The following is a 108,438-nucleotide window of genomic DNA, read 5'->3' as shown; positions in this document are numbered from 1 at the left end:
CTCAACACTCCCTTCATTAGCATTACTATGAGTGAATTTATATCCAGTTCTTTCCACTTTCCTATTCCCTTTTTGCAGGGGAAGCTCCAGATCCAGTATCTTGTTTATTCCCCAAAGGGAAGCAGTTTCTCAGTCTTCTCTGGCAAGTTAGGAAGCTCTACATTCCTTGAGTCAGAAGCTCATTGCTGAAAATCCCCTTTCCTTGAACCAGCAGAAATTAATGTAACACCTGCATATTCTGAAATTTTCTTCATGAGTGTTTCAACTAGTTTTTATAATGACCAAAGCTTGCAGAGTGGGCAGTTTCCAGGAGTAGTAATAACTCATTGGCTTGTTCTTTCAGTTTGCCCATTCACATTGATCTGCTTATCATTTGAATGTCTCACTTTATATACCCAGAGAAGTAACAACCACACCATCTTCTTTCAGGGACCTCCCTGCTGGCACTCTGTTTTGGGGTGTAATATAGAATGCAATTCAGTGGATATTTCTCAGCCTGGTTTCAGAATAAATAGAACTTTTGATTCCAGAAAGTATAGACAGAAGTATAGGATAAAGATTATGATTGGGGGAGGGATGGAGACAAAAGCTGTAAATTACTATGGCTGATTTATTTCTACTATATACATATATATATTTTTTTGCTTTTGTATATCCTATATAGGAAACTAAGCATTGTATTTTTTTAACAAATCTGAGAAAGCACTATGAACTGCAGGTGTTTGACTTTCGGAGTATATTTTGTATTGTTAATATCTTCACATTGTGTGAATACTGGAAGCTGCAGATCTTTGCTAGGACGCAATAAATTTATATGCTTTTTGAGGGGTTCTTCTGGGGTACTAATCAGGCCCCTGTTGTGCTTTGGGGGAGCCCTGGTGCTACATGCTTAAATGTGTTGAGTTGTAAGTACCCTGATGCTTTTTGGACCTTGGGATCAGATCAAAAGAGTTTTAAAAGATCATGTACCAAGGAAATGAGGACAGTCTGGCTGCCTCAAGGAGCCCTTTTCATAGCTCTCCTTCCCCCTAGCCAAAGCTGGGTAGCCTCCTGGGTTGGGAGGAAAAATTGAAATCTCAGAGTTCATCTTCCCTTAGAAGAGAGCCAGTAACTTATGTGCAAAGATGAAAGGTGGCAGCAGTAGCTTTGGGGAAAGGAGGAGGATATGGCACTTCTCCAACCCCGGAAAACATTGCTTTTGAAAACTGCTGATAAAATGTGGGCTAGTTATTACTTTTGCTTGGAAGACTGTTGTTTCTGGTACCTCTTGGCTCTGCTCTGGGAGTGCAGATCTCTTCTAGGAAAATGAGCAGACCAGCTTTGAGGTTGACCTGTTTCTTTTCTTTGTCTGCCTTCCCTAAACTCCAGTCCCCCAGGAAGACATTAAGCAGCCTTAAGCTTAAATTCCTACTCCCTCTTCCACACTTGAAGACTGGGAAGGAAGAGAAGGGGGTCCCTGGATTCATTTCTCCCCCAGACCTTCTCCACTCTTGACTTTTCCAGACCCAAACAGGTTTTCTCCGCAGCATTCATTTGAAAATCTTTTTTCTTATTTGCTCCTCTTTATCAAACATACCAGCTTCCTTGTCTAAACTAAGGGAGCAGAAGTACAAAGATGTCCCTCAACCACCCTAAGTCAGAAGTATCTGAAAAAAGTGTGGCAAGGGGATTAGGCTGGGCTGCAGGTAGTAAGGGTTTTGTTGACACCTGGGTGGGGGGGTTCCTATTTCTTGCCTTCAGGAATCACACTGTGCCTTCTCCACAGGGTATTGGGCTTTGGCTACCCAGCTCTCCTAGTAACTTACTGCTCTTGAAGAAGAGCAGCTCTTCATATTTCTGATCATCCCTTTCTCCCAGTGACATCCCATACACGACCCTTACCTAGCACCTAGGGCACAACCACCTTGGGGAGAATATGCTGAGATTGACTGAGGAGATCCATTCTACACACCCATGGCACCTGCCCCAGGGCCTGCTCCCTCTTTCCAAGTCTCTCATCCTCCCTGGGCAAGGGGTGGTGCTTCAATTTCTGGTGCCTAAAACAAGTTTATTTCTCTCTTAAAACTGGCAATAGCCAGTCTTCATACCACTGTTGCCTTTTAAAACTTGTAAGAATCTCATGCTGTGTTGTTGGTTCCAATCTAATTATCACCAGGGCTATGTCGGTAAATACTTTTAAAAGCTCACTCATCTTGCTATTTTACCCTCACTCTTATATGTATGATGCTAATTTCTCCTCTTTCAGTTTCTTCCTGCGCCTTTTGTATCTTCCTTTCTTGTCTCTCCCTACCTTTTGTCTCTGGGTGTTTTGGGGCTTTCCTTTCTTTCTCTCCCCCCCCCCCCTTTTGTACAAAGATTAGTTTCAATGTAGTCTGTAGCTCCTTTGTAAACCAATTAAAGTTTTTTAATAAAAAGCCATGTCTCTGGTTCATTGAAAGGGTTGAGAGTGGGGGAGTATATGGTTATAACTTTTTTTTTTTTTTTTTGGTGTCACTGGGGTTCCTGGAAGCCCTTCTACCTCCGAGCTACACTCCCAGACCCATATATATATATATATATATATATATATATATATATATATATATATATATATTTTTTTTTTTTTTTTTTTTTTTTTAAACAGGGTCCCTTAAGCCAGCGCGGCTGACTTTGAACCTGTGCGATCCTCCTGTCTCTGCCTCCCAAGCATGGATTACAAGCATATGCCACCCATTTTACCTCCAAGCTATACTCCCTGCCTTATTTTTTAGGGTTTTTTTTTTTTTTGGTGGTACTGGGGTTCCTGGAAACCCTTCTACGTCTGGGCTACACTCCCAGATCTATTTTATATTTTTTTATTTGGAAACAGGGTCTCAAGCCAGCAAGGCTGGCTTCAAACCAGCTGATCCTCCTGTCTCTACCTCCCAAACTTGGGGATTACAAACAGATTACAAGTATGCGCCCCACTCACAGCTAGTTATTTTTTTGAAATAGGGTCTTAACTGAGTTGCAAAATGCCTCGCTAAGTAACTGAGGCTGTCCGGGCTGTCTGCAAGCCACATTCCTCTGTTCTCAGCCTCCTGAATGCTGGGATTACAATTGTGCACCACCATGCCCAGCCAGCTATTTATTTTTTGTTTTGTTTTGTTTTGTTTTGCAGGTCTGGGGATGGAACCTAGGGGTATTCGACCTCTGAGCTATACCCCCTGCCCTATTTATTTATTTTGAAACATTAAGTTGCGGAGGGCCTCACTAAGTAGCTGAGGCTGTCCAAGAACCATGATCCTCCTATCTCAGCCTCCCAAATGCTTGGATTACAAGCGTGCGCCACCACGCCCAGCTTTATTCTTTATTTTGAAACAGGTTCTCACTAAGTTGCAGAGGGCCTCACTAAGTAGGTGAGGCTGGCTGCAAACCTATAATCTTATCTCCACTTCCCAAGTGCTGGGATTACAAGTGTGTGCCACCATGCCCAGTTTATAACTTCATATTATGAACCCAAGAGAAATTTTTAGCAACACTATGTTGTGCTCCCATACATGTTAATTAGTGTAGTTTACCCTATTCTATAATCCCAGGTAAAATTTCGTGATCAAATCTATATACCAAGACTAGAATGATGGAGAACCAGTTGGGCACAGTGGCATACATTTTATTTCTATACTTGGGACATATTTTTTATACATTTTATTTCTATATGTCAGGACAGGAGGATCACAGGTTCTAGGCTAGCTCTCTGTAGCTTAGAAAGACTGTTTCAAAATAAAAAGGGCTGGGAATGTAACTCCAAGGTAGAAAGCTCCTGTATCCAATCCCCAGTGCCACATACAGAAATGTGGAGAAACGAGCTATGTATCTCAGTGGTAGAGCACTTGCCGAACACTTGTGCCAGGCCCTAGGTTCTGGCCCCAGAACCCCAAGAGTGAAAAGGAAAAAAGGGACGCCCCAGGGGCATTGGACCTCTGAGCTATACCACCTGCCTTATTTTTTATTCTTTTCTTTCTTTTTTTTATATTTTATTTGGAAACGGTTCTCTTAAGCCAGCAAGGCTGGCTTCAAACCTGCACGATCCTCCTGTCTCCACCTCCCTAGGGTGGGGATTACAAGTGTGCGCCACCATGCCCTGTCCCAATGCTTTGTTTTTGTTTTTGTTTTTTTTTGTGGTAGTGGGGATGGAACCCAGGGGCTTTCTACCTCTGGGCTATACTCCCAGACCTATTTAATATTTTATTTGGAGACATGGTTTCACTAAGTTGCTGAGGCTGGCTTTGATCCTGTGCGATCCTCCTGTCTCAGCCTCCCAAGAGCTGGGATTTCAAACATTCATCACCACGCTGGGCTGGCCCCAATGTTTTTTTTTTTTTTTTTTTTTTCTGCAGGTCTGGGGATGGAACCCAGAAGCATTTGACCTCTGATCTATACCCCCTGCCCAATTTTTTATTCTCTATTTAATTTTTGGTGGTACTGGGGATGGAACCCAGGGGCCCTCTACCTCTGGGCTACACTCCCAGACCTATTTTATATTTTATTTGGAGACAGGGTCTCTTAAGCCAGCTGATGCTGGCTTTGAACCTGCACAATCCTCCTGTCTCAACCTCCCAAGCGCAGGGATTACAAGCATGCGCCACCACGCCCAGCTTATTCTCTTTTTTGAAACAGGGTCTCACTGAGTTGTGGAGGGCCTCACTAAGTAGCCGAGTCTGTCCGTGAACCAAGATCTTCCAGTCTCAGCCTCTCGAATGCTGGGATTACAGGCATGCACCACCATGCCCGGCAGGAGGCCCCAATGTTTTTAAAGTAAGCTTTTCATTTTGGAATAATTTATTCTAGGCGACAAAGGATGCCTTTAGATTTATATAAAAGTTGCTATAGGAACCAGGCATGATGGTGCACGCTTGTAATCCCAGTACTGGGGGGAAGAGACAGGATCACAGGTTCAAGGACAGTCTCAGCAAGTAGAATTTCATCAACCTAGGAAGACCCTGTTTCAAAATAAAATAGGGCTGGGTATATAGTTCAGAGGTAGAATGCCTCTGGGTTCAATCCCCAGTGGCCACACACACACACACACACACACACACACACACACAAATACAAACACACACAGATAACAAACAAAAAGTAAATAGGGCTGGGCATGGTGGTGCAGGTTTGTAATCCCAGCATTTGGGAGGCTGAGACCTGAGGATCGTGGTTCACGGACAGCCTCAACTACTTAGTGAGGCCCTCCGCAACTTAGTGAGATCCTGTTTCAAAATAAAGAATAAAGGCCGGGCGTGGTGGCCCACGCATTCGGGAGGCTGAGACCGGAGGATCGTGGTTCGTGGACAGCCTCAGCTGCTTAGTGAGGCTCCCTGCAACTCAGTGCAACACGGTTTCAAAATAAAGATTAAAAAGCCGGGCGTGGTGGCACACGCCTGTAATCCCTGCGCTTGGGAGGCTGAGACAGGAGGATCACGCAGGTTCGAAGCCAGCCGCGCTGGCTTAAGAAACCCTGTTTCCAAATATATATTTTTAAAAAGTATAAAATAGGTCTGGGAATGTAGCCCGGTGGTAGAAGGGCTTCCAGGAACCCCAGTACCACCAAAAAATAAAGAATTAAAAAAAAAATAGGTCAGGGGGTATAGCTTGGAGTCAAATGCCCCTGGGTTCCACCCCCAGACCCGCAAAAAAATAAAAAAAGAAAGAATAAAAAATAGGGTAGGGGATGTAGGTTGGAGGTCGAATGCCCCTGGGTTCCATCCCCAGACCCACAGTTAATAAAAAATAAATAAATAAATAAAAGTTGCAAAGGTAGTATAGAGTTTTCATAGAACTTAACCCAGTTCCCTTGTTCTTAGTATATTACCATGTTACAATGTACCAGTGTCAACTAACAAGCTGATATTGGTACATGAGCAGAGCTCCAGATGCTGAGTTTCACCAGTTTTTCCACTGATGTCTTTGTTCCAGGGTTCACATCAGGGTGCAACATTTCATTTACTTGTCATGTCTCTCCGATCTTTTCTGTGAAAGTTACTCTTTCCTTGTTTTTGTGACTTGGACAGTCTTTGTTTTTTTATTTTTTTGTTTTTTGGTGGTACTGGGGGTGGAACCCAGAGGCTTTCTACCTCCGGGCTATACTCTCAGACCTTTTTTTTTAATATATATATTTGGAAACAGGGTCTCACTAAGTTGCTGAAAGCCTCACTAAGTAGCTGAGGCTGGTTTCGAACCCATGCGATCCTCCTGTCTCAGCCTCATTACAAGCGTGCGCCACCATGCCTGGCGTTTCCTTTTCTTTTCTTTTCTTTCTTTCTTTTTTTTGGTGGTACTGGGGTTCTTGGAAGCCCTTCTACCTCCGGCTACACTCCCAGACCTATTTTTACATTTTTATTTGGAAACAGGGTCTCCTAAGCCAGTGCGCGCAGCTGGCTTCAAACCTGCATGATCCTCTTGTCTGCCTCCCAAGCGCGGGGATTACAAGCGTGTGCCACCACGCCCGGCCTATGACTTGGACAGTCTTTGTAAATACTGGTCATATATCCTGTTTCACTCTTAGTAGCAAAAAAAAAAAAAAAAAAAAAAAGAAAAAAAGAAAGGAAGGAAGGAAGAAAGAAAGAAAAAAGAAAGCTGGGCATGGTAGGACAGGAGGATCCAGGTTCGTGGCCAGCTTCAGCTACTTAGGCCCTCTGCAACTTAGTGAGACCCTGTTTCAAAATAAAGAATAAAGGGGGGTGTAGTAGCGCGCTGAGACAGCAGGATCACACAGGTTCGAAGCCAGCCTCAGGTACTTAGTGAGGCTCTCAGCAATTTAGTGAGATCTGTTTCCAAATAAAATATAAAATAGGTCTGAGAGTATATCCCAGAGGTAGAAAGCCTCTGGGTTCCACCCTCAGTACCACAAAAAAAAAAAAAAAAAAGAATAAAAAATAGAGCCAGTGTGGTGGCACACGCTTGTAATCTTTGTGCTTGGGAGCCGGAGACAGGAAGATCACTCAGGTTTAAAGCCAGCCGTGCTGGCTTAAGAGACCCTGTTTCAAAATAAAAATATAAAAATAGGTCTGGGAGTGTAGCCCGGAGATAGAGGGTTTCCAGGAACCCCAGTACCACCAAAAAAAAAAAAAAAAAAGAATAAAAAATAGGGCTGGGAGGGATCGGAGCCTGCCAAGGGGTTAGGCCCGTGCCAGGGATAGCGGGACTGGGATTGGATGGAGCCTACCATCTGGCAAGGCCAGTTCTGGAGCCTCTAAGGCAAGGATTGGAGTCTGCCAAGGGGTGAGGCTGGTGCTAGGGCCAGCGAGACTGGTATCGGAGCCTGCTGTGAGGCAAGGCCGGTGCGGGGACCTCTGAGGCCGGGATCATATCCTGCCGAGCGGTTAGGCCGGTGCCGGAACCGGCGAGGTTGGGATCGAAGCCTGCCATGAGGCAAGGTCGGTGCTGGGGCCTCCAAGGCCGGGACTGGAGCCTGGTGAGGGGTTAAGCTGGTGACAGGACCAGCAGGGCTGGGATCAGAGCCTGCAGTGAGGCAAGGCCAATGCTGGGGCCTCTGAGGCCAGGATTGGAGCCTGCTGAGGGGTGAGGCTGGAGCCAGGGTCAGCGAGGCCAGGATCGGGGACTGCCATGAGGCAAGGCCGGTGCTTGAAGCAGCAAGGCTTGGATCAGAGTCTGCGGGGGTGCCAGGCCAGTGCAGGGACCTTCAGGAGCGGGATCAAACTTGCAATGTGGCATACATAGATAAACATACAGAAAATAGAAATTCAGATGCTTTCCCTAATATGTAAAAACTAGGAAGAAATGGGTAATGGGAGGAGAGCTAGTTGAAAAAAGGGCCCCATGGAAGAGTAATTAAGGTGACCAATCAGAGGGAATGGGATGGGGGAAGATGGACTCTCTTCAAAACGCAGGATATACATAAACAAATGAATCAATGTTAATCACTAAATCAAGCATGGGATCGAGGGAGGGGGGAGGGACTGGGACAGGGAGAGGATAGGGGCTAATCGGATGATGTGTGATTATATACCCTCATAAGTCATGTATTCTATTGTGATATATGACTACAATGCACTAATAAAAATATATTAAAAAATAGGGCTGGGAGTGTAGCTTGGAGGTAGAATGCCCCTGGGTTCAGTCCTCAGCAACACACACACACACACACACACACACACACACACACACACACACAGGAAGTTTTTGCTGAGGAGACTCTGCCTTCTTGCTTCTTCCTTCCCTTGCTCCCACTCTGGAGGAGTCAGTCTCTTGAGACATTCCAGACAACAGAAGTTATTTGATCTTCAAACCCTCACCCCCCACCACAAACCTAGACTTATCTGATCTTGGAGCTGGTGCAGGAAGACAGCTAGAAAGAAGCACCACATTCCTTTCACCTCACTGGCACCACCCTGCAGACTCCTCGAGAGGCACAAAGAAGCTGCCTCTGGCCCGGTCATTCTTCTTGCTGCTGTTTCACATCTGTTGGAGCTTTCTACTTTTTCTTCCTTTCATTAGGCTCCACAGCAGGAAGGCCTCATCTCTGACCTAAGCCTGATCACTCTGAGAATAGTTCCAAGCAGCACCACTAGGGGGACAGAAAGTTAGGAAAACAGGTTCCCAATCCCCTCTGACTCTTTCTCATGGAAGCCAGATGCTCCCAGATGTGGAAATAATTACCTATGGATGTAGTTTGTTGTTGTTGTTGTTGTTGTTGTTGTTGTTGTTTTGTTTTTTAAAAGAGTCTGGTGGAGTTGGTCCCCTGTTTCTATTACAACACAAACTATTGATCTTTCATCTCCAAGCTGACTTGTCCTAAGGACATGACCCAGGGGCCTTCTACCTCTGAGCTACACACCCAGCCCTATTTTTTATTCTTTATTTTGAAACAGCATCTCACTGAGTTGCAACGGGGCTCACCAAGTAGCTGAGGCTGTCTGGAAACTGGGAACCTCCTGTCTCAGCCTCCCAAATGCTGGGATTATTCCCGAGCCCTATTTTATGTTTTATTTGAAACAAGGTCTAAGTTGCTGAGGCTGGCTGCAAACCTGTGATCTTCCTGTCTTGGCCTCCTAAATACTGGGATTACAAGCTTGCACTACCACTCCCAGCTTCTCTATTTTTTTTTTCTTTTTCCTTTTTTTTTTCAGTACTAGGGACTGAACCCAGTAGCATTCTACCTCTGAGCTACACCCCAAGCCCTATGTTTTATTTATTTATTATTTATTTATTTATTTATTTATTTTTGCAGTATTGGGAATGGAATCTAGGTGCATTCTACCTCTGAGATACACTATCAGCCCTATTTTTTATTCTTTATTTTGAAACAGGGTCTCACTAAGTTGCAGAGGGCCTTACTAGAGTTGAGGCTGACCTCAAACCTGTGATCCTCCTGTTTCAGCCTCCCAAGTACTGGGATTACAAGCGTGCTCCACCAAGCCCAGCTTTCATTTTGTATTTTATATTCCTGCAGTTTAATACATAGAGGGGTACTGTGTATATTAATCATCAGAGGAGGCACTTTCTGCTCACTAGCCACCACAGCCTGGAGTTTGACCTATATCTGCTGACCTCTGGTGGTGATAATTAGAATTGTATTCTCCCTTTCTACTTAATGCTTTTTATTTTCTCAGCAATTCAATTCAAATTTAAGCCTGGCCGAGTGGTATGTTCTTTTTTTTTTTTTCCCCAGTACTGGGGTTGGAACCCAGGGGCATTCTACCTTTGAGCGACATCCCCAGCCCTAATTTTTTATTCTTTATTTAGAAACAGGGTCTCACTAAGTTGCAAAGGGCCTCACTAAGTAGCTGAGGCAGGCTTCGGACCTATGCAATCCTCCTGTCTCAGCCTCCCAAATGCTGACACTATAAGCGTGTGCCACCATGCCCGGCTGGGTGGTGCATTCTTGTCATCCCAGTATTAGGAACATGAGACAGGAGGGTTGCAGGTTCAAGGCTAGCATCAGCAATAATTTAGCAGGGCCTTGTTTTAACATAAAAAATAAAAAGGAAAGCTGGGCGTGGTGGCGCATGCTTGTAATTCCAGCATTCAGGAAGCTGAATCAGGAGGACTACAGTTTGCTGCCGGCCTTAGCTACTTAGTGAGACTCGCAGCAACTTAGTGAGACCCTGTTTCCAAATAAAATATAAAATTATTCTGGGAATGTAGCCCAGAGGTAGAAAGCCCCTGGGTTCCATCTATAGTACCACAAAAATAAATAAATAAAAAATAAACTGGGAATGCTGGTGCCCACTTGTAATCCCAGTACTTGGGAGGCTGAGACAGGAGGACCCTGCAGATTCAAATCCAGGCTCAGCAACTTAGTGAGACCCTGTTTCCAAATAAAATAGAAAATAGGTCTGGGAGTATAGTCCAGAGGTAGAAGACCCCTGGGTTCCATCCTCAGTAATACACACACACACACACACACACACACACACACACACACACAGAGAGAGAGAGAGAGAATAAAAAATTAAGCTGGGGTGTAGCTTCGGGGTTAGAATGCCCTGGGTTTAATCCCCAACCCCCCAATAAATAAAATAAAAGCTGGGCACCGTGGTGCATGCTTGTAATTCCAGTACTTGGGAAGCTAGAGGATTGCAGGGTCCTTAGTGGAGCCCTCTGCAATTTAGTGAGACCCTGTTTCAAAATAAAGAATAAAAATAGGGCAGGGGGTGTAGCTCAGAGGTCAAATGTCCCTGTGTTCCATCCCACACCTGAGAAAGAAGGAAAGAAAGAAAGAAAGAAAGAAAGAAAGACCCAGTACTTCAAAAATAAATAAATAAAGTAAGTAAATAAAAATAAGGCTGAGAGTGTGGCTCAAATACTGGGATTACAAACCTGTGCCAAAATGTCCAGCCTGTTTTTGTTTTTGAAACCAGGTTTCGCATGCCGGGCGTGGTGGCGAACACTTATAATCCCACACTTGGGAGGCTGAGACAGGAGGATCGCGCAGGTTCGAAGCCAGCCTCAGCTGGCTTAAGAAACCCTGTTTCCAAATAAAATATAAAGTAGGTCTGGGAGTGTAGCCCAGAGGTAGAAGGCCCCTGGGTTCCATCCCCAGGACCACCAAAAAAAAAAAAAAAAAAAAATTGCTGAAGCTGTCTGCAAACCTGCAATCCTCCTGCCTCAGCCTCCCAAGTAATGGAATTTCAGGCTTGCACCACCATGCCCGGCTTACTTTCTCTCTTTTTTCCTTCTTTCCTTCCTTCCTTCCCTCCTTCCCTCCCTCCCTCCCTCTCCTTCCTTCCTTCCTTCCTTCTTTCCTTTCTTTCTTTTTTTCTTTCTTCTTTGCAGAACATGGGATGGAACCCAGGGGCATTCGACCTCCAAGCTACACCCCCTGCCCTAATTTTTATTCTTTATTTTGAAACAGGGTCTCACTAAGTTGCAGAGGGCCTCACTAAGTAGCTGAGGCTGTTCATGAACCACCATCCTCTGGTCTCAGCCTCCCTCTGGTCTCAGCCTCCCGAATGCTGTAATTACAAGCATGCACCACCATGCCCAGCCTTTTATTCTTTATTTTGAAAAAGGGTCTCACTGAGTTGCTGAGGGCCTCACTAAGTAGCTGAGGCTGTCCGCAAACCGCAATCCTTCAGTCTCAGCCTCCAATTTTATTTTATTTTATTTTTGGTGGTACTGTGGTTCCTGGAAACCCTTCTACCTCTGGGCTACACTCCCAGACCTATTTTTTATATACTTTTTTATTTAGAAACGGGGTCTCTTAAGCCAGTGAGGCTGGCTTCAAACCTGCGCGATCCTCCTGTCTCTGCCTCCCAAGCGCGGGGATTACAAGCGTGCGCCACAACGCCCGGCTTCCAATATTTTTATTTTGAAACAAGGTCTCACTAAATTGCAGAGGCCTTGCTAATTTATCAGTACTGGCTGAGAATCTGTCATCCTCCTGTCTCAGCCTTCTAAGTATTGGGTTTATGGGACTGGGCCACCACATTCAGCTTGATCTGGCATCTTCTAAGGTCAGCAAAGGACAGAGATTTGAAGTTAAGTATTGTAGGTGTCTCAGCAGGGCCTTCAAGACCCCCCTCTTCCCTCTCTGCAGAGAAAAGAGGAGGTGGCTGAAGAGAGGAGGATATGAGATTGGTTCTCTGTTCCTCCCTTTTTTCCTGGTTTTCTTCATACCCACCCTCTCCTCCACAGCAGCCTTCTCCCCCACAGAAACCAGGATAGGACAGAGGGGCGGAGTTGGGGACTGAGAAAGCCCCATAGTGCCCGGTGTCGGCAGCTAGCTTTGGCCAGGGGCAGCTGTGCTGGTTTCTGCTGTCCTCCTGCTGTCGCCATCCCCCAGCAGGATGCTGGGGCCACTGGGGCTTTGGGCACTGCTTCCTGCAGCTGTGCAAGGTAAGTGTCTCCAGGGAGGGCCAAGGTCTTCACACCCATCTAGTGTGGGAAAGGGGCTCTTGAAGCAGCACCCCCCTTGGAAGAGTGGTAGGTGGGCTGGATGCATGAGGGTGAAGGGTAGAGCTCTGTGTCCTCATGGTGGGGTTGGATTCCAGCCTCTGCTGACCGGATTTCTCCTGTGGCTTTACTGATCCTGGGATTTGAAAATCATGTTTTGTCTGTCCTCTTGGCTACTGTTTTTGCCCTTGCATTTACTCCTTCTTGAATTCTCCCTTTCCCTACCCTGGGCCTCAGCACCCCCAAACAGGCGGACCTGTGTGTTCTTTGAGGCCCCTGGAGTGCGGGGGAGCACAAAGTCACTGGGGGAGCTGCTAGACGCAGGGCCAGGGCCTCCCAGAGTTATCCGCTGCCTCTACAGCCGCTGCTGCTTTGGGATCTGGAACCTGACCCAAGGCCGGGCACAGGTGGAGATGCAAGGTGAATGGCAAAGTATATGGCAGGTGATAGCTAGGGTGGGAGCCAGGCATTTCCTGGGTGTGGGTGGCAGCCAAGAGGGAAGAAGGGGAGAAGTGGAATGTGCAGAGGGAAAGAAAAGCCCATGCGAGATGGAACAGTTGCTCTGCTAGAGAGGGGATTTATCCTCTCTGTCCCCAGACCCCATTGTGCTCGCTCCCCTGCTCCCTTTTTCTCCTCTTCCTCATCCCACCCCATCAGGATGCCGAGACAGTGATGAGCCAGGCTGTGAGTCCCTCCATTGTGACCCAAGGCCCCGAGCCCACCCCAGCCCCAGCTCCACTCTCTTCACCTGCTCCTGTGGCACTGACTTCTGCAATGCCAATTACAGCCATCTGCCTTCTCCAGGGAGCCCGGGGGCGCCTGGCCCCCAGGACCCCCTGGCTGCCCCAGGTAGCTACCAGCCCAGGGTGGGAGGCTGGAGCCCTTGTGGGGGCGGGGCCCAGGTTAGGGTGAGAGGTAGAACCAGGGCCAGTTCTCACCCTACCCCCGCTCCAAGCTTCCCTCCTCTTGGCCTTGGGAAGCTGGTTGCCCTGGTGACTGGAGATAAGGGGGCTTGTGACCAAGATGGGGGTGGGTTGAGAAGCAAGCTCTGAGGAGGGGAGAGGTGCAGAGAGCATTTGGAGCGGTGCCCACCCACCTGTGTTGTTGCTTGTTGTCCAGGTGAGTCCATCTGGATGGCGCTGGTGCTCCTGGGGCTGCTTCTCCTCCTCCTGCTTCTGCTGGGCAGCATCATCTTCGGTACTAACCTGCCCCATCTCTCCCTTGCAACCAAAACACAACCCTCAAAGTCCTGAGATCTCTACAACCTGCCTCCCATTGCCTTGCATAAAGCTCTCTTCCCAAAAAGACTCCTTCCCACAGAGCCCCCTTTTCTGTCCCCGTGCTTGTGCACTCTGACCCTAAGGCTCTTTTCACCCCAGCCCTGCTACAGAGAAAAGCCCACAGGGAGCACAGTGGGCCAGAGCCAGAGCCAGAGCCCGACAGGGACTGGAGCGAGGAGCTGCCTGAGCTGCCTGAGCTCTGTTTCTCCCAGGTGCCCCGGGGAGGGAGGAAGGGCTCCTCTGGGTATTCCTGAAGGTTGGGCTGGGGAGGAAGCCCAGCCCTGGCGCTGGCTCAGAGGCCTGCACCCAGCACTATGTCCTCACTAGGTAATCCGGGAAGGAGGACACGCGGTGGTGTGGGCCGGGAGGCTGCAAGGCGAGCTGGTAGCCATCAAAGCCTTCCCCCCAAGAGCTGTGGCCCAGTTCCGAGCAGAGAGAGCAGTGTACGAGCTGCCAGGCCTACAGCATGACCACATTGTCCGCTTTATCACTGCTGGCCGGGGGGGCCCCAGCCCCCTGCCCTCTGGGCCCCTGCTGGTACTGGAACTACACCCCAAGGTGAGGACCAAGGAATGCATGTACATGTGTATCTATGCTTATGTGTGCAGAGGTGGGGCCGCATGGTAGCAGAGTCCCAGACAAACTTCTTTATACTTTCCGTTCTCTAAAGAAATTTTTATTGTTTTATTTCTTTTTTTTATTACACAAACAATACACATTATTATTTTTTTCTTTTTCTTTCTTGTTTTGAGATCAGGTCTCCCTATGTTACTCAGCTGGCTATAAATGCTTGGGCACAAGCAATCTTTCTGTCTTATTCTCCCAGGTACACGTGCCACCTATTTAGTTCATGTTAGTTGTGTGTGTGTGTGTGTGTGTGTGTGTGTGTGTGTGTGTGTGACTGAGGATGGAACTCAGGGGCATTCTACCTCTGAACTACACTCCCAGCCCTATTTTTTTTTTTTTTTTAATTGGTACTGGGGATGGAACCCAAGGCATTCTATCCCCGAGCTACACCCCCAGCCCTATTTTTTTATTCTTTATTATTTTTTGTTCGTTTGTTTGGTTTTTGGTAGTACTGGGGTGGAACCCAGAGGCTTTCTACCCCCGAGCTACACTCCCAGACTTATTTTATATTTTATTTGGAAACAGGGTTTCACTAAATTGCTGAGAGCCTCACTCGGTAGCTGAGGCTGGCTTCGAACCTGTGCGATCCTCCTGTCTCAGCCTCCCAAGCACGGGGATTACAAGTGTGTGCCACCACACCCAGATTATTCTTTATTATTTTGAAACAGGGTCTCACTGAGTTACAAAGGGCCTCACTACATAACTGAGGCTGTCTGTGAACCGCGATCCTCCTGTCTCAGCCTCCCAAATGCTGGGACTACAGGTGTGCGCCACCATGCCCAGCTTCATGTCAATATTTTTAACTCATAAACTATAGATATGGGAAGCCGGGCATGGTGGCGCACGCTTGTTATCCCAGCATTTGAGAGGCTGAGACCTGAGGATCGCGGTTCACGGACACCCTCAGCTACTTAGTGAGGCCCTCTGCAACTCAGTGAGACCCTGTTTCAAAATAAAGAATTAAAAATTGGGCAGGGTGTGTAGTTCAGAGGTCAAATGCCTCTGGGTTCCATCTCCCAGACCCGCAATAAATAAATAAATAAATAAATAATAAGATAAAATAAAACATAGATATGGGAACAGAAAAATCAAAACAGTTAATATTCCCAACCTTGATGAAAATGATAGCTAGTTGTGGTGGTGCATGCATGTAATCTCAGTACTTGGGAGGCTTAGACAGGAGGATCTTAGGTTTGAGGCCAGCCTCAACAACTTACCGAGGCCCGATTCAAAACAAAAAATAAAGACAGGCATGGTGACACAACACACCTGTAATCCCAGTATTTGGGAGGCTAAAATAGGAGAATTGCAGGTTCCAGGACAGCCTCAGCAAGTAGTGAGACTCTTATCAACATAGTGAGACCCTGTTTCAAAATAAAAATAAAAGCCAGGTGTGGTGGCATACCACTGTAATCCCAGTACCTGGGAGGCTGAGATAGGAGGATCAAAAGTTTGCAGCCAGGCTTAGCTACTTAGTGAGGCCCTCCACAATTTAATGAGAACCTGTTTCAAATAAAAAATAAAGCCAGGCATGGTGGCACACGCTTGTAAGCCCAGCATTTGGGAAGCTGAGACAGAAGGATCATGGTTTGCAGACAGCCTCAGCTACCTCGTGATTTGCAACTCAGTGAGACCCTGTTTAAAAATAAAGGAAAAATAGGGTGTAGCTTGGAGGTAGAAGGACCCTGGGTTCCATCCCCGGTACTGCATCAATCAATCAATCAATCAATCAATCAATCAATTATAGGGTTGGGCATGGTGGCACAGGCTTGTAATCCCAGTACTTGGGAGGCTGAAACAGGAGGATTGCAGGTTTGAGGACAGCTTCAGTAAATAGTGAGACTCTTATTAACCTAGTGAGAGGCTGTTTCAAAATAAAAATAAAATAGGGCTGGAGGTGTAGCTCAGAGGTAGAATTCCTCTGAATTCAATCCCCAGGTCAAAAAAAAAAAAAAATAAAAGCCAGGTGTGGTGGCTCATGACTGTAATTCTAGTAAACGGGAGGCTGAGACAGGAGGATCCCATGTTCTCATCTAGCCTCAGCAATTTAGTGAGGCCTTCTTCAAAATAGTGAGACCCTGTTTTCAAATGAAAAAATAGGTATGCGAGTGTAGCCTGGAAGTAGAAGGGCCCTGGGTTCCATCTTCAGTGTTATAAAAATATTTTAAAAACATGTAAAAAGCCGGGCGTGGTGGCGCACGCTTGTAATCCCTGCGCTTGGGAGGCGGAGACAGGAGGATCGCGCAGGTTCGAAGCCAGCCGCGCGCGCTGGCTTAGGAGACCCTGTTTCCAAATAAAAATGTAAAAATAGGTCTGGGAGTGTAGCCCGGAGTGTAGCTCAGTGTAGAAGGGCTTCCAGGAACCCCAGTACCACCAAAAAAAAAAAAAAAAAAAAAAAAAAAAAAAAAAAAAACATGTCAAAAGGGCCAAGGGTGTAGCTCAGTGGTAGATTGCCCTTGAGTGCCCTGGGTTCAACCCCCAGTGCCAAAAAAAAAAAAAAAAAGAGAGAGAGAGAGAGAGAAAGATAAGGAAGGTCTTACCAGATCCAGGCATGGTGGCCCATACCTGTAATCCCAATTCTTGGGAGGCTGAGACAGGAGGATCACAGGTTTGAAAGCCAGCCTGGGAAATTTAGTGAGACTTTGTCTTAAAATAAAAAGTTAGGCCTGGCGTGGTGGTGCACGCTTGTGATCCCAGTGCTTGGAAGGCTGAGACAGGAGGATCGCACAGGTTCAAAGCCAGCCTCAGCTACTTAGTGAGGCTCTCAGCAACTTAGTGAGACCCTGTTTCCAAATAAAGTATAAAAAATCGATCTGGGAGTATAGCCGGGAGGTAGAAAAGTCCCTGGGTTCCACCCCCAGTACCACATAAATAAATAAATAAATAAATAAATAAAGCCAGGCGTGGTGGCACACGCTTGTAATCCCAGCATTTGGGAGGCTGAGACTGGAAGATTTTGGTTCTCGAACAGCCTCAGCTACTTAGTGAGGCCCTCTGCAACTCAGTGAGACCCGGTTTCAAAATAAAGAATTAAAAATAGGGCAGGGGCCGGGCGTGGTGGCGCATGCTTGTAATCCCCGAGTTTGGGAGGTGGAGACAGGAGGATCACGCAGGTTCGAAGCCAGCCGCTCTGGTTTAAGAGACCCTGTTTCCAAAAATAAAAAAGTATGAAATAAGTCTGGGAGTGTAACCCGGAGGTAGAAGGGCTTCCAGGAACCCCAGTACCACAAAATAAATAAATATTAAAAAAAAATTTTAAAGCCGGGCGTGGTGGCGCACGCTTGTAATCCCAGCATTCGGGAGGCTGAGACCTGGAGGATCGCGGTTCGCAAACAGCCTCAGCTACTTAGTGAGGCCCTCTGCAACTCAATGAGACCCGGTTTCAAAATAAAGAATAAAAAATAGGGCAGGGGGTGTAGCTCGGAGGTCAAATCCCCCTGGGTTCCATCCCCAGACCTGCAAAAAAAAAAAAAAAAAAAAAAAAAATTAAAGTAGCAGGCAGGTCATGGTTGTATATGTCTGTAATTCCAGTATTTGGGAGGTTGAGACAGGAGAATCACAGGTTCAAGAGCCGGGCGTGGTGGCGCACGCTTGTAATCCCAGCATTCGGGAGGCTGAGACTGGAGGATCGTGGTTCGCGTACAGCCTCAGCTACTTAGTGAGGCCCTCTGCAACTCAGTGAGACCCGGTTTCAAAATAAAGAATAAAAAATAGGGCAGGGGGTGTAGCTCGGAGGTCAAATGTCCCTGGGTTCCATCCCCAGACCTGCAAAAAAAAAAAAAAAAAAAAAGAATCACAGGTTCAAGGACAGCCTCAGCAATTTTGGGAGACTCTCAAGCAACCTAGTCAGGCCATTTCTTTCACTTTTATTTGTGTGTGTATGTGTGTGTGTGTGTGTGTATGTGTGTGTGTGTGTTACTGGGAATTGAACCCAGGGGCATTTTACCTCTGAGCTACATTCTCAGACTGGTTTTCTTTCTTTTCTTTTCTCTTTCTTTCTTTCTTTCTTTTCTTTTTTTTGCAGTACTAGGGATGGAACCAGGGGCATTCTATCTCCAAGCTACCATCCCAGCCCTATTATCTTAATTTTTTTTAATTTTTATTTTATTAGCCGGGCATGATGGCGCACACTTGTAATCCCAGCATTTGGGAGGCTGAGACCAGAGGATCACAGTTTGTGGACAGCCTCAGCTGTTTCCAAAAAAAAAAAAAAAAATAGGGCAGGGGGTGTAGCTCAGAGGTTGAATGCCCCTGGGTTCCATCCCCAGACCCGCAAAAAAAATAAAATAAAATAAATATATATATATCTTTTTTTTAATTTTATATTTGCAATACTGGGGATAGAATCCAGGGGCATTCTACCTCTGAGCTACACCCCCAGCCTAATTTTTTATTCTTTATTTATTTTATTTTTATGTAGTACTGGGGATGGAACCCAGGGGTATTCTACCTCTGAGTTATACCCCCAGCCCTGTTTTTTATTTATTTTGAAACAGGGTGTCACTGAATTGCAAAGGGCCTCACTAAGTAGCTGAGGCTGGCTGAGAACCAGAATTCTCCCATTTCAGCCTCTGGAATGCTGGGATTACAAGCATGCGCCACCATGCTCAGTTTATTTATTTATTTATTTATTTATATTTTGCGGGGGAGGCTTTTTTTTTTTTGCGGGTCTGGAGCTGGAACCCAGGGGCATTTGACCGACCTCTGAGCTACACCCCCTGACCCCCTGTCCTATTATTTATTTATTTATTTTTTTATTTTATTTTTTGGTGGTACTGGGGTTCCTGGAAGCCCTCCTTCCTCCGGGCTACACTCCCAGACCTATTTTATATTTTTGAAACAGGGTCTCTTACGCCAGCACGGCTGGCTTCGAACCTGGGCGATCCTCCTGTCTCCACCTCCCAAGCGCGGGGATTACAAGCGTGCGCCACCACGCCCGGCCCTATTATTTATTTTTAAACAAGTTCTCACTAAATTGTGGAGGGCCTCACTAAGTAGCTGAGGCCAAGTACAGGGATTACAAGCATGTGCCACAATGCCCGGCTATTTTTTATTTTGAAACAGGATCTAAGTTGCTGAGGCTGGCTTCCAACTTGAGGGATCCTCCTGTCTCAGTCTCCCAAGTACTGGAAATACAAGCATGTGTCACCACACCCAGCTCTATTTTTATTTTTATTCTTTTTTTTTTTTTTTTTTTTTTGGTGGTACTGGGGATGGAACCCAGGGGCCTTCTAAATCCGGGCTACACTCCAAGACCTATTTTTTTAATATTTTATTTGGAAACAGGGGCTCTTAAGCCAGCTGAGGCTGGCTTCGAACCTGAGCGATCCTCCTGTCTCAGCCTCCCAAACACGAGGATTACAAACATGCGGATTACAAGCATGCGCCACCATGCCCGGCTTATTTTTATTTTTTATTTATTTATGCTTATTTATTTATTTATTTATTTTTGCAGGTCTAGGGATGGAACCCAGGGGCATTTGACCTCCGAGCTATACCCCCTGCCCTATTTTTCATTCTTTATTTTGAAACCAGGTCTTACTGAGTTACAAAGGGCCTCACTAAGTAGCTGAGGCTGTCCGCGAACCGCGATTCTCCAGTCTATACCTCCCGAATGCTGGGATTACAAGCGTGAGCCACCACGCCCGCTCTTTATTTTTATTCTAAAACAGCTCTATTTTTATTTTTGTTCTAAAACAGGGTCTCACTAGGTTAATGAGATTCCTGCTATTTGCTGAGGCTTTCCTCCCACCTGCGATCCTCCAGCCTTAGCCTCCCAAGAACTGGAATCATAGGGGTGTGCCAACAAGTCCAGCTACTTTGAGATCCTATTTAAGAACAAAAAATAGCAAACACTGTGGCACATGCCTATAATCCCAGTACTGGGAAGCTGAGACAGGAAGATCGCAGGTTCGAGGACAGCCTCAGCAAGCAGTGAGATCCTGTTTTAAAATAAAGAATAAGGCTGGGCCTGGTGGCGCACGCTTGTAATACCAGCACTTGGGAGGCTGAGACAGGAGGATTGGACAGGTTCAAAGCCAGCCTTGACTACTTAGTGAGGCTCTCAGCAACTTAATGAGACCCTGTTTCCAAATAAAGTATAAAATAGATCTGGGTGTATAGCCCGCAGGTAGAAAAGCCCCTGGGTTCCACCTCCAGTACCACACACAAAAAAATAAAGAAGGAAAGAATAAACTGCCGGGCGTGGTGGCGCATGCTTGTAATCCCAGCATTTGGGAGGCTGAGACAGGAGGATCACGGTTCGCGAGCAGCCTCTCTATTTAGTGAGGCCCTCTGCAACTCAGTGAGACCCTGTTTCAAAATAAAGAATAAAAAATAGGGCTGGGGGTGTCGTTCAGAGAGATAGAATGCCCCTGGGTTCCATCCGCAGTACCTTAAAAAAAAAAATGAATAAAAACTCGGGCTTGAGGTGTAGCTTGGAGGTAGAATGCCACTGGGTTCAATCCCCAGCACCATTAATCAATTAATAGGCTAATTAATTAATTTTAAAAATGCTGGAGCTGGGCGTGATGGCACATGCTTGTAATTCCAGCATTTGGGAGGATGAGACTGGAGGATCGCGGTTTTCACACAGCTTCAGATACTTGGTGAGGTCCTTTGCAGCTCAGTGAGACCTGTTTCAAAATAAAGAATAAAAAATAGAAGCCGGCCGTGGTGGCTCACGCTTGTAATCCCGGCACTTGGGAGGCAGAGACAGGAGGATGGCACAGGTTTGAAGCCAGCCTCTCTGGCTTAAGAGACCCTGTTTCCAAATAAAAATATACAATAGGTCTGGGAGTGTAGCCCGGAGGTAGAAGTGTTTCCAGGAACCCCAGTACCACCAAAAAAAATAAAAAATAAATAAATAAAAATAGGACTGAGGGTGTAGCTCGGAGGTCAGAGGTAAAATACCCCTGGGTTCCATCCCCAGTACCGCGCGCACACACACACACACACACAGTGCTGGGAATGTAGCTTGGATTTAGAATACCCTGCTTTCAATCCCTAGTACTGTACTCTCCAAAAACAGAAAAGGAAAGTTATTTTCTCAACATCTGTGTGGTTTGGAGTGTGGCTCCTTAATCCTGACTGCTTAGTCCTGCTTACATCAGAAGCACTGTTTGTTCTCATCTACTTGTGGAAGAGCTCCTGGAACCCACTCCTTTGCCTCACCGTGGTTTAACTTTGTCAATCTGTTTCAGTGTCCAAAGGCAGTGGCCTTTCCCTGGACTTTATTAGCCCCAAAGCTCCTCCATCTCTTATCTTGACTTCTGGCTTCTGGAAATTTCCTTTTCTGATCATTTTCCTCCTGGCCCTTCTTGAAAATCACTTTTTTGTTCATTTAACTTATTTCTCTGACTCTCCAGACAAGCTTAGTCACTTTATTTATTTATTTATTTATTTATTTATTTATTTATTTATTTATTTACGGTACTAGGGATTGAACCCAGAAGCATTCTCTTCTGAGCAACACTCCCAGCCCTATTTTTTATTCTTTATTTTGAAACAGGATCTCACTGAGCTGCAAAGGGCCTCACTAAGTAGCTGAGGCTGTCTGTGAACCACGCAATCCTTCTGTCTCAGCCTCCCGAATGCTGGGATTACAAGCGTGCGCCACCACGTCTGGCTAGGGTTAGTCATTTTTGCTTTATATTCATAGCACTGGGAGCCGGGCGTGGTGGCGCACGCTTGTAATCCCTGCGCTTGGGAGGCTGAGACAGGAGGATCGTACGGGTTCAAAGCCAGCCTCAGCTACTTAGTGAGGCTCTCAGCAACTTAGTGAGGCCCTGTTTCCAAATAAAATATAAACTAGGTCTGGGAGTATAGCCCGGAGGTAGAAAGCCTCTGGGTTCCACCCCCAGTACCACAAAAAAAATATTTATAGCACCTGGCTTCTTTTCCTTATTGTGCCACTTACTGCACTTTATCTGCACCTATTATCATTATCTCTTATCTGTCCTTGAGCCACCTTGGTGTCTGAACACAGTTGGCACACTGAAGGTACTCAGTAATGTGCTTCCTTCTTTCCTATCTCTCTCTCCCTTTTTCTTTCTTTCTTTCTTCCTTTCTTTCTTTCTTCCTTCCTTCCTTTCTTTCTTTCTTTCTTTCTTTCTTTCTTTCTTTCTTTCTTTCTTTCTTTCTTTCTTTCCTTTCTTTCTCCTGGGGTTTGAACCCAGGGACATTCTACCCCCAAGCTACAGCTCCAGCTCCAGCCCTATTTATTTTTATTTTGAAACCGGTCTCGCTAAGTTGTTGAGGCTGTCCTCAAACCTGCAATCCTTCTGTCTCAGCTTCCCAAGAACTGGTATTACAGGTGTGTGCCACCACGCCCGGCTGATAATGCTTCTCGAATGGAGGGTTCTATTGCTCCTTTGCGCCTGTTCCCATTTGCTACTACTACCTGCCGCTCTCTAACCCTCCAGTGCTATCTGTGTGTTGTTGCTGTTTTTTCTTTTTACAGTACTAGGGATGGAACCCAGGGGCATTCTACCTCCAAGCTACAACCCCAGTCCTATTTTTATTATTTTTATTTTTTTGAAACAGGGTCTCACTGAGTTGCAAAGGACCTTACTAAGTAGCTGAGGCTGGCAGCAAACCACAGTCTCCTGTCTCAGCCTTCCAAATGTTGGGATTAGAAGCTTGCGCCACCACGCCCAGTTTACCCATGTGTTTTAACCCCTGACCTGATATCCAACCAGGGAAAGCCCTCACTAATTTGCCCTGCCTCCTCCTTTTCTGTCATTGTACCAAGTCCTCTGCATCGGTCTAAGGTGGTTATTAATATGAGTAACTTGCTGGATATGGTTCCAGTACTTGGGAAGCTGAGACAGGAAAATTGCAGGTTTGAGGCCAGCCTCAGCAATTTATCCAGACACTCAGCAACTTAGAGAGACCCTGTTTCAAAATAAAAAATAAGCTGGGCAAATGTGGCACAGACCTGTAATCTCAGTACTTGGGAGGCTGAAACAGGAGGATCACAGGTTCAAGGCCAGCCTGGACAAATTAGTGAGGCTCTCAGCAACTTAAAAAGACCTTGTTTCCAAGTAAAAAAATAAAAGTACAGCTATGGGTATAGTCTGGAGGTAGAGAGTCCCTGGGTTCTTTACTCCCAGTACCACCGCAAAACAAACAAACAGACAAATAAATAAATAGAGAGCAGGATGTGGTTATACAAGCTTGTAATCCCACTGCTTGGGGAGCTGAGACAGGAGGATTGCAGGTTGGAAGACAGCCTCAGCAAATAGTGAGACTCTCAACAACCTAGTGAGACCCTGTTTCCTTCTTTTTCCTTTTTTCTTTTTTAATGGGGATTGAACCCAGTGGCGTTCTACCTCTAAGCTACATCCCCACCTTATTTATTTATTTATTTATTTATTTATTTATTTATTTATTGTGGGTCTGGGGATTGAACCCAGTGGCATTCTACCTCTAAGCTACATCCCCACCTTATTTATTTATTTATTTATTTATTGTGGGTCTGGGGATGGAACCCAGAGGCATTTGACCTCTGAGCTACTCCCCCTGCCCAATTTTTTATTCTTTATTTTGAAACAGGGTCTCACTGAGTTGCAGAGGGCCTCACTAAGTAGCTGAGGCTGTCCTCGGACCGTAGTCCTCCAGTCTCAGCCTCCCAAATGCTGGGATTACAAGTGTGCGCCACCATGCCCAGCTCCCCAGCCCTATTTTATTTTTTATTTTGAAACAGGAAGGGTCTCACTAAGTTGCAGAGGACCTCACTAAATTCCTGAAACTGGCTGGAAACCTGCAATCCTCCTATCTCAGCCTCCCAAGTATGGGGTTTACAAGCATGCACCACCATGCCCACCTTGACCCTGTTTCAAAAAATAAAGATAGCCATCCATGGTGACACACACTTATAATCCCAGTACCTGAGAGGCTAAGACCAGAGGATTGAAGGTTCATGGCCAGCCTCAGCTACTTAGTGAGGCCCTCTGAAGCTTAGTGAGACCCTAGTTCATTATAAAGAATAAAATAGGGCTTGGGATATAGGTCAGGGATAGAATGCCTCTGGGTTCCATCCCCAGTTCTGCAATAAATTAATAAATAAATAAAGACAATAAATTAGGGATGAAGGTGTAGCTCAGAGGTAGCATGCCCCAGGTTTTATCCCCAGGACCACAAATAAATAAATGATAAAAAAATAAAATAGGGCCGGGCATGGTGGCGCACGCTTGTAATCCCTTTGCTTGGGAGGCGGAGACAGGTGGATCGCGCAGGTTCAAAGCCAGCCACGCTGGCTTAAGAGACCCTGTTTCCAAATAAAAATATAAAAATAGGTCTGGGAGTGTAACCCGGATGTAGAAGGGTTTCCAGGAGCCCCAGTACCACCAAAATAAATAAATAAATAAATAAATAAATAAATAAATAAATAAATAAAATTGGAGCTGGGCGTAGTGGCGCACACATGTAATCCGGCACTTGGGAGACTGAGACAGGAGGATCGTGCAGGTTCAAAGCCAGCCTCAGCTGGTTTAAGAGACCCTGTTTCCAAATAAAATATAAAATAGGTATGGGAGTGTAGTCCAGAGGTAGGAGGCTCCAGGGTTCCATCCCTAATACGACCAAAAAAATAAAAAATAAATAAATAAAATAGGGCTGGGGTTTAGCTCAGAGGTAGAGTACCCCCAGGTCACACACACACACACACACACACACACACACACACACACTAGTGAGTGGCTCTTAGATGGGTGCAGTAGTATACTCCTGTAATCCCAGTACTTGGGAAGCTGAGACAGGAAGATCGCAGGTTCGAGAACCTCCTTAGCAAGTAGTGAGACTCTTGTCAATCTAGCAAGACTCAGTTTCAAAATAAAAATAAAATAGGGCTGGGGGTGTATCTGGAAGGTAGATTACCCCTGGGTTCAATCCCTTCTAACAGACAGACAGACACACACACACACACACACACACACACACACGTGACTCTTTAGTCAGGCTGCTTGGATTTTATTCGTTTATTGCAGTATGGAGGACTGAACTCACAGGCATTCTTCCTCGGACCTACACCCAGTCCTGTTCATTTATTTTATTTATTTTTATTGTTGGTACTGAGGATTGAACCCAGAGAAGTTCTACCTCTGAGCCACACACCTTCAGCTCTATTTTTTAGTTTGAAAGAGGGTTTCGCTAGGTTGCTGGGTCTCTCCACATTGTTGAGGCTGTTCTTGAACCTCCCATCCTCCTGTCTCAGCCTCCCAAGTACTGGGATTACAAACTTACATCACCATGCCCGGATTTTTTTTTTTTTTTTTTTTTTTGGTACTGGGGATGGAAACCAGGGACATTCTATCTCTGAGCTACACCCCCAGCCCTATTTTTTTATTCTTTATTTTGAAACAGGGTCTCACTGACTTCAAAAGACTTCACCAAGTAGCTGAGGCTATCTGCCAACTGCGATCCTCCTGTCTCAACCTCCCAAATGTTGGGTTGATAAGCATCTGCACCATGCAGTGCTCTGTCTACTTTTTTTTTTTTTTTTTTTTTTTTTGAAAAAGGGTCTCATTAGGCCGGGCGTGGTGGCACACGCTTGTAATCCCCGCGCTTAGGAGGCTGAGACAGGAGGATCGCACAGGTTCGAAGCCAGCCTCAGCTACTGAGTGAGGCTCTCAGCAACTTAGTGAGACCCTGTTTCCAAATAAAGTATAAAATAGGTCTGGGAGTATAGCCCAGAGGTAGAAAGCCTCTGGGTTCCTTTCCCAGTACCACCAAAAAAAAAAAAAAAAAAAGAAAGAAAAGAAAAGAAAAAGGGTCTCATTAAGTTGTTGAGGCTGTCCTCAAATCTGTGATCCTCCCATTTTACCCTCCCCAGTACTGGGATTACAGGTGTGGGCCACCGTGGCCAGTAGACTGGTTTGATTTGAGATCTACTTCTCTCACCAGCTGGCCTTGAGCAAAATTACTTAGCGCTGTTTAAAGCTCCTCTTCTATAACGTGGAGGATTGGAATACTTTGCTCCTAAGGTCATCATGAGGATTACAGAGGCCATGTGCACAGGACCTAGGCCACAGTAAGCACTCAGGAAGGTTCACCTAGAGTTACTATTTTTCATATACGTTTGATACTGCTGGGTAATCGCCTGCTCAGTACTAGGGGGCTGAGATAGGAAGATCACAGGTTCAAGGTTAATCTCAGCAATTTAGCAAGAGCCTGCTTCCAAATATAAAAGATTAAAAAATGGCTAGGGGAAAGCCCACAGTTAGAATGCCCCTGGGTTCCACTCCCAGAACCAAACAAAAACAATAAATCTCTCTGAGCATGGTGGGCACACTTGTATTCCCAGTATTTGGGAGGCTGAATCAGGAGGATCACAGGTTTGTGGCCAGTCTTAACTATTTAGAGAGGCCTTTCATAACTTAGTGAGACCCTGTTTCAAATAAAGAACAAAAAATAGGGCTAGGGGTGGGAGGCTGAGACAGGAGGATCGCATGGGTTCGAAGCCAGCCTCAGCTACTTAGTGAGGCTTTCAGCAACTTAGTGAGACCCTGTTTCCAGATGAAATATAAAATAGGTCTGGGAGTATAGCCCGGAGGTAGAAAGCCTCTGGGTTCCACCCCCAATACCACACACACACACACACACACACACACACACACATACACACACACACAAATAGGGCTAGGGAGCATAATTTGGAGGTAGAATGCCCCTGGGTTTAATCTCCAGTACTGCAAAAACAAAAAACAAAAAATCCTGACTGATGCCCATTCTCATTCCTCCAATGCCTGTTGTCCTGGTCTGGATCTGTCTGGGTGTCTGTCTGCAGAGGACATAACGGGGGAGGCTGTCGATTGATCCCTGCTCCCTGGGATGGCTCAGCCACCTCTAACTTTGTGTGCCCCTGCTTCTCTCTGCTTTTCCTCAGGGCTCCCTGTGTCACTACTTGACCCAGCATACCAGTGACTGGGAAAGTTCCCTGCGGATGGCACTGTCCCTGGCCCAAGGCCTAGCATTTCTCCATGAGGAGCGTTGGCAGGATGGTGGGTGAACTGGTTGCAGAAAGCTAATGGAGTCAGGAGCCACACTGCTGTGTCCAATTCCCCCTTAGATTAGAAGGACTGGGCCAAAAGGGGTAGGGAAGCCAGCGTGGGAGTGCAAACGTGCAATCCCAGTACTTGGCAGGCTGAGACAGGAGGATCACAGGTTTGAGGGCAGCCTCAGCAATTTAGTGAGGTCTTCCACAACTTAGCAAGACTCTTTTTTAATGTAAAAATAAAATAGGGCTGTAAGTGTAGCTTAGAGGTAGAATGCCTCTGGGTTCAATCCCCAGTACCAAACAAACAAATAATAAAAATAAAAAATAAAATAGGGCTGAGGGCATAGTGTTTTTTCTTTTTTAATATTGAGGATGGAACCCAGGAGCATTCGACTTCCGAGCTACACCCCCTGCCCTATTTTTTATTCTTTTCTTTTTTTGTGTGTGTGGTACTGGGATTATACGCGTGCGCCACCACACCTGGCATCTATTTTTTATTCTTTATTTTGAAACCGGGTCTCACTGAGTTGCAGAGGGCCTCACTAAGTAACTGAGGCTGTCCCAGAACTGCGATCCTCCGGGTCTCAGCCTCCCAAATGCTGGGATTACAAGCATGCACCACCATACCCGGCTTCCATTTTTTAAATTATTTATTTATTTATTTATTTATTTTTGTGGTATTGGGTATGGAACCCAGGGGCTTTTCTACCTCCAGGCTATACTCTCAGAGCTATTTTTTATATTTTTATTTGGAAACAGGGTCTCACTAAGTTGCTAAGGCTGGCTTCGAACCTGTGTGATCCTCCTGTCTCAGCCTCCCAAGTGCTGGGATTACAGCCCTATATTTTATTCTTTATTTTGAAACAGGGTCTCACTGAATTGCAAAGGGCCTCACTAAGTAGCTGAAACTTTCCTTAAACCTTGATCCTCCTGACTCAGCTTCCTGAATGCTGGGATTACAACTGTACACCACTTTGTCTGGCTCCCCCCAGCTCTATTTTTATCTTTTAGGTTTTTAATCTTTCCAGAAGTGGGGATTGAACCCAGGGGTACTCTACCTCTTAGCTACATCCCAGCCCTATTTTTTGTTCTGTATTATTATATATATATATTTTTGAAACAGGGTCTCATTAAGTTTCAGAGAGCCTTATGAAGTAGCTGAGGCTGGCCACGACCCTGTGATCCAACTGTGTCTGCCTCTCAAGTAGTGAGATTACAAGTGTGTGTCACTATACTGGGCTGGGGGTGTAGTTTGGAGGTTGAACGCCCCTGGGTTTAGTTCCCAGTACTACACAAAAAGAGAGAAAGAAAGAAAAAAGAGAGAGAGAGGAAAAAACCCTCATACACATGCATATCCTTTCAAATTTGGATTTTCCCACAGGTCAATATAAACCAGGTATTGCCCATCGAGATCTGAGCAGCCAGAATGTGCTCATTCGGGAAGACAGGTCTTGTGCGATCGGAGATCTGGGCCTGGCCTTGGTGCTCCCCGGTCTCACTCAGCCCCCTGTCTGGGCTCCTACTCAACCCCGGGGTCCAGCTGCCATCATGGAGGTGAGTACTCTGGGTCAGGGTGAGGCCCAGGGTGATGGTGGTGCTGCTGTAGTGCCGCAGTGCAGCAGTGCTTATTGTGGTTGGGGCATTGCTGAGTCTGTAGTAGAGGGGATGCTGCATGGACCACAGCTGCCATGAACATTGTCACAAAGATGCTTCTTGGCCCTACACATCTTGCTCTCTAGGCTGGCACCCAGAGGTACATGGCGCCGGAGCTCTTGGACAAGACTCTAGACCTGCAAGACTGGGGCGCAGCCCTCCAACGGGCAGATGTTTATTCTCTGGCTCTGCTCCTGTGGGAGATTCTGAGCCGCTGCCCAGATTTGAGCCTTGGTAAATTCCCTATCCCTTGTGCCCCACCTGTTCATTCTAGGCTCACCCTTCTCTTGGCCTGGTTCCAGAAAGCGGTGACTTCTTCCCTGGTTTCTCTACATGGGAGGCACCCTCGGGGCAAGCTAACAATTGGTTCCTGTCCTTCCCACCAGACAACAAACCACCACCTTTCCAACTGGCCTATGAGGCAGAGCTGGGCAGCAGCCCTACCACCTGTGAGCTGTGGGCCTTGGTAGTAGAGGAGAGAAGGCGCCCCCACATCCCATCCACCTGGAGCTCCTTTGCTACAGTAAGAGGACATAGGCTGGCCAGCTGGGGACCTGGAGATTGGGGGCTGGGTCTGGGCATCAAGGACTTATCTGCCAGAGCCAGCCTATCTACTCCTCTCTTCTCTCATCTCCCACCACCATCCCCTGTTCACAGTCAGCTGGACGGGGGACGGGAACTACACTGTCCCTCTGTTCACCCTCTTCTACCCTAAGTCTCGTATACCATGTTCCACTTACCTGAGATACAAGCCTTGCCCACTGTCTCTCTCCTCTCCACCATCGGGTAGCCCTGTTCTTCTGTCCTATCCTATGGGAAGCCCTCTCTGACTTTTTTCTTAAGAGCTTAAAGGCTCTGACTCCAAGATGGTGCCTCTCCTGGCACAATGAAATCCAGAATTCAACCAGGATTCCTCGTGCTGTTCTGCACACCTGTGTTTCTGATGTGATCCAATAAAAGCCAGTTCTAGGTCCAGAGTGTAACAGCAGGGCTGAGGGTGTAGCTTGGTGGCAGATCACTGAGTGCCCAGCATGCATGAGACTCTGGGCTGGATTCCCAGAACCACACAAACACAAACACAGAAAAAAGGTTAGAACAGATGCCTCATGGTGCAAGTTCAGGGGCCAGCACAAATAATATCCTAACAAGATGCCCTTCTGGCATCCAGTTTGAAATGTCTACTGCACAAGTGTATGTTGGGTTAGATAATAGAAATTGGGTATTGTCTGTAGAACATCCTTGTTGGAAGGAGAGCAACTTTCCATTCACGTTTTAAGTTTTCAGCCTGAATTAGCTTCTCAGAGGAAAAGGTAGACCCTTTGGAGGACTCCTAAGGAGCCTATCTCATTGGGAACAAGCCTCAGAGGCCTGGATTTCAGTGACAGAAAGGGGGAGAGAGGTTCCAGGAAGGATCAGGCTGTGTAGCTTAGTGGTAGATCCTGTGCCCCAGTACCACCTGAGAAAACAAAAAGAAAGGACAAGGGAAAATGGGAGTGGTTAATATTGACTATGCCTTTTAACCCTTGGGTCCACTCAAGATCCTGGGTTCAAGCCTTCTCCTGGTTGCTCCTCCCAGGACCCCTGCGGGCTGAGGGAGCTCCTGGAGGACTGCTGGGATCCAGACCCAGAAGCACGGCTGACGGCTGAGTGTGTGCAGCAGCGCCTGGCTGCCCTGGCCCATCCTTAGGAGGACTGTCCCACCCCAGAGAGCTGTCCACGCTGCCACCCACCTCTAGGCCCAAAAGACTGTTTCTCAACTCCTGTCCCTGCCATTCTCCCCTGTAAGCCTGAGCTGAGGGACTGCCACTTCAGTATTCATTAAGGACCTGCCTGGCTTGGGAATCCACAGCCAGCTCTTGTGTGTACACGAACAGTTAATATGGAATGTGTAAGTGGTGATCATATACCTGTCTGCTCTGCCTCACCATCACCTTTCCCACCCCCTGCAAGTCCTTGGATTCTTTCCTGGCATCTGGTCCAGTGAAGAACATACCAGGTGTACTCAGGAAAGAGAATAAAGTCATCCTTTATGACCCTTCCTGCGACCCTGAGACCTCCCTTCTCTCTTCTTTCCTTTTCCCCCACCAGCATTTATTTTATTTTATTTTATTGGAACTGGAGATTGAACCCAGGGGCATTCTACCTCTGAGCTATACCCTCAACCCTATATTTTTATTCATTATTTTGAAACAAGGTCTCACTAAGTTATAAGGGCCTCACTAAGTAGCCGGGATTGGCCGCAAACCTGTAATCCTCCTGTCTCAGTCTCCCAAGTACTGGGATTACAAGTGTGCACCACCATGCTTGGCTTGGCTTTTATTTTTATTTTGAAACAGGATCTTATTAGGTTGATGAGTCTCACTACTTGTTGAGGCTGGCCGCAAACCTCCAATCCTCTTGTCTCAGCCGTCCAAGTACTGGGATAACAGGGATAACAAGCCTGCACCACCACTCCTGACTTATTATTTTATTTTATTTGGTACAAGAGATTGAAACCAGGGGCATTTTACCTCCAAAAAGCTACCACTTGGCCCTTTTTTTCTTTCTTTCTTTCTTCCTTTTTTTTTTTTTTTTATGGTACTAGGAGTAGAACCCAGGGGCTTTTCTACCTCTGGACTATATTCCCAGACTTTTTTTTTTTTTTTGCGGGTCTGGGGTTGGAACGCAGGGGCGTTTGACCTCCAAGCTACACCCCTGCCCTATCTTTTATTCTTTATTTTGAAACCAGGTCTCACTGAGTTGCAGAGGGCCTCACTAAGTAGCTGAGGCTGTCCGCAAACTGCGATCCTCTGGTCTCAGCCTCCTGAATGCTGGGATTACAAGCGTGCACCACCACGCCCGGCTCACCCAGGCCTATTTTATACTGTATTTGGAAACAGGGTCTCACTAAGTTGCTGAGCGCCTCACTCAGCAGCTGAGGCTGGCTTCTCAGTGATCCTCCTGTCTCAGTCTCCCAAGCGTTGGGATTACAAGTGTGCGTCACTACACCCGGCTCTCTTACTTATTCTGAAACTGAGTTTCACTAAGTTATTGAAGGTCTTGCCAAGTTGCTGAGGCTGGTCTCAAACATGTGATCCTCCTGTCTCAGCCTCTCAAGTAACCAGGATAACAAGCATGCACCACCTGGCCTGGCCAGCATTACATTTTTATAAGGTGGGATCTCCTGCTGGACACCGGAGAAAGAATAATCAACTCAATAAGTCACTACCCTGCAGGTTCTTAGAGACCTGCAGCTGGCATTGTGAGCGGGAAACAGGGAAGCTTGAGCAGAGAGGCCTCACAGAGCACAGGGTACTCCAGCTGGGTCTTGCACAGTACCCAGTGCACGAAGATTACACACACACGTAATCTAGATAGTGTAAGTATAGGGTGTGTGGTAGGGAGATGGGAAAAGCCTTGTGAGTGCTGCTGGGAAATTTGTGGCACTGGGGATGGAAACCAGGGGCATTCTACCTCCAAGCTACACCCCCAGCCCTATTTTTTTTTGGGGGGGGTCTGGGGATGAAACCCAGGGGCATTCAACCTCCAAGCTACACCCCCTGCCCTATTTTAAATGCTTTTTATATATTTTTTTATTTTTGGTGGTCCTGGGGTTCCTGGAAGCCCTTCTACCTCCGGGCTATACTCTCAGACCTATTTTATATATTTTTTAAAAATTTGGAAACAGGGTCTCTTCAGTCAGCACGGCTGGCTTCAAACCTGGGCGATCCTCCTGTCTCCACGCCTGGCTAATTCTTTTTATTTTGAAACCGGGTCTCACTGAGTTGCAGAGGGCCTCACTAAGTAGCTGAGTCTGTCCGCGAACTGTGATCCTCCAGTCTCAGCCTCCCAAATGCTTTATTCTTTATTTTGAAACAGGGTCTCACTAAGTTGTAGAGGGCCTCATAAGTAGCTGAGGCTGGCCGTGAACCACAATCCTCAGGTCTCAGCCTCCCAAAAGCTGGGATTATAATCGTGCACTATCACATCTGGCCTAGCCCTATTTTTTATTCTTTATTTTGAAACAGAGTCTCACTGAGTTGCAAAGGACCTCACTAAGTAGCTGAGGGTGAGCTGGGCCCTGTGGCACGCACTTGTAATCCCAGCATTTGAGAGGTAGAGACAGGAGGATCACAGGTTCATGACCAACCTGTTACTTGGTGAGGCTCTCCGTAACTTAGTGAGACCCTATTTCAAAGTAAAGAATAAAAAATAGGGCTGGGGGTGTAGCTCAGAGGTAGAATGCCCCTGGATTTCATCCTTGGTACAAAAAAAAATTTTTTTTGAGGCTGTCCTTGAACTTGGGATTCTCCATTTCAGCCTCCCAAGTACTGGGATTACAGGCATGTACCTCCATGACTGCCCAGCTTCATTGATTGAGGTACTCGGGGATTCTACCTCCAAACTACACCCCTCGCCCGATTTTATTTATTTTTTGTGGCACTAGAGATAGAACCCAGGGGCATTCTACCTCTGAGCTGCACCCCACCCATATTTTATTTTATTTTCCCCCAGTATTTATTTATTTATTTATTTATTTATTTATTTATTTATTTATTTATTTATTGGTGGTACTGGGGGTGGAACCCAGGGGCTTTTTTTTTTTTTTTAACCCCCAGGCTATACTCCCAGACCTATTTTATTCGGAAACAAGGTCTCACTAAGTTGCTGAGAGCCTCACTAAGTAGCTGAGGCTGGCTTCAACCTGTGTTGTGTGATCCTCCTGTCTCAGCCTCCCAAGCTCAGGAATTATAAGCGTGCGCCACCATGCCCGGCCATATTTTATTTTTATTTTGAAACATGATCTCCCTAGGTTAATGAGAATCTCACCTCACTATTTGCTGAGGCTGTTCTCGAACCTGTAATTCTCGTCTCAGTCTCCCGAGTACTGGGATTGAAAGCATGCACCACCACAACACTCGGCTGTGTTTGTGTGAGTGTGTGTGTGCGTGTGTGTGTGTGTGTACGCGTGTGTCTGGTACTTGGAATTGAACCATTGAACCTAGGGACATTCTACTGAGCTACACCCCAGCCCCATTTTATTTTTATTTTGAAGCAGGGTCCCCCTCGGTTAAAATGAGAGTCCTACTTGCTGAGGCTTTCCTCTAACCAGGGATCCTCCTGAATCGGCCTCCCAAGTACTGAGATTACAAATGTGCACCACCCCGCCCGGTTGTTCTTGGTGTTTTATCTTGGTCAGCTAGATAGAAGGTGGAGCAATTCATCGGAGATTAGGAATCCTCCGAGAGATTAGTCTTTCCCAAGACTCTTATTCACATAGGGGATAAAAGGGAGCTGGCAAAATGAGGCTGGGGATGGGACTCAGCCTCTCCCTGCCCTTTCCTAGAGCTCCTATGAATCGGTCTTACAACACTCAGCATGACGTGTTCCCACTACGAGGTACCGCACCCACTGAACTGTGAGCTCAGGGAACAGGGGTAGTTTTTCCTCCGTCTCGGGGACTTTGCCCGGCGTAGGCCCTCCGCCCGCTCAGGACCCGATTCATCCCAAAGGGCTCCGCCCCGCGGCGAGAGCTACCGTTTCCTCCTAGTCTAATAGAACCGCAGTGATTGACGGGTCTGTTCTCCAATCACCACGCCGAGGAGCTAATTAGGCGACAACAGAGGCGGGCGCCGAACCTTGAGATACTGGTGACCAGGAAGTGAGAGCGAGACTGGAGAGGAGGACGCATCCAGTGCCGGCGGTGGTGGAAAGGTGACCTGGCGTCTGGATCCCCACTTTCCTCCATTCCCGGCACAGAGGTCCCTTTGCCGCTGAGAGCTAGGGCCTCCATTTGCTCCCTCTTTGGAGGAAGGGGGTGTGTCGACTCTTTAAGCCTTTAAGGCTCTTGAGGTCCCTTCCTTTCGCTTCGCCTCGTAGCTGGTCTTAGCCTGAGGTGGGGATCCTTCCCGGGGGGCAGTAAGGTTGTTCGAAATCCTTTCTTACCAGTGGGTGGTTAAAGTTCCCCGGACTTGGGCTCCGAAAGGGAGAGGAGTAACGGTGATTTGAGATTCGAGGGCTCTGCCCCCTTCCAAGGAGTTAGACATCTCCAGGTGGGGCGGGAGGTAGTGAAGGTGGAGGGGCCTGGGAGTTAGATTCCTGCGCTTAGTGCACTGGGAATAGTGTAGGTATTGGGGGCGAAGGAAAGAATGAAAAGAAACATTTCGTTGTAGTTCTCTAAATGGGAGAAGCTATGTAGGGCAGGAGACGTGGGGGTTAGGCTAGGCTTTATTTTTTATTTTTTTATTTTTATTTTTTGTGGTACTGGGGATGAAACACAGGGGCCTTCTACCTCCGGGCTACACTCCCAGACCTATTTTATATTTTATTTGGAAACAGGGTCTCTTAAGCCAGCTGAGGCTGCCTTTGAACCTGCGTGATCCTCCTGTCTCAGCCTTCCAAGCGCGGGGATTAGGAGTGTGCGCCACCACGCCCGGCTAGGTTCGGCTTTAAACCCCTTCTCACCATAGGCCCCTCAACTGTTTGCCTCTTATTTCTCCTCAGGCTGGGGGAAACACCTGAATATGTGGAATCCCAATGCAGGTAGGTGTTTGGGGATTATCTCTCCCAGCCAAACTGTTTCAGATGGGCCTCACTATGGAAAGTCTGTCTTGTCCTCACCCCCAACCCAGGCCCTCTTCTGTCTCTTCACTCCAAGGAAGGCAAAGCTGCCAGGGTTTTGGGTTTCTACGGAGCTCACAGTCTCTCTCCCAGCCTCTGCCAGGGGAAGTTTCTTTTTTCTGCCCAACTCAGATTTCTGTTCCTTTAACCTCCATTCTCCTGCGCTTTCAATTTCCTTTAACTATTGTTTAAGGAAGTCTTTCTTTTTTTTTTTTTTTTTTGGTGGTACTGGGGTTCCTGGAAGCCCTTCTACCTCCGGGCTACACTCCCAGACCTATTTTTACATTTTTATTTTGGAAACAGGGTCTCCTAAGCCAGCACGCGTGGCTGGCTTCGAACCTGCGCGATCCTCCTGTCTCTGCCTCCCAAGCGCGGGGATTACAAGTGTGCGCCACCATGCCCGGCTAAGGAAGTCTTTCTTACTGTTGTTTGTTGTCAGAGGATTCCAGGACAGTTCTGATCTTTATTTCTCTGGTTCTTCTGCCAGGGCATCCAGGGCCAAATCCATATCCCCCCAACGTCACGTGCCCTGGAGGTTCCAATCCTGCACATCCACCACCTGTGTATCCTCCTGGCCACTGTCCCCCAGGAGTTCCGCATGGGGGGCCAGGTTTTCCTCCAGGTGGGCCCCATTATCCTGCGCCGAATCCAGGGTATCCAGGATGCCAGCCCTCAGGTCCTTACCCTCCTCCATGCCCGCCGCCTGCCCCTGGCATGCCCCCTGTGAACCCCCTGGCTCCTGGCATGGTATGCCCAGGAATGGTGATGGACAAGAAGATGCGGAAGAAAATGAAGAAAGCTCATAAAAAGATGCACAAGCACCACAAGCATGGCAAGGTTAGTGTCCTCTGGAGTCTGGCTAGGGAAGGGGTGGATGCCCCTCACAGGGACTAGGTGGGGGGGGTGTTGAGAGGGGTTCAGTTTGTGGATATCAGGGATGGCAACTGTGGAGCTTTGGAAGATGGTTCAACCTTTTTTTTTTTTTAAAGAAATCCTCCTGAAAAGTATTGGGTTATCTTGAAATATCAGGTCTTTCCTATCTGGAAGGGGCTAAACTGAAGCCTAGAATGGCTATCTGGTTTCCCTTACGCTCTCTGGTGTATGCTCAAGCAACCTGGACACACCCACTGAGGTTGTCCAAATGTCAATGAACTTAGTCAGTCCTTTGACAAAGTCTTACATAATGATTAACAGAATATAATAATCTGGCCTTAGTTACAGAAGTTATTTTCTCTGTGTCAGTAGTCTTAGGGTGTTGTATTAATTACATAGGCAATTTCCATCAGTGACTCAGCCTCAAACAAAGCCTAGGGCCAAGGGGGTTTCATACTCAGCCCCAAGTGAAAGTATCTTCATTCCACAGGAGTGCTAATTAGCAAGGGTAGGAGCAGCTCTTAGGACTTGGAAAGGAGTAAAACAACCTGGATCCTAAAGGGGCCTTAATTACATTTTATTGCCGGGTATTTATTTACTTTATGGATTTGGGCTCTAGTTCCTGATTTTAGATTTCTGGTAGAAGGCCAAGAAGGAAAGGTGAGATTCAAGCTGGGTGTGATGGCACAAGTTTGTAATCCTAGTACTTGGGAGGCTGAGACAGAAGGATCTAAGATTCAAAGACAGTCTTAGCAAGTAATGAGACTCTCATCAATCTAGTGAGACCCTGTTTCAAAATAAACTTCCTGAGTTCAATCTCTAGTAACACACACACACACACACACACACACACACACACACACACACACAAAGCCAGGCATGGTGGCTCATGCTTATAATCCCAGCATTTGGGAGGCTGAGACAGGAGGATCGTGGTTCGCAGACAGCCTCAGCTACTTCATGAGGCCCTTTGCAACTCAGTGAGACCCTGTTTCAAAATAAAGAATAAAAAATAGAGCCGCCGGGCGTGGTGGCACACGCTTGTAATCCCCGCGCTTGGGAGGCAGAGACAGGATGATCGCGCAGATTCGAAGCCAGCCGCACACGCTGGCTTAGGAGACCCCGTTTCCAAATAAAAAAAAAAAGTAAAAATAGGCCTGGGAGTGTAGCCCGGAGGTAGAGGGGCTTCCAGGAACATAAATAAATAAAATAGAGCAGGGGGTGTAGCTTGGAGGTCAAATGCCCCTGAGGGTGTAGCTCAGAGGTAGAATGGCCCTGGGTTCCATCCTCAGTACTGCAAAAAAAAAAAAAAAAAAAGATTGAATGAAGCAGAAATTTCCCTAGAAAAATGATGTTAATAGGAATATGCCTTTAAGAAATGTAGGACACCCTTAGTCTGCCCTCCCTTCCTTTCTCCCTCCTTCCCTTCTTTCTTTCCTTTCTTCTCTCTCTTTCTCTTTTTCTGGACTGAATCCAGGGGCAGTCTACATCTGAACTATACCCCTAGCTCTATTTTTTTATTTTTTATTTAGAAACAGGGCCTTAGCCGAGCGTGGTGGCCCATACTTGTAATCCCAGTATTCAGGAGGCTGAGACCGGAGAATCGGGGTTTGAGGACAGCCTCAGCTACTTAGCAAGACCCTTTGCTACTCAGTGAGACCCTGTTTCAAAAAATAAAAAGACTAAAAATAGGACTGGGGGTATAGCTCAGAGGTAGAATGTCCCTGTGTTCCGTCCCAGTACTGCAAGAAAAAAAAAAAGAAAGAAAAAAAGAAATGGCCTGGTTAAGCTAAGAGACCTTGCTAAGTTGCTGAGGCTGGCTTGAACTTGGCAAGCCTCCTATCTTAGTCTCCCAAGTACTAGAATTACAGGCATGCATATCCCTTTTTAATTTTATTTATTTAATTTATTTATTTTGTGGTATTAGGGGTGGAACCCAGGGGTTTTCTACCTCTGGGCTATAGTACCAGACCTATTTTATATTATATTTGGAAACAGAGTCTAAGTTGCTGAGAGCCATATTGATACCATTTCTTTTTTTCTTTTTTTTTTTTTTTTTGTTTCTTTTGGTGCTAGGGATGGAACCCAGGGGCATTTTACCTCCAAGCTACACCCAGCCCTAATTTTTTAGTCTTTTTTTTTTTTTTTTTTGAAACAGGGTCTCACTGAGTTGTGAAGGACCTTGCTAAGTAGCTGAACCATGATCCTCCGATCTTGCCTTCCGAATGCTGAGATTTCAAGTGTGGGCCACCATGCCCAGCCCCCAGCCTTGTTTTTTATTCTTTATTTTGAAACAGGGTCTCACTGAGTTGCAAACGGCCTCACTAAGTAGCTGAGGCTGTCTGTGAACCACAATCCTCCTGATCCTCATGGCTCAGCCTCCCAAATGCTGGGATTACAAGCGTGCGCCACCACGCCCGGCTATCAATACCATTTCTACATTCTTAGAGTCATAGAATCTACTATGTTAGATTTGTAGAGATTTTTGAATGCAGCTCATCAACAGGCAGTTACAAGGTAGTAGCTGTTTCCTGGCTCTATACTACCCTATGCGTATAATGTATACCTCGCCCAGCCTGGCTAAAGTAGGGAAAGTTGCAAATATGCTCCAAAGACAACATGTTCAGTTCTGTGCAGTGATTTAGGATGATTTAGGATGATTTAATCAATTTCTGTATGTATTCAGTGCTGAAGGAAACCCTTGCTTTTGTTTTAGGGACAGTGTGGTTCAGGACTCCTGCACTAAGCTGGGTGCGGTGGCACATGCTTGTAATCTCTGTACTTGGGAGGCTGACATGGGAGGATCACAGGTTCCTGGCTAGCCTCAGCTACTTAGTGAGGCCCTCTGCAACTTAGTGAGACCCTGTTTCAAAATAAAGAATAAAAAATAGGGCTGGGGATGTAGCTTGGAGGTAGAATGTCCCCAGGTTCAATCCCCAGTACAGGAAAAAAAAAAAAAAAAAAAGAAAAAGAAAAGAAAAAGAAAAACTGCCCTTTGACTACGTGGGTGGAAGGGTGGGGCACCAAAGAATGGTCCACGGGTGTTCAAAGGTCATTTGGATCTGACGCTATGTCCTTTCCCCTTTCCCCTTGCAGCATTCCTCCTCTTCTTCCTCTTCCAGCAGTGACTCTGACTGAATGCAGGGCCTGGACCCTCCCCTCAAGTCTCACCAGTTCTGCTCTCCCATGAAGCTTCAGCTGCCGTGTTATACTGGGGGGATTAGCCCTTGTGCACCCCTAACCCCACCTGAACCTTACCCCGCCGTTCAGCCCTGCCTGGCTAGGGAAAATGGGAAGAGGGTTGCCATGGGCTAGTAAAGGCCACCTTCTTGCTGCTGATAGATCTTGTAGCTGAACGGAGCTAAATGCTGAAGATAAGTTTAAGTTCTGTTAAATGTAATCTTCTTAAATTTCCTTTTGTAATATGTGCGGTTGGGGGTTTGGTGGAAATTTCATTGTGATGAAAAAGCTGTACTTTTTTAGTAATGGTGGCACACTGGGGTAATTTAGTGGCAAATATATTTCCCAGCAGGCCTTTTATTGATTACACTAACTGCAAGGCTGCCGGGAAGGACAGTCCATTTGGTTGATGAGCTCTGACTGCTCCTTGGAAGCTAATCTCTACTCCTTAGCTCAACATGCTATCTCAGGTCCTACTCTCATTCTCTAAGTCTCAGTCCAAATAAAGCAATTTCTCCTGGTCTCTGTTCAGTGGTGCCATTACCTTGGCTGGGCCCAGCATATTGGACTATTTTGTTTTTTTGGTACTGGGGATTGTACTCTGGGGCATTCTACCTCCTGGTACACCCTCTTTTTTGTGTGTGTGTTACTGGAGATGGAACCCAGGGGCTTTTCTACCTCCGGGCTATACTTCCAGACCTGTTTTATACTTTGTTTGGAAACAGGGTCTCACTAAGTTGCTGAGAGCCTAAGTAGCTGAGGCTGGCTTCGAGTCTGTGCAGTCCTGTCTCAGCCTCCAAAGTGCTGGGATTACAAGTGTGTGCCACTACACCCAGGTACCTCCTATTTTTTATTCTTTATTTTGAAATAGAGTCTCACTGAGTTGCAAAGGGCCTCACTAAGTAGCTGAAGCTGCCTGCAAACCGCAATTCTCCTGTCTCAGTCTCCATGCCTGGCCACATTGGACTATTTTTGGTACCCATCCACAGATCCTATAAAGTGTATTAGTTATTTTTGGTGGTATTGGGAGTGGGACCCAGGGACATTCTACCTCCTTGTTGTACCCTAGCCCTATTTTATTCTTTTTTTTTTCTTTGTGGTACTGAGAGTGGAACCTAGGGGCTTTCCTACCTCTGGGCTATACTCTCAGACCTATTTTATACTTTATTTGGAAACAGAGTCTCACTAAGTTGCTGAGAGCTTCACTAAGTAGCTGAGGCTGGCTTTGAACTTGTGCAATCCTCCTGTTTTGGCCTCCCAAGCACTGGGATTACAAGCGCACGCCACCACGCCCAGATATATTCTTTATTTTGAAACAAGGTCTCACTAAGTTGTGGAGGGCCTCACTCTGTAGTTTAGACTGGCCACGAACCTGTGATCTGCCTGTCTCAGTCTCCCAAGTATTGGGATTACAAGCATGTACCTCCATGCCTGGCAATATATCCGTTTTATAGTAAAGAAGAAAATGTCAGTGACGAAGCAACCTTATTATTCCTGTTTCATAAGTGAGAGTGTAATCCAAGATATGGACCCCATCATAAGAGGAACCTTCAGAATTGGTTCATACTTGCTGGACATGGTGGTGTCTGCCAGTAACCCCAATACTTGGGCACCGGAGATGGATGGCAGTTTTGAGGACAGCCTCAGCAGGTAGGGAGACTCATCAACCTAGAGAGACCTTGTTTTTATTTATTTATTTATTTATTTATTTATTTATTTATTTAGTGGTACAAGGGATAGAACTCAGGGGCTTTCTACCTCTGTGCTACACCCCCAGACCTATTTTATATTTTATTTGGAAATAGGATCTCACTAAGTTGCTGAGCCTCACTAAACAGATGAGGCTGGCTTTGAACCTGTGCGATTCTCCTGTCTTAGAGACCTTGTTTTATTTTTTCATTTTGTTTTTTTATTTTTGGTGGTACTGGGGTTCCTGGAAGCCCTTCTACCTCTGGGCTACACTCCCAGGACCTATTTTTATATTTTTATTTGAAAACAGGGTCTCCTAAGCCAGTGCACATGCAGCTGACTTCGAACCTGTGCGATCCTACTGTCTCTGCCTCCCAAGCGTGGGGATTACAAGCGTGCATCACCACGTCTGGCTTGAGACCTTGTTTTAAAATAAACAAAAAAGGCTGGGAATATAGCTCAGAGGTAGGATGTCCCTGGGTTCAATCCCAGTACTAAAAGTAAAATAAAAGGGATGAGGAAGCCAGGCATGATGGTACTTGGGTGGCTGAGACAGAAGGATCACAGGTTTTAGTTCAGTATTGGCAACTCAATGAGTCCCTTAGCAACTTAGTAAGACCCTGTTTCAAAATAAAGAATAAGCTGGGAGCTGGGCGTGGTGGTGCATGCTTGTAATCCCAGCATTCGGGAGGCTGAGACTGGAGGATCGCGGTTCACAGACAGCCTCAGCTACTTAGTGAGGCCCTCTGCAACTCAGTGTGACCTGGTTTCAAAATAAAGAATAAAAAATAGGGCAGGGGGTGTAGCTAGCTCAGAGGTCAAATGCCCCTGGGCTCCATCCCCAGACCTGTAAAAAAAAAAAAAAAAAAAAAAGAAAATAAGCTGAGTATGCTCGTGTTCCTTGTATCCCAGTACTTGGAAAGCTAAGACAAGAGGATCACAGGTTTGAGGCCAGCCTCAGCTATGTAGTGAGGCCCTCTACAACTTAGTGAGATCCTGTTTCAAAATAAAAAATAGAGCCGGGCGTGGTGGTGTACGCTTTTAATCCAAGCATTCGGGAGGCTGAGATAGGAGGATCGCGGTTCATGGACAGCCTGCAACTCAGTGAGTCCGGGTTTCAAAATAAAGATAAAAAATAGGGCAGAGGGGTATAGCTCAGAGGTAGAATGCCCCCTGAGTTCCATTCCCAATCTGCAAAATAAATAAATAAATAAATAAATAAATAAATAAATAAATAAAATCAGTAAATAAAAACTACGCCCAGATCTAGAATGCCCCTGGATTTCATCCCCAATACTGAAAAAAATTTATATATATATAATAGGTTTGGGTTCAAGCCCCAGTTCTGGAAAAAAAAAAAAAAAAAAAGCAAGCCAGCTTTGGCAGCATAGTAAGGCTCTCAGAAACCTTGTGAGAGCCGGGCGTTGTGGCACCCGCTTGTAATCCCCATGCTTGGGAGGCTGAGACAGGAGGATGCACAGGTTCGAAGCCAACCTCAGCTACTTGGGCTCTCAGCAACTTAGTGAGACCCTGTTTCCAAATAAAATATAAAATAGGTCTGGGAGTATAGCCCGGAGGTAGAAAGCCTCAGGGTTCCACCACCAGTACCACCAAAAAAATAAAAAATAAAAAAAGAATAAAAAATAGGGCAGGGGGTGTAGCTCAGAGGTTGAATGTCCCTGGGTTCCATTCCCAGACCCGCAAAAAAAAGAAAGAAAGAAAGAAACCGTGTGAGACCCTGTTTCCAAATAAAATCAGGCAGGGAACATAGCTTGGAGGAAAGATGCCTCTAGGTTCAATCTCCAGTACAAAAAAAAAAAAAAAAAAAAAAAAACAACAAAAACAAAAAATGTGAAATACAAGAAATAAAAACCAGGTGTAAAGCCAGGTGTGGCTCACACTTGTAATCCCAGCATTCGGGAGGCTGAGACAGGAGGACTGCAGTTCCAGGACAGCCTCAGCCACTTAACGGGCCCTTTGCAACTCAGTGGAATCCTGTTTCTAAAAAGGAATAGAAAATAGGGCTGGGGGTGTAGCTCGGAGGTACAATGCCCCTAGCTTCCATCCCCAGTACCATACACACACACACACACTCATGGGTTAGGGGTGTAGAGTTACAATGATTTTGGTACAATTTCAGTGACAAAACCAAAAACAGGGTTGGAAGTGTAGAAGGCATTAGGGTTCAATCCCTAGTACTAAAAGACAAAAAAAAAGGGGGGGGGGTGTCCTGGTGTTGTGGCACATGTACTTCCTAGTACTTGAGAGGCTGAGAGAGGAGGATTGTAGGTTCAAAGCTGGCCTCAGAAATTTAGTAAAGCTTTCAGCAAATTCCCAAGACACTATTTGCAAATGAAAAATAAAGCTGGGCATGGTGGCACAAACTTGTAATCCCAGCATTTGGGAGGCTGAGACAGAAGGATCATGGTTTGCAGATAGCTTCAGCTACGTAGTGAGGCCCTTTGCAACTCAGGGAGACTCTGTTTCAAAAATAAAAAGAGCCGTGTGTGGTGGCGTGTAATTTCGCACGCGTGTAATCCCTTTGCCTGGGAGGCTGAGACAGGAGTATTGCACAGGTTTGAAGCCAGCCTCAGCTACTTAGTCTCTCAACAATTTAGTGAGACCCTTTTTCCAAATAAAATATAAAATAGGTCTGGGAGTATAGCCTGGAGATAGAAAAGCCCCTGGGGTGAGGGGAAGACTGGCTTCTCAGTATACAAAGCGGATTAGGATACTAGTTGAGGCCAGCTAGGACATCTTGCAGAAATCCAAGCATAATGAAAATTGCTGGGAAAATGAGAATGCTATGACATATGACATACCATGTCTTTTTTTTTTTTTTTTTTTTCTGGTACTGGGGATAGGACCCAGGGGCATTCTACCTCCAAGCTACACTCCAAGCCCAACCCCCCCTTTTTTTTCTTTTTGGTGGTACTGGGGGTGGAACCCAGAGGCTTTCTACTTCCGGACTATCCTCCCAGACCTATTTTATATTTTATTTGGAAACAAGGTCTCACTAAGTTGCTGAGAGGCTCACTAAGTAGCTGAGGCTGGCTTTGAACCTGTGCGATCCTCCTGTCTCAGCCTCCCAAGCATGGGGATTACAAGCGTGCACCACCATGACTGGCTATCCAAGCCCCATTTTTAAATTATTTATATTTATTTATTTATTTATTTATTTATTTATTTATTTATTTTTTTGGTGGTACTGGGGGTAGAACCCAGAGGCTTTCTACCTCTAGGCTATACTCAAACACCTATTTTTTTATATTTTATTTGGAAACAGGGTCTCACTAAGTTGTTGAGAGCCTTACTAAGTAGCTGAGGCTGGCTTCGAAACTGCGCGATCCTCCTGTCTCAGCCTCCCAAGCACAGGGATTACAAGCGTGCGCCACCACGCCTGGCTAAGCCCCATTTTTAAAAAATTGTTTATTTATTTTGAAACAGGGTCTCACTGAGTTGCAAAGAGCCTCACTAAGTAGCTGAGGCTATCTGTGAACCGCGATCCTCCTGTCTCAGCCTCCCGAATGCTGGGATTACAAATGTGCGCCAACACGCCTGGCTCGACATACCATGTCTTAATCAGAAATATAAACTATGAAAATTACTAGACCAAATAGAAAGTCATGTGCAATGGGATGAGCACTCCAGAGTCAAATGAAAAGAGTAAAAACACACACAGCCTGCACCCCCCCTTACTTTTCTGGGGATTGAAACCAGGGCCTCCTCCATGCTAAGCAAGCAGTTTATGTCCCCAACCTCAAACAATTATTTTTGGAACTGTCCTGTAGTACCTTCTATCATCATTCCTGCAGACTTGAACTTGCCCTTCCACCCGTTTAGGATGACCCCTCCTACTTGATAACATTGTCCTAAATTTACCTCTTCCACAAACTTTCTCTAATTCCATTAATATTCTTAGCATTCATATTACTAGTATAGGAACACTGCATTTGTCTGCAATACTAAGTGTGTGTGTGTGTGTGTGTGTGTGTGTGTGTGTGTGTGTGTGTGTGTGTGTTGTAGTGCTGGGACTGAACCCAGGGGCACTGTACTTCTGAGCTATACCCCTGGCCCTATTTTATTTATTTTATTTGGAAAGAGGGTCTCACTAAGTTGTTGAGAGTCTTGTTAAATTACCTCACCTGGCCTTGAACTTGCAATTCTCCTGTCTTAGCATGCTAGTACTGGGATTACAGATATGCACCACCACAACCAGCACAAATACTAAAGTTTTTCATGTATATATGTCCTGACTTAATTATGGTTTGCCTACATACATTCTTTTTTTTTTTTTTTTTTTTTGTGGGTCTTGGGATGGAACCCAGGGGCATTCGACCTCCGAGCTACACTCCCTGCCCTATTTTTTATTCTTTATTTTAAAACCAGGTCTCACTGAGTTGCAGAGGGCCTCACTAAGTAGCTGGTGCTGTCTGCGAACCACGATCCCCTGTTCTCAGCCTCTCGAATGCTGGGATTAGCGCCACCATGCACGGCTCGCCTGCATACATTCTTATACCCTGCTCACTCTTCCCTAAAATTTGCCCCAGATTTTCTTAAAAATTATTAATGCTGGGCGTGGTGGCGCACGCTTGTAATTCCCACACTTGGGAGGTGGAGACAGGAGGATCGCTCTGGTAGGAAACCAGCCTTACTGGCTTAAGAGATCTTGTTTCCAAATAAAAATATAAAAATAGGACTGGGAGTGTAGCCTGGAGGTAGAAGGGTTTCTAGGAACCCCAGTACCACCAAAAAAAAAAAAAAAAATTATTGATGACACTGAAACTGAAGCTGGGCATGGTGGCCTATGATTGCCAGCACTTGGGAGGCTGAGATGGGAGGATCATGGTTTGAGGACAGCCTCAGCTACTACTTAGTGAGGCCCTTTGCAAATCAGTGAGACCCTGTTTCAAAATAAAGAATAAAAAGTAGGTCTGGGGGAGGAAAAGTTCGGAGGTAGAATGCACTTGGGTCCACCCCTAGTACCACACACACACACACACACACACACACACACACACACACAAATAGGACTGGGGGTGTAGCTTGGATATAGAAATGCCCCGGGATTTGATTTCCAATATCACACAAAAAAAGAAAGTTCTTTATGGACATAACTCTGCTGCAAATCAATAATTTTAAGAAACCGTGGGTAAACTAGGTGTGGTGTTGTAGGCCTGTAATCCCAGTACTCGGGAGGTTGAGACAGGAGGATTGAGCAGGTTCAAAGCCAGCCTCAGCTATTTAATGAGGCTCTCAGCAATTCAGCGAGACCCTGTTTCTAATAAAATGTAAAAATAGGTCTTGGAGTGTAGCCCAGAGGTAGAAAGCCCCTGGGTTCTGTCCCTAGTACCACCAAAAAGAGAAAAAAAAGTATTGCCGAGTGTGGTAGCACACACTGTAATTCCCGCATTTGAGAGGCTGAGACAGGATTGTGGTTGGCTGAAAGCCCCAGCTACTTAGTTAGGCCCCTTTCTCTCTCTCTCTCTCTCTCTTTCAAGTGGTACTGGGGGTGGAATCCAGAGGCTTTCTGCCTCCGGTCTATACTCCCAGACCTATTTTATATTTTATTTGGAAACAGGGTCTCACTAAGTTGCTGAGAGCCTCACTAAGTAGCTGAGGCTGGCTTCCAACCTGTGTGATCCTCCTGTCTCAGCCTCCCAAGTGCTGGGATTACAAGCGTGCGCCACCACGCCAGGCTTAGTGAGGCTCTTTTCAGCTCAGTGAGACTGTATTTTAAAATAAAGAATAAGGCCGGGTGTGGTGGTGCACGCTTGTAATCCCCACGCTTGGGAGGCAGAGACAGGAGGACTGTGCAGGTTTGAAGCCAGCCGCATGCGCTGGTTTAGGAGACCCTGTTTAAAAAAAAAAAAAAAAAAAAATATATATATATATATATATATATATATATATATATATATATATATATATAATAGGTCTGGGTGTGTAGCCCAGAGGTAGAAGGGCTTCCAGGAACTCCAGTACCACCCAAAAGAAAGAAAGAGGTTCCATTCCCAGTACTGAAAAAAAGAAAAAAGAAACTAAATAAGCCATGCATGATAGCCCATGCTTGTAATTCCAGTACATGGGAGCCTGAAACTGGAAAATAGCATATTTATGGCCAGCCTCAGAAACTTTCTTGAGGCCCTCTGGAGCTTGGGGAGACCCGTTTTCCAAATAAAGATAATTTAAAAAAGCTGGCATGGTGGTGCATGCTTGCAATCCCAGTATTTGGGAGACTGAGACAAGAGGATCCCTGTAGGATCAGCTGAGACAGGTGTAGCTTGGAGGTAAAATGCCCCTGGCTTTCATCCCCAGTACCAAAAAGAAAGAAAAAGAAAGAAAAAGAAAAAAAATAGGGCTGGGGGGCAGATCTGAGTACAATGCCCTGGCTTCCACTCCCAGTACTGGAAAAAGAAAGAAAGAAAGAAAGAAAGAAAGAAAGAAAGAAAGAAAGAAAGAAAGAAAGAAAGCAAGCAAAAGAAAATAGGGCTGGGGGTATACCTCTGAGGTAGAATGCCCCTGAGTGCAATCCCCACTACCACACACACACAAAGAAGCTAAATAAGCCAGGCACAGTGGTTCATTCCTGTAATCCCAGTACTTGGGAAGCTGAGACAGGAGGATTATAAGTGTATAACCAGCTTCAGCCATTTGGCAAGGCTCTCTGCAACTTAGAGAAGACTGTTTCCAAATAAAAAAAAGTAGAGCTGGGTGTAGTGGCACATGCTTGTAATCCCAGTACTTGGGAGACTGAGACAGGAGGATCCTAGGCTTGAGGGCAGCCTCAGCAAGTAAAACTCTCATCAACCTAGCGAGACCATGTTTCAAAATAAAACCCCTAGCCAAGTAAAATAAGGCTAGGGGTTTAACTCTTCTTTTTTTTTATTGGCAAATAAAAGCATTATTCACTTCTCTGATTAAAAATATAATAAAAAGCCGGGCGTGGTGGTGCACGCTTGTAATCCCAGCATTCAGGAGGTTGAGACCAGAGGATCGAGGTTCACTGAAAGCCTCAGCTACTTAGTGAGGACCTCTGCAACTCAGTGAGACTCTGTTTCAAAAGTAAAGAATAAAAAAATAGGGCAGGGGGTGTAGCTCAGAGGTCAAATGCCTCTGGGTTCCATCCCCAAACCCCCCCCCCAAAAAAAAAGTATAATAAAATTGTGTGTATTTGCTGGCTTAAATATTACCAATCATCAGGCGTGGTGGCGCACACTTGTAATCCCTGAATCCCTGGGTTTGGGAGGGTGAGACAGGTGGATCGCAGAGGTTCGAAGCCAGCCTCAGCTACTTAGTGAGGCTCTCAGCAACTTAGTGAGAACTTGTTACCAAATAAAATATAAAATAGGTCTGGGAATATAGCCTGGAGGTAGAAAGCCCCTGGGTTCCACACCCCCAGCACCCCCCCCAAAAAAATATATATCCAATCAAATATTACCAAACATTACCATTTATTTTTTCAGTACTGGAGATAGAACACAGGGGCATTTATTCTACCTCTGAGCTATGAGCTACACCCCCAGCCTATTTTTTTTTTATTATACTTTATTTTGAATTAGAGTCTCAGTGGACTGCAAAGGACTTCACTAAGTAAGCTGAAGCTGTCTGCTTTTTTTTTTTTTTTTGGTACTAGGGAGTAAACCCGGGGACATTCTCCCTCTAAGCTATATCTCAGCTACTTAGGCCCTTTGCAACTCAGTGAGACTCTGTTTCAAAATAAAGAATAAAAAATAGGGCAAGGGGTGTTGCTCGGAGGTAGAATGCCCCTGGGCATCATCCTCAGTACCGCAAAATTAATTAATTAATTAATTGCTTAAAAAGAAAATTGCTAAGCTCAGCGTGGTGGCTCATATTTGGATCTAGGTTCAAGGATAGCCTCAGCTACTTATGCCCTTTGCAACTCCGTGAGACTCTTTTTCAAAACACGAGCAAATGCTGCCCCAAACAAGACTGGAGCCGCTCCTATCATTGATGTAGTGTGATTGGTTATTACAAAGTTTTGGGGAAAGGAAAGCTCCCAAAGCATCCTGCCATCATCAAGGCCAAGTTCTTCAACAGAAGAGCTGAGAAGAAGATTAAGGGCATTTGGGGTGCCCGTGTCCTGGTGGTTTGAAAGCCACACAGTTCCAGAGGTTCAATAAATACTAACAAATTCTCGCCGGGCGTGGTGGCGCACTCATGTAATCCCTACGGCTTGGGAGGCGGAGACAGGAGAATCGCGCAGGTTCGAAGCCAGCCGTGCTGGCAGAGACTCTGTTTCCAAAAATAAAAAAGTATAAAATAGGTCTGGGAGTGTAGCCCAGAGGTAGAAGGGCTTCCAGGAACCCCTGTACCACCACCAAAAATAAAAAAAACACCCCTCCCAAAAAAAACCCCTAACAAATTCTCAAAAAAAAAAAAAAATGGGACTGGGAGTGTAGCTCAGAGGTATAATGCCCCTGGGTTCCATCCCCAGTAACATACACACACACACACACACACACACGCGCGCGCGCGCACGCGCGCGCGCACAGCGTGTGCTACCACACTGGACCTCCCTAGCTTGTTTTTATTTAATTAAAATTTACCCCCCGCGAATTGGGAATTGAACCAAGGGGCATTTTACCTCCGAGCTCCACCCCGAGCCCTATTTTTTATCCTTTTTTTTGGGGGGGGAGTACAGGTGCTTTTTGTACTTCCTGGCTATACTCCCAGACCTTTTTTTAAACTCTTTTGGAAACAGGGTCTCATTAAGTTGCTGAAAGCCTAAATAGCTGAGGCTGGCTTTGAACCTGTGCGATCCTCCTGTCTCAGCCTCCCAAGTGCAAGGATTACAAGCATGTGTCACCACACTTGACTCTATTTTTTATTTTTATATTTTTTATTTTTTTATTTTGTTGGTGGTACTGAAAATTGAACCCAGATGCTGGGCGTGGCGGTGCACGCTTGTAATCCCCACGCTTGGGAGGCTGAGACAGGAGGATTGCACAAGTTTGAAGCCAGCCTCAGCTACTTAGTGAGGCTCTCAGCAACTTAGTGAGACCCTATTTCCAAATAAAGTATAAAATAGGTCTGGGAGTATAGCCCGGAGGTAGAAAGCCCCTGGGTTCCACCCCAGTACCACCAAAAAAAAAAGAAAAAAAAGAAAAAAAAAAAAAGAAAAAGAAAATTGAACCCAGAGGCATTCTATCTCTGTGCTACACTCCCAGACTGATTTTGTTTCTTATTTGGAAACTGGGTCTTGCTAGGTTAATGAGAGTCTTACTACTTTCTGAGGCTGTCCTCAAACCTGTGATCCTCCTGTCTCAGTCTCCCAAGTATCAGGATTACAAGCTTGTGCCACCATGCCCAGTTATCCCTGCCCTATTTTTATTTATTTATTTATTTATTTATTTATTTATTTATTTATTTAGGTGGTACTGGGGTTCCTGAAAACCCTTCTACCTCTGGGCTACAGTCCCAGACCTATTTTTTTTTTAATATTTTTATTTGGAAACAGGTCTCTTAAGCCAGCGAGGCTGGCTTTGAACCTGTGGGATCCTCCTGTCTCCGCCTCCCAAGCGCGAGGATTACAAGCGTGCGCCACCACGCCCGGCTTCCCTGCCTTATTAAATTATTATTATTATTGTTTTTTTTTTTTGCCGGGCGTGGTGGCGCACGCTTGTAATCCCCGCGCTTGGGAGGCGGAGACAGGAGGATCGCGCAGGTTCGATGCCAGCCGCGCTGGCGTGAGACCCTGTTTCAAAAATATAAAATAGGTCTGGGAGTGTAGCCCGGAGGTAGAAGGGCTTCCAGGAACCCCAGTACCACTAATTAAAAAAAAAAAAAATATATATATATATATATATATATATAAATTTTTTTTTTTTTCTGGTCGCATTGGCACATTTCTATAATGCCAGTACTTAGGAGGCTGAGACTGGAGGATCGCAGGTTTGGGGACAGCCTCAGCAAGTAGTTAGACTCATCAGCCTAGAGAGACCCTATTTCCAAATAAGAAATAAAAGAGCTGGGTGTATAGCTGGAAGTAGAACGTCTTTGGGTTCAATTCCCAGTAATTCATACAAACAAACACATTCATAAATACGTAAAATACCCCCAATACAATTTGTGTGTGTGTGTGTGTGTGTGTGTGTGTGTGTGTGTGTGTGTGTGGTACTGGAGGGTAGGACCCAGGGGCTTTCTACCTCCGGCTACACCCCCAGCCCTATTTTATAATTTATTTGGAAACAGGGTCTCACTAAGTTGCTGAGAGCCTCACTAAGTAGCTGAGGCTGGCTTTGAACCTGTGCGTTCTTCCTGTCTCAGCCTCTCAAGTGCCGGGATTACAAGTGTGCGCCACCATGCCTGGTCAACTTTATTAATTTGGAAACAGGGTCTTACTAAGTTGCAGAGGGACTTGCTAAGTTGCAGAGGCTGGTTTTGAATCTGTGATACTCCTGCTCAACCTCCGAAGTACTACGACTACAAGTGTGCGCCACTACACTTGGCTAAAAGTTCTTTTGTGTGTGAGTGTGTGTGTGGTACTGGGAATGGAACCCAGGGGCGTTCTACCTCTGAGCTCTACCCCAGACAGGGTGGTTGTGCACCTGTGATTCCAGTCTCTTAAGTACTTGAATCACAAGCATGTGCCACCATGTCCAGCTGGCTATTTTTTTTTTTTATTGTGCTGGGTATCAAACCCAGGGTTTTATATATGGTAAGCAGGCACTCTATCACTGAGCTACCAGCCCTTTATTTGTTCTTAGTACTTGGGAGGCCATGACAAGAGAATCACAGGTTCATACCTCGGCAACTTAAAAAGGCTCTCAGTAACCTAGTGAGACCCTGTTTCCAAATAAGAAATAAAATGTGAATAAGAGTGTATCATGGAATCCACAGTACAAAAAAAAAAAAAAAAGAAAAAAAAAGAAAAAAGAAAAAGAAAAGAAACAGTCTTCCTAGGTTGCCTACACTCTTGCTACATTGCTGTCTTTGAATCCCTGATCCTCCTGTCTCAACCTCCCAAGTACTAGGATTATAGGCATGTGCTTCACAGTTAACTTCACATTGCCTTTTTGAAGTGATCAGGCTAGTTGTCTTGTGGAATGTCCCATATTCTGGGTTTACAGAATCTTTCTTTATATTGTATTGGCATTTAACTGTTCCTTTAACCCCTGGAAATTTTCTGTGAATTGAAAATTAGGGCTGGGCTTGGTGGCTCATGCTTATAATCCCAGTACTTGGGAGGCTGGGAGAAGAGGATTGCACAGGTTTGAAGCCATCCTCCGCTACTTATTTAATGAGGGTCTCAGCAACATAGTGAGACCCTGTTTTTGTAATAAAATATAAAATAGGTCTGGGAGTGTAGCACAGAGGTAGAAAGCTCCTGGGTTCTATCCCTAGTACTGCAAAAAAAAAAATTAAATATAATGGTTTGATTCATTCGAGATTAAACACTTTTGGCAAGAATACCTGATGATGCTGTGTGTGTGTGTGTGTGTGTGTGTGTGTGTGTGTGTGTGTGTGTGTTGCTGGTGATTGAACTCAGTAGCATTTTATCTCTGAGCTACATCCCCATCCCTGTTTTTTTTCCTAATTTTTTGGTACTGGGGATTGATCCTAGGGGCATTCTACCTCTGAGGTACACCCCACCCCTATTTTAATTTTTTTATTTGGAAACAGGGTCTCACTAAGTTGTGGAGGGCTGCAGTAAGTAGCTGAGGCTGGCTGCAAACCTGTGATCCTCCTGTCTCAGCCTCCGAAGTACTGGGATTACAATCATGGGCTCCCGTGCCCAGCTCATTTTTCTTCTCTCTTTATTTGTATATGTGTGTTACTTGGGATTGTTGAGCTATACTCTCAGCCCTATTTAATTCTTTATTTATTCTATCTTTTTGTGTGGTACTGGGGATTCAACCCAGAGACATTTTATTTTCAATTTATGCCCCATCATGACTTTTTTTTAAATTTGAAAACAGGGTCTCCCTAGGTTGATGAGAGTCTTACTACTTGCTGAGGCTGTCCTTGAACCTCTGATCCTTCTGTCTCAGCCTCCCAAATACTCAGATTACAGGCATGTGCCACCATTACAGGCATGTGCCACTCATCATCCTAGTGAGACCCTGTTCCCAAATAAGAAGTAAGAAATCAGAAGTCGAGCGTGGTGGCGCACGCTTGTAATCCCTGCGCTCGGGAGGCAGAGACAGGAGGATCGCGCAGGTTCGAAGCCAGCCGCGCTGGTTTAAGAGACCCTGTTTACAAAAATAAAAAGTATAAAATAGGTCTGGGAGTGTAGCCCAGAGGCAGAAGGGCTTCCAGGAACCCCAGTACCACCAAAAATTCTTTTTATTCTTTTATTCTTTATTTTGAAACAGGGTTTCACTGAGTTGCAGAGGGCTTCAGAAGTTTCTAAATCCGGCCACAAACCCGCGATCCTCCTGTCTTTGCCTCCAAGTACTGGGACCATGTGCAGCTTTTTTTTTTCTTCTTCTTGTTGAGGGTCTTGAGGCTGGTCTTGGACCTGCAATCCTCCTGTAATCCTCCCAAGTACTGGGATTACAGGTATAAGCTACTACACCTGGCTCCTCTGTGTGTGTGTGTGGGGGGGGGGGCGTACTGGGGATTGAACTCAAAGGCCATCTACTACACCTGGCTCCTCTGTGTGTGTGTGTGTGTGTGTGTGTGTGTGTGTGTGTGTGTGTGTGTGTGTGGTACTGGGGATTGAACTCAAAGGCCATCTACCTTCAAGCTATATCCCCATTTCAATTTCTTCTTTCTTTCTTTTTTCTTTTCTTTTCTTTTTGTATGTGTGTGTGTTACTGGGGGGTGGAACCCAAGGGCTTTCTACCTCCAGGCGACACCCCCAGCCCTATTTTTTAATAATTTATTTATTTTTTTTTTTTTGGTGGTACTGGGGTTCCTGGAAGGCCTTCTGCTTCTGGGCTACACTCCCAGACCTATTTTATACTTTTTATTTTTGTAAACAGGGTCTCTTAAACCAGCGCGGCTGGCTTCGAACCTGCGCGATCCTCCTGTCTCTGCCTCCCGAGTGCGGGGATTACAAGCGTGCGCCACCACGCTCGACTTCTGATTTCTTACTTCTTATTTGGGAACAGGGTCTCACTAGGATGATGAGTCTCACTACTTACTGAGGCTGTCCTTGAACCTGCAATTCTCCTGTCTCAGCCTCCCAAATACTGGGATTACAGGATTACAAGCATGCACACCCATGCCTGGCTATTTTTATTTTGAAACAAGGTTTCACTAATTTATGGCAGGCTAATCAGAAATCTATCTTCCTGTCCCAGCTTTCTAAATACAGGGATTATAGACGAGTGCCACCAACCTTGGCTCAGATCTTTTAATTTGAAATCCCTTTTTTGGGCCAGGTGTGGTGGCCCACACCTGTAATCTCTGTATTTGGGAGGCTGAAACAGGAGGATTGTAAGTTTGAGGACAGCCTCAGCAAAAAGTGAGACTCTGTCCCATCTCCGTCCCGCGCGTCGCATCCGCCTCCATCCCTCCCTACGGTAGCTCCGCAGACCCCCAACAGCCGAGATGGTGAAACTGATCGAAAGCAAGGAAGCTTTTCAGGAAGCCTTGGAGGCTGCTGGGGATAAGCTGGTAGTCGTTGACTTCTCCGCCACGTGGTGTGGGCCTTGCAAAAGGATCAAGCCTTTCTTTCATTCCCTCTGTGAAAAGTATACCAATGTGCTATTCCTTGAAGTAGACGTGGACGACTGTCAGGACGTTGCTGCGGAGTGTGAGGTCAAGTGCATGCCCACTTTCCAGTTTTTCAAGAAGGGCCAAAAGGTGGGTGAATTTTCCGGAGCCAATAAGGAAAAGCTTGAAGCTACCATTAATGAATACATCTAATCGTGTTTTCTGAAAAGCATAACCAGCTATCAACTGTTTGAAACTTGTAATTTTTTTAATTTACAAAAAGTATGAAGTATGAAACTATATACCCAACTGCCATCTGATTATAAATGACAATAAAATATTAATTCTACCCTTTTTAACAACAACAACAAAAAAGTGACTCTCATCAACTTAGGGATACTGTGTTTCCAAGTAAGAAATAAACTCTGGTTGGGGTGTAGCTCTAATCTAGAATGTTTCTGGGTTAGTCTCCAGTACTGAAACAATAACGATAAACAACAACAAATCTTTTTTTTTTTTTTTTTTTTTTTTTGTGGTACTGGGGTTCCTGGAAGCCCTTTTACCTCCAGGCTACACTCTCAGACCTATTTTATACTTTTTATTTGGAAACAGGGTCTCTTAAACCAGCGCGGCTGGCTTTGAACCTGCGCGATTCTCCTGTCTCCGCCTCCCAAGCGCGGGGATTACAAGTGTGCGCCATCACACCCGGCAACAACAACAAATATTGTTTTGAACTAATTTGCAAATAATCTGTGTGGTGATATTTGGAACCATGATAATATACTATTCCCTAACAATATGTCATTTAAATTTTTAATGGTTGACGACGCTTCCCTGAATCAATATTTCATTTTGGGTGGTAGAATGGTGATTTCTTAGTTCTCTTATTTCTCCTACATTTATTATATAGAACTCTTTAGCTTTCCCATATCAATTACTGGTGAACTACAGTTCTTTCTACAAAGATCCAGTAAATGCTTTTTTCCTTTTAATTACCAATTTTCAGAGTAAGCAGTTGGTGTCATAGTCACTAATAGTCAGTGTAGCAAATTAGTTCTTTTTAACTTTTTTTTTTTTACTGCTGGGGTTTTCTCACTTCTCATTCTGTGTTCATCCATCTCTTTTCCCTTCTTTCCTCTTCCAGATCCATGGCGACTGCCGCCTCTCTGCTCACTTAAGGAACCTGAGCTTTCCAGCCGGGCCGCTAGGGGACACTGGTCGTCTCCCCACACTGGGCCGCTCTATCATACGTCTCGCCGTTCGCCAGCGGCGGTTGTCTCGCTGGTGCCGCCTCTATCCGAGGAGCCGCTCTAGGCTGTCGGGAGGCCGTCTGCAGAGCGTGCGGAAGGTCTGGCCGACGAAGTCGACTCGCCGGCCCCCGAGGCGGTTAGCGCTTCCGGGGTCGAAGGGTGCGCGGGGTTGAAAGCGGGCCGCTCCGCCCCGTCCCCCTCCCAGACCAGCAGAGGCAGCAGCCGGAGCAGCCGCAGCCTGCGCCCTCTCCCGCCCGCCCGCCCTCCGCCCGCCCGCCCGCCCTCCGCCGCCCTCCACCCGCCCCGGGGTCTCTTTCCCCCTTCCTCCTCCTCCACCCCCCCTCCTCCTCCGCCCGCCCGCGGGGCCCCCCTTGCCTTCCCGCCCGCCCCTATTGTTCCGCCCCCGGCCTCCCGCCCTTCCCCTTCCCGCCCGCTCCCCTTTTCCCCTCAGTCGTCTCGCGCCTGCAGGTAAGCTTAAAAATTTCCCCTCCGCCCCCAGCAGTAGCTCCTCTTTCCGCTCATGCTATCTTTCTTAGCGGGCTCCGGTCCTAGTCACGAGCCCCGGCCTCTCGTAGCCCCGCGTGAGCGCCTACCACCGCACTCTGCCTGGCTGGCCATTCACGCGACGCCCTGGCTCCGGCGCGGCCTAGTAGGCCTCGCGCAAGGCCTCCCCCCTCCCCCCGCCTGTTCCCGGTGGCGGCTGCGCAGGAGTCAAGGAGGGCGCGCGCGCGGTAGGGGGGGCGGCGGTGGATTTGTTGGTTGAGGGGGGTGGGGGTGGCGATGGCCGGCTTGCTGGCCGAGCGGGTGAGCGCGGCTCCCCGCGGGGGTCAGGCGCTGGCGCAGCCACACGAGGAGGCGCTGCTAGCCGGGCCCCTCCCCCTGGGTCGGAGCGCCCCCCCCCGACCGAACCGTTTATTTCCCCCCCTCTTTTCTGGTTGCGGGAAGGGGGGCTTTTTTTTTTAAGTGTAAAATGATTGGATGACCGAGGGGAGGGGGGCTGCAGAGTTAAAAGAAAGGATAGGCGGGCCCCCAGTTAACCGAGTTATTCAGGACGTTCTCTCGGGGTAACGAATTTTGAAATTACAAAATGCCTGCCGATATAAACCCAGACCGAGCTATTTATAGAGGGGTAATTGACGGCATAATTAACAGCTGGATTCCTGGGATGGGGTACACTTGTACTGACCTAGTCGGGAGGGAAATATGACAGATATTTCGGACTTAAAAATGCATACCTGTGCTTCACCTCAATAAATGACTTCAAATAGGTTTTCGCTTTTCTTGCCCTTTCGAACTTGGATTATTGTATTGGTAAAGTGCTTCCTATTACGTCTAAGTGGGGATAAGGAAACTGTCAGTTTTTACTACATCATTCAAAAAAAATTCTGATAGAGTTAACTCAATCCCTAACAAATATCCTGACACTTTTTCCTGAGTGAAAAATGTTTAATGGGATTTGGGGAGCAATTGACGATATTCTGAAAAGAGGGCAATGATGTGCTTTGGGGGGCACTTATATAATAATTTGCATGCTGAAGTCTGAGGACAGTTTACCATAAACATAAGAGTGGTGTGGTAGCTACTTAAACACTTCTAAATTATTTAAGGTATGGGCTTTATGTTACAGCAAAGTTAAAACGGTGGCTGGTTTAGTGAAAGGGGAAAAACTAGCTGTAGAAAGAAAGATCATTGATGTTGAGTTTTGAAGGGGTAGGCTTAATTATGTCATTGGAGAAATTTGACAATTTGGGAGAGTCCCTTTTTCAAGCTGTCAGAATTAGATGCTAAGAAGTCAATTGAAGACAAAAACATCCCAAACCAAAATTGTTTTCTACATTCCCCACGTATTTATTTTATTGGCACTGGGGATTGAAACCAGGGGCATTCTATCTCTGCTACATCCCCACTTCTATTTTATTTTTATTTTGAAACAGGTTCTCACTAGGTTGATAGTATTTCTTTCTGAGACTGTCCTCGTATCTGAGATTCTCTGTCTCAGCCTCCCAATTATTGGGATTACAGGCATGTGTCACTACACCAGGCTCCTAGTTCTTTTTTTTTTTTTTTTTTTTGTGGTGCTGGGGATGGAACCAAGAAGTTTTCTATCTTTGGGCTACACTCCCAGACCTATTTTCTATTTGATATGGAAACAGGGTCTCACTAAGTTGCTGAGAGCCTAAGTAGCTGAGGCTGGCTTCAAATCTGCTCAATCCTCCTGTCTCAGCCTCCCAAGCGCTGGGATTACAAGCGTGTGCCACCTGGCATGGCTTCCACTAGTTATTTTTAATGGACTCGGGCATTCTACCTCCAAGCTACATCCCCAGTCCTATTTTATTTTTATTTTGAAACAGGTTCTGGCTCAGATAAGAGCCTCACTACTTGCTGAGGCTATCCTCCAACCTGTGATCCTCCTGTCAGCCTCCTAAACACAGGGATTTACAAGCCGGCGCCACGACACCTGACTTTAAAGTTACTTTAAAGCAGAAATGTTAGGACGATTGTTTGAAAAGATGGATGGGGAAAGGACCATTCTGAGTAGATATGTTACTGTCTAAAATTAAAATTTTAGTCATACCAATTTTATTTTTTTTTTTTGGAAGGAAATTTAAGATTTTTTGTGGTACTAGGGGGGTGGAACCCAGGGGCTTTCTACCTCCGGGCTACATCCCCAGCCCTATTGTATAATTTATTTGGAAATCAGTGTCTCACTAAGTTGCTGAGAGCCTCACTAAGTAACTGAGGCTCACTTTGAACCTGTGCAATCCTCCTGTCTCAGCCTCCCAAGCATGTGTGCGACACCATGCCCAGCGAAATTTAAGATTTAGTAGACAAAAACTGTGTGAAGCCAGGGAGGCTGAGACAGGAGGATCACAGGATTGTTGCCAGTCTTAGCTGCTTAGGTCTTTTGCAACTTAGACCCTGTTTCAAAAAATAAAGAATATAAAATAGTGTTGGGGGCTTAGCTTGGAGGTAGAATTCCCCTGGTTCAATCTCCATTATCACACACAAAAAAAGAACTGAGTAGTACTAAAGGTTTATACACACGTTGGATGAGAAAAAGGGATAAAAGTATTTAATGTATAGATGCATATTCCAAAGGAATTCTCCAATGGAACCTCAGCCTTCCTGGAGACAAATCAGATAATGCATTTTTCATTGAGGTTGTTCACAAATCCTATTAAAAATTCTTACGTGTCTTAATCATGTCATTGGAGAAATTTAATCACCATTTAAAATTTGTAATGTGGACTACATCTTGATTTATCCAGAAATGGCTACTGCTAAGAAAATTGATCTGTTTCTAGTTCCTACCCAATAGAAGAAAGAAAAAGGTCATTTGCCCTCCCTATATAGTTGATTAGTTTGAGGTTTGCTCAGGTGTTTTTGAACCCTTTTGAAGCTTACTCTGCTGAAGGACAACTGGATGCAAGTTCAGCAGTTTCCTTAGGACCACTGCCAGTGGAAGGGACCTTTTCTCATCCTGAGAGTCAGCGGAAATCCTATCATTTATGAGAGCAAACTGGAAAGTCGCCTTTAATACTTTGTAACAGAACCAGAGTTGTAAATGTTACTGTGCAATTGTGCTGGGCTTGTATACAGGTCTGATAGGCTGCCTTCCCCGAGCTTGGGAGGCTGAGACAGGAGGATCCTGCAGGTTCAAAGCCAGCCTCAGCTACTTAATGAGGCTCTTAGCAACTTAGTGAGACCCTGTTTCCAAATATAAAATAGGTCTGGGAGTAGAGCCTGGAGGTAGAAAGCCCCTGGGTTCCACTCTAGCACCACACACACACACACAAAGAAAACATTGATAATGGTGAAAGGAACTTTGGGATATAATTCTGTTTTCTTCCTCTGATGATGTTGTGTTTGTATTTCAGTTTTTGGCTTTCACCCCCACCAGTGACCAAAGACTTGACCACTCAAAGTCCAGCTCCCCATATTACTGCTCGACATGGACACCGGTGTGATTGAAGGTGGATTAAATGTCACTCTCACTATTCGGCTACTTATGCATGGAAAGGTATGCACCAGCTTGGGAAATTGGGTCATAGTAACTGCTAGGGGAGGGGCCAGGAAGAGCAGACATGTATCTTGGAGCTCATCAGATTAGCACTGTGGGGCTTCTGGCTTTAGTACTGTGAACATGGTGGGAAAGTGGGCAGATTTGACTAGGAAGCGCCACTAAGCAGGAAAGGCTTACTTAGCTAGAGGTTAGAGCAAAGACAGCTCATACTTGGAAGGTAAGATTTTCCTAACGGATGTTGATCTAGGTTGTAAAAGGTAGTTTTTCCAAACAATTTTGGGGAAGCTTAAGAGGAAGTAAAGGTTTTTCTTTTTGTATTAAGAAATAATTTACATTAAATACAGAGGTAGTATTTAATTATGCCCTGTGATTGTTGGTGGGTTTTTTTTTTCTTGGTACTGGGAATGGAACCCAGGGGCCATCTACTTCCAAGCTACACCCCCAGCCCTATTTTTTAAAATCCTTTAATTATGTTATTTTTGTGGTACTGGGGAAGGAACCCAGGGGCATTGTACTTTTGTGCTATACCCCTAGCCCTAATTTTCAACCTTTTTATTTTTTGTTTTTTATTTTTTTTTGCGGGTTTGGGGATGGAACCAAGGGGCATTTGACCTCCGAGCTACACTCCCTGCCCTAGGTTTTATTCTTTATTTTGAAACAGGGTCTAAGTTGCAGAGCACCTCACTAAGTAGCTGAAGCTGTCCGTGAACCAGGATTCTCTGGTCTCAACTTTAGCCTCCCAGGGAATGCCCGCCACCACGCTCATCTTTGTTTTTTTTTTGTTTGTTTTTTGTTTTTTTTTTTTTTTTTTGGTGGTACTGGGGTTCCTGGAAGCCCTTCTAAACCTCCGGGATACACTCCCATGGGCTATACTCCCAGACCTATTTTTTAACTTTTTTATGTGGAAACAGGGTCTCTTAAGCCAGCGAGGCTGGCTCCAAACCAGCGTGATCCTCCTGTCTCTGCCTTCCAAGCACGGGGATTACAAGGGTGCAGGGATTACAAGCATGCACCACCACTCCAGGCCTGTTCTTTATTTTGAAACAGGGCCTCACTAAGTAGCTGAGTCTGGCCTTGAACCTGTGATCTTCCTGTTTTTGCCTTCCAAGTACTGGGATTACAAACCTGCTTCACCACGCCCAGCTTTTTATTTTAACAGGGTCTTGCTGGGCTGAGACAATTCCAGCATTTGGGAGGCTGAGACAGGAGGATTGCGGTTAGAGGACAGCCTCAGCTACTTAGTGAGGCCCTTTGCAACTCATTGAGAGCCTGTTTCAAAATTAAAGAATAAATTAAAAAAATTAGGGCTGGCCAGGCATGGTGGTGCACACTTGTAATTCCAGCATTCAGGAGGCTGAGACCGGAGGATCGCGGTTTGGGGGCAACCTCAGCTACTTAGTGAGGCCCTCTGCAATTGAGTGAGACCCTGTTTCAAAATAAAGAATAAAATATAGGGCAGGGGGTGTGTAGGTAAGGAGGTCGAATGGCCCTGGGTTCCATCCCCATACCAAAAAAAATAATGAATACTACCTTCAAGAATTTGTATTCTTTATTTTGAAACAGTCTCATTGAGTTGCAAAGGGCATCACTAATTAGCTGAGGCTGTCCTTGAACCAAGATCTCGTCTCAGCCTCCCTCCTGAATGCTGGGATTGCAAGCATGCGCCACCATGCCCAGTTTACATTTTCTTTTATTGACAGTAATTTTCTTTATTGTAGGAAGTTGGCAGTATCATCGGAAAGGTAAGGCAGTTTCACTTCAACTCTAAATATTTGGTCAGTCTGGGTTAAATAGCAATTGGAGCTCATGACAGACTTTTCCTCTTACAGAAAGGAGAATCAGTTAAGAAGATGCGGGAGGAGGTAAGTTGTGAGGGACTTTTGGATTAACTTTGGGAATTTTAAAACAAGTGAAAGTTTTGTTTATGTGATTATAGGGGAAAGCCTATATTTTTTTGACTTGCCTATTTGTTGTGATGGTGGTCTGGTGCTCAAATCAAGGACCTCATTGGTGGGAGGTTAATAATACTATTGAGCCATATCCCTGGCCCTGGCTTGGCAATATTTTCTTTTTGTACCGGGGATTGAAATTGAGGGCATTCTTCCTCCTAGCTATACCCCTAGCCCTATGTTGTTTTTTTTTTATTTTCAGACATAAAGGCAGAGGTTTATTAAGGAAAATACTCTTTTTTTTTTTTTTGGTAGTACTGGGGTTCCTGGAAGCCCTTCTACCTCCGGGCTACACTCCAAGACCTATTTTATACTTTTTTTTATGTGGAAACAGGGTCTCTTAAGCCAGTGCGATCCTCCTGTCTCCGCCTCCCAAGTGCGGGGATTACAAGCGTGCGCCACCACGCCTGGCGAGGAAAATACTCTTTATTTTAAAATAAGTTGCAGAGGACCTCACTAAGTAGCTTGAGGTTGGCCATGAACCTGTGATCCTACTGTTTCAGCCTCCCAAGTACTGGGATTAAAAACATGCACCACTATGCTGGGTTTTGGCTCAAGAATTTGTCCTGACAAAAAGTATGCTGGAAGCCAGATGTGGTGGCAGTACGCTCCTAATCCCAGTATGTGGGAGGCTGAGACACAGGATCGCAGATTCTAAAATAGCTTAGAAAATGAGGCCCTGTTCCCAAATAAATTTTTGGCTGGAGGTATAACTTGGTAAATCCCTACTGCCCCCCAAAATATTCTTAAGTAGTATCCTGGGAAATCTATAGTCTTCTGACTAGTCTGTTATTATTTATTTTTATTTTTTGTGGTACTGGGGATGGAACCCAGGGGCATTCTACCTCCGAGCTACAACCCCAGCCCTAATTTTTATTCTTTATTTTGAAACAGGGTCTCACTAAGGGCCTCACTAAGTAGCTGAGGCTGGCCTTGAACCTTTTCTCAGCCTCCCAAGTACTGAGATTACAAGCTTGCCCGTCACTATCCCCGGCCTATTTTTTATATATTTTGAAACAGGGTCTCACTAAGTTGCAGAGGGCATCACTAAGTAGCTGAGGCTGGCTGTGAACCCGTATCCTCCTGTCTCAGCCTCCCAAGTACTGGGATTACAAGCATGAGCCACCACGCCCGACTTCCCTAGCCCTATTTTATTCTTTTATTTTGAAACTTAGAGTCACTGAGTTTTTTTGAAGCTAGCTGTGAACCTGTGATACTCCTGTTTCAGCCTGCTGAATTGGGATTAGAAGCATATGTCATCACGCCCAGCTTCAGATTTAACATACTTTATTTTGTGGTTCTGGGGATTGAACTCGGGCATTCTACCTCCAAGCTATATTCCCCAGTCAGTCCTTTTATTTTTTACCCCCACCTGCCCTACTCTAGGGTCCAGGCAGAAGAGTCTGGGACACCACATTTCCTAGGGTGCCTGGTGCGGCCTTGAGCTGTACTTCTCCCTCAGCAGAGGGGAGGCTGCAGGAAAGCTGGGTCTAAACAGTTAAAGGGAGTGGATGTTGGAACTGGAGGTTCTGAACTAATAGAAGAGGAGGGGAGTAAAAAGGCACTCAATGAAAAAGGGTTGCTGAGAGTCTTTCATTACTTTCTCAGGTTCTTGAACCTGTGATTTTTCTATCAGCCTCCCAAGAACTGGGAATACAGGCGTGCGCCATCACGGTTGGCTCTCAGAATTCACTTAAGACTTGAGGTGTAGCTGTTGTAATATTTGAACACAAACATGGTGTAGTGTTTGAAAGGGTTTTCTTTTTGTGTGGTACTAATGCTTGAACCCAAGGGCCTTCTACATCTGGGCTATACCCCTACCTCTATTTTTCATTTGGAAACAGAGTCTCACTAAGTTACTGAGGCTGGCTAAGAACCTTGAGATTTTTGTATCTCAGCCTCCCAAGTACTGGGATTACAGTCATGTGTCACTACACCTGGCTATGAGCTGACATTTTCAAAGTAGTCTGTGCTTCTTCCCCGTGTTATTTAAGAGGGGCCATGCATCCTATACATGTTCAGATCTTTTTTGTCAAACTACTTTTGTTTCTTTTTCTTATCTAGAGTGGTGCACGTATTAACATCTCAGAAGGGAATTGTCCTGAAAGAATTATCACATTGGCGGGACCCACTAATGCCATCTTCAAAGCCTTTGCTATGATCATTGACAAACTGGAAGAGGTTTGTTACTTTTCCCACTCCCTTGTGATTCTTGTTTTTTGAAACAGAATCTCTGTATGTTACCCAGACTGGTCTTGAAATCCTAGGTTCAAGCTATCTACCTGTATAAGCTCCCCCAGTTGGTGGGATTATATGTGTGTACTGTACACCCAGCTAAATAAATGTATGTGTGTGCACGTGCACACATGCATTCATATTTGTGTGTGGTACTGGGATCCAAATCCAGGACCTCAAGCCTGACACCCAGTGCTGTACCACTGTGCTACAACCTAGCCTTTTTCATTTCTTGGCCAAAAATTTTAAGGGTATGCCATTTTGTTTCTTTGAATTGTATATCCTAGTTTACAATTGAGTGAAGTAAACGTGTTTTTGTTAGGAGCTGAACACATATGTATTTCATATTTTCTAACACTGGATGCTGTTACATGAAAATGTCTGTATACTAGTAATGTCAAAATTATACTAAAGGATAGCCCTAAGATATTAGAAGCAAAATAATCTTAATAGCTTTTGTTAAATGGAAGGTTCCCCACCACCACCACCAATCTTCAAAGGCTAAAAAACCATAGTCCTGTCATGTGTTCAGCTCCCTCCTCCTTCCCCTTCTAATGCAGTTAATTGTGCAATTGATACCACAGGCAGAGTAGTGCTTCTTGGTTGGTGGTACTTAATGGTGCCTGAAATCTTATCCTTGCCCAGATCAGCCCGCCCCCCCCAAACTGTGGCTCAAACCCTGGGGTCTTCTACATGCTAGTCAAATGCTATAACACTGAGCTACATCGCTCATCTTTTTACCAAGAGGACCCTGTTCAGAAATTTTGTCTTAAAAACATGTAGAAGCTGAGTGTGATGGTACATACCAGTACTTGGGAGGCTGAGATAGGATTGCAAGTTCAAGGCCAGTCTCAGCAACACATTACCCTGTTGTTTCAAATGAAAAGGACTGAGGATACAGCTTGGAGGTAAAATGATCTGGGTTCAGTCCCAGCACCAAAAGAAATAGCCTTTTTGGATATGTACTGTTCTGTAGCGCAATAAAACATCCTCAGCTTTAGTTGCTAAGTTTTCTTTTTTGTGGTACTGGGGATTGAATCCCTGGGGCTTTCTACCTCACAGCTATACCCCTAGCCCTATTTTTACTTGTTTTGAAACAGGGTCTCACTAAGTTGCTGAGGTTGGCTTTGAACCTGCAATCTTCCTGTCTCAGCCTCACAAGTAGTGGGTTGTAAGATACCTGGCCAGCTTCTAATGTTTAGGCATTTTCCAGGTTTCACTATTATAGGGAGATAAGGCTGGTGAGTTCTTGTGTGTGTGGTACTGGGGATTGAATCCAAGTGCATTCAGCCTCTGAGCTAACTTTCAGCCCTATTTTATTTATTTTTGCAATACTGGGTTTTTGAAGGGGGTTTCTGGGGGTAGAACCCATAGGCATTCAACTTGCAAGCTACACCCGCTGCCGTATTTTTTATTCTTTTTTTTTTTTTTTTTGGTACTGGGGATGGAACCCAGGGGCTTTTCTACTTCGGGCTATATTCCCAGACCTATTTTATACCTTTATTTGCAAACAGGGTCTCACTAAGTGGCTGAGAGCCTCACTAAGTAGTCAAGGCTGGCTTCGAACCTGTGAGATCCTCCTGTCTCAGCCTCCCAAGCATTGGGATTATAAGCATGTGTCACCACACTTGGATTTATTCTTTATTTTGAAACAGGGTCTCACTAAGTTGCGGAGGGCCTCACTGAGTAGCTGAGGCTGTTTGTGAACCGTGATCCTCTGGATTCAGCCTCCCGAATGCTGGAATTACAAGCATGTGCCACCATGGCCGGCTTTGTTTTATGTTTTGTGTGTGTGTATGTGTGTTGTGATATATAGCCCCACCCTATTTTATTTTTTTTTATCTTTTTTTGTCATATTGAAGATTGAACCCAGGAGCATTCTACCTCTGAGCTATACCTCCAGCCCTATTTTTTATTTTGAAATAGTCTTACTACATGCGTTGGGCCTAAATAGCTGAAGCTGGTATCGAACCTGTGATACTCCTGTGTCAGCTTCCCAAGTACAGGGATTACAAGGATGTGCCGCCGCCACGCCCAGCTATTTTTAAATTTTGAAACAAAGGTCCTCACTAGTAGCTGAGGCTGTGCACAAACCTCAATCCTTCTGTTTCAGCCTCCCAAATGCTGGGATTACAAGTGTGCGCCACCATTCCTGGCCGATTTTTTTATATTCTTAATTTGAAACGGGGTCTTTTAAGTTGTAGAAGGCTGTACTAAGTAGCTGGGGCTGTTAGCAAACCCATGAGATTCTCCTGTCTCAGCTTCCCAAGTACTGAGATTATAAGGGTGCACTAACTTTCATTTTTGTTTTAGAACAGAATTAAGTTACCTTTTTGGTTTCTAAACTGCTATCCCTTTGTCTCTGCCTCCCAAGTACTGAAATTATGGGTGTGGACCACCATGCCAGCCTTGAGAATCTTCAGAAGACTAATCTTAACCAGGTTGAAACTTTCTGTAGTACTGGGAATGGAACCCAGGGGCATTCTATCTTTGAGCTATATCACTCAGCTCAATTTTAAAATTTATTTTGGAACAGGGTCTCACTGAGATGCAGGAGCCTCACTAAGTAGCTGAGGCTATCTGAACCGCAATCTTCCCGTCTCGGCCTTTCAAATGCTGGGATTACAAGCAAGTACCACCATGCCCATCTGATTTTTATTTTTTATTTTTGGTATTGGGGCTCAAGCCCAGGATTATTATGCCCATTTTAAGCATGCACTGTACCACTGACCAACACTCCTAACACTCAGCATAGCTTTTGTATTTCATAGTTTTTTGTTGTTACGGCAGAGTTGAATCCAGAGATATTTTACCTCCAAGCTAAAACCCCACTCTACCCCCCCCTTTTTTTTGTGGTCCTGGGGATGGAACCCAGCCTCGTTATACCGCCAAATGACACCTCCAGCTCTATTTTTAAATCTTTTTATATTTGAAACAGGATCTCACTGAGTTACGAAGGTGCCTTGCTAAGTAGCTGAGGCTCTCTGAGAACTGCAATCCTCTGGTCTCAGTGTCCCGAATACTGGGATTAGAAACTTGCCCCGCCATGCTCAGCTCCCCACCCCTTTTTAATTTTGACAGGGATCTATGCTAAGTTGCAGAGGTTGGCCTCAAACCAGGCATTCTCCTGTTTCTGCTACCCAAGTTCTTGATTTATAGGCATGCATACTGTGCTCTCCTGCTGCTTGTGTGTGTGTGTGGGGGGGGAGGGATGGGGATTGAAACCAGGGTAATTCTACCACCAAGGTACACCCCCAACTCTCCTTTATTATCACTATTTTTACTTTTGCAGTACTGGGGATTGAACCCAGAGGCATTCTGCCTCTGAGATACACATCTAGCATTCTTTGTTTTGTTTTGTTTTTGTTTTTGCAGTACTAGGGGTAGAACATGAGCATTCTAACCCTGAGCTACTCTCAGTTCATGTGTGTGTGGGTGGGGGTACTGGGATGGAACCCAGGGTCATTGTATCTCTGAGCTACACCCCCAGCCCTAATTTTTTAGTCTTTTTATATTTTGAAAGAGGGTCTCACCAAGTTGCGAAGAGCCTCGCAAAGTAATTGAGATTGTCTGTGAACCATGATACTCTAGTCTCTGCCTCTCGAATGCTGGGATTATAAGCATGTACCACTACTCCCAGCTCCCTAGTCCCATTTTTATTCTTTATTTAAATTTTTTTTATGTATTTGCAGTATTGGGAATGGAACCTAGGGGCATTCTACCACTGAGCTACACTCCTACTCCTGTTTTTATTGTTTATTTATTTTTTGCGATACCGGGGATTAGACCCAGGGGCATTCTACCTCGGAGCTACGCCCCTAGGCTGGGTGTACCCTTTTTTTTGAAATAGGGTACACTAAGTTGCAAAGGATCTAAGTAGCTGAGGCTGTCTAAGAACCTTGATTCTCCTGTCTTAGCCTCCCAAATGCTGGGATTACAAGTGTGGGCTACCATACCCAGCAGGTTTTTTTTTTTTTTTTTTTTTGGCGTTATTTGGAGTAAAACCCAGGAACTTTCTACCTCTGTGTTATACTCCCAGGCCTATTTTATACTTTATTTAGAAACAGGGTTTCACTAAGTTGCTGAGAGCCTCACTAAGAAGCTGAGGTTGGCTTTGAACACAATCCTCCTGTCTCGGCCTCCCAAATACTGAGATTATAAGCATGCGACACCACACCCGGGCTGACTCTTATTTTTATTTTTGGCAGTACTGGGGATGGATCCAAGGGTCATCCTACCTCTGAACAACATCCTTAGCCCTATTTTTTTAGTCTTTTTTTTTGTGTGTGTGTGGTGGTACTGGGGTTCCTGGAAACCCTTCTACCTCCAGGCTACACTCCCAGACCTATTTTTTATACTTTTTTTATTGGAAACAGGGTCTCCTAAACCAGCGCGGCTGGCTTTGAACCTGCGCGATCCTCCTATCTCCCTTCCCAAGCGTGGGGATTACAAGCCTGCGCCACCACGCCCGGCTTAGTCTTTTTGTTTTTGAAACAGGATCTTACTGCATTGCAAGGGGCCTCACTAAGTAGCTGAGGCTGTCTGTGAACCGCCATCCTCCTGTATCAGCTTCCCAAATGCTGGGATTACAAGCTTGTGCCACCATGCCCGGGTCTTATTTCTATTTTTAAAATATTCTCTCGCTGACTCACTACTTGCTGAGGCTATTCTCTTTTTTTGCAGGTCTGGGGATGAAACCCAGAGGCATTTGACATCTGTGCTACACCCCCTGCCCAATTTTTTTATTCTTTATTTTGAAACAGGGTCTCACTGAGTTGCAAAGGGCCTCACTAAGTAGCTGAGGCTATCTGCAAATGATGATCCTCTGGTCTCAACCTCCCAAATGCTGGGATTACAAGCATGCGGCACCACGCCCAGCTGCTGACGCTATTCTTGATCCTGATCCTGTGATCCTCCTGTCAGCCTCCAAGTGCCGGGATTATAGACATGTGCCACGTCTGGCCTCTGAAACAAGGTCTCACTAAGTTGCAACCAGCCTCACTAACTAGCTGAGCCTGGCTGAGAACCTGAAATCATATCTCAGCCTCGCAAGTAGTGGGGTAACAAGCATGTGATAAAATGCCCGGCTAATTTATGGGTTTAAGCTTTTCTTTTCCCGGTATGAGGGATTGAACCCAGTGGCATTTTACCTCCAAGGTATAACCCCCCAGCCCTACTTTTTATTCTTTATTTTGAAACATGGTCTCACTGAGTTGCAAAGAACCTCACTAAGTAGCTGAGGCTGTCTGAACGGCAATCATCTAGTCTTAGCCTCCCGAATGCTGAGATTTCAAGTGTGCCCACCACGGCTAGCTTGAGTTTTAACTTTTATTTATTTATTTATTTATTTTGGTGGTGTTACTGGATATGGGACCCAGGTGCTTTGCTACCTCTGGGCTATACTCCCAGACCTATTTTATACTTTATTTGGAAATAGGGTCTCACTAAGTTGCTGAGAGCCTCACTAGGGTAGCTAAGGCTGGCTTTGTACCTGTGCGATCCTTCTGTGTCAGGTTCCCAAGCGCTGGGATTACAAGCATGTGCCACCATGCCCTGGCTGGGTTTTAACTTTTTTTTTTTTTTTTTTTTTTTGTGGTTCTGGGGTTCCTGGAAACCCTTCTACCTCCGGGCTACACTCCCAGACCCATTTTTATATTTTTATTTGGAAACAGGGTCTCTTAAGCCAGAGAGGCTAGCTTCGAACCTGTGTGATCCTCCTGTGGGGATTACAAGCGTGCGCCACCATGCCCAGCTAGGTCTTATTTATTTTTGCTGGTCTGGGGGTGGAATCCAAGGGCATTCGATCTCTGAGCTACACCCCCTGCCCTATTTTTTATTCTTTATTTTGAAACCAGGTCTCACTGAGTTGTAAAGGGCCTCACTAAGTAGCAGAGGCTGTACGTGAACTGCGATCCTCCAGTCTCAGCCTCCCAGATGCTGGGATTACAAGCATGCACCACCATGACCAACTGCCAATTGGTTTTAAATTAAAAAAAAAAAATTTTTTTTTTTTAGCTAGGTGTGGTGGCGCATGCTTTTAATCCCAGCATTTGGAAGGCTGAGACAGGATTGTGGTTTTCAGATAGCCTCAGCTACTACTTAGTGAGGCCCTGTGCAACTCAGTGAAAGCCTGTTTCAAAATAAAGGATATAAAAAATACATGGCTGGGGGTATAGCTCCGTGGTAGAAAGTACCTGGGTTCCATCTCTGGTACCGCAAAAAAATTTTTTTTTTTTGGTAATGGAGCCTGTCTGCCTCTTGAGCTACAATGCTTGCCTTTTTTTTTTTTTTTTTTTTTTTTTTTGCGGGTCTGGAGATGAAACCCAGGGGCATTTGACCTCCGAGCTGCCCTATTTTTTTTTTTTTAATTCTTTATTTTGAAACTGGGTCTCACTGAGTTGCAAAGGGCTCACTAAGTAGCTGAGACTGTCCGCGAACCGCGATCCTCCAGTCTCAGCCTCCCAAATGCTGGGATTACAAGCATGCGCCACCATGCCCGGCTTTGTTCTTTATTTTGAAATGCTTTCACTAAGTTGTGGAAGGCCTCACTAAGTAGCTGAGGCTGGCTGCAAACATGTGGTCCTCCTATCTCAACCCCCAAATACTATGATTTGTTAATTACAATGCTTAGCTTGCTATGCTTAAAAAGCTAAATTAAATTGGGTTTGGTGGTATATTCCTGTAAATCCAGCAACTGGTACAGGAGGATCAGAAGTTTGAAGCCAGCCTGGATAATTAAACACTTTCTCAAAATTAAAAAATGACAGTTCAGTGCTCTGCAGATACCTGTAAGCCCAGTATTTGGGAGGCTAAGGCAGGAGGATGTCAGGTTCAAGGCTAACTTGGGCAGATTAATGAGACCCTGTATCAAAATAAAAAACATTGGAGGTGTAGCTCACTGACAGAGTATTCCTGGATCAATCTACTAGGATATGCATACATATATACACATACATGCATAAAGGGGTTGGGATAGTTTTCTTTAGTAGAGCACCTCTAGGTTCAATCCTTTGTACCACAACAAAGCATAATCTGTATATATATTTGTGTTGTTCTGACCATTTTTTTCCTTTTTGTAGGACATTAGCAGCTCTATGACTAATAGTACAGCTGCCAGTAGACCCCCAGTCACCCTGAGGCTGGTGGTCCCTGCTAGTCAATGTGGTTCTCTCATTGGAAAAGGTGGTTGCAAGATCAAGGAAATACGAGAGGTTGGTTACTTTTGTGCTTCTTTTAGATATTAATTTTTCCAAGTAAGGCTCCTTTAGATCTTGGTATCAGTAGAAAATATTCACATTGATGAGATGAAGACTTACTAAAGCAACAGTCAGTACAGGCCTATACTGATCACATTGGGCATAAAAATATTAATAATTTTCTTAACAATTTATATAGTTTTCTTGTATTTTCCAGTCCTGAGGATTGATTGAATCCAGGTTTTCATACATGCTTGGCTACATTCACTAGCTCTTTCCTTTTTTTGGGGGGGGGGGTTGGGATGAAAGCCAGGGGCATTCTACCTCCGAGCTACACCCCCTGCCCTATTTTTTATTCTTTATTTTGAAACCGGGTCTCACTGAGTTGCAGAGGGCCTCACTAATTAGCTGAGACTGTCTGTGAACCGTAATCTTCTAGTCTCAGCCTCCCCAATGCTGGGAATACAAGCATGCACCACCACACCTGGCTTAGCTCTTTCCTTTTTTGATCTGGGGGTCTTGCTCTTTTGCCTGGGCTGGACTCCAACTCCTTCCTGGACTCAATTGATCTTGGATTGCTGGTGTGTGGTTTTATTTATTTACTTTTTTGCTGTACTAGGGATCAAAAACCAGGTTAGCCCTGCTGTTGACCTGAATCCCCAGCCAGGCTGACCTCAAACTTGTGATCCTCTTGCCTCAGACTACTTAGTCATTGGGATTCCAGGCATGTCGTACCACATCTGGAAATTAAGGTGGTTTTGTTTTTTTATTTTTCTTTTGTTGGGTGTTTTTTTGTTTTTTTGCGGGTCTTGGGGATGGCACCCCGGGACATTCGACCTAAGAGCTATACCCCCTGCCCCATTTTTTATTCTTTATTTTGAAACCGGGTCTCACTAAGTAGCTGAGGCTGTCTGTGAACCATGATCCTCCGGTTTCAGCCTCCCGAATGCTGGGATTACATGTGTGCGCCACCACGCCTGGCTTTTTGTTGGTTTTTAAGTAGTACTGCGGGCTGAGAACCAGGCTGTACCCCCAGTCTTTTTTTTTTTTTTTTTTCCAGTACTGGGAATGGAATCTGTGGGTATTCTACTTCCAAGCTATACTTTGCAGCTTTATTTTTGGTTCTTTATTTTGAAACGGGGTCTCACTGAGTTGCAAAGAGCCTCACTAAGTAGCTGAGTCTGTCCATCTCAGCCTCCCAAATGCTGGGATTAACAAGTGTGTGCCTCCACGCCTGGCCTATTTTTCTTATTCTTTATTTTGAAAGAGGGTCTTACTGAGTTGCAGAGTGCCTCACTAAGTAGGCATTCTACGTCCAATTTACTTTCACATCACTGTACCTTCAAGCTATATCCCCAGTCCTAGTTTTTTTCTTTTACTTTGTTATTTTCTATCTTTTGGTACTCTGGATGGAACCCAGGGATACGTATTCTACTTCCAAGCTATATCCCTGACCCTGTTTTACATTCTTTATTTGAAATGTTGTCTTACTGACAATGATTCAATGAGGCTGTCTGTGAACTGTGATCCTCCTATCTCAGCCACGTCTGGCTCTAGTCTTTTTGTTTTTCTATATATATTTATTTATTATTTGCAGGTCTGGGAATGGAACTCAGGGACATTTGACCTCTGAGCTATACCTCCTGACCCATTTTTTTTTTTTTAAACAGGGTCTCTCTAAGTTGTGGGGGTCCTCCCTAAGTAGCTGAGGTTGTCCACAAACCACGATCCTCTTGTCTCAGCCTCCTGCATGCTGGGATTTACAAGCGTGTGCCACCATGTCTGGCTAGTCTTTTTATTTTTGCAGTTGTCTCGCTGAGTTTCAAAGGGCCTCCCTAAGTAGCTGGGGCGAACCGAGATTGATGATCCTTCCTTCTCTACCTCCCAGGTGCTGGGATTATAAGTGTGTACCACCACTCCCAGCTTCCACAGCCCTATTTTTTTGTTCTTTATTTTGAAACAGGCTCTCACTGAGTTGCAAAGGGCTTCACTAAGTAGCTGAGGTTGTCTGCGAACCTTGATCCTCCTGTCTCAGCCTCTCAAATGCTGGGTGTATGCTACCATGCCTGGCTTTCAGCCCTATTTTATATTTATTTTGAAACAGGTCTCACTGAGTTGCAAAGGGACTCACTAAGTAGCTGAGGCTGTCCTCGAACCTCAGTCTTCCTGTATCAGCCTTCTAAATGTTGAGATTATAAGCGCGCCCTACCACGCCCAGCTAGGGTTTTAACTCTTAAATTTTTTTTTGGTACTGAAGATTGAACTCGGGTGTTCTCCCTCCAAATTACACTCCCAGCTCCATTTAATTTTCTTTTTTTATTTTGAAACATCTCCCACTAATGCTGAGGCTGTCTTACTGTTTCACCCTCCCAAGTACTGTGGATGGAACCCAGGGGCCTTTTACCTCCATGTAAAACCCCTAGCCCTATTTTTTATTCTTTAATTTTTTATTTTTTGGTGGTACTGGGGGTGGAACCCAGAGGCTTTCTACCTCCGGGCTATACTCCCAGACCTTTTTTATATTTTATTTGGAAACAGGGTCTCACTAGGTTGCTGATAGCCTCACTAAGTAGCTGAGGCTGGCTTCGAACCCGTGCGATCCTCCTGTCTCAGCCTCCCAAGCGCGGGGATTACAAGCGTACGCCACCACACCTGGCTTTTTATTCTTTATTTTGAACAAACGTCTCATTATGTTGTGGAGGCCTCACTAAGTAGCTGAGGCTGTTTATTAACCCTGATCTCTGGTCTCAGCCTCCTATGTACTGGCATTTAGTGTGCCCTACCATGCCTGGCTCTATTAAAAAAAAAATTTTTTTATGGTATTGTGGGTGGAACTCAGCATTCTCCCTTCATGCTACACCCACAGCCCTTTTTTGTTATTCTTTATTTTGCTTTAGGGTCTCACTGAGATGCAAAGGGCCTCACTAAGTAGCTGAGGCTGTCTGCAAAGTGCAGTCCTCCTGTCTGAGCCTCCTAAATGCTGGAATTAAAAGGGTGTGCCACCATTCTCATCTTGTAAAATTTAGTAACAAGAGTGTACAATTTTTTTTATGTATAAAGCAATTACAGCTTTATTTGTAGTAACGACTTTTTCTTGGCCAAACATTGAAAGAGCAAGGGGAAGAAGGAAGTATATTTGGAGTCATTCTGCTCATAATTTAGCAGAGGAAGTTATATTATGGAAGCTTTTTGTTGTATCTTGGGATTATTGAATTTGGTATTAGTATCAAATGTAAACAATTTGTAAAAGAAAATTAGAGTTTTGGGCACCCTGTAGCAAATGTTAAGAGAACAGAGACTTTAGTTGTATTAAGCCCTTGTTATAGTACCTGGTAAATATAATGAACTTTGTTATACATAGTTGTTCAGCCAGGTGTGGTGGCACAGACTTGTAATCACAGTACTTGAAAGTCTTAAGACAAGAGAATCCCAGGTTCAAGGACAGTCTCAGCAAGTAGTGAGGCTCGACAATCTAGTAATACCCTGTTTCAAAATTAAAAATAGGGCTTGGGATGCCGGGCGTGGTGGCGCACGCTTGTAATCCCCGCGCTTGGGAGGCAGAGACAGGAGGATCGCGCAGGTTCGAAGCCAGCCACGCGCGCTGCTTTAGGAGACCCTGTTTCCAAAATGAAAATGTAAAAAATAGGTCTGGGAGTGTAGCCCGGAGGTAGAAAGGCTTCCAGGAACCCCAGTACCACCCAAAAAAAAAAAAAAAAAATAGGGCTTGGGATATAGCTTGGAGGTAAAAATGTCCAGATCTCAGACCCCAGAATAAAAAAATACATAGTTCAATAAGAGAAAGATTGGTAATGTTTATGCGGGATTGTGCTGCCCACTAAAAGATCATTAGGTGAGAGGAAACTGTAAAAGGATCTTTTTGTTGAGGTTAAATTTAGGCTTTCACTTAGGCTTATTGTCTTTCAAGAGTCTATTTTTAACTCTCATTAAGCATTACTATCTATAATAACGGAGGGGGCAGGAAGAGAGATGGGGAGGGAGATGTGAGCTTTAGACTCTAAATTGCTTCTGGGAGAATTTGGAAGAACATGTATATATTTATTTTTTAATTTTCAATTTCTTTTCACACTGTAGAGTACAGGGGCTCAAGTCCAAGTGGCAGGGGATATGCTCCCCAACTCAACTGAGCGGGCCATCACTATTGCTGGCATTCCGCAATCCATCATTGAGTGTGTCAAACAGATCTGCGTGGTCATGTTGGAGGTAAGCCCTCAGGCTCATGCTGAGAGTGGGGGAGGGCAATTCTGGGGATGAGGAACTGAACTATATTTAGTAAGACTAGAATTAGGTGAAGCTGTTAGACTCCTTTGATATGGGGGTGGGGAAACAGGTTCCCTGAGTTCATACTTTTCTCCCCCCTCTGTTCGACTTTTCTTATGGTCTGTGAGCAAAAATAGAAACTGCCAGCCAGGAGGCTGGGTATACTGGTGCACACTTGTAATCCCAGCCAGCATTCAGGAGACAGACTGTTATTTATTTATCAGTTATTTAGCGAGGCCATTTGCAACTCCGTGAAACCCTGTTTAAAAAAACAAAAAAGACTAAAAAAATAGGACTAGGGGTGTAGCTCACAGGTAGAATGCCCCTGGGTTCAATCCCCAGAGTGGTGCATGCCTGTAATCCCAGTACTTGGGAGGCTGAGACTTGGAGGATCACAGGTTTGTGGCTATCCTCAGCTACTTAGTGAGGTCCTCTGTAACTTAGTGACATACTGTTTTAAAATAAAAGAGGGTTCAGGAGGTAGCTCAGGTAGAATGCCGTGGGTTCCATCTCCAAGCAGCAGTAGTCTTTTGGTTCAGGGTAATTCTAGTACTTGGTAAGTGAGGTGAGAAGATATTCAGATATTCTACTTGAACTTAGTGGACAAAAGATGCATTTGAGTTTTTGAGCAGCTATGTTATCTTTTTTTTGGTGTGTGTGTGTGTGTGTGTGTGTGTGTGTGTGTGTGTGTGTGTGTGTGTGTGTGTAGTACTGGGGATGGAACCCAGGGCTCTTCTATCTCTGGGCTACACCCCTAGACCTATTTTTATTTGGAAACAGTCTAGCTAAGTTGCTAAGGCTAATTTTGAACCTGCAATCTTATCATACTTGGCCTCCAAGTACTGGGGTTACAAGTAAGCCATGATGTCCAGCTCTTACGTTATCTTTTCTAATGTTTTATTTTGAAGACATGGATCATTGGCACATTCTTTTTTAATTTCTTGCTTTGAAGCAGATTTATTAAAAATGGTAGTTACATAGAAAAATCCAAGCTGACCATGGTGGTGCATACTTATAATCCCAGTATTTGGGAGGTTGAGGTAGGATCAGTAACTGAGGCCCTCCACAACTTAGTTAGATCCTGTTTCAAAATAAAAAATAAAATAGGACTGGTAGTATAACTCAGAGGTAGAATGCTCCTGGGGTCAATCCTCAGGACCACAAAAAAAAAAAAAAAGAATCCATGCCAGGTGTGGTGTCCTGTGCTTGTAATCAATCCCAATACTTGGGAGGCTGAGACTGGAGAATCACAAAATAGCTTGGAGGGAGAGAGAAAGCCCCTGGGTTCAATTCCCAGCACCATCAAAAATAAAAAGAAACAAGCTGGGCATGGTGGCAAACCTTCATAATCCCAGGTATACCTCCCAGGTATAACCCTAGTAGCCCCCTTTTGAAAGTGTCTCACTGAGTTGCAAAGACTTCACTAAATAGCTTGTCCATGAACCATGATCCTCCTGTATTAGTTTCCTAAATGCTGATATTACAGGCGTGCACCACCAAGCATGGCTCTTTTTTTGATGGTACTGGGGGTAGAACCCAGGGGCTTTCTACCTCTTGGTTATACTTCCAGACCTATTTTACATTTTATTTGGAAACAGGGTCTCACTAAGTTACTGAGAGCCTCACTCACTAAGTAGCTGAGGCTGGCTTTGAAACTGTGCAATCCTCCTGTCTCAGCCTCCCAAGTGCGGGGATTACAAGCGTGCACCACCACGGCCCACTCTTATTTTTGAGAGATGGTTTTCTGTAAGTTACTGAGGATGCCCTTAAACCTACATTCTTCCTGTCTCAGCCTCCCAAGTATTGGGATATCAGGTGTGTGTGTCACCATTCCTGGAGTGATTGGGTACTACTGGTAATTGGACCCAGTGACTTTCTACTTCCAATCTACACCCCCAGCCTTATTTTTATTTTGAAACAGAATCTCACTAGGTTGATTAGAGTCTCACTACTTGCTGAGACTCTCTTCAAACCTGCAATTCTCCTAGGAGTCTTAGCCTCCCAAGTACTGGGATTAATTACTGGGATACACCACCACTCTGTGCTTGCTTGTATCTATTTACATTGTCTATAACATCAAAGTTAACATTTGGATATTTTCCCATTTAGACCAAAATTTGAAATCATAAAAATAGGCAACTAAAATGTATTCATTGATTGTTTTATGGTACTGGGGATGGAACTCAAGGGTGTTCTTTGATTTGAAACAGGGTCTCACTGAGTTTTAAAGGGCCTCACTAAGTAGCTGAGGTTATCTGCGAACCACGATACTACTCCTCAGCCTCCCAAATGTTGGGATTGCAAGCGTTTACCACCATGCCTGGGTCATAGTTTTTTAGTGTGTGTTCATTTATTTAAAAACATGAGGCTGGGCATGGTGGTGAATGCTTGTCATCTCAGTACTTGGGAGGTTGAGACAAGAGGATCACAGGTTGTAGCCATCCTCAGCTATACTTAGTAATGTCCTCCATAACTTAGTGAGTCCCTGTTTCAAAATAAGATACAAAATGGGGAGCCGGGCCAGGCATGGTGGTGCACACTTGTAATCCCAACATTTGGGAGGCTGAGGAGTAGTATCGTGGTTCGCGAATAGCCTCAGCTTCTTAGTAAGGCCCTTTGAAACTCAGTGAGATACTGTTTGAAAATAAAGATAGGGTTTGAAAAGAAAAAATAGGGTTGGAAATGTAGCCCAGAGGTAGAATGCCCCTGGGTTCCATCTCTAGTACCACAAGGAGAAAAAAAAGGGAGAGCCGGGCATGGTGGCTCATGCTTATAATTCCAGCATTCAGGAGACTTGAGACCAGAGGATTGTGGTTGGTGGACAGCCTCAGTTACTAAGTGAGGACCTTCGGAATTCAGTGAGACCGTTTTTAGTTATTTTTTTTTGGTGGTACTAGGAATGGAACCAAGGGGCCTTCTACCTCTGGGCTACACTCCCAGACCTATTTTGTATTTTATTTGGAAACAGGGTCTCTCTTTTAAGCTAGCTGAGGCTGGCTTCAAACCTGTGTGATCATCCTGTCTCAGCCTCCTAAGTGCAGGGATTACAAGCGTGCGCCACCATGCCCGGCTTGAGACCCTGTTTCAAAAATAAATAGACAAAAAAAAAAAATAGGGCTGTGGGTGTAACTCGGAGGTAAAATGCCCCTGAGTTCCATCACCAGTACTGCAAAAAATAATAATAATAATAACAAAATAAAAAGACTAAAAATTAGGGCTGGGCAGGATCTAACTCAGAGGTACAGTGCCTAGGGGTTCCATCCCCAGTACTGCAAAAATATATATATTTATATATATATAGGGCTTGGGGATGTGTGGTTTGGGGTAAAATGCCCCCTGGGTCTTTTTTCTAGTACCGCCAAAAAAATAAAGAATTCAATATTTTTATTTTTTTGTCCTGCTGGGAATGAAACCAAGGGTCATTTTTCCTCTGAGCTACACTCCCAGACCTATTATTTATTATTTTTTTACTTGGAAATGGACTCACTAAATTGCTGAGTGCCTCACTAAAATTTTTTTTTTTTTTTTACTTCTAAAGATTACCCCACATATTAAAGCATGGATGAGGTAGGGATAAGGAGAGAAGTAAAAGCTGGGTCCTCACTAAATTTTTCAGCCTGGCAGAGAACCTGCTAGCCTCCTCTCTCAGCCTCCCAAGTACTGGGATTATCGACATAAGCCACCACGCTCAGCTAACTCAGGGGTATTGTACTTCAGAGATACACTCCCATTTCTATTTTATTATTATTTTCAAAACAGGGCCTCACTAAATAGTAGAGCTCCTCACAAAAGTTGCTGAGGCTGGCCTGGAACCTGCGATCCTCCTGTCTCAAGTCTGTCAGTGTGTACCACCTTGCTAAAGCTAAATTTATTTTATTTTTAATTATTTTTTGCAGTACTGGGGGTGCGACCCAGGAGCATTCTACCTCTGAGTGATACCCGCAGACCTTTATTTTTTATTTTATTTTATTTTTGCGGGTCTGGGGATGGAACTCAGAGGCATTCAACCACCGATCTACACCCCCTGCCCTATATTTTATTCTTTATTTTGAAACAGGGTCTCACTAAGTTGCAGAGGGCCTCACTAAGTAGTAGCTGAGGCTGTCTGCGAACCGCGATCCTCCGGTCTCAGCCTCCCGAATGCTGGGATTACAAGCGTGCGCCACCACGCCGGCCTGTTTTTTATTATTTATTTTGAAACAGGGTCTCACTGAGTTGCAAAGGGCTTCACTAAGTAACCAGGGTTGTCCTTGAATCTTGATCATCCTTTCTCGGCCTCCCAAATGCTGAGATTACAAGCATGTAACACCAAGCTCAGCTTAAGTTTATTTTAGTTGAATCTGTCTTGAATTTTTATGAGCTGTTCAGTTCATGTATCAATCATCTTACTGAGATAATAGCTAGCCAGAGACAGTTTGATATGTGAAAGGATGGAAATTATAGTAACTAATATGATTGAACTGTGTGTGCTAAAGCCACACAGCTGAAGCAGCTTTGAAACCTTATCTCTTTTTGTTTTTTTCCCCTCTGACTCTCTCCCAGTCCCCCCCGAAGGGCGTGACCATCCCGTACCGGCCCAAGCCGTCAAGTTCTCCAGTCATCTTTGCAGGTGGTCAGGTAAGAAAATTTCTTGTTGAACAGCTAGAAGAGACAGATTATATCTGAATTGTCAACTTTGCCAGCCACACACCAATCCACTCTGCATGCTTGCTAAAACCTGTACTCTGGCCATAGTGACTGCTTTTAGTTTTTTTTTCCTTTTTTTTTTTTTTTTTTTTTTTTTTTACTGGAGAAAGCCTTGAATGTCAAGCTCTTATTTAATTTTTAGTAGGCAATGGAAGTTTTGTAGGCACTCGGAAGAGGTAATTTATTTGGTAATTTAAGGTGGGTTGGTTGGGTTAGATGAAAGATAATAAATTCATAGTTGCCTCCATGTGTCACAACTTCATTCCCTATTCCTATCCCATTCATGCTTTAATGTGTGAGTAATCTTTAGAGGTCTGAGTAAAGATATCAAAGAATTGGACCTCTGAAGGAGGTTCTGGATTGTGGTCTCGAAATTGGGGACTCCTGAACTTGAGTGTCCTACAAACTTCCCTTTCCCTCCACCTCACCTCCCCTACTCCTACCCCTCTACTCCCAAAGTCCAGTGTATTGTAACCAAATTGTTAACTTCATGAACACTGGTTTGAAACCACATGGCATAACTGAAATTAGCTGGGATAAAAGAGTTAAGCTTGCAAGAATAGGAAGTGGAGAGCATCTTCTGCTATGGTGCTGTGACCTTTGGTGTTAGAGCAAGAAGACCAGAGCACCTCTTTGGCCTCTACTCCTTCCTCACCAATCTAAAACTCTTTATCTTTGACACGTTTTATTTTAAAGTTAGACTTTTATAAGTAGAGCATTGATAAGCATCACGGTAGTTTAATAGTTTAGAAATTAATTGATAGGTCAGTTTTTAAAAGACTGGGATTCACATTGAAATAGTGACCTTCATTCAGTTTGGTAGCTGTGAGAGCAAGTGCATTGCTCAAAATGCCTTTTCCCACTTGGGCCTGGCCTGATAGAGAGCATCTTTAAATAGTCCACCTCCTTATTTGTATTTGATGTGGAAGCCATTTAGAGGGAAAGTATAGGCTTGGTGTCATTTCAATTCAGAAAGTACTGAAGTGGCATGAAAGTAAGGTTTTAGGGGACTTATTTGTTAGCTATTTCTGGGAGCTTTCATAAGAAGTTACATATGTCACAGTGTTTACTTGAAGCAGTTTAATACCTTGGTTTATCACTAGTCTTATGTAAGCTGGTTTGGTCAAAGGGCTCAGTCTCCATAGTTGGGCAGGTAAGCAAATCAGTGTAGCCAGGAGGGTTAACCCCCCCCTCCCCAACTCCCTAGTTCTTACTCTTTTGGATTCTCTCCTTTCTCTCTGGAATTATAAGGAGTCCCATGCTGTGTGGCAGAATCCTTTCTACTTACAATTCTTCCTTCCCTTCCCTCTTTCCCTATCCCTCTTTCCCCTTGAAACATCTTTGCTTCTCTACCCTCCCCCCCACCCTTTATTCCATTGACTACCCTCTGAAAGCTTGCAAGTTCTTCATGAGTTGTCCTGTCATTCCCACAGGCCTTTTTAAATGGACCAGTTTATACAGTATCTACAGATGGACCTGTGTCTTTTGTTCCTTTGGCTAAGTGGGCTCTGTAGGGGTTCAACTTAATCCCACATGGACCAGGAGCTAGCATCAGCTCTGTTGATCTACCCCTTCATTCTTACTGAAATAGCCCAATTGTGCAGTATGAAATCTGCCCCTAGGTAACTTTTTTTTTAATTCACTATTTACAGCTCGTTTCCAATTTGTGTTGTGAGCTCCTTTTTAAAGGAAAAAAAAAATAAACAACCTTTTTTTGTGTGAATTTCATGCTGGTGACAAGGTGCCGGATTGACAGCCCTGGAGACTGAAATCCTCTATTTATCCACAGGACAGGTACAGCACAGGCAGCGACAGTGCGAGCTTTCCCCACACCACCCCGTCTATGTGCCTCAACCCTGACCTGGAGGGACCACCTCTAGAGGTGAGAGGGGATGTTCAGTCTCCAAGGCTCACTCAATCCTTCCGCCTCAGCCGAGACTGCCAACACACGGGGGGCCAGTGGCGCTGGTGATTTTTGTGCTGTGGACAACACCTGTCCACGGGGACCTGGACTGACCCCCCCACCTCATTTCACACAGGCCGCGTAGCCCACCAGATGGTAACACCAACTCTTTTTTTTTTATTTTTTATTTTTTATTTTTGGTTCGACCCCTCTCCCCCCCTCTCCTACTCCTCCCACCCCATTTTCACCTTTCTCCCACCCCTACCTGGGTGCACTTTGGGATACTAGCTATAGTGATGTGAGAAGCATCACATCCTGATAACCAACCATTCCTTCCTACCTTCCCTTTTCCTTTTCCATGCCTCCTTTTCCCACCCCATTGCCCTGAAGACCCAGCTCCCCTTTTGGGAGGTTATGATGTGGGGGGAGGAGGGAATAGTGGGAGCTGCAAGTGTCTTTTATGGAGGGGAGGTGGGAAAAGGCAGGACTTTTGGAGCACAGTGATTTTTGTTTTTTCTTGGTCAGCTCCCTAGTGTTAGGAACCTAGTCAGCTTCCAGTGTACTTAAGGTTTCTAGGTAGATTAAGGATAAAAAGAAAAGTGTTTGAAAACATGCCATGTAGACTATTTGCAGATATAATTCATGACGCCGTGATGGGTAGAGGGTTGGGGTGGGATGGAAGAGACCATTTTTCTTATGGGCTATTTTGTATACAGGGAAGAAGGGGATGGTGTTCTTGGTCAATCGAGGCATTGCTTTAATCTTACCACGTTTTTATAAGGAAGCAGATTGATTATTTGCCTTGATTGTGGAAACCTTGGCTGGTTTTATTAGGATCCCTGGAATAAAATGATTATATTTAGGATTCAAAGAAGGCCAGCTCAGGTCTGACTCTTATTTATAAGATTCCATCTATTGCCTCAATCCCTGATCTCTTGATTCTCTAGTTCAACTCTGGCTTCCTGGCTAGTTGAATTCTACCCCTTCTTCCCCACTGGGTGGCTGTCCGTGATTGGTTTTTAATAGGAACTGTTTTCCTCCTTTTGTAGGCCTATACCATTCAAGGACAGTATGCCATTCCACAGCCAGATGTAAGTTTTATTTTCACTTCTTGTTTTGCAAAGTTCCCTCTCCTGTCCAAAATTGTCTATGACTCTTTTCTCCCAAGTATCCCCAGTGAGTTGAGTTTTTAATATTTGCAATATTGTTATCCTCACAAGGTGAACCACATATTTTGGCCTTTAAATAAAAGATTTTCCAGGGCATAATAAACCTTGTTTTCCTTGTAACATTTAACCCCAAGAAGTCATAGTCCAGGAGATGATTAGCTTCTACTCTCCCCTGTGTTTCAGATTACTTGTCTAAAAGAAATGTTTTATGGTATACATACTGTTTGTTATTTCTGGGCACAGTTTAAATTTGCAGTGGACTTTGCCTCCTTGAATAGTGTTCTTTCCATGTGGGGGAGTAGGAGCTTGGTTTGCCCTTGTATTCCTTCATCTAAGGTGGCAATTTTAAAAGCATTCGGAGGGATGGAGGTGGAACTTGGCACAGAGAAGGGTAGAAGCTGAACATTTTGAGAATACAACTCAAAACTTTCCTTGTCACTAAAAACTCCTCTTAACATGCTGATATTTAGACTTTGTTTAAGGAAATTTATTTCTGCATTGTTTCTTTATCCTTACCAACCTTTTCAGGTGCTGAGCATTAGACTTGGAAAGTTGAATTTGACTCTTGGTTAGTGATAGGCCTCAGTCCAGAGGGAAATAAGAATTGAAGAGGGATTATTTTGCAACAGCAAGGACAGTTCATGTAGATGAATTAAAATGGCTATAGAAATTGTTGGTGGGGGACTAAACCCAGTTCGGTTTCTTCTTAACTTCTCTCCTTGCAGTCTCCCTGTCCCCCCATCTCCTCACCTCTCCCCAGTACTGGCGGAACCCTGCATGGTGTGTTTTCCCTAGCACCACTGCACAGTTTGTTTACCTCGCCTGTATGTGCTTGTCCCTGGGGCAACTGTTGCAATGGCTGCAAACCATTAAATAGCCCACAAGGGGATGGTTGTTGGGTGCATATTGTTGCTTTCCTTTTTACAGAACCCAAAGTGCATTCATTCTTATACTGACACCCTAACCTTTGTCCTTCATATTCTGTCCATGACCTGGGTTGTATTGTAAGCCCAAGCCCTGCCCTCTGATGTAGATGGAGTAATAGAATAAATTTTGGGGATCAGGAGCTCTGCATTTTCACATCTGAATGTTTGTGATTCTTGATTTTGTTACTCTTCTAATGGCAATCTCTCCTGTTTCCTTCTGCAGTTGACCAAGCTGCACCAGTTGGCAATGCAACAATCTCATTTTCCCATGACGCATGGCAACACTGGATTCAGTGGTATGGATACCTCAGTGTTTGTTTCTATATGGTGTAGTACAAGACAGAGGCCCGTCCCAAGGTCTCAGCTTGACATCTGTTTTAAGAAAAACTTCATTACCCAGCATCCTGCTGGCTTAAACTTGGCCTGTCTACTATGGCTAAAGCCAAGGAGGTAATGTGTTTGTTAACGTGGTTTTCATTTGGGGTGAGTTATGTGAGAAGAATAAAAAGGCCCTGTAAGGTTTGGGGGTGAGGTATGGGGATGCTTGTCAGCCAAAGGGTAGGCTGATATTTCTTTAAACTCATTCTAATTGTTGCCCCCTTGATCTGATCAGCACCCCCTTCTCTCCACCAGCTATTCAGTCTTGGGTAGAGACAATCCATTTGTGCCAAATTGTGTAGTGGTTTTTGTTTTTGTTTTTTTGTTTTTGTTTTCTGGGCTTTTTTTTTTTCTGTATAAGGAATAACTTGTCCGATAGGGTTAGGATGAGACCACCAAACTCATTTTCACTTGTATCTTAACAGGCATTGAATCCAGCTCTCCAGAGGTGAAAGGCTATTGGGGTAATGATTAAAAAAAAAAATCTGTAGTATTCTACTGTTATATTAATAAACTGGTGGGAGTCTTGTTTCACTGCCCATGAACCATACTAGCAACATGCACATGGCAGAGAGGAGCTGAGAGAGCAAAGGGGTAGGCCTGGTGCCCCTGAGGGTCCCTTGATGGATCTGGCCAACCCCTTTCTAAATATGCAGTTGAGGGAAGAACTAGGTTTACGAAGGTTAGCCAGCAGGCCTGGCCCAGTCCAGGTGTCATTGTAGATAAGTATGGGTGTTTGCCGTTTTTTTCTTTTTTCTTTTTTCTTTTTCTTTGGAACATCAAACAAAAGCGAGAACAAATTGAGGAAAAGACAGGGAATAAATCTGGAGAAATGAACTCCCTCGCCTGGCTGCCATTTCATTCTTTCCTACTTTTAAGTATAGGTTAGGAGGATAGAGGTAGAGGGTGTTAACATGATACGGGTATATTTATAAAGCAACTCAGCATGTGTGCCAAAAATCCATGGTACCCAATAATTAGGCATGATACTGGCATTGGTGTTAGTGAGTGTTGGGTGAGATAAAATTGGAACACAATAGTAGGAAATTCTAAGCAGAAAAGGGGTAGAAATACAAAAGGACTTACTGTTTAGATTTTGGTCCTGTTTTAGGATACCATACTCCCTTGCCCCTTGCTGTCCCCCTATCCCTAATAGGCTGGGCTTTGCAGAAAATGGCATGAAATCAGCTCTTCTGAGTGTACAGAAGAACCTTTACAACATTCTACACCCCTCTCCCCTCTTTCCTCCTTGGAGGCTTCCAAGTTAGTGATGAATCCCAACAGCCAATGCTGGGTTTCCAGTTAATTTCTTTCTGATAGTTTAATGTGCAGATCAGGGTGGTTTTGCATGCTGTGCATTGAACTTCCTTGCTCTCTTCTGTCTTTTAGCAGGTTTGGATGCATCTGCTCAGACTACTTCTCATGAACTCACCATTCCAAATGATGTAAGTATAATTGGTTGGGTTGCTTGGGATGCAAGTAAGAGGTTTTTTTTGTTTTGTTTTGTTTTGTTTTGTTTTTTGATACTGGGAAATGGAACCCAGGGGCATTGTACCTCTGAGCTACACTCCCAGCCCTATTATTTTAGTCTTTATTTTTTTGAAACAGTCTCACTGAGTTGCAAAGGGCCTCACTTAATAGTAGCTGGGGCTATCTGTGAACTGTGGTCCTCGGATCTCAGCCTCCCAAATGCTAAGATTACAAGTGTACACTATCATGCCTGGCTGAGAATTGGTTTAAAAGAAGTGTCCAGATACAGTTAAGTTCTAAGAAAAGCCCATGAGAATTTTTAGACACTAGATTAAATACACAGAATTCTGAGTATTGATTATACAGAAAATTGATAAGGTGGTTGGACATTATCATGAGGCAGCAAGAACCAATTAGTCTCAAGTAGATATTCCATTTGGTTTTGTTTCTTTTTTTTATTTTGAAACAGGTTTTTACTAAGTCCTGAGGCTGGTGAACAACCTGTAATGCTCCTGTCTTAGCCTCCCAAACATTGGGATTACAGGCGTGTACCACCAGATTGATTGACGCTTTTTTTATTTTATTGCAGGTCTGGGGATGGAACCCAGGGTCATTGAACCTCTGAGCTATACCCCCTGCTCTATTTTTTTTTTTTTTTTTAATTCTGGGGGTGTTTTGCTGGGGATGGGCCTACATTTTCCAGGCCTATTTTATATTTTATTTGGAAACAGGGTCTCACTAAGTTGCTGACAGCCTCATTAAGTAGCCAAGGCTGGCTTTGAGTCTATGCGATCTTCCTGTCTCAACTTCCCAAGCGCTGGGATTACAAGTGTGTGCCACCATGCCCATCTGAGCTACACACTCAGCTTTATTATTTTTTTTAAATTCTTTATTTTGAAACAGAGTCTCTCTGGGTTGCAAAGGGCTTCACTAAGTAGCTGAGGCTGTCTGTGAACCGCTATCCTCCTATCTTAGCATCCTGAATGCTGGGATTACAAGTAGGTGCCAACATGCCCAGCAACTCAGTTCTTTTTAATAGGGAATAAAGCTGGAGATATAGCTCAGTGGGTAGAGCAGAAGCTCTGGGTTCATCCTTGAGAATTGCCATAAAATTAAAACAAATAAGGATACATGGGTAGAGATTGTAGGATGATATATCAGTTCTCATTGTCATATATTTATAGACTTGAATTGTAGAAGTTAGGAAGGTGGGATGGAATTTTTTGGTCTCACTTTGCAAGTCTTAATTTGATTTGCCTTGTTCTCCCCCCCCCACCCCATTTCAAGTTGATTGGCTGCATAATCGGGCGTCAAGGCGCCAAAATCAATGAGATCCGTCAGATGTCTGGTGCGCAGATCAAAATTGCGAACCCAGTGGAAGGATCTACTGATAGGCAGGTTACCATCACTGGATCTGCTGCCAGCATTAGCCTGGCTCAATATCTAATCAATGTCAGGTAAGATTGCCCTTTTTTCTTTTAATGCCAACATAGTAATATGTGTTGGAAAATATTGTAATACATTAGTAAATATGGGAATACTTGGGATGGATAGGAGCGGTAAAATTTTTTAAAAAGTTTAGTTCTTCTCTAGTGTAGCAGAAAAAAGTAATTATATTGGAGTAAGCTTGCATGGGGTGGCATAGATTGCTTTTGGTGGTTTGGGGAGTAGAAGGAATGACATGCATTCAGTAGGACGACAGTATTCTTGACAACAGTCATACTGACAACCCAAATGTGTCTTTCTTTTATTTAATGCATGTCATATAGACCAGTGTTTCTTTCACTGAGTTGATGTGGGCATCTAAAGCACCTTCAATTACTGGTAATAATGTGACATCAAAGCAGTTATTTAAAGGCAGGCATTACTATATATTCTGAAAACATTTATTTTTTTTTCAAATTGTTTGTTAGGTTGAAGATTTGTGGGACAGTGGAGGCACTGGTATTTGAATTTTCCATAAATGCCAGGTGCATTTTCTGTCTCATTCCTTCCCCAGTTCCATTTATCCTATACTTAGGTGATGTCAAAACACAACTATTCATAGTCAAATGAACTCCTAAGAATGTTTGTTTTTTGTTTTCTTAGATCACTTGCTTAAGTCACATTGTTAATTGCTCACCAAAATTTTAAACCGGTGTAGACAGACCATTTCCCAAGAGGCTTAGCTATTTTTATGGGAAGTGTTAATCTAGTTGTCATTTTAATTTTTTCCATAGGTATAGAGACTCTTTAGTATGGTAGTTTTATGAGCTCTTCAATCTGGTAGAAGGGAAGGGGTTCTTAAGTATGAAGATTGTATTCTTCTCATGCTTCTACTGACCTATCCCTAGTTTAAAATATTTAAATTCCTTAGGAGTAGTCCGGAGTTGCCTTTTTCATGCCTGGAAGTACTAAGTTTTCATATAGAAAAGATTTTTCCTGCCTAGATCTTTTTTCTTCAGCTACTAAACACATCCGTCTCAGAGTAAAATGGTTGTAAACATTTACACAGAGGCAATGATTTCTTGCCTCTAATTAGAATATTGGAGGCGTATATTCACTGGTAAAAATCAGTTTTTGGAGTCTAGAAATTGTTTCTTTTGCTTTCGAAAGGATTCTGAATATATTTACATGTGAACTGTTTCCCTGGCCCATAATAGGTTAGTGACTATATTGTAGGGAGGTAGAACTTAACCTTAGAGTCATTTTCAGGATTTTTATTGAATGGCTGGCCACGTAGGATCATCCTACTTAATGAAATTGTCCAGGCTGTAGATTTGGGTCAGAACTGTGTGTGTGTGTGTGTGTGTGTGTGTGTGTGTGTGTGTGTGTGTGTGTGTGTGTGTGTTACTGGGGATGGAGCCCAGAGACATTTTACCTTCGAACTATACCCCAACCCTATCTTTTTCTATTAATTAATTAATTTTGTGGTACTGGGGATGGAAACCAGGGACAGTCTACCTCTGAGCCACAATCTCAGCCCCATTTTTTTATTTTTTATTTTGAAACACGGTCTCACTGAGTTGCAAAGGGCCTCACAAAGTATTACGGCTGTCCTCAAACCATGATCCTCCGTTTCATCCTCCCAGATGCTGGGATTATAAGCCTGTGCCATCACACCTAGCACTATTTATTTTTAGTTTTTTTTTTTTTTTTTTTACCTAGGGGCATTTTACCCAGCACTTTTTTTTTTTTTTTTTTTTAAGCTGGTCTGTTGATGGAACCCAGAGGCATTTGATCTCTGAGCTACACCCCCTGTCCAATTTTTTATTCTTTATTTTGAAACAGGGTCTCACTGAGTTAATGCCTCACTAAGTAGCTGAGGCTGTCTATGAACTGTGATCCTCCAGTCTCAGCCTCCCAAATGCAGGGATCACAAGCAAGCGCCACCACTAGGCTCCTGTTTTCTTTTTTTTTTTTTTTTTTTTTTTGGTGGTACTGGGATTCTTGAAAGCCCTTCTACCTCTGGGCTACACTCCCAGACCTATTTGTACATTTTTTATTTGGAAACAGGGTCTCCTAAGCCAGCACACGTGGCTGGCTTCGAACCTGCATGTGATTACATGTGTGTACCACCATACCCGGTGGGTCAGAAGTTTTTAAAGCTTCTTTAACACTAAAGAGAGCTCTAAGCATGGATAAAATGTCACCATCTCATCTTGGGCCAGTTTAAATGCAAAAATCAAGCTGGTTTTAATTACTAGGCAGGAATGATTTATCTGTTCATTGAGGGATTTTTTAACCCGGCCTCAGCATTATTTTTTATTTTTTATTTAGAAATAGGGTCTCACTGAGTTGCAAAGGGCCTAAGTAGCTGAGGCTGGCTGTGAACCATGATCTTCCTGTTTCAGCTTCCCAAATGCTAGGATTACAAGTTGAGTCTCCATGCCTGGCCCCTTGTTCCCATTCAAATTGACCTTTTATTCAAAGGTAAATAAAATGGAGTCTTAGAAACTCCTTGCTCTTGAAGAGGTAGCCATTTGCCAGATTGTCTGGATAGACTTTCACAAATATCTGCATTTCCGACTTAAGACACATAGAGACATTTGGAGACAGGTATTTGTGGGTATGGGAATGGAACCCAGGGGCATTAGACCTCTGAGCTTTACCCCCTGCCCTATTTTGTATTCTTTATTTTTTGTGTGTTTGGTACTAGGGATGGAACCCAGGGGCATTCTAACTCCAGGCTACATTCCCAGACCTATTTTATATTTTATTTAGAAACAGGGTCTCAGTAAATTGCTGAGAGCCTCCTCACTCAGTAGCTGAGGCTGGCTTTGAACTTGCAATCCTCCTGTCTAAACCTCCCAAGCGCTGGGATTACAAGCATGCACCACCATACTCAGCCTGTATTTTTTGGGTGTGGGGGGATGTCTGGGGATGGAACCCAAAGGCATTTGACCTCCAAACTACACCCCCTGCCCAATTTTTTATTCTTTATTTTGAAACGGGGTTTCACTGAGTTGCAGAGGGCCTCACTAAGTAGCTGAGGCTGTCCACGATCCACGATCCTTCCGGTTTCAGCCTCCTGAATGCTGGGATTACAGGTGTGCTCCACCACGCTCGGCTCCCAGCCTGTATTCTTTATTTTGAAACAGGGTCTCACTAAGTATCTGAGGCTGTCTGCGAGTGCTGGGTTACAAGCTTGCGCCACCATGCCTGGCTCGAGACATAGGTTTTTGGTGGTAGTGGGGTTGGAACCCAGGGGCCTTCTATCTACCTCTGGGCTACACTCCCAGACCTATTTTATATATTTTATTTAGAAACAGGGTCTCTCAAGCCAGCGGAGGCTGGCTTTGAACCTGTACAAACCTCCTGTCTCAGCCTCCCAAGCACGGGGATTACAAGCGTTCGGGAAGGCTGAGACCGAAGGATAGCGGTTCGCGGACAGCATTAGCTACTTAAGCCCTCTGCAACTTGGACCCTGTTTCAAAATAAAGAACAAAAAAACAGGGCAGGGGGTATAGCTTGGAGGTCGAATGCCCCTGGGTTACATTCTCACACACACACAGACACACACAAATAGTAAGAGCATTTTTTTGTAGCATTTTTAAACATGAACGAATGGTAGTACTTAAGTTTCCTCAGTTCTTTAAAGTCAGCATTTGAATTGTGATTAGTCAATACAAAGAACTCATATTCTCCACCTCTTCCCACCAGAAAAGCCTATCCAGTTCTTATCTATACTTCAGTTCTCTTTATTTTTCTTTGAAATGCTACATTCTTTGAACTTTGAAATCAGTCAGTGGTTCATTTAATGTGAAGATTGGAAGCAGACCTTAATTTTACTACAGGATAAAACAACAATGTGTGTAACATTCAAAGTTTGTGAATGATGGTTAGATAATTGATTTACCATAAGGATGGAAAATTGATGTTTAATTAGTGGGTGAGACACTTGTTACTTAGAGACTGTATTTCTTTCAGTTTTACCTGAAGTCCCTCCTTTCTGACTTCTGGGTGGGTGAGTGTAGAGTACTGGGAAGCATATGTGCTATATGTTTTTTGTTCTCAGTTCATCAGTCTTTTCTTCATTGGAGCAATTTTAAATAGCTTTGTGGAATGGAGGTGGCAATTACATATTTTGAGGGGGTGGGATACAGTCTAAAAGACTTGTCACAGTTGATATTAAGTCTTCCTAATTGACAACCAAAGGCACTTACTGATAAAACTGAAGCAGTTTTTTGTCCTGTACTTTTTTCCCTTTTGTGGTCTTCCCTTCCACCCACCCTTTTTTTTTGTTCCTTTTTTCCTCTGTTACAGTTTAGAAAACGCTAAACCCTCCTCCCAGGCAGCCTCCGTCACGATCCCTGATCACCTCAGCATCAACCTCTCTCAACCCTCCACCCCTTCTTCTTCTTCTTCCTCCTCCACCACCACCCCCTCGCTCGCCACAGCGGGGACCTCCGACGCACCCTCCAGCCTCCCCAACCCTCTTCCGACCGCCCCTTGTGTCTCCAGTCTGCTTGGCATGAAACCCATCCCTCTCCTGGCTCTAAATGTTGTGTCTGCTGCTAAGGGTACCGGGGCTTCAGCTACCACCACCACCACCTCTGCGGTGCCATGTGTAACTAACAAACTGAAAGGCGAAAAACAGAGATTCTCCCCCTACTGAGTGCACATCTTGAGGCATCTCCTCAAGTATTTATTGGTTCATTTTATTTTCCTTTGTTAATATTGGTGAGAACCAAACTGTTGTGAGCTTGTAAGATCATTTTCTTTTTACTACTTTGGGGTATTTGTGGTATAACTGGGTGGGGATGGGGGGCAATGGAAACCCTTGTTTAGGTTTAGGTCATTTCAGCTGAGTGCCTGTTTCAGAGTCTGACTTGTTGAAATCTTTATCTAGAGCCAGTTCTTGCTCTTCTTTCTCGTTTTGTTAACCTTTTTTTGTAGCTTTATGATTTTGCCTTGCAATATAACAATGTGTTAGGCTCTGTGTTAATGAATAAAAGCTTCTCCGTTAACCCATTACTTCTTAATATTATTTAATGGTTAAGCTCTCAGCAGGCCTACGTGGCCAGAATTGTGTTTCTAGCTATAATAAAGTTGCCACAGTAAGAACTTTAGTTTACCGTGTGCTGTACCGGGTAAAGGGGTGGGAGCTTGTTTCCTGTGGCTATTTGACTAGGAAATCTATACAACTGACTTGGGCCTTTTTGTATCTCTGGCTGGTTTTTTATAAAACTTTCTAATCTCACAAAGAGAGGAGTGTCTGTAGGTATTTATACTGAGGGTCCTTCATATTAGCAAGAACCTTCAATAGTGAAGGATAATTTTTCAGATCCCATACCTCCCAACAGAAGCAGGTAACAAGGATGCCATTCAAGACTTCTCTATTTCCTCTGGTAGGTGATTACTGAGGACCTTTTCCAAGACATACATAAAAGAAAGTTCTTTACCCAGAATGGTGGGGCAGGGTAGCATAAGTCAGTGTTCTGCAAGTCCTAAATTACCCTTTTTTTGTGACATATGGAAGATGGACAACCAGCCTATGACTTAATAGGAAAGGGTGCTCTGATGAGTCATCCTAAACAAGCTCTTATTAGCCAAGTTTCTTTACTCTTCTTTTCCTTACCTTTCCTTCTTTCTCCCAACAACACTATTTGTGAATAGGAAATTATATGCTTAGGGATTAACTAATCTCTAACTCAATTAGGAGCCTAAAAGAGTGTTATCCTTTTTTTTTTTTTTTCCTGTGTGTATGTGTCAGTGAAGATGGAAAGCAAGGGCATTCCACCTCAGAGGTACACCACTAGCCCTAATTTTTATTCCATATTTATTTTGTGGTACTAGGGCTGGAACCCAGGGTTTTTTCTACCTCTGGGCTATACTCCCAGACCTATTTTATTTTATTTTATTTTATTTGTGCGTCTGGGAATGGAAGCATTCGAACTCCGAGCTACACCCCCTGCCCTATTTTTTATTCTTTATTTTGAAACCGGGTCTCACTGAGTTTTAGAGGGCCTCATTAAGTAGCTGAGGCTGTCCCTGAACTGTGATCCTCCAGTCTCAGCTTCCCGAATGCTGGGATTACAAGCATGCCCACCATGCCCGTCTCAGACCTATTTTATATTTATTTGTATTATTATTTATATACTCCCAGACTTATTTTTTATTTATTTAGTTAGTTTTGGTGTTACTGGGGGTAAAACTCAGGAGCTTTCTACCTCTGGGCTATACTCCCAGCCCTATTTTATATTTTATTTGGGAACAGGGTCTCACTAAATTGCTGAGAGCCTCACTAAGTAGCTGAGGCTGGCTTCGAACCTGCGCGATCCTCCTGTCTCAGCCTCCCAAGCACGAGGATTAACAAGCGTGCGCCACCACGCCCAGCTATATTTATTTCTTTATATTTATTTGGAAACAGGGTCTCACTAAGTTGCTTGAGAGCCTTACTAAGTTGCTGAGGCTGGCTTCAAACCTATGCAATCCTCCTGTCTCAGCCTCCCAAGCACTGGAATTACAAGTGTGTGCTACCATGCTCGGCTCTTTATTCTTTATTTTGAAGCAGGGTCTCGGTGAGTTGCAAAAGGCCTTACTAAGTAGTAGCTGAGGCTGTCTGCGAACCATGATACTCCTGTCTCAGCCTCCTAAATGCTGGGATTACAAGCATGAGCCACCACGTCTTGCGGGCCCTAAAAGATTTTTAATTTGTAGATCATACAAGTAATGGGGCTGATCAAAACTTAAAAAACTTCTGCTTTATTTTACTTTAGTAAATTCCCTGAATCTGACTTTTTTTGGTGCTGGAATTTGAACCCAGGGCCTTATGTGATGCTACCACTGGGCTATAGACCTAGCTATTTATTCATTTTCTTATCCCATGATGGTTATGAATCTTATGTCCATAAAAGAATAAAATTGATGGGCTGGGGATATAGCTCACTAGAAGATTGTTTGCCTAGCATGTCCTAGACCTTTGGTTCAACCAACAGCACTATAAAATAAGTGGGGAAAAGGTTCTAGAAGACCTCTGATTTTCTTCTGTTTAGCACATTGCTTGAGTACTGAATGGATAATGTTCTTCCAAACATGAGAAAAAAAAGAAATCGGTACAGAGATTTCTCCCTGATAACCACTCCTCATTCTCTTTGCCTTTCCACATTCTTTTTGTTTGACATTGTTCAAAAAACAATTGAGCCAGGCGTGGTGGCGCATGCTTGTAATCCCAGCATTTGGGAGGCTGAGACAGGAGGATCGCTGTTCTCAGACAGCCTCAGCTACTTAGGTCCTCTGCAACTCTAGTGTGACCATGTTTCAAAATAAAGGATAAAAAATGGGGCAGGGGGTGCATCTTGGAGGTCAGATGCCCTTTGGGTTCCATCGCCAGACCCCCCCACACACACAAAAAAAACATAGCTATGAGTATTTCACCAACTCTCTGGTGTTATTGTGGCTCTTTCATTCCCAGTTGGGCCTATGAAGTAGTGTTATATGCTGCGATTCTGCATGAAGGTTTGGAGGGGCAAATGTAATTGTCCAAAGTTGTCTAACTAGAAATTTTCACTTAGTCGATCCTATTATGCAGCTCTCACTTGGTAAGTTCCCTCTGTGATTAGGTCTTTCTGTACGGATACGGCTATTTTAGTATATCTAGGCTTTTTTTTTTTTTTTTTTTTTTTTTTTCCTTTTTTTTTTTCTCTTTTTATGGTACTGGGGTGGGGGGGTGGAACCCAGGGCCTTTCTAACATCCAGGATACACCCTAGACCTATTTTATACTTTATTTGGAAATAGGGTCTCACTTAAGTGGCTGAGAGCCTTACTAAGTTGCAGAGGCTGGCTTCAAACCTGTGCAGTCCTCCTGTCTCAGCCTCCTAATCGCTATTACATGCGTGTGCTACCACGCCTGGCTTGTTTATCTAGTTTTTAATTAGGCATCCCCTTTAACCTAATGAATATTTCCTAAGGAAGGATTGCTGGGAAGGAATCCAGTTGTTTTAAAGGACTGACTGCCATAGCCACCTCTAATTTCTTAGATCCCCCTTGTGGTCCATTTCTTGAAGTCCCTATTGTTTTATTTGTGGTGCTGGGATCCTTGTGTGTGTTATAGGCAAATGCTCCATTACTGAGCTACAATTCCAAGCATTGGTGGGGTTTTCCTTCTGCTTGCCTCATTCCCTCTGCCTCCAACAGACTCCTGTAAATTGCTGCTCAGGATTCATAGAAGTTCTTTTTTTATCTATGTCAGGCCATGGTGCTATCACTTTCTTGAATTAACTTTTTTTTTTTTTTTTTTTTCTGGTACTGGAGATGGAACCAAGGGGGCATTTTACCTCCAAGCTACACTCCCCAGTCCCTTTGTGTGTGTGTGTGCGCGCGTGCTACTGGGGTTCCTGGAAAGCCTTCTACCTCCAGGCTGCACTCCCAGACCTATTTTATTTGGAAACAGGGTCTCAAGCCAGCAAGGCTGGCTTCGAACCCTGCACAATCCTCCTGTCTCTGCCCCCCCAAGCGTGGGGATTACATTTGTGCACAACCACGCCCAGTGTCCCAGTTGCGGGTCTTGGGATGGAACCCAGAGGCATTCGACCTCTGAGCTGCACCCCCTGCCCAATTTTTTATTTTGAAATAGGGTCTCACTGAGTTGTGGAGGGCCTCACTAAGTAGCTGAGGCTGTCTGCCGAGCAAGATCTTCCGGTCTCAGGTCTCAGCCTCCCAAATGCTGCGATTACAAGTGTGCGCCACCATGCCTGGCTCCAGTTGTATTTTCTATCCTTTATTTTGAAACAGGGTCTCACTTGAGTTGGATAGGGCCTCACTAGGTAGTGGTAGCTGCGCCTGCCCATGAACTGTGATTCTCTTGTCTCAGCCTCCCAAATGCTGGGATTACAAGCATGTGCCAACACACTCAGCTACCTTATTCCTGAAACAGGGTCTCACTAAGTAGCTGAGGCTGTCTGCAAACCTGCGATCCTTCTGCCTCTGCCTCCCAAGTACTGGGATTACAAGCATGCACCATAGCCAGCCTTCTTGAACCTTCATCTTTCTCTGAAACTTAAAATTTAGTTTATTTTTTTTTACCTTGCCTTATTAGATGGTCCTAGATTGGCAAGAATCTGCCCTCCTTTTTTTGTGGTGCTGAGGATCGAGCCCATGCCTTGTGTTTTTCATTGAACTACCTCCCCTGTCCAGTGTGTGACCTATTAAAAACTAAATGTTCCTCTTCATGCTGAGGTGAGGATGTGAAGAAGTAATTTCTGATTTAAAAATTAATACAGCTGGTAGTTGAAGGATTTTTCAGTGTCCTAGGCCTCAGTTTTTTCTTTTGGGAAGATTGTGGCCTTGTTTTGTTTTGTTTTTAGGTATTGGGGAATGGAACCAAGGGAATTTTACCTCCAAGCTGCATCCCCAGTCCTGTTTTTTATCCTTTATTTTGAAACAGGGTCACATTGAGTGGCAAAGGGCCTCACTAAGTAATAGCTGAGGCTGTCCTCGAACCACAGTCCTCAGCCTCCTAAATGCTGGGATTATAAGTGTGCACCACCATGTGGGCCCGGCATGCCTTGATTTTTGTGGAAGATATACAGATGATGATTTTCTCTGTTATGCTTTCTTGACCAGACACCAAAATAGGTAATCTTTTGTCAAATTACTTTTTTATCTGGAACTGACTCTTAAAATGTCTAGTGTTTAGCTTGGCATTTGGGAGGCTGAGACAGTAGGATCGCGCTTCGGCTACTTACTGAGGCCTTTTGCAACTCAGATTCTGTTTCAAAGTAAAGGATAACAAATAGGGATAGGGGTGTACCTAGGAGGTAGAATGCCTCTGGGTTCTACCCCATTTCTGCCAAAAAAATTAAAAAATAGTGTTTAAGAGTTCAAACTGGAAGCCGGGTATGGTGGCACACTTGTAATCCCAGTACTTGAACTGAGACAGGATCACAGGTTTGCTGCCAATCAAAGCTACTTATTCTCTTTCAAAATATAGGCTGGCCATGGTGGCGCACGCTTGTAATCCCTGCGCTTGGGAGGCAGAGACAGGAGGATTGCGCAGGTTCAAAGCCAGCCGCGCGTGCTGGCTTAGGAGACCCTGTTTCCAAATAAAAATGTAAAAATAGGTCTGGGAGTGTAGCCCGGAGGTAGAAGGGCTTCCAGGAATCCCAGTACCACAAATAATAAATAAATAAATAAATAAATAAATAAATAAATAAATAAATAAATAAATAAATAAAGCGAGCCTGGGGATAGCTCAGAGGTAGAATGACACTGGGTTCAGTCCCCCGTACTGGGGGAAAAAAGTTCAAAGTGAGAGCCAAGCCTAGCTTTCTATCCATTAAGACTGGTAACTTTCCCTCAAACCTCTAAGTTGGATTTCAGGACTGCAAATACCTATTTAAAAACAGGCATGAAGCTGGGCATGATGGCGCACGCGTGTAATCACGCGCTTGGGAGGCAGAGACAGGAGGATCACACAGGTTCAGGAGACCCTGTTTCCAAGTAAAAAGTATAAAATAGGTCTGGGAGTGTAGCCCCAAGGTAGAAGGGTTTCCAGGAACCCCAGTATCACCAAAAATAAAACAGGCATGATGGGCAGGTATGCTTGAATGTTTTCACTCAAGATGACCATAGATTCAGGCCTTTCTAGAATGAACTAGTGAATTCAAGCAGAGAGGTGTGTGTGTGTGTGTGTGTGTGTGTGTGTGTGTTCTGTTACTTCTAAATTCTGAAATCTAAGCTTAAGAATTTAAGCTAACTTGCTGTTCCTGCATACCATCCTGTGGCATTTTAATTTATTTATATTACCTTTGCGGGGAGTACTGGGAATACCCAAGGGCGTTCTACCTCTAAACTACACCCCCAGCCCTATTTTATATTCTTTATTTTGAAACTGGGTCTCACTGAGTTGCAAAGGGCCTCACTAAGTAGCTTGATTGTCCTTGAACCAAGATCCCCAGGTCTCAGCCTCCCAAATGCTGGGATTGTGCCAACACGCCCAGCAGTCTATTGCCTATTTAAAGTAATGGCCTTCCTGTAGGTAGAGAGACCTAGGGCATAGTAAACATTTTTATTTGGAAAGTGTCTTGAGTTGCTTAAGCTGACCCCAAACCTGTCTCAGCCTCCCAAGTAACGGATTACAGACATGTACCACCATTCCCAACCAGAGAACATATCTTTAGGGACTTTACCAAGGTGCTTTATTGCATTCCATTCTGAGATAGTTTGTCTCATGTGGTTTTTAAAAAAGATAATGATCCTAGCTAATCCAAGAAACCTAGAAAGGTCTCCCTTAATATTGAATTGCTGGTTTTGTATTCCTTTCTTAATTCGCGAGCCAGGCTGAAAGTTCTAGAAGGTGCAGCTAGGCACTGGGAAAACTAACTTTGAGTTCTTGTTTCTGTGTTACAGGCTTTCCTCCGAGACGGGTGGCATGGGGAGCAGCTAGAACAATGCAGATTCATCCATAATCCCTTTCTGCTGTTCATCACCACTCATGATCCATCTGTGTAGTTTCTGAACAGTCAGCGATTCCAGGTTTTAAATAGTTTGTAAATTTTCAGTTTCTACACACTTTATCATCCACTCGTGATTTTTTAATTAAAGCGTTTTAATTCCTTTCTCTGTTCAGCTGTTAATGCTGAGATCCATATTTAGTTTTATAAGCTTTTCCCTCCTCCCCTTTTTTGTTTTTTTTTTTTTTTGGCTCATGAATTTTTCTGTTTGTCATGGAAATGTAAAAGAGTGGAATATTAATACATTTCAGTTTAGTTCTGTAATGTCAGGAATTTTTCAAAAAAAATTAAAAGATGGACTGGAGCTTTTTCGTTGTGAATAGAAACTGGATTCCACAGTGATTCATGTGGGTTTTATTCCTGTTGTCTTGCTGTTATTTTTGTACCTTTTATCCTTCAGAGAGCCCTAATTGGGTTTGAATAGAAAACTTTATTGCAATTAAGGTATTTTCCTGTTTTACCACTCCCATGTTTTTATTGGCTTTTTCACTATAGCTCTATACCTGGTTGGTCCTTGAAAAACTTGTGCCCTAAGATTGGCGATTAGGCTCTCCTAGGAATGAACGGTAGAGCAGGGATGTACTTCCAAGAGGATGGGAGGGAGCGGGGGAGATGCACTTGCACACGTGCACATGGAAGTGGTTGAACCTGTATCTGATTGGAGCTCAACTTCTTGGGAATTCCTTGTGCAAGCTTGGATATTTTAAACTAAGACTTTAGTCTATTGTTTTTTAATAACTGTTCATTTATAGTCCTCTCTATAACAAGAATATTTAAGATCTTCTGTACTTGTCCTAAAATTATTTAGAAAAGTGTACCCGCTACCATTTATGTTGATAATTTTTAAAGGTTAAAAGTTTGATATGCACATTTAGTGGGAAAAGAAAGTAACTTGTCCAAAGTTCTCAGGTAAATTCTGGAACCCAGGGCTCCTTAGTAAGCCTGGTATGCTGTCCCATTCATTCATGAAGAAAACCCTCAACACCTAGGCCTGCATGGAGTGGTTATATTTCAAGGTTTTTCACAGGGGTTACAATATCACAGTCCCCACCCCAGTTCTTCAGCCTGAGCCATCACATGCTTTCATTTTCCTAATCTCCCCGTGGGCCCTAGGTCAGGGCTGGGGTAGGGAAATGGACAAAAAAATGAGTTACATTGCCACCTGAGAAACCTCAGAGGGGAGGACCCATCCTTAGTCTCCTTCCTCCCAAGTGCAAAATGTGTAAACAGAGTAAACGGAAAACAAAAGTGCAGTCTAAGTGGATTCCTCTCATCCCCTAGTGCTGGGTAAAGATCCTAGACACAAGCCTGGCTTTTCTACTGCCTAGCTGCTTGCTGAATGTAAGGATGGGGGTCAAGCTAGAAGGGGGCAGTCCCCCTTAACAGCTCTAGGGCAGTACTTGTCATTCATCTCCACAGCTGCAAGTGTCCCTAGAGTTTATCAGGTGAATTAGATGGGGTCAATCCCCCTCAAGCCTGACTTAAGGCTGGGACAGCCCCATCTTTCTCTGATTATGTGGCGCATATATATTATTTATATAAATATTTCTCTATGTACAAGGAATAAGAGTGGCTTTCATGGAGGGAGGGAGGATGGGGGCCGCAAGGCATCAACGCTGTTGGAGTTGTCCAGTTCAGTGCTGTCACAGTCTGAGTCCTCAGAATTAGGAGGGCCCTGTGAGGAAGAGTAGAAGTGCAGTGAGACGGGGCTCAGCGTCTCGTGGTAAACAGATTCCTCCCTTGCTGAGAGCTTAATTTTCGGCAGCTTACTGATTTTGCTTCCGGGATTTAGTTACTCAGGCTGGTCTTCAAGACACAGGACTCATTTTCAGGATCCTTCCCTGGGTGCAATATACAGCTGCCATGCAAGGTGTATTCATCAAGCACCACACTAAATTCTCTATACCTTAGGCCTCAAGTGCCAACATGTGGATATTTGCCTCTGGGAGGGGAAGATGGAGGCTAAATACCTGTCTTGTCTGTGCATCTGTCTCCCCAAAGATGTTAAATTACCAGGCATCCTGTCCAATGTCTGGTTGTTTTATTCTTGACTCACCTGCTCACCTCTGAGTAGGTCCTGGTGTGGGATTGGCAGGGAGTTAGGTTCAGGGTCTGGGACCACCACCTCTGAAGCAGGTGGGTCCAGTGGGATTTCTGAACCCTGGGAGCACATGTCATCAGACCGTTCATCTGGCCGTTCATCAGTATTGGTACTGCCAACTTCAGGTGTGCCACTGGGGGAGGGCTCACTAGCTGTACCCTCCTCCCCATCTGATGGGTTCTCTGAGCTGAAGGTAGATAGCGACTGGCGCATGTTCATGCCCTGAGGCCACCTAAATGTTGGGAAGAGATGGTGATACAACTCCATCTGCCTCTTGCAGCCCAGATAGCAAAAGAAAGCCATTGCTGCTTACACTTACACCACTCACCTCTGGCTGGGTGTCAGCTCTACTTCACTGTCCACCTCCCCTTCCTCCTCTTCTGAGGAGATGCCACGTTTCTGCAGGAGAGATGAGGGGATTGTGGTCAAAAGTGGAAGAGATTTAAGAATCTAGAAGGGAACACAGGTGCAAAAGGTTAAATAGGGAGTGCCTTAAGACTGGGTGGGTATTATGGAGGATGAAACTTGGAAGCAAGGGGAGGCAAAAACAAGGAAAGAGCTGAAGAATACCAGAACCTTCCCCATACTTTACCTGACTTCGAGTGACAGCAGCCCTGTAGAGCAGTGCAGCTGGGGTCAGGTGCTGGCACCCAGCCCGGCTTCCTCCCCGGCCTGGTGTCCCTTCCCTTCCAGTTCCCAGCAGCCCCGCACCTTCACCAGGCCCTACTGGTGGAGGTGGCTCCCCTTTGGCTCCCCCAGGTGAATCAGGGCTGGTGGAACCAGGGGCTGAGCCCTCACTTGGGGGGGTGTCACCCCGGGCTGGAGGTGGTGAGCCAGGATCCCCAGCTCCTCCTGTGGCCCCTCGGCCCCGGGCTCCTAGTGCTGCTGACAGCAGGTCTGGGGACGAAGATGACATCTTGCGGAGCAGAAGGTCATGGTGGAGCCCACGGAGGGCAGGAGGACAAGCCTCCCAAGCTGAGGGTCCCATTCCTAGGCCCCCTGGGCTTCCTAGCCCTCCAGGTTCATGGGGTGGCACAGCTGCACGAAGCCCAGGAAGGTCTCCACAGCTTCCCTTGGCGCTGGCTTTGCGGTGCCTGGTCTTGCCTCTGCGACTCCTCCCTGGTGAGGGGGGTCCCTTAGGACACCCTGGAAGCCCCACCCCACTTAGGGCCGCATCTAGTTTAGGTAGAAAAGACTCTGTCTTGAGGATATCTGGCCTGGTAGGAGAAGAAAAATACAAGATCAAGGTTAAGTTTTTGTACCCAAAGTGCTCCCTAAATTAGGACGTTGCAAGTCGCCCTGTCTACCAGTATTTACAGCTTTTCCAGCATTCCTCCTGCCATACTGCACCTGGGTCATGAGCTCAAGCCCCACCTTTTGCTATGGGGCGAAAGCTTCTGCGGCACATTCCTCTTCTTGATGAGCTTCTCCACTGTGTTGCCGTGCAAGAGTCCTCGGGAAGGATGTGGCTTTAGCAGGCCTGGGCACCTCCGCTCTAAAGCTTGCTCCCGCCTAGAAAGCCAGGTCCTTCTCAGTTAGAGTTAACGACCAACAGGGGTCAGTAGGGTCTCCAACTCCCGTAGCTTACCTGAGCAGCTCCCGCTCCTTAAGTTCCAGTTGTAACATGAGGGCATTCAGTTCCATGTACAGGTTGTTAGCTCTTTCCAGCTTCCGTTCATAGTGTTCTCTGATGTCCAAGGCATGTCTGAAATGGGCAGATGGGCTTTCCAAAGTGAACTGAGTTTCCCTGGTGCCATGATGACCCCAGTCTCCAGGAACTGGTGGTGTCCAGTCCCTTCTGGTAGAAACCACTTCCCCAAGTAGGCACACACCTGAGCTCCTCCCTTCTCCTCATCACCAGCTCCTCTTCTAGGCGGTGCAGGCAGGTCCCTTCTGACTTAATTTTTTCAAAGTGCAATTTTACCTCTTCACGCCACTCTGCCTGAGAATGGAGAGACATGAAAGGTGAGGGCTATCCCTTCACCCAGTTGACCTGTGGTGTCTGGAGGTTGCCTGTACCACTCCAAATTGTGTTGGAGCAAGAGAATGGGGCAAGGGACTTACCAAGATGGTATCTATACATCCTCTAAGAGGACTAATCTGTCTGGTCAACTGTTTTGCCCTGTCTCCTCCTCCTCCCCTTTTCTCCACAAATGGGAAGTTCAGTATTTGTTTTCCTACCCACAGCACACCTGGGACTTAAAGTAAGTCTCTTGGGGCGTGGAAAGCACATCAGCAGAGGCGATATCCAGATGCAGCAGGATCTGTCGGAATGATGGACGATTTCTTGGTTTGCTGTTCCTGAAGGGAATGAAGTTGGGGAAGAAAGGAATTTTAAAGGAACAGATAGGAAGTACACCATTCTTTCCTAAAGTGTCCTGGAGAGGGCAATCCTAGAATCTTTTTTACTTTTTTTTTTTTTTGCAGTGCTGGAGACCGAACCCCAGGGCATTCTACCTATTTGATTGATTGATTGTACAGGGGATGGTACCCGGGGCATTCAACCTCCAAGCTATACCCCAAACCCTCTTTTTTTTTTTTTTTGGTGGTACTAGGGTTCCTGGAAGCCCTTCTACCTCGGGGCTACACTCCCAGACCTATTATTTTTATATTTTTATTTGGAAACAGGGTCTCTTAAGTCAGCTGGCTTTGATCCTCCTGTCTCCGCCTCTAAAGCGCGGGGATTACAAGCGTGCACCACCACACCCGGCATTATTCGTTATTTTGAAACAGTCTAAGTTATGGAGGGCCTCCCTAAGTGGCTGAGGCTGCCAGCAAACCTGTGATCCTTCTCTCTCAGCCTCCCAAGTACTGGGATTACACGTGTGTGCTACCACAGCGGGCTTATTTTTTACTATTACATTTCTTTCTTTCATTTGGTGGTACTGGGGGTGGAACCCAGGGGCTTTTCTACCTCCCGGCTATACTTCCAGACCTATTTTACACTTTATTTGCAAACAGGGTCTAAGTTACTGAGAGCCTTACTAAGTAGCTGAGGCTGGCTTTGAACCTGTGTGATCCTCCTGTCTCGGCCGCCCAAGCACTGGCTGGGATTATGAGTGTGCGACACCACGCCTGGCCTTGCTTTTATTTTTTTGAGGTACGGGGGATGGAACCCAGGGGTATTTTGCCTCCAAGCTATACCCCCAGCCCTATTTTTTAATTTTTTATTTTGAAACCGGGTCTCACTGATTTGCAAAAGGCCTGGCTAAGGTTGCCTGCATACTGTGATCCTCCTGTCTCAGCCTCCCAAATGCTGGGATTACAAGCATGCGCCACCATGCCCGGATCTTATTTTTTATTTTGAAACAGGGACTTGCTAGGTCAATGAGAGTCTCACTATCCTTGAACCTGTGGTCCTTCTTTCTCAGTCTCCCAAGCACTGGTATAAGAAGCATGCACCATCACACCTGGCTTTGATTTTTTTCTTTTTTTTTTTTGGTACCGAGGATAGAATCCAGGGGCATTCTATCTCCTAGCTACAACTCCCAGCCCTATTTTTTATTCTTTATTTTGAAACAGGGTCTCACTGAGTTGCAAAGGGCCTCACTAAGTAGCTAAGGCAAACAGGTTCAGATGTGATACCATATGTCTAAGGATACTCAGAAGGTAGAAGCCTGAATCAAAATCAAATGTCAGGTTTCTTTTGGTGAGGCACTGGAGATTGAACCTAGGGATACTCTACTTCTGAGCTAAACCTCCAGCCCTTTTTATTCTTTTTTCTTGTAGTACTGGAGATTGAACCCAGGGCATTGTACCTCTAAGCTACCCCTTCAGCTTTATTTTATTTTTGTTTTAAAACATGGTCTCACTAGGTTGTGTCTCACTACTTGCTGAGGCTATCCTCAAACCCATGATCCTCCTGTCTCAGCCTCCCAAGTATTGAGATTACAAGCATGCGCCACTATGCCTGGCTGTATTTTTAAATTTGGTCCTGGGATGAGTCTATCTTTGATTCTTTTTCTCTCTTTTTTTTTTTTTTTTCTTTTTTTTTTTTTCAGGTCTGGGGATGGAGCCCAGGTGCATTTGGCCTATGAGCTACACCCCCCTGCCCTGGTTTTTTTTCTTTATTTTGAATCAGGGGCTCACCAAGTTGAGGAGGGCCTAAGTAGCTGAGGCTGTTCGGGAACCGCAATCCTCCAGTCTCAGCCTCCCAAATGCTGGAATTACAAGCGTGCGCCACCACGCCCGGCCTATCTTTGATTCTGATGTGCCTGTACAGATTGCTGGTCAGTCCAGCCTACCTCCATTCTAGGTTGTAGTTTCCTATAGGACCGCTTTAACAGAATCTATGCATTCTAGAGGCTGGCTATTCCTCAGCAACACTCTTAACTGCCAGTCCCTTTCCTAGCCCAGACGAAGCCACTTTTTTCCCCTTCAGTACTGGGGATGGAACTCGGGCATTCAACTTCCGACCTAACATCCCCAGCCCTATCTTTTCTTTTTTTCTTTCTTTCCCCGACCCTCCTGTTTCAACCTCCCAAATGCTGGGATTACAGCCATGCACCACCACGCCCTGCTCAGACTAAGCCATTCTTACCAGCACTGGCGGAGCAGGATTTTGAAGCCATCTGGGCAACTGGAGGGCACAGGCAGATGGAGGCTGTTGCTCCCCACACCCCAGATAATAGCTGATGAATCTACATCTTTGTAGGGGATCTCACCAGTCAGAAGCTCCCATAACACCACACCAAAGGACCTGGGGGTAAAAGGGCACATGACTTGGAAGGGGCTCCTTTCAAAAACCCTGGTTGTCCAATCCCTGGAAGCCCACCTTCCCCCTCTGTTGGCCACCCACTCTCCTCAGTCCTCATCCTGTCCCTCACCAGATGTCGACCTTCTCAGACACAGGCTCGTTGCGGATCACCTCAGGGGCCATCCAGGCTACTGTCCCTGCAAAGGACATCTTGGTGCTCTTGTCACTCAGCTCCTTGGAAGTGCCAAAATCTGAGATCTTCACCACGTCGTCATATGTGATCAGCATGCTGGTAAAGAGTAGTCAGCTAGTATTGGTAGCACTCCACACACCCCACCTAACCACAGCAAATCTGCACCCAAAGGTAAGAGGCTCCCCACAGCCTTTCAAAGCCACCCAATCCTCTCCTTCCTTGTCCCCACAGAGATAGAGCTGTCATTTGGAAAATTTTTCTTTTTTTTTTTTTTTGTTTTTTTGTTCTGGGGGTTGAATTCTCAGGTATTCTACAGCTCAACTACACACTCAGCTCTATTTTTTATTTATTTTGAAACACGGTCTCACTAAGTTCCTGAGTTCCAGCCTTCCCAGTACTGAGATTGCAGGCATGCGCCACCACGCCCAGCTTGGAAAAGGGTTTTGGGATGGTATGGACTTAGGGCAGGGTCTGGAAGCAGGGAGAGGGCCACGCTGCCTGGAGGGTCACCTGTGCATGCACAGCAGGTTGCAGGCTGACTCACTTGGGAGACTTGAGGTCTCTGTGGATGATCTTGTGCAGATGCAGATAGTTCATGCCACCAGCGATGCCCATGGACCAGTCAACCAGCAATGAGGGTGTGACAGGGCGGCCAGCCCGCAGTACTTCATACAGCTGGCCCTGGGCGCAGAACTCCATGAGGATGCAGTAGCAGGGCGCCTGGGTACACACACCCCTGGGGGCCGAACATGTTGTGTGAAAGCCTCCCCTCAACAACCACCTGATCAGCACCTGGAGCCCTCATTCCCACCTGTGCCATTTGGGAGTCTCCTCTGGGAAGGATGGGGTAGTTCCCACTGCCCAGGAGGTCCCACGTCTGCATAATATCCCAGCCCCTTCCCTGAATCTCACTTGAAAGTGATGATGTTGGGGTGCTTCAGCTTTCGCAGGTGCTTGATATCAGTTTCCTTGAGGTCTCGTACCTTCTTCACAGCCACCTCCTCCCCATGGAAGCGCCCCAGGAAGACAGCACCCTGGGCTCCTGAGCCTACCCACTGCAGGTCCAAGATTTCCTCAAAGGGGACCTCCCAAAGGTCTGTGGGCAGGAGGCACATTGTCACAAGGCTCAGAAACCTGCAATCAAGGCCTGGTGACACAGTCTCAGGGACAGGGGACAGCACTGAGTTGGCTGAAAGGACTCAAGAGTAAGGCAGAAAGGGAGCAAAATTAGGCTGAAAAGACTTGGGCTGAGGGGGCAAGGAAGGAGATGATTGGATGGCTTTAAAAGAAGCTGGGGGGCTGGGACATGCTCACCCAGCATGTGTGAGGCCTTGGTTTCAATCTCCAGAACCTCCTTTCCCTCAGACACACATTCCAAGAATAAAAAAGCTGATGGTTGAATTAGGGAGTAGGGTTGGCTGGTGGGAGGGAAGGGATCAAGGGCGGTGACTTGTGGGGCTCCCGGCTCCAGAGCTCACCGGGACCTGGCTTACCTTCCTGCTGCTGCTTGTGCTCCGTGGAGTAGGCTTTGCCAATCATGGTCCAGACCGGGCGCAGGCAGCCAAAGAGGCCTTCAAGGAAGCCACTGCCACTCTGGCACTGTAACCGCACCTCCTCAGCTCGCACTCTAGATGCCCGGCTCTCAGGTGACCCAGTGGCTCCTCCAGAACCCCCTGTGTCCTGTTCATGTAGCTGCAGGACACTGTTGGCAAAAGGCTCAGGGGGTGGCTCTCCACCTGGGGAGGGGCTGGGTCCACCTGCGCCCTGCCCACCAAGAGGCACTACGTCGCGAAGTACACACTGGGTGGGTGTCAGGTCCTTCTCAGGGGTGCAGTCCGAAGCGTCTGGGTCCAGCTTGCGCATGGATGCCTCACTTAAGGTAGACACGAAGCCCCCAAAAGAAGGGGAGGGTGTGCGGGTTTCATGGAGGCAGGCCATGGCCTCTGGGCCCTGGTGTGCTGAGCAGCGGGCCCTATGGGGATGAAGGAGGAAGGGACTGTCAAAGCCGGAGGCAGGCCAGCTCAGGAGGCTAACTCCAGAGGCACGCACAATAGCACAATAGCCCTACCGGAGACAACACTTGAGCCTTGCCTCCAGATACCTTCACAGGATACCTGATACAATTGCTCTTCTCAGGCATCTGTTAGTAGT

General features: G+C 45.1%; 5 protein-coding genes across 25 annotated transcripts; 4 read left to right on the top strand and 1 right to left on the bottom strand.

The window, feature by feature from the left end:
• Positions 1 to 12,266: 12,266 nt before the first annotated feature.
• Positions 12,267 to 29,399, top strand: AMHR2 (anti-Mullerian hormone receptor type 2; the record flags this gene model as incomplete). The annotated part of the gene is made up of 10 exons (XM_080705433.1): positions 12,267 to 12,315; positions 12,610 to 12,792; positions 13,030 to 13,221; positions 13,492 to 13,569; positions 13,752 to 13,864; positions 13,980 to 14,210; positions 27,166 to 27,280; positions 28,658 to 28,830; positions 29,016 to 29,159; positions 29,316 to 29,399. 10 exons carry the CDS (start codon positions 12,267 to 12,269, stop codon positions 29,397 to 29,399), a joined length of 1,362 nt encoding a protein of 453 aa, XP_080561559.1.
• A 6,033-nt stretch (positions 29,400 to 35,432) lies between these two features.
• PRR13 (proline rich 13) lies at positions 35,433 to 39,540 on the top strand (the record flags this gene model as incomplete). 3 transcript variants are annotated; one of them, XM_080706685.1, is made up of 3 exons in its annotated part: positions 35,433 to 35,451; positions 36,152 to 36,366; positions 39,499 to 39,540. In XM_080706685.1, 3 exons carry the CDS (start codon positions 35,433 to 35,435, stop codon positions 39,538 to 39,540), a joined length of 276 nt encoding a protein of 91 aa, XP_080562811.1. The 3 variants fall into 3 exon arrangements, with proteins under 3 accessions (XP_080562811.1, XP_080562810.1, XP_080562809.1); XM_080706684.1 differs by having other exon boundaries at positions 36,026 to 36,366; XM_080706683.1 differs by having other exon boundaries at positions 36,017 to 36,366.
• A 15,252-nt stretch (positions 39,541 to 54,792) lies between these two features.
• Positions 54,793 to 55,205, top strand: LOC308270265 (thioredoxin-like; the record flags this gene model as incomplete). Its single annotated transcript, XM_080706068.1, has 1 exon — positions 54,793 to 55,205. The coding sequence occupies one exon, from the start codon at positions 54,793 to 54,795 to the stop codon at positions 55,108 to 55,110; it is 318 nt and encodes a 105-aa protein (XP_080562194.1). The 3' UTR covers positions 55,111 to 55,205.
• Positions 55,206 to 60,099: 4,894 nt separating this feature from the next.
• Positions 60,100 to 99,583, top strand: PCBP2 (poly(rC) binding protein 2; the record flags this gene model as incomplete). 18 transcript variants are annotated; one of them, XM_080706580.1, is made up of 14 exons in its annotated part: positions 60,100 to 60,168; positions 61,890 to 61,913; positions 62,001 to 62,033; positions 64,185 to 64,301; positions 71,435 to 71,566; positions 75,644 to 75,772; positions 80,372 to 80,446; positions 82,305 to 82,397; positions 83,468 to 83,509; positions 84,737 to 84,809; positions 85,317 to 85,355; positions 86,284 to 86,336; positions 87,649 to 87,818; positions 99,194 to 99,583. In XM_080706580.1, 14 exons carry the CDS (start codon positions 60,100 to 60,102, stop codon positions 99,228 to 99,230), a joined length of 1,086 nt encoding a protein of 361 aa, XP_080562706.1. The 18 variants fall into 18 exon arrangements, with proteins under 18 accessions (XP_080562706.1, XP_080562705.1, XP_080562720.1 ...); XM_080706579.1 differs by having other exon boundaries at positions 86,281 to 86,336; XM_080706594.1 differs by having other exon boundaries at positions 80,360 to 80,446.
• A 1,290-nt stretch (positions 99,584 to 100,873) lies between these two features.
• On the bottom strand, positions 100,874 to 108,231 carry MAP3K12 (mitogen-activated protein kinase kinase kinase 12; the record flags this gene model as incomplete). 2 transcript variants are annotated; one of them, XM_080705101.1, is made up of 14 exons in its annotated part: positions 100,874 to 100,972; positions 101,354 to 101,630; positions 101,727 to 101,797; positions 101,991 to 102,615; positions 102,773 to 102,910; positions 102,987 to 103,103; positions 103,231 to 103,340; positions 103,591 to 103,699; positions 105,939 to 106,097; positions 106,225 to 106,383; positions 106,832 to 107,023; positions 107,200 to 107,383; positions 107,781 to 107,989; positions 108,089 to 108,225. In XM_080705101.1, the coding sequence occupies 14 exons, from the start codon at positions 108,223 to 108,225 to the stop codon at positions 100,874 to 100,876; spliced, it is 2,586 nt and encodes an 861-aa protein (XP_080561227.1). The 2 variants fall into 2 exon arrangements, with proteins under 2 accessions (XP_080561227.1, XP_080561228.1); XM_080705102.1 differs by having other exon boundaries at positions 107,781 to 108,231.
• Positions 108,232 to 108,438: the final 207 nt, after the last annotated feature.

The sequence above is a fragment of the Muscardinus avellanarius genome (genome assembly GCF_963383645.1).
Source record: "Muscardinus avellanarius genome assembly, chromosome: 11".
In the NCBI taxonomy this organism is placed as follows: domain Eukaryota; kingdom Metazoa; phylum Chordata; class Mammalia; order Rodentia; family Gliridae; genus Muscardinus; species Muscardinus avellanarius.
This window is presented reverse-complemented; position numbering and strand designations above follow the sequence as displayed.